The following is a 144,179-nucleotide window of genomic DNA, read 5'->3' as shown; positions in this document are numbered from 1 at the left end:
AATCCTTGAAATGGAGCCTGCATATGCAACTGCTAGGCCGGGATATAAATCGAAATAAATAAATAATACAGACACACACACACACACCCCTCAGCCATAAACTAGAGAGTGTGACCCAAAACCTCCACTGGAAAAGTCTGGTGACAAGGTGGCCAAATGGACAAGGGCTGCGATCCTAAGTGCACTTATTAGGGAGTAAGACCTGTTCAGCTCTGTAAGATTTTCTTCTGAGTATACATGCTCCGGCTTGTGTCATGCATAGGGTTTCCAACCTCTACTTGTGAAGTAGAAAATGTGCAGGGACTCTCTAGTGTGCTCATGGTTAGGCTGAGCAAGAATCATAGAGTTGGAAGGGTCACCTAGTCCAACACCCCTACATCATGCAGGAAATTCACAACTACCTCCCCCCCCACATGCCCCCACTGACTGGTCACAGTGTCAACAGAGAGCTGGACTTGATGGGCCTTAATCTGATCCAGCAGGGCTCTTCTTCTGTTCTCGTATGTTCTTGTAGGTCCATACCATTAAGACGTGCATTGGAAAAGATAGGGAATGGGAAATGTGTAGGATTAGCATCGGTCTTCAGAGATAATTGACTCTTAATCTCTCCCCGTTCTTCTCAGAAGGTATGGTTTCAGAACCGGAGGGCCAGGTTCCTTGGCCACAAGAAAGAGGATGCAGTTGCAGGTGCCAGGCACTGGAGTGGGCAGAGTGCCCCCAACATTCGAACTGTACCTGATGGCTCCTTGGCATTGGGCGGGCAATGGTCACCCGGAAACCAGTTCTGTGCACCCAGCGGCCACCACCAGGCCTCGGGTTTCCAAACAGCAGGGAATCAAGGCAACTACTTCCAGGCTTCCCAGGTCCTACATGGCCCGACTCTGCAGCACTTTCCAGCTTTTCCCAATATTGGCAACACCCCGCCTCCAGCTACCACCTCTATAAATCAAGGACTGCCTCAGCAAGCCGCTACTCCTGTCTTGTATGGACGCCCCATGCAAGGAAGTCACTGTGAAGGAAAAGCACCCTGCTTTCCTTCTATGAAACACTGGTTCAGGCTTCAGGCCTAGTATTCTCTGATATTAACCTTTGGAGCATTAAACATTGAGGGGCCTGGAATAACAAGCCGGCTTCTCACAAATCACAGTGGAATGTACTTTCGTTTTTAGAAGTACTCCTTAAAGGTCTCAAGGTTGGAGATAAACAGCTGCCCTGACTTTACAGCCATCGGGGGCAGCACCAACGATTTATCTCCTTGACAACAAATGGGCCATTAAGCGTTATCTCTCAGTTTGAGTCTTCCCAGGTGCCTCGCATAACTGCAGAATGCGGGTCAGCGGTAGCACTCGTGACTGAGAGATGACCTGACAAATTAATTCAGGGCTAATTGAGATTCTCCCCATTTTATTGGCTAAGATGGCCATAGGCCGCTAAAATGGAGGGAATAAAATGAGCCCTGTTTGGACTTAGAAGCATGGAGGCTTTTGGGATGCGCGGGCGCATCCTGGAGTCTTTCATCATCTTTTGCTTTGTCCCATAGAATGAATCTATGCTTGACTGAGGAGACCAGCATGCTGACACCCAGATGCTAACTCTTGGACTGTGGTAACTCTTTTGCATATCCAAAAGCTTTGCCAATTTGCCTGATTGCCTAAACCTAAGCCAATTGCCTTTCTGATGAAATGTGTAGTTAGATTATTGAAGCTTTCTTGTTTTATATGCTAACCTGCCTCACGTTTGTCTTTCTGTAACGAGCACAAACCTTTGAATAAACTTTTAGTTTATTATATTTGAGGTGTCTAGTGGTTTCTGTGGTTTTCCCAAGCCTGAATCCTAGTGCCTAGATTGGCTTTGCTCATGCTATCTTTTGTGTAAACCTTTTGGACAGTGTGAACCACTCTGACCAAGTCTCATCTTGGCAGAGGAGACTCACCCTGTATTTGGAGCTTGGCAAGGGTTGCTCTGAGCCCTTTGCCTGGAGGCTCAACCTTTTGACTCAGAGCTGGTGGCAGCGACCCGTTCAGCTCAAGGCGGAAGCCTGGAGTTGAACGCTTTGTTTTGCAGATTACCCAAACCTAAAAAAAAGCGAGCCCAGCTGGTGGAGACTGGTTGGCGCTCTCTTTTTGACAGTCACCACCACACCTGTCTGCCTCAACTGACAGAAGAAGACCTTACAATTCTTCAGTTGTGAACATAAGGACTACACTACACTGTCTGACACATAAATATTCCCCCTGATGCCTTAAGTTGGAGGAGTGGGGGGAGGCAGCGCCATAAGGAAAAAGGAACCCAAGCTTAACAGAGATGGAACTTCAAATCTGTAATAGACTCAGAATTGCTTTGGGCATTATTTTAAACAGAGAAGTAAGGTTTAGGGTGGGGGTCTCCAAGCATTTTGAGCACACAGAAACCTTTGCGCTTCTGAAACAGGGTGGTGGGAAGAGGGACAAAATGGGGACTCCTGGTTCAGGGTCTATGGCAGTTTCACTGATGAATGGCTGGACAATTCACGTCAACGTCAGTTGCAAGGGGGAAGTTGGTGCCTTGGTTAGAGGGCAAACAACTCCACATAGACAGCCATTCGGACACCTCATTGTAACCTGGGAAGTCAGCAGTAATCAACTCCAGAGGTGGCCAAATAAGAAAGAGGACTACGTTCACCAAACAGCAGATTGATATTCTTCTGAGGGCGTTTGATGAGAACAGAAACCCAGGTTTCGACACTTGGGAGGAGCTGGCAAGAAGGATCAGGGCACCTGACAGCCGAGTCCACATAAGTAGGGGGTGCTTCCTTGGTATTCCTGTCTCCCCTTTATCTAGGTGTGTGTGTGCTAATTGTCTGAGATCTGAATGGTTGCCTGTTTCAGAAGGGTCTCCACCAAGAATGGGGGACTTAAGCCTTGAAATGGAACCTGCATTTTTCTCCAATTGTAGGAAAACAAGATTGTTTCTGAGCATGTACACCATGAGTTTCAGGAGAGGCTTTCAGATTGAAGGGTTCATATCTTTTTCGGAAATTTCATAATCGGGTCCCCTGTGTGGCAGTCCCAGAAATACCCAATATCTAGGAACCTCTGCCCCCTAAGTGTAGGTGGACTGATCTTGCTTCTGCCACAGAGCCAGCCATTTGTAGAGGGCCTCTTGGTCTAAGGGGATTGGTCTTTCTTCAATGTAGATTGCTGAAAATGAGAGTCCCTCTTGGCAGGGAATATCTGCAGCAGGCTAGGAAAACGTGGGCCTGTCGAGCTACATGCAACACTGAGGTTGAAAAAAAGGATGGAGGCTGTAAAAAGGAGCGACGAAGGAATTCCCATGGGCTGAGAAAATCTCATTCTCTTTAATGATTTTCTGTCAGATAGAGCTTCTGACAGCCCCGTCCCTCATCAACGAAATTTTGCATGATTTATTGTTTCGGGGGGTTATCGTGTACTTGGATGACATTTTAATCAATTCTCGGGATCCGGAGAAACACCGGAGGTTGGCGCGGGAGGTACTGCGCCAACTGAGGGAGCACCACCGCCAAACTGTCCAAGTGTGCCTTTAATTAGAACAAGCTTGCTTTCCTTGGGTTTTTAGTGTCTCCGGACGGGTTAATCATAGACCCCGAAAAGGTCCAGGCGGTTCGAGACTGGGAACCCCCCCGAACCCCTAAGCAGGTTCAGCAATTTCTGGGTTTCACGAATTTCTATCGGGGATTCATCCCAGATTTTGCTGAGATAGCCCCCCCCAATCACGGACCTCCTTAAGACCAAAGGGAGGGGTCAGGCGGCCACGGCCACTAACTATCAGGTGGAGTGGGACAACCGTTGCCAGGCAGCGTTTGACTTGCTTAAAAGCCAGTTCACGTCTAAGCCCGTTTTGCTCACCCCGACTGTTCTCAGCCTTTCGTCCTGCAAGTAGACACTTCTGACAAGGCAATGAGGGGAGCCCTTCTGCAGAAGGACGCTCAGGGGAGGCTCAAACCCTGCGCCTACTTTCCCAAGAAGTTCTCTGGGGCCGAGCTCAACTGGCCGATTGGGGAGAAGGAGGCCATGGCTATCAAACATGCCCTCACGGTTTGGCGCCAGTTCTTAGAGGGGGCGACGGTGCCGTTCGAGGTTTGGATGGACCACCGGAACCTTGAGGCCATCTTGGGGCAGAGGAGACTCTCGGCCAAACAGCTGAGGTGGGCAGACTTTTTTTCTAGATTCCGCTTCACCATTAAGCATGTTCCCGGGAGGGAGAATTGCCTAGCGGATGGTCTCTCCCGCATGCCGCAGTACAACTGCATAGTCGAGCGGCTGTTTGGGTCCCTTTTTATCCCAGAACACCTGGGCGTGGACCTGGAGGGGGCAAGCGCAAAAGTTCTGACCGGGGCCCAAGCCCGGGCAGCGCCCCCCCCACCTGCCCCGGTTTTTCCGCAAGGCGGAACGAGCTGTGCCACCCATCCCCTAGGGGTTCAGACCCGGGCCCAGACCTGGGCAGCGGGTTCTCCACCTCCCCCAGTCCTCCCGCAGAGGGAGACTCATGAATCCCCCGGCTCCCAGGGGGTCCCTGGAGATCTGTCCACTGCCGCAAAGACCAGGTGGGAGGAGTTTCTTCACGAGGAACGAGGGGAGGGTTCCCTTGGGGTGGAGGAGACTGGGATTCCGGAAGGAAAGACTTATGTTCCCCAGAGGCTGCACCGGGAAGTACTAGAATGGAGCCACAGCTCCAAGACGGGGGGGTCACTTCCGGTTTGTTAAGACCCTACACCTGGTAAGGCGGTGCTTTTGGTGGCCTGGGATGCACCAGGACATCGATGGTTTTGTAAGGTCCTGCCCAAAGTGTGCTACCACTAAACGTCTTATGGGAAAGCCCCCTTGACTGCTGAAACCCTTGGAGACCCCGGAGGCTCCCTGGCAGGTGATTAGTATGGACTTTGTGACCAATCTTCCACCTAACTAGGGGAAAACCGTGTTTTGGGTGATCACGGATCTGTTTTCTAAGCAGATCCACCTTATTCCGTGCGAGGGGTTATCCTCGGCCCACAAGTTGGCCCGTCTGTTTGTTCAACAGATCTTCCATCTGCACGGTTTTCCCCGGAAGATCGTGAGCGACAGAGGCTCAGTGTTCCTGTCTAAATTCTGGCAGGCATTTTTGGGAATTGTTGGGGTACAACAGGGTTTATCGTCAGCCTATCACCCCCAGACGGAGGGGCAGATGGAGAGGGTGAATGCTGTCGTTGAATGCTACTTACGCTGCTTCACCAATTATCACCAGGATAATTGGGTTGACCTGTTGCCCCCGGCGAAGTATGCCTATAACAACTCTGTGCACTCTGCTACTGGGCAGAGTCCCTTAAAGACTGTTTTTGGGATGGAATTCGACCCTTTGGGGGCGGTCCCCCACCCGCTGGAAGGCGACCCTCCGGAGGTGTCGGCATGGTCTAACACCGTCAGAAATACTTGGCCGGGACTTGTTAAACAGTTGGACCAGGCTAAGGAACGGTGCAAGGTGCAGGCTGACAAACACAGAGCGCCTCAGTTGGATCTTGTGGTCGGGGAAAAGGTGTACCTTTCCACCAAGAACTTGAAGTCCCCTTGTCCTTGTAGAAAGCTTTGCCAAAAGTACGTGGGTCCATTTACTATATCCCGGGTAATCAATGAGGACACTGCTGAATTGGACCTCCCCAAAGCTCTGCAGGGGGTACACGCAGTGTTTCACGTTAGCCTCCTGAAACCCTTTTCTCCCGCCCCTGATTGGCACCCCGAACCCCCAGAGGCAACACCTATCATGGTGCAGGGGGAAGAGCATTTTGAAATTTCTAGGGTCCTGGACTTCAGGCTGCGGAGGGGTCAGCTGGAGTACCTGGTACACTGGAGACATTTGAACTCGAGTCATGATGAGTGGGTCGCAGCAGAACACGTGAACGCTCCCTCTCTGATCACCGAGTTCCATCCAAATTGTCCCGACAAGCCTGGGAACGGGGGAAGGGGGTCTTTGGAGAGGCGGAAAGTCAGATAGGGCTTCTGACAGCCCTGTCCCCAAACAAGATGGTTTCCCAACGAACAAGATGGAGTTCTCCGTGCACCCTCCCCCGTTTTGCACACGAGCTCCGGCCAGGGATTTACAATTGTATTGGGACCCGCCCGTGTAAATCTTCGATCTGATATCAGGTCCCACGCACAAAGCCGAGAGCTCAGCCATCTCCTCCACTGATTGCTCTTAAGTGTTTCTGTTTCAGTTTAACTTAAGTCGTTACCGGGAGAAAGCGACTACATTGTTTCTTTGTTCCTGTAACCCAATGATGTCTATTGTATTAGCTCTATATATGTATCCCCACTTCCCCAGTCATGTATTCCAGCCTTGCTCGTCTCTTACTGAAATCACTGACTTTCTGAAATAAATCTTTGAATCGCTGCTCTGCCTGGATTGAAGGTCTATTGCCTGAAACGCTGTGTATTTGCTGAAACGACATTTTCTCATAATGTTGAGACTTGAAATGGGCAGGAAGGGGAAAGGGATATATGTATGATGAGCATGATCTGAGTGCCGAGAAGTGGAAAGCAAGACAAGCTTCGGTGGAGAGATGATGGACTCTTTGCTTCTCTCCTTTCCTCTCTGTAGATCTGGTTTAAGAACAGGAGATCCAGGCGTCCTGGTCAAAGGAAAGAAGGTGGACCAGACGCCGGACCGTCCAGTAGGCAGAATGCCCCCACAAGGCTGAATTCAGCAATGGAACCCCAACTCTGGGAGGAGTTGTACAAAATTTCTAGGTACAGAATACCAATTCCAGGCCACCTCTTCCCAGGCTCCCCACATGGTATATGGCCAGCTGCAGGACCCAGTCCTTCACTTCCGGCCCAGAACTCCCCACGGCCACAAACATGCACTTCTTCCATAGATTCAGGGATCGGAATCACCCCACCTCCACCTTTCCCTCATCTCCATCAAGCTGTGCCCCAGCAAGTCGCTCCCCCCACCTGGTGGCCACAGTTCATGCAAGGACTTAGCAATGGGACCCTGCTTCCGGATCTCAGAGAGGAAGATCTCTCCATCCTTCATTCACCAGGTGGAAGCTACTAGCTGCGAGAGCATCATGTCCTCGTCTCCTTCCAGAGCACTCCCCCCCCCCCCAGGACACTGACATTTATTGGACTTCTTCTGCACTGTGTTGGCTCGGACTGAAGTAAACTAGGGGTGATACTTCTCTCCTCCACCAGATGCAATTGATTATACCTTTTAAAAAACTGAATTAAAAGTATTTCTACCTCTGCACCATTTGCCTCTTTTTCTTTGCTCAGGGTCGTCCTAGAAATTGCTACGGTAGTGTGGGGTCTTCCAGATAGTCATCTGACAAAAACTCTGTGTTTTCCCTGCAGACGCTGCTTTTCAGGCCCCTCACTGGCCGAATACTAACCCCAGAGGAGGCCGCCGAAGGAAGAGGACCACATTCACAAAAGAGCAGATAGATGTTTTGGTGAATGCGTTCCAAGTCAACCGCTCTCCTGGGATCGACACAAGGGAGGATCTCGCCATAAGGATTGGGTCGCATCCAAGTACGTCAGGAGTGCTTCATTGGAACTCCTCTCTTTTATCTAGCTGTGTATGACAACTGTTTTTAGATAATGGTTTATGAACTGAATTAAAATGAATTATCCCACTGCAAAAATTTGTCTCTTGTTCTTTGCAATGCAGAATCTGGGAAAACCAAGTTTCAATCCCCCACTCTACCATAGAAGTTTGCTAGGAGACCTTGAGCAAAGCACTTAGTGATGGGACCTCGCTTCTGGATCTCTCCATCCTTCATTCACCAGGTGGAAGCTACTAGGTGCTTTAGGAGCTGGAGCGGCTGGGATCCCCGCCCCAAGCTTCCAGTCATAAAGCCATTTCCCAATTTTTCTATGTTCTTGGATGCCATGCCTGGAAATCTGTCTCTTTTTCAAGGAAGACAATCTGCTTGAAACACAATTTGATTGAAACCCAAGTTTCAATCCACCACTCTACCATAGATGTTTGCTGGGAGACCTTGAGTAAAGGACTTAGCAATGGGACCCCACTTCTGGATCTCTCCATTCTTCATTCACCAGGTGGAAGTTATTAGGTGTGAGAGCATCATGTCCTCGTCTCCTTCCAGAGCCCCCCCCCCCCCCCCCGCGGACACTGACATTTATTGGACTTTTTCTGTTGCCTTGGGTTGAAGTACGGGAGAGCCAGGCGTCCTGCTCAAAGGAAAGAAGGTGGAGCAGATGCCAAAAGTCAACTCAGCAGACAGTCTTCACTAGGTCTAATCCAGTACATGGAAACCCCACCCTTGGAGGACAGCTGTATGCCCACATTAGCCGGTTCCAGTCCTCTTCTTCCCAGGGTTCCCAAATGGCTTATAGCCCAGCTCCACAATACAGACCTCTTCAGGCCCAGAACTCCAGATGCCACCACTACGCACTTCTTCCGTAGGTTCGGGGATCGGAATCACCCCACTTCCACCTTCCCCCCAACTCCATCAAGCTGTGTCCCAGCGGATCGCTCCCCTGCCTGGTGGCGACAAGGTTCAGGGTGGGGGTCTCCAAGCATTTTGAGCACACAGAAACCTTTGCGCTTCTGAAACAGGGTGGTGGGCAGAGGGACAAAATGGGGACTCCTGGTTTAGCGTCTATGGCAGTTTCACTGATGAATGGCTGAACAATTCACATCAATGTTAGTTGCAAGGGGGAAGTTGGTGCCTTGGTTAGAGGGCAAAGAACTCCCATACACAGCCATTCAGACATCTCATTGTAACCTGGGAAGTCATCAGTACTCAACTCCAGAGGTGGACAAATAAGAAAGAGGACTACGTTCACCAAACATCAGATTGATATTCTTGTGAGGGCATTTGATGAGAACAGAAACCCAGGTTTCGACAAGGGGGAGGAGATGCCAAGAAGGATCGGGGCACCCGAAAGCAGAGTCCACGTAAGTAGGGGGTGCTTCCTTGGTATTCCTGTCTTCCTTTATCTGTGTATGTGTGTGTGTTAAATGTGTGATCTGAATGGTTGCCTGTTTCAGAATGGTCTCCACTCAGAATGCGGGTCTAAAGCCTTGAAATGGAACCTGCATTATTCTCCCATTGTATCAAAACAAAGATTATTACTGAGCATGCACACCATGGGTTTCAGGAGAGGCTTTCAGATTGGAGGGTCTCCTTCCCTCGTAGGTGTGAGAATTTCCGTATCTTTTTCAGAAACTTCATAATTGGCTCTCATGTGTGGCAGTTCCCAAAAATACCCAGAAAGATTCCCTCAATGCCAGGGAACCTCTGCCCCCTAAGTGTAGGTGTGCTGATCTTGCTTCTACCCCAGGGTGAGCCATTTGTAGGCGACGTCTTGGTATAAGGGGATTGGCCTTTATTCAGTATAGATTGCTGAAAATGAGAGAGTCCCTCTTGGCAGGGAATATCTGCAGCAGGCTAGGAAAACGTGGGCCTGTCGAGCTACATGTAATACTGAGGTTGAAAAAAGGGATGGAGGCTGTAAAAAGGAGTGACGAAGGAATTTCCATGGGCTGAGCAAATCTCATTCTCCTTAGTGATTTTCTCCAAATGTTGAGACTTGAAAAGGGCAGGATGGGAAAAGGGATATATATAGGATGAGCATCAGGGAAGCGTTCTTGGATCTGAGTGCCGAGAAGTGGAATGCAAGACAAGTTTCGGTGGAGAGATGACGGACTGTTTGCTTCTCTCCTTTCCTCTGCATCAAGGTCTGGTTTCAGAACAGGAGAGCCAGGCGTCCTGCTCAAAGGAAAGAAGGGGGACCAGACGCAGGACCGTCCAGTCAGCACAATGCCCCCACAAGGCTGAATTCAGCAGATGGAACCCCAACTCTGGGAGGAGTTGTACAAAATTTCTAGGTACAAAATAGCCAATACCAGGCCTCCTCTTCCCAGGCTCCCCACATGGAGTATGGCCAGCGGCACAACCCAGTCCTTCACTTCCGGCCCAGAACTCCCCACGGCCACAAACACGCACTTCTTCCATAGATTCAGGGATCGGAATCACCCCACCGCCACCTTCCACCCATCTCCATCAAGCTGTGCCCCAGCAAGTCGCTCACCCCACCTGGTGGCCACAGTTCATGCAAGGAATTAATAATGGGACCCCGCTTCCGGATCTCAGAGAGGATCTCTCCATCCTTCATTCTCCAGGTGGAAGCTACTAGCTGCGAGAGCATCATGTCCTCGTCTCCTTGCAGAGACTCACAACTCCCCCGCCCCCCAAGTCACTAACATTTATTGGACTTCTCCTGCACTGTGTTGGCTCGGACTGAAGTACAGCTAGTGGAGATACTTCTCTCCTCCACCAGATGCAATTGATTATACCTTTAAAAAAAACGAATTGAAAGTATTTCTACCTCTGCACCACTTGCCTCTTTTTCTTTGCTCAGGATCATCCTGGAAATTGCTACGGTAGTGTGGGGTCTTCCAGATGTTCATCTGATTCTCTATCCTCTACACTACACTGGATGTCCTATAAAAATTCACACAGTTGCCTTAATGTCAAGTCAGGGGAGGGGTGGGTAAGAAGCCCCATGTGGAAGCAGGAACCCTAACGTAAGGGACTAGGGTCCTTAAGCTTTGTTTGTTGGATGTTGCTGGGCTACTGAGGAGTCAGCCAAACTGATTTGGGAGAGAACGTAGGGGTCAGACGGGTTTTCAGGAGGCAAAAATTCTTTGTGTTTTCCCTGCAGACGCTGCTTTTTGGGCCCCTCACTGGCCAAATACTAACCCCAGAGGAGGCCGCCGAAGGAAGGGGACCGCATTCACAAAAGAGCAGATAGATGTTTTGGTGAATGCATTCCAAGTCAACCGCTATCCTGGGATCGACACGAGGGAGGATCTCGCCAAAAGGATTGGGACACAAGAAAGTTGCATCCAAGTAAGTCAGGAGTGCTTCATTGGAACTCCTCTCTTTTATCTAGTTGTGTATGAACACTGTATGAATCCAATGAAGGAGCGAGTTCAAAGCTTCCCAAACCAGAGTGGGGAGTCTAAATCCTTGCAATAGAGCCTGCATACGCAACTGCTAGGCCGGGATATAAATCGAAATAAATAAATAATACAGAGACACACACACACTCCTCAGCCATAAACTAGAGAGTGTGACCCAAAACCTTCATTGGAAAAGTCTGGCGACTAGGTGGCCGAACGGATAAGGGCTGCGATCCTAAGTGCACTTATTAGGGAGTAAGACCTGTTCAGCTCTGTAAGATTTTCTTCTGAGTATACATGCTTATGTCGTGCATAGCGTTTCTAACCTCTACTCGTGAGGTAGAAAATGTGCAGGGACTCTCTAGTGTGCTCATGGTTAGGCTGAGCAAGAATCACAGAGTTGGAAGGGTCACCTAGTCCAACCCCCCTGCATAAGGCAGGAAATTCACAACTACCTCCCCCCCCACATGCCCCATTGACTGGTAACAGTGTCAAAAGAGAGCTGGACTAGATGGGCCTTTATCTGATCCAGCAGGGCTCTTCTTCTGTTCTCGTATGTTCTTGTAGGTTCATAGAATTAAGACTTGCATTGGAGAAGATAGGGAATGGGAAATGTGTAGGATTAGCATCAATCTTCAGATTGTCTTCAGAGATAACTGACTCTTTATATCTCTCCTTTCTTCTATGAAGGTATGGTTTCAGAACAGGAGGAAGTCTTCCAGATATTCATCTGACTCTCTAACCTCTACACTACCTCCAGGTGCCAGGCACTGGAGTGGGCAGAGTGCTCCCAACATTCGAACTCTACCTGATGGCTCTTTGGCATTGGGCGGGCAATGGTCACCTGGAAACCAGTTCTGTGCACCCAGCGGCCACCACCAGGCCTTGGGTCTCAAAGAGCAGGGAATCAAGGCAACTACTTCCAGGCTTCCCAGGGTCCTATACGCCTGACTCTGCAGAACTTTCCAGCTTTTCTCAATATTGGCAACACCCCGCCTCCAGCTACCATCTCTACAAATCAAGGACTACCACAGCAAGCCGCTCCTCCTGTCTTGTATGGACACCCCATGCAAGGAAGTCACCACCAAACCTCTCTGCCTGAGCTGACAGAAGAAGACCTTACAATTCTTCAGTTATGAACATAAGGACATAAGGACTACACTACACTGTCTGTCACATAAATATTCCCCTGATGCCATAAGTTGGAGGAGTGGGGGGAGGCAGCGCCATAAGGAAAAAGGAACCCAAGCTTAACAAAGGTCGAATTTCAAAACTGTAACAAGCTCAGGATTGCTTTGGGCATTATTTTAAACAGAGAAGTAAGGTTCAGGGTGGGTGTCTCCAAGCATTCAGAGCACATAGAAACCTTTGCACTTCTGAAAAAGGGTGGTGGGCAGAGGGACAAAATGGGGACTCCTGGACAATTCACGTCAATGTCAGTTGCAAGGGGGAAGTTGGCGCCTTGGTTTGAGGGCAAAGAACTCCACATACACAGCCATTCGGACACCTCATTGTAACCTGGGAAGTCAGCAGTACTCAACTCCAGAGGTGGCCAAATAAGAAAGAGGACTACGTTCACCAAACAGCAGATTGATATTCTTCTGAGGGCGTTTGATGAGAACAGAAACCCAGGTTTCGACACTTGGGAGGAGCTGGCAAGAAGGATCGGGGCACCTGAAAGCCGAGTCCACATAAGTAGGGGGTGCTTCCTTGGTATTCCTGTCTCCCCTTTATCTAGGTGTGTGTGTGCTAATTGTGTGAGATTTCAATGGTTGCCTGTTTCAGAAGGGTCTCCACCAAGAATGGGGGACTTAAGCCTTGAAATGGAACCTGCATTTTTCTCCAATTGTAGGAAAACAAGATTGTTTCTGAGCATGTACACCATGAGTTTCAGGAGAGGCTTTCAGATTGAAGGGTTCCATATCTTTTTCAGAAATTTCATAATTAAGTCCCCTGTGAGCAGTCCCAGAAATACCCAGAAAGATTTCCCCATTATCTAGGAACCTCTGCCCCCTAAGTGTAGGAGGACTGATCTTGCTTCTGCCACAGAGCCAGCCATTTGTAGAGGACATCTTGGTCTAAGGGGATTGGTCTTTCTTCAATGTAGATTGCTGAAAATGAGAGAGTCTTCCAGATATTCATCTGGGACTCTAACCTCTACACTACCTCCAGGTGCCAGGCACTGGAGTTGGCAGAATGCTCCCGACATTCGAACTGCAAAGAACTCCACATACATAGGCATTCAGACACCTCATTGTAACCTGGGAAGTTAGCAGTACTCAACTCCAGTGGTGGCCAAATAAGAAAGAGGACTAAGTTGAGCAAACCCTGCCAGGCACTGGAGCTGGCAGAGTGCCCCCAACATTCGAACTCTACCTGATGGCTCCTTGGCATCGGGCGGCCAATGGTCACCCGGAAACCAGTTTTGTGCACACAGGGGCCACCACCAGGCCTCGGGTTTCCAAACAGCAGGAATCAAGGCAACTACTTCCAGGCTTCCCAGGTCCTACACGGCCCGACTCTACAGCACTTTCCAGCTTTTGTCAATATTTGGCAACACCCCACCTCCAGCTACCACCTCTACAAATCAAGGACTGCCACAGCAAGCCGCTCCTCCTGTCTTGTATGGACACCCCATGCAAGGAAGTCACCACCACACCTGTCTGCCACAACTGACAGAGGAAGACCTTACAATTCTTCAGTTATGAACATAAGGACATAAGGACTACACTACACTGTCTGTCACATAAATATGTGTGTTAATTGTGTGAGATCTGAATGGTTGCCTGTTTCAGAAGGGTCTCCCCCAAGAATGGGGGACTTAAGCCTTGAAATGGAACCTGCATTTTTCTCCAATTGTAGGAAAACAAGATTGTTTCTGAGCATGTACACCATGAGTTTATGGAGAGGCTTTCAGATTGAAGGGTTCCATATCTTTTTTGGAAATTTCATAATCGGGTCCCCTGTGTGGCAGTCCCAAAAATACCCAGAAATATTTCCCCAATACCTAGGCACCTCTGCCCCCTAAGTGTAGGAGGACTGATCTTGCTTCTGCCATAGAGCCAGCCATTTGTAGAGGGCCTCTTGGTCTAAGGGGATTGGTCTTTCTTCAATGTAGATTGCTGAAAATGAGAGAGTCCCTCTTGGCAGGGAATATCTGCAGCAGACTAGGAAAACGTGGACCTGTCGAGCTACATGCGACATTGAGGTTGAAAAAAGGAAGGAGGCTGTAAAAAGGAGCGACAAAGGAATTCCAATGGGCTGAGCAAATCTCATTCTCTTTAGTGATTTTCTGTCAGATAGGGCTTCTGACAGCCCCGTCCCCAAACAAGATGGTTTTCCCACGAACAAGATGGAGTTCTCCATGCACCCCCCCCCCATTTTGCACACGAGCTCCGGCCAGGGATTTACAATTGTAAATCTTTGATCTGACATCAGGTCCCACGCACAAAGCCGAGAGCTCAGCCATCTCCTCCACTGATTGCTCTTAAGTGTTGCTGTTTCAGTTTAACTTAAGTCGTTACCGGGAGGAAGCAACTACATTGTTTCTTTGTTCCTGTAACCCAATGATGTCTATTGTATTAGCCCTATATATGTATCCCCACTTCCCCAATCAGGTATTCCAGCCTTGCTCGTCTCTTACTGAAATCACTGACTTTCTGAAATAAATCTTTGAATTGCTGCTCTGCCTGGATTGAAGGTCTATTGCCTGAAACGCTGTGTATTTGCTGAAGCTTGACATTAGGCTGGAATCAACCTTTTTTTTTATTTTAGTTAGTTCTGAAAAAGAAAAAATGCTCTCTACTTCAACCCGATCCGCTGAACTAATCCCGTGGTAGAAGCGCCTCTGCCTGTCGGAGCAGCAGGGAGCGGCCCTGCCCCGGGATGAAGCAGCCCCGGGAGAAGCAGACCCAAGTTGGGAGGAAATAACCCCAGGAAGGTGCCCCGCAGAGCCTGCTAAGGGGGCACCGCGGATCGCCGGACAGGACATCCACCGATCAACCACGGAGCCAAGCTTCGATCTCCTTTATCGAGGCCTGCTGGATGACCTGTATTCCAGGGATGAGGAACCGCTCTGGGACCGAGCTACAGTCACCTCGACCCCGTGCCCCTGGGAATAGGAACGCCGTCTTCTGCAAGAGCAGAACCACGACCTGACTCGGCAGAACAGGAACTTCAGGATTAGCTGGGGACCCTAAGGAGGGAGATGACGGCATTAGAAGGAACGGCGTGAGGACTCCGATCGTCCATCGCTGCTACAACCACCACCACCCATTCATCCTCCACGCACATTCGCCCGGGGCCTGAAGATCTCCTTTGATGGAACCTGCGCCCAGTTACCCCACTTCTTATTACAACTTTCTGGCTTCATGAAAGACCCCTCCGAAGAAGCCCGGGTTCGGTACGCCATCGAACTTCGAGAGAAGGAGGTGGTGGAGTGGGCAATGATAGCAACGGAAGTTAACTTTTGCGCTCCCTCGATGGTTTCCTGAAAGCCCTGCACCGCCGTTTTGTGGACCCGCACCAGGCGGAGAGGGCCAAGATCGCTATGCGCAAATTGAGGCAGGGGTCCCGTACAGTGCTGGAATATGCCCAAGATTTTCAGTCCGTGGCGTGCAAAGTAAGGGAGTGGAGCGAGGCCACCAAGGTCCAATACTTTCGCAAGGGACTGCGATGGGAAGTGTTGGACGGATGCCTGACTCTGGGCGATCCTGAAACAATGGAGGGCTGGATCTGGCTGGCAGGCCAGGTAGAGCACCGCAAGCTTACCTTGATGTTTGCCAAGGATCGCCTAGGGAAGGATACCCCCCCCAGAGGCCCGACCAAGGGGAATGCCGCGGCGGAGGCACACCATGGTGAGGGGAACCGAGGCAGGTTCCCGGAAGAGAGGGTGTGCCGCTTCAAACAGGGGTCCTGTCTGCTTTACGGGAGAATGGGACACTTCGTGGCGAAGTGTACCAGCAGATCCCCAGGACAGACGGTAGGCAGAGCGGTCCCGACCGGTCCCCGAGTTTTGGACCGGAGGAGAGCAGAGGGAACACCCACCCAGCGCGGCTCTAAGCGCAGACCTGGAGCCTACTCCGTGTGAACATTGCTGCTGCTCCGGAGAAGCCTCACCGTCAAAAAACGAAGAAAGCTTCCTGTGATTGAACCGGCACAGGAGGCTACTTTGCATGAAAACGAGCCGGTTCCGACCTGGGTGAGTGACCAGGGAGAGACTCTACTGGTGCCAGTGGTGTTAAAGAATCCCCGGGGAGGGGATCCAATTGCAGTAGTGGGAATTTTTTACTCGGGCTGTTCCAGGACTTTAATAAACCAGGGTGTGTTTGACCGACTGCAGTTGGGGGCGGTGAAGTTGGATCAGCCCTTGCGCTTCCGCCAGATGGACGGGAGCGACCTACAGGGGGGTCCCGTTCATTTGCGCTCTGACCCAGTGTTGTTGGGGGTGGGAGATCACTGGGAGCAGATCAGCCTTACCATTGCTCCTAGGATCACGTACCCAGTGGTTCTGGGAAGCAACTGACTGGCAGGTCACAACCCCAGCATTGACTGGGTGCAGCGTCAAGTAGTGTTTGAGTCTCCACAATGCCGGTGGCATTGCCAGGAGGGCATGCCCGGTGGGGGGAGGGTGACTGCCACGACAGCGACCCCCGTGATACTGCCCCCGGAATATCGAACTTTGCGGATGTCTTTGAGGGGAAAGACTGTGATTTACTACCCCCTCACCGCACGACGGACTGTGCCATTGAGTTAACTGCAGACATAAAACCCTCCAAGGCCCGGGTGTACCCCATGAGCCCCCTGGAAAAGACTGTGTTGTGGGAGTTTTTAGACAAGAATCTGGCTAGAGGGTTCATCCGTCCGTCCAAGGCTGCGTTCTCCTCTCCTTGCTTCTTTGTAAAGAAGAAGGGGACTTCAGACCTCCGGTTATGTGTGGATTATAGGGGGCTTAATGCAGTGACTGAAAAGAATGCTTATCCCATCCCCCTGGCTGACCCCTCCGTAGACCTTTTCTGCACTGTGTTGCCTCAGGCTGAAGTATGAGAGAGCCAGGCGTCCTGCTCAAAGAAAAGAAGGTGGACCAGATGCCAGAAAGTCAACTCAGCAGACAGTCTTCACTAGGTCTAATCCAGTATATGGAAACCCCACCCTGGGAGGACAGCTGTATGCCCACATTAGCCAGTTCCAGTCCTCTTCTTCCCAGGGTTCCCACATGGCTTATAGCCCAGCTCCACAATACAGACCTCTTCAGGTCCAGAACTCCCCGATGCCACCACTACGCACTTCTTCCGTAAGTTCGGGGATCGGAATCACCCCACCTCCACCTTCCCCGAACTCCATCAAGCTGTGTTCCAGCGGGTTGCTCCCCCGCCTGGTGGCGACAGTTCATAAAAGCACTTAGCGATGGGACCCCGCTTCTGGATCTCACAGAGGAAGATTTCTCCATCCTTCATTCACCAGGTGGAAGCTACTAGGTGCTTTAGGAGCTGGAGGGGTTGTGATCCTGCCCCGAGCTTCCAGTCAGAAAGCCATTTCCTAATTTTTCTATGTTCTTGGATGCCTGGAAATCTGTCTCTTTTTCAAGCAAGACAATCTGCTTCCCAATAAATTAACTTCCATGCTCTGCCATAATAGCTATAGTAGCCTAGCCTACCTCTCAGGGTGATTGTGAGGATAAAATGGAGAAGAGGCGAGTGGGTTAAGCCATTCTGAGTCCCCGCTGGGAGGAAACAGGGGCTATAAATGAATTAAATACAATTGGTCCTTAAGTCGTGTTTATTGGATGTTGCTGTGCAATCTAGTGGTGATACGTCTGTCCTCCACCAGATGCAATTGATTAGGCTTTAAAAAAAAACGGAATTGAAAGTATTTCCACCTCTGCACCACTTGTCTATTGTTCTTTGCTCAGGGTCATCCTAGAAATTTCCACGGTAATGTGGGGTCTTCCAGATATTCATCTGACTCTGTAACCTCTACACTACACTGGATGTCCTATAAAACTTCACACAGGTGCCTTAATGTGAAGTCAAGGGAAGGGGGCGGGGAGAAGCCCCATGTGGAAGCAGGAACCCTAACATAAGGGACTAGGGTCCTTAAGTTGTGTTTGTTGGGTGTTGCTGGGCTACTGAGGAGTCAGCCAAACAGATTTGGGAGAGAACATAGGGGTCGGACGGGTCCTCAGGAGGCAAAAACTCTTTGTGTTTTCCCTGTAGATGCTGCTTTTCAGGTCCCTCTGTGGCCGAATACTAACCCCAGAGGAGGCCGCCGAAGGAAGAGGACCGCATTCACAAACGAGCAGATAGATGTTTTGGTGAATGCGTTCCAAGTGAATGCGTTCCAAGTCAACCGCTATTCTGGGATCGACACACCGGAGGATCTCGCCAAAAGGATTGGGGCACAAGAAAGTCGCATCCAAGTAAGTCAGGAGTGCTTCATTGGAACTCCTCTCTTTTATCTAGCTGTGTATGAACACTGTTCTTAGATAATGGTTCATGAACTGAATTAAAATGAATTATCCCACTGCAACAATTTGTCTCTTGTTCTTTGCTCAAGGTCCCCCAACAAAATTCTGTGGTAGAGTGGGGATTGAAAATTGCTTTCGCCAGATCCTATCTGTAATTAAGGAAATCTATAACGACCATAAGAGAGAAATGGATGTTAATCGAAGATGAAATTAATAAGGGATGGGGTAAGAATGGTATTTTTTTGGGAATGGGAAATGTGTAGGATTAGCATCGGTCTTCAGATTGTCTTGGAGATAACTGACTCTCTCTCTCTCCTTTTCCCAATATTGGCAATACCCAGCCTCCAGCTACCACCTCTACAAATCAAGGACTGCCACAGAAAGCCTCTCCTCCTATCTTGTATGGACACCCCATGCAAGGAAGTCACCACCACACCTGTCTGCCACAACTGACAGAGGAAGACCTTACAATTCTTACAATTCTTCAGTTATGGACATAAGGACTACACTACACTACACTGTCTGTCACATAAATATTCCCCCTGATGCCATAAGTTGGAGGAGTGGGGGGAGGCAGCGCCATAAAGAAAAAGGAACCCAAGCTTAACAAAGGTCGAATTTCAAAACTGTAACAAGCTCAGGATTGCTTTGGGCATTATTTTAAACAGAGAAATAAGGTTCAGGGTGGGGGTTTCCAAGCATTTTGAGCGCATAGAAACCTTTGCATTTCTGAAACAGGGTGGTGGGCAGAGGGATAAAATGGGGACTCCCGGTTCAGGGTCTATGGCAGTTTCACTGATGAATGGCTGGACAATTCACGTGGAGAAGAGGTGAGTGGGTTACGCCATTCTGGGTCCCTGCTCGGAGGAAACAGGGGCTATAAATGAATTAAATAAGGTTGGTCCTTAGGTCGTGTTTATTGGATGTTGCTGTGCAATCTAGTGGTGATACTTCTGTCCTCCACCAGATGCAATTGATTATGCTTTAAAAAAAATAATTGAAACTATTTGGGAGAGAACGTAGCGGTCGGACGGGTCCTCAGGAGGCAAAAACTCTTTGTGTTTTCCCTGCAGACGCTGCTTTTTGGGCGACTCAGTGGACAAATACTAACCCCAGAGGAGGCCGCCGAAGGAAGAGGACCACATTCACAAAAGAGCATATAGTTATTTTAGTGAGCGCATTCAAAGCCAACCGCTATCCTGGGATCGATACGAGGGAGGATCTCGCCAAAAGGATTGGGACACAAGAAAGTCGCATCCAAGTAAGTCAGGAGTGCTTCATTGGAACTCCTCTCTTTTATCTAGTTGTGTATGAACACTGTATGAATCCAATGAAGGAGCGAGTTCAAAGCTTCCCAAACCAGAGTGGGGAGTCTAAATCCTTGCAATAGAGCCTGCATACGCAACTGCTAGGCCGGGATATAAATCGAAATAAATAAATAATACAGAGACACACACACACTCCTCAGCCATAAACTAGAGAGTGTGACCCAAAACCTTCATTGGAAAAGTCTGGCGACTAGGTGGCCGAACGGATAAGGGCTGCGATCCTAAGTGCACTTATTAGGGAGTAAGACCTGTTCAGCTCTGTAAGATTTTCTTCTGAGTATACATGCTCCGGCTTATGTCGTGCATAGCGTTTCTAACCTCTACTTGTGAGGTAGAAAATGTGCAGGGACTCTCTAGTGTGCTCATGGTTAGGCTGAGCAAGAATCACAGAGTTGGAAGGGTCACCTAGTCCAACCCCCCTGCATAAGGCAGGAAATTCACAACTACCTCCCCCCCCCACATGCCCCATTGACTGGTAACAGTGTCAAAAGAGAGCTGGACTTGATGGGCCTTAATCTGATCCAGCAGGGCTCTTCTTCTGTTCTCGTATGTTCTTGTAGGTTCATAGAATTAAGACTTGCATTGGAGAAGATAGGGAATGGGAAATGTGTAGGATTAGCATCAATCTTCAGATTGTCTTCAGAGATAACTGACTCTTTATATCTCTCCTTTCTTCTCTGAAGGTATGGTTTCAGAACAGGAGGAAGTCTTCCAGATATTCATCTGACTCTCTAACCTCTACACTACCTCCAGGTGCCAGGCACTGGAGTGGGCAGAGTGCTCCCAACATTCGAACTCTACCTGATGGCTCTTTGGCATTGGGCGGGCAATGGTCACCTGGAAACCAGTTCTGTGCACCCAGCGGCCACCACCAGGCTTTGGGTCTCAAAGAGCAGGGAATCAAGGCAACTACTTCCAGGCTTCCCAGGGTCCTACACGGCCTGACTCTGCAGAACTTTCCAGCTTTTCTCAATATTGGCAACACCCCGCCTCCAGCTACCACCTCTACAAATCAAGGACTGCCATAGCAAGCCGCTCCTCCTGTCTTGTATGGACACCCCATGCAAGGAAGTCACCACCACACCTGTCTGCCACAACTGACAGAGGAAGACCTTACAATTCTTCAGTTATGGACATAAGGACATAAGGACTACACTACACTGTCTGTCACATAAATATTCCCCTGATGCCATAAGTTGGAGTAGTGGGGGGAGGCAGCGCCATAAGGAAAAAGGAACCCAAGCTTAACAAAGGTCGAATTTCAAAACTGTAACAAGCTCAGGATTGCTTTGGGCATTATTTTAAACAGAGAGGTAAGGTTCAGGGTGGGTGTCTCCAAGCATTCAGAGCACATAGAAACCTTTGCACTTCTGAAAAAGGGTGGTGGGCAGAGGGACAAAATGGGGACTCCTGGACAATTCACGTCAATGTCAGTTGCAAGGGGGAAGTTGGCGCCTTGGTTTGAGGGCAAAGAACTCCACATACACAGCCATTCGGACACCTCATTGTAACCTGGGAAGTCAGCAGTACTCCTCCAGAGGTGGCCAAATAAGAAAGAGGACTACGTTCACCAAACAGCAGATTGATATTCTTCTGAGGGCGTTTGATGAGAACAGAAACCCAGGTTTCGACACTTGGGAGGAGCTGGCAAGAAGGATCAGGGCACCTGAAAGCCGAGTCCACATAAATAGGGGGTGCTTCCTTGGTATTCCTGTCTCCCCTTTATCTAGGTGTGTGTGTGCTAATTGTGTGAGATTTCAATGGTTGCCTGTTTCAGAAGGGTCTCAACCAAGAATGGGGGACTTAAGCCTTGAAATGGAACCTGCATTTTTCTCCAATTGTAGGAAAACAAGATTGTTTCTGAGCATGTACACCATAAGTTTAAGGAGAGGCTTTCAGATTGAAGGGTTCCATATCTTTTTCGGAAATTTCATAATCAGGTCCCTGTGAGCAGTCCCAGAAATACCCAGAAATATTTCCCCATTATCTAGGAACCTCTGCCCCCTAGGTGTAGGAGGATTGATCTTGCTTCTGCCACAGAGCCAGCCATTTGTAGAGGACATCTTGGTCTAAGGGGATTGGTCTTTCTTCAAGGTAGATTGCTGAAAATGAGAGAGTCTTCCAGATATTCATCTGGGACTCTAACCTCTACACTACCTCCAGGTGCCAGGCACTGGAGTTAACAGAATGCTCCCGACATTCGAACTGCAAAGAACTCCACATACATAGGCATTCAGACACCTCATTGTAACCTGGGAAGTTAGCAGTACTCAACTCCAGTGGTGGCCAAATAAGAAAGAGGACTACGTTCAGCAAACCCTGCCAGGCACTGGAGCGGGCAGAGTGACCCCAACATTCGAACTCTACCTGATGGCTCCTTGGCATCGGGCGGGCAATGGTCACCCGGAAACCAGTTTTGTGCACCCAGGGGCCACCACCAGGCCTCGGGTTTCCAAACAGCAGGAATCAAGGCAACTACTTCCAGGCTTCCCAGGTCCTACACGGCCCGACTCTACAGCACTTTCCAGTTTTTCCCAATATTTGGCAACACCCCACCTCCAGCTACCACCTCTACAAATCAAGGACTGCCACAGCAAGCCGCTCCTCCTGTCTTGTATGGACACCCCATGCAAGGAAGTCACCACCACACCTGTCTGCCACAACTGACAGAGGAAGACCTTACAATTCTTCAGTTATGAACATAAGGACATAAGGACTACACTACACTGTCTGTCACATAAATGTGTGTTAATTGTGTGAGATCTGAATGTTTGCCTGATTCAGAAGGGTCTCCCCCAAGAATGGGGGACTTAAGCCTTGAAATGGAACCTGCATTTTTCTCCAATTGTAGGAAAACAAGATGGTTTCTGAGCATGTACACCATGAGTTTATGGAGAGGCTTTCAGATTGAAGGGTTCCATATCTTTTTCGGAAATTTCATAATCGGGTCCCCTGTGTGGCAGTCCCAAAAATACCCAGAAATATTTCCCCAATATCTAGGCACCTCTGCCCCCTAAGTGTAGGAGGACTGATCTTGCTTCTGCCACAGAGCCAGCCATTTGTAGAGGGCCTCTTGGTCTAAGGGGATTGGTCTTTCTTCAATGTAGATTGCTGAAAATGAGAGAGTCCCTCTTGGCAGGGAATATCTGCAGCAGGCTAGGAAAACGTGGACCTGTCGAGCTACATGCGACACTGAGGTTGAAAAAAGGATGGAGGCTGTAAAAAGGAGCGACAAAGGAATTCCAATGGGCTGAGCAAATCTCATTCTCTTTAGTGATTTTCTGTCAGATAGGGCTTCTGGCAGCCCCGTCCCCAAACAAGATGGTTTCCCCACGAACAAGATGGAGTTCTCCATGCACCACCCCCCATTTTGCACACGAGCTCCGGCCAGGGATTTACAATTGTAAATCTTTGCTATGACATCAGGTCCCACGCACAAAGCCGAGAGCTCAGCCATCTCCTCCACTGATTGCTCTTAAGTGTTGCTGTTTCAGTTTAACTTAAGTCGTTACCGGGAGGAAGCGACTACATTGTTTCTTTGTTCCTGTAACCCAATGATGTCTATTGTATTAGCCCTATATATGTATCCCCACTTCCCCAGTCATGTATTCCAGCCTTGCTCGTCTCTTACTGAAATCACTGACTTTCTGAAATAAATCTTTGAATCGCTGCTCTGCCTTGATTGAAGGTCTAAAGCCTGAAACGCTGTGTATTTGCTGAAGCTTGACATTAGGCTGGAATCAACCTTTTTTTTATTTTAGTTAGTTCTGAAAAAGAAAAAATGCTCTCTAGTTCAACCCGAGCCGCCGAACTAATCCCGTGGTAGAAGCGCCTCTGCCTGTCGGAGCAGCAGGGAGCGGCCCTGCCCCGGGATGAAGCAGCCCCGGGAGAAGCAGACCCAAGCCGGGAGGAAATAACCCCGGGAAGGTGCCCCGCAGAGCCTGCTGAGGGGGCACCGCGGATCGCCGGACAGGACGTCCACCGATCAACCACGGAGCCAAGCTTCGATCTCCTTTATCGAGGCCCACTGGATGACCTGTACTCCAGGGATGAGGAACCGCTCCGGGACCGAGCTACAGTCACCTCGACCCCGTGCCCCTGGGAAGAGGTGACTGTCCTCTTCTTCTCAGGGTTCCCACATGGCTTATAGCCCAGCTCCACAATACAGACCTCTTCAGGTCCAGAACTCCCCGATGCCACCACTATGCACTTCTTCCGTAAGTTCGGGGATCGGAATCACCCCACCTCCACCTTCCCCGAACTCTATCAAGCTGTGTTCCAGCTGGTTGCTCCCCCGCCTGGTGGCCACAACTCATGAAAGCACTTAGCAATGGGACTCCGCTTCTGGATCTCACAGAGGAAGATTTCTCCATCCTTCATTCACCAGGTGGAAGCTACTAGGTGCTTTAGGAGCAGGAGGGGTTGTGATCCTGCCCCGAGCTTCCAGTCAGAAAGCCATTTCCTAATTTTTCTATGTTCTTGGATGCCTGGAAATCTGTCTCTTTTTCAAGCAAGACAATCTGCTTCCCAATAAATTAACTTCCATGCTCTGCCATAAAAGATATATTAGCCTAGCCTAACTCACAGGGTGATTGTGAGGATGAAATGGAGAAGAGGTGAGTGGGTTAAGCCATTCTGAGTCTGCGTTGGGAGGAAACAGGGGCTATAAATGAATTAAATAAGGTTGGTCCTTAAGTCGTGTTTATTGGATTTGCTGTGCAATCTAGTAGGGATACTTCTGTCCTCCACCAGATGCAATTGATTATGCTTTTTTTAAAAAAAACAACAACACCGGAATTGAAAGTATTTCCACCTCTGTACCACTTGTCTATTGTTCTTTGCTCAGGGTCATCCTAGAAATTTCCACGGTAATGTGGGGTCTTCCAGATATTCATCTGACTCTGTAACCTCTACACTACACTGGATGTCCTATAAAACTTCACACAGGTGCCTTAATGTGCAGTCAAGGGAAGGGGGCGGGGAGAAGCCCCATGTGGAAGCAGGAACCCTAACATAAGGGACTAGGGTCCTTAAGTTGTGTTTGTTGGGTGTTGCTGGGCTACTGAGGAGTCAGCCAAACTGATTTGGGAGAGAACAAAGGGGTCGGATGGGTCCTCAGGAGGCAAAAACTCTTTGTGTTTTCGCCGCAGACGCTGCTTTTCAGGTCCCTTAGTGGCCGAATACTAATCCCAGAGGAGGCCGCCAAAGGAAGAGGACCACATTCACAAAAGAGCAGATATTTTGGTGAGCGCGTTCCAAGTCAACCGCTATCCTGGGATCGACATGAGGGAGGATCTCGCCAAAAGGATTGGGGCACAAGAAAGTCGCATCCAAGTAAGTCAGGAGTGCTTCATTGGAACTCCGCTCTTTTATCTAGCTGTGTATGAACGCTGTTCTTAGATAATGGTTCATGAACTGAATTAAAATGAATTATCCCACTGCAACAATTTGTCTCTTGTTCTTTGCTCAAGGTCTCCCAACAAAATTCTATGGTAGAGTGGGGATTGAAGCTTGGGTTTTCCAGATCCTATCTGTAATTAAGGAAATCTATAAAGACAATTTTGTCACTGTCTGGCTAAATGGTGGACTATCCACTGAATTCCCTATAAGGAGAGGAGTGAAGCAAGGATGCCCCCTGGCATCCCTATTGTTTATTCTCGGAATTGAGATCTTAGCAGCTAGAATCAGAAATGCTGCTAGAATACATGGTTATAAGATAGGGAAACAAGAATTGAAACTGAATCTTTATGCATATGATATTCTTATGGTAATTTCCAACCCAACAGATGGAATAAGGGAATTGATAACTATTATAAAGATTTTGAAATATATTCAGGCTTGGGAATCAACATGAATAAGTCTGAAATAATGTATTTTGATGTTTCTAAAAAAGAACAGACGGTAATAAATGGGATGACAGGAACTAAATCAGGGTTAAAGAGAATAAAATATTTAGGAGTGACAATTCCCCAAAATATGGATAAAATACATGAGAAAAATTATAAGCAGGTTTGGAAAAAAGTTCAAAAAACAATAAAGGAATGGAGAAATAAGAATTTAGGAATATCTGACAAAATAAAAGCGTAAAGATATTTATTATACCAAAATTAATCTATTTATTTCAGGTTTTACCAATTGAAATAAACCAGAAATACTTTAAATTATGGAATACAAAGATTAAAAATTGGGTATATGGAGAAAAAAAGTCTAGAATCTAGAAAAAAATATTAGACGCCCCACAAGAGGAATTAGGATGGGGATTGCCTAATTTGGTATCTTATTTTGAAGCTTTTCGGTTGAAATCACTAGTAGAGCTTGGAGGAGACATAAGAGAGAAATGGATTTTAATCGAAGATGAAATTAATAAGGGATGGGGTAAGAATGGTATTTTTTCTGGTAATATTTTTGCAGCTTGGAAAAATAGTAGTGGTCCTACGAAATTGGCTCTGAAGGTTTGGAAGAAATGGTATAGTAACATGATGCCAAAGTTCTCAACATGGGAACCTTTGGAATCTTTATCAGACGGGGAATCTGATCAGAATTGGTGGAATATGTTAAAGCGAAAGGGTTTTTATAGAATTAAAGATATGTTTGACTCAAATCCACAGTTCTTGTCAATGCAGGAGATTCTAGAAAAAGTCGGGAACAAAAACTGGCTAAAATTACAAGGTTTATATAATAAATTGAAACAAGGGAGCTATGGTGAACGATTGAAAAAAGAAGGGAAAATAGGGAAAATATGTATTAAAGCCCAAAAGTCAAAGAAAGGACTGGTATCAGATAAAGGTTTTATGATAAAAATAATACATGGTAAATGGCAAAAGGAGAAGGATTTTACACAATATAAGATTGAGAGGTTAATGAAGGGGGTTAAGAATATCAAATGAGGAAATTTAAGGACTTGCATAGAACGTTTATTCTAAAATGCTATAGGACACCAGCGCAGTTAGCCTATATAATGGGGGGAAGGAGCCCAGTCTGCTGGCACTGTGGAGTAAATAAAGGTGGATACTCTGATATGTGGTTTGAATGTTTGAAAGTTAACTCATTTTGGGACTTGATATCGAAGAAAATGGAAAAGCTTTTTAAAAGGAAATTTAAACTGGACATAGATGGTTTGTTTATGGGAGCCGTTGGAAATCAGAAGATTATGGGAAAATATCAGGACCTCCTCAAAGCTACTTTTTTGGCGACACAAGCAACAATTGCAAAAGGATGGAAAGATGGTAATAAAAGGACTTTGTTATGTTGGAACAATTCTGCCGGAGGTGATGAGGGGGACGGAGCGGTTGGGCCGGTAGGAGTGGGCCGGCCCGGTGTTTCCCCCCCATGCGAAGGCGGTGGCGGGAGTCGGCTTTGCGATCGGGTCTGAACTGCCAGAGTGGGCAGCAAACCCCTCTGAGCAGGCGTGAAGAGGGTCTCCGTGGGGCGGTCAATTCAGCAGTTAGCCTTGGGCTGCACCTGGTAGAAACCAAAACATGAAAACCAAAACATACACAGTCTGGCAGGCTGCAGAGAGCAGCAGAAAGCAGGCCTGACAGAAACAGGATGTGGATAAAAGTTTGCTTCTGCAAGAGGCTAGGTTTATTTTTTATTCTTGTTCAAAACTATGTCACCCCATGGATTAAATTGCTCATAGGATTTAACTTGTTTTTATAATACAGGTTTATTCTATATATTTATTTATTTATCTTGGGATTTATAACCCGCCCTCCCCGGCTGAAGCCAGCTCAGAGCTTTCAACATCATATCAGCACTATCACATTAAGTGATTCTTTGATTTTTTAAAAACAAACAAACACATTCTGTACTTTATGGGGGGTTGCATTTAAAATGCTCCAGTAATCTGTGTGCAGCTATGCAAGAACTTAATCAAATTCAGGATTGGGTATATGCCATAATCAGAGTTGTTGTGAAAACAGAGCCAAAAATTCTTCTTCTTGACCAGGGCCTTGGACAGGAAGGCTCACGCAGTGGCCAAGCTTTTATAGCTCTCTGTAGGGGCAATGCCTGGATCTTCCTCCAATGGGAGGGGACCTGGGAGGTGGTTGAATTTCTTGGTGCCTTCCCTGTGTGTGTGTGTGTGTGTGTGTGTGTGTGTCTTTGTGGGTTTCACGAAACAAAGGTGTGTCCTAGAGGGCCCTATCTCCCCATGTCAAATGGAATGCAAATTCAATCGCCCTGCTAAGGACCCTTTCCTGGGCATCAGCCTATTTGAATAACAAAGGAAGTCTCTCTCTTTGGCCACTCCACACCACAGGGAGAAAATCTCAAGGAAGAAAATGTTCCATTCTTGGACAGATGAGTTATAGGAATCCTCTACATGAGGTTTTCTTTTCTTTTCCTGTCCTTAATTTACAGTGGAGATTAAAGGGAGATTGGAAAGAGAAAATGCTGAATTACAGTTGATATTCAAACTAAAGTCAATGCATTTACCTGGGCTGAATAAAGACCTTGCATTCATGGCACATTACCAATGCTGATTTCTCCACACCCATCTCTCCCCTGGACATCACAGACTCTTTTGCATATCACACCTAATCCAATCAAGCCTGCTATTCACATTTACATACTGTTCCTCTACTTAAAGACCGATGTGATTCACATTCTAGCTGTATCTGAAGAAGTGAGCTGTGGCTCACGAAAGCTCATACCCTACCAGAAAATATTTTTGTTAGTCTTTAAGGTGCTACTGGACTCTTGCCCTTTTTTCCTGTCCTTGTTAGTTTATTCTGTAAAAACAAATCCCACTTTCCAAATTGTAGAAATTCCTGATCCCTTTGTATGAAGCCAGAATATCATGATTTCCTGTATTAATTCCTACCCAATTCCCAGTTCGGGGATTTCTCTTGCTCCCTGCAGGGATTGATGGGTTGACATGATTTATAGCCCCCTTTTCTGGCTGAGACTCGAGGCAGATGACAAGTGATGAAGCCGTGCCATCAGGCAGCAGAAGGCCTCTGAGGAGAAAGGAAACAGGACCAGGATTCCAGGGCTGGAGAACAAGGCCAACAACAGATCCTGTCAGGCCAGGTGGACTGGGGGGGAAACCTATCCAGAGCGGACAGACCATCTGTCCAAAGCAGGTGATGCCCACAGTGATCATCTCTGTGGATTTCAGTTTTCTTACAAAGGTCTCCTCATGGACTCTTCCATCCTGCTAGAGGTCTCATCTCTGTTTCAAAATGGCCTCCTGAACATTGATAGACTTTTCATAGGACAGTCCCAAGCAGAGATACCCACCTGGAGGAAGCATCTTAGCTTTAGTGGGTTGTGAACATCAGAAAAGCCCTGCTGGATCAGACCAAGACCCATCAAGTCCAGCAGTCTGTTTACACAGTGGCCAACCAGGTGCCTCTAGGATAGGGTTTCCAGGTACCTGCTGGTGGCAGGCAAACGCCCGGCAATTGACCCCTCTGTTCGCTGACCACCTGAGGGTCGGCGGGCAAATGTGGCCATCTATAGAACTGAAGAGGCGAATGTTGAGCCTCCATGAACAAACTTGATAACTTGGATGGAATGGGGCATAATGAAACCCATTGGCAATGGAGTACTAGAGAATGAGACATTGAACCATTCAAGAGATTAACTACCCCTAATCCAGTTATGTTAATGGACAGTTTGGAAGTTGCTAGTTCCAACAGAAACAGAAACAATGGTTAAGATGGACATTCACCAGAGTCCTCTACCCAACGTGGGAAAACGGGGCCCTGCAGGATCTTAAATAGTTCCACAGGGCCTGCAAGACAGTTATTTCACCAGGCCTACAGTTGAGGGCAGCTGCGGATATCATCTTGCTGGAGTACCACCACCCTTTTTTATGTTGGTGGGCTGTTAACTAGAGGGGGCAACCTGCCGCTTGTTTCGAGTAAGCATGAACATAAGTAATTTGGCGCCATCTGAGTTTGTGAATTGAGGATTATTTTAACTGGGATTTTATTGTTTTAACTTAAAGTTATTGGTAATTTGATTGCTTATCATTATCGATGTATTTTAAATGATGTTACCTGCCCTGAGCCTGGTCTTGGCCGGGGATGGGTGGGGGGGGGGGGCTAGAAGGCACTAAATAAATAAATAAATAAATAAAACATATTTGATTGAATTACTAAAACTTGACCCTGTAGAATGCAACAATCAAGGCAGGGGTCAGACAAGGGTGTGGTTTGATAAAGAATGTAGAGACACGAAGTTCCAGATTCGGGACACTGACCGATACTATCAGAACTCTAAGGTCTCAGCTTTACCATTAGATTACTTTAATCTTAGAAACCAGCTCCAACATCTCGTAAAAATAAAGGTGATTTTATAAATAAATAATGGGAACAATTGTATCAAGCCACGACCTCAAAGAAACCTAGACCCTTTTGGGCCCTGATTTCAGGTGCCTTTTGTCCGAAAGCCCCTTCTATGTCATGAGTCAGCCTGCAGAGACCTCCTCTGATGAAGGGGAATTAGAAGCCAGAACAGAGGGACATCCTCAGGCAGAAGTCCCAAAGGAACAACCACAGGGACTACAGCCTGCCAGAATAGAGGATCAACCAAAGTCAGGAGATGACTCACCATGCCTGCAGCCTGCAAGCTCAAGGACTCCAGTTGGACCAGACACCTTGCAACATGCAGTGCCTCCAGAGGCCTCGCCAAGGCCACTGGAGCAGAAAAGAAAACAGGTTCGTCTGGCAATGCAGCAGAGATAGCAGAGTGCTAGACTGACGGCTTTACAGAGGAACCTCCCCAGTAGCAGTGATGAAGAAGAGCAGGGCTGAAGCACCACCGGGGAACTCAGCCTAATCAGCATCAGCTGGCTCTGCTACAGCAGCAGGGGAAGGGATTTAAGCCATCAGTTAGGCTTGGCTGTTGTGCAAGCAACTTGTCACCAATCTCCTTGTGTACCGGCCTTGTTTCCCTGCTATTCTTTGGATTCCTGGTATCCTGACTTCTAGGACATGCTTTGACTAACGCCTTGGACTTCCCTTGCGTGTATTGATATCTCGGACTTTGCCTGAACTGTGAATGACCTTGGACTGTTCTCCAGACTACGCTTCCAGCCCTCGTTCCTTGCCTGCACCATGACATTCTATGTCTTCTGTCTTTCTATTCTAAAGGTGGTCAATACATTCCTGCTGCCATTACTGCCAAAACAGTAAAGTAGGATCACAGTTTCTATATGGTGTGCCTATCTGGGTCAAAGCCTGTGGAGAATCTATTGATTCCCTTTTGAATTATTTTCTTCACAAAATTACTGGTGCTCCTAACTGTGTTGCTGGGGTATCATTGTGTGCCGAACTGGACCTTAGCTCGCACGAATCTCAGATTTGGGCTGCGACCTTTAGACTCTGGGTTAAGATTTATTCCTCCACGGAGTTGAATGGATATTTACATCTTCTCCAAGATGACTCTTATCAAACCCCATGAAGTAAATTGGTCAAATGTCCCACCCAGTCTTTAGGAATCTCTCTTTCTGACCTAAAAGGGCATGGGTCATCAACAGCTCTTTCCTCCACCTTGAGCTGCTTGCAAAAACTGGATTCTGGAAGTACTAAAATCAGAGCACGTAGAGTGTACTCACCTCTATACCTAGGTCTAAACTTGCCACAATCCCTCCCAATGTATTTTGATTTTCTGATAATCCCACGATACAGATTACTATTTATGTTGGCTAGACTGAATGCCATTCCATCAGGAGAATTAATAAATTGTTTAAATAGGGTATTATATTGCGAGAGAATATGTCAATGTGGTTCTGGCCAAACAGACACTCTTCAGCACGCTTTGTTTAGCTGTGACTTGCTCAGCGAGGCTAGAGACAGATGGATAAAGCCTTTTATCCAGGAATCTGTCTCCAAATTTGACAGGGTTTTTGTTTTTGTTTTTTAGCAGGGGTGGATTTTAATATTACATTGGCTGTTGCCAAATTTCTTTCCCAGACAATTAAGAATAAAAATTATTAATTTCTTTATGGGCTAGTTAGATAGTTACTTTTTTCTTTTTTCTTATTTTGATCTCAGTGTGACATTGTTTAGGGTCAAATTGGCCATGTGAACAATATCATTAAAGTACTATGTCTTTGTCAAGGAGCTGCGATTCCCACAATTCCTTGTTGAGGCTATTGTAATGGTTCAGGCTTCTGGCCTGCTCAAGTTTGATATTAAACTCTGAACAATTTACAGTGGTGGGAATGGTTTCACTTGTGAAGATTTACTCCTACAGGGAGGTAGATAACACCCAGCTGCTGTGGGCCATTTGCAGCCCTACTTTGTGTGTAAAGTGCCGTCAAGTCACAGCTGACTTATGGCGACCCCTTTTTGGGGTTTTCATGGCAAGAGACTATCAGAGGTGGTTTGCCAGTGCCTTCCTCTGCACAGCAACCCTGGCCTTCCTTGGTGGTCTCCCATCCAAATACTAACCAGGGCTGACCCTGCTTAGCTTCGGAGATCTGACGAGATCAGGCTAGCCTGGGCCATCCAGGTCAGGGCGCAGCCCTACTTTGTCCTCCCTAAATTGAAGGCCAGATCAACAAATCTGTTGGACAAGGTCTTATCTCTTGCTGATGGGCCCCAGGTGGGCTGAGTACTGCAGACCCAGGCCCACCTTTGAACCCCTATCGCTCCAACTCTCAGTGAAGTCAATAGCCATTGCCTGAAACTTGCTTCATTGCAAGTTTTTGCTGTATGCTGATGATGCAGTATTCCTGACCTGCTCGCATGTTGGCCTAAAACTCTTACTGAATAGATGCTTTGAGTTCTGGTAATCAATACACATGAATTGAACTATAAGAAATTCAAAGTCCTTGTTTTTTCAAGAACCTGGAAACCTCATAGATGGTTAATTAGTGGTAACAGGATAGAGCAGGCTAAACATTTTAAGTATTTAAGCATACATTCTCAGTATAATGGTTCCTGGAATTTTCATTGCAAGTTGACAATGAATATAGTTAAAGGCAGCTGTTCAGCTATCTGATTCTACTACAACAGAGGGAACCAATATGTACCTGCTGCTTTGAAGATTTTTAATGCCAAAGTACGTGTAGAGTGCTACAACTTGGTAACAAAAATGAGAAGAACACATACTGGAGGGGAGGGTGCAGAAGAGAGCAATGATGATAATCAGGGATCTGGAGATCAAGCCATACAAGGAAAGGCCGAGGGACTTGGGCATGTTTCGTTGGGAAAAGAGGAGGTTGAGGAAGGACATGGTTGATCTCTTTTGGTATTTGAAGGACTGTCACTTAGAGGAGGGCCGGGAGCTGTTCCTGTTGGTGGCAGAGGATAGGACATATGCCCAAAAGGGCATAGAAACCTTATATGTGTCAAGAAATAAGAGAAGAATGGGAAGATTTTGTAAAACAAACCTGAATAAGATAATGGTTTGTTATCAGACACCGCATAATTATTTCTCTGAGAGTTAATTTTCTGGGGATGACTTTTAGAACTAGAATCTAGAGCATTTAATGAAGAGTACTGTGCAGCCAAAGAGTTAATCTATCATATATCTGCAGGACAGTTTCCACTGTCAACAATGTCTGGGATGTGAATAAGCCTAGGGGTATCATTCTGATCTGGTTCACCCTTTCCCTCCCTAGAAACACACAATTTTTCTAGGGCATGCTGAGAATAGATGCAGGACTGGGTGAAATATTTTCATGTACCACATTTCCCCCTACATTAGTGTAGTCTATAGTGTAGTCTACATTAGTGTAGTTAAAATGACCAAACTAAGGCTATCGTATTTTGGTCACATTATGAGAAGGCAAGAGTCACAAGAGAAGACAGTCATACTAGGAAAAGTTGAGGGCAGCAGGAAAAGAGGAAGACCCAACAAGAGATGGATTGACTCAATAAAGGAAGTCACAGCCCTCAATTTGCAAGACCTGAGCAAGGCTGTCAGATAGGATATTTTTGGAGGATACTGGTTCATAGGGTCGCCATGAGTCGGAAGCGACTTGACGGCACTTTACACGGTGTGTGTGTTGTCTATAAAAGCATCTTCTTGTAATACCTGGAATCTATTCCTGGTACTAACTTCAACCTTAAAAAATCTTCTAACTTACTTTGCTTATTAGAGAGTAAATGATCTAAAATTGAGTGAAAAGGGATACCTGTTTTCCTACTTAGTAGTAAATCCTGATTCAATAATGGTAACTGGGGTACATTAACTGATCGGCTGGAGATCAGTTGAATTAGCAGGAGATCTCCTGCTACTACCTGGCAACGCTATTTCTATCGGATAGAGATCTCCAGCTAGTACCTGGAGGTTGGCAACCCTAACTCCAAACGCCACCCCAAGAAGAAAAAAGTCCAGAGGTGCTTCTCTCAACTTCAGCTTTCAGCATTGAAACCAAGACAGCTAGCTAGAGAAAGACTGGGGGTGGGGGGAGAGAGAAAAGATTCCTCTCTTTATTTTGCTTGCCTTTAAGCTCGACTTCTCAGCTATTCCTTATCATACAGAGATAAAACTCTCTGCTCCCAAGATAAGGTAACTAAAATTAAACTAAATATAAAAAAAATAAATGAAGACTAAACAGAATTGCAGAAAGCAGGAAATGAGAACAGAAACAAGAACAGGAAACTTAAAAGCTTAGAAACTAAATAAGATAAAAGAAAACGCCAACACCTGGTAGCTTGCAGACATCCTGAATCAACTGAAGCTGGAACTCTATTTTTACTTAGCTTTCTGCCTTCTTTCAACAGTTATCAAATGTGAATACTGATGATTTGGAGGACCTCTGTCTATTTCCTTCTCTTGCTTCTTATGATGGAGGATATAAGAAGTTAATTCATCTTGTTTTTCATTGATTTTTTTTTTTAAAGAGAGCCTGGAAATAGGTAGGTTTGAGTTGTCAATAAACTGAGATTATCGTCCCTTGTTTTTAACATCAGAATCTCCTAGCAGAGAATCCGGTAACAGCAGCTCCCTGTTTCCTTGGATTTCTCCCCTGCATTCTTTCCCTTCCTCTATCTCAAACTCCCTGACTGGCTTAAGACCTTTCTTAAACCTCCAAGTTTTTATTTCTGCCTCCCAAAAAATAAGCGTCCCTGTGCTGTGTAGCCGCATGTTGTTTCCCCTCTTCAATAATAAATATTATACTAAACCGAGCCAGATAAATCAAAAAGGAACTCAGCAATAAGTAGTAATTGGCCCCTCCTTCAACCTCCATTGCTATGATGAGGCACAGCCAATTTAGTCGGAGGGAGACCGCGACAAAGAGAGTAAAGACAGACAAGGTAGGCTTTGAACAGGTACAATATTAAAGGTGAAGAGATAAAAGACAGAATGATGTTGAACAGGTACAATATTAAAGGTGAAGAGATAAAAGACAGAATGATGTTCTAAGACGGTTATGACGTTGATATAAACCTATTAGAACACTCCAGACTAAAAAGCTAAAACTGAAAAGCTCCTAGGTGTAGGTCTCTCCTTAAAAACCCTCTTAAGGGCGGTATCAAAGTTTCCATGAAACATTATTTTTTTAAATGACCCATTCAGGCCAGCGCCTTCACGAAACATTCTTGGTCAGCAGGAAAGGCAGCAATAGAAGCAGCTGGAGAGGAAGAGAAGCTGAAAAGGTAAGGTCAACTTAAAACAGAAAACTGAGAAACGTAGGAGTGAGTTTGGGGGGGGGGGAGAAAACCCCTCTCCTTCAAGGCAGCCAAATCTCCCCATTGAACTCTAACAGAAAAGACAGAGGAAAAAGGTCAAAGAAAATGAAAAGAGATAGCAAAGACTCCGCGCAGTTGAGCACAACCATAATATCCCTCCCTGCCCCACCGGAAGCTTCTGCAGGACTGAGAAGTCTGCAGTCAGTTTAAATACCTTTGCCTACTCAGCTGTTTCCAATTAGGGAAAGAGCCTCTAATTAGGGAAAGGGTTTCTTGCTTTCCTCCCTATTCCCCACCCCCTAAAGACTGAGCCAGCGTATTCCTACACTGTGTGCACGCAACGCTTCCAGTTTTCATGAGATACATCCATTGCAGCTACAGTTGCCAATCTCCAGGTGGTTATACAATTCAAAAATCGTCCCTCGTGCTATAATAACAGAGTTGAAGGAAAATAACAAGCACTGATGGCTACTGGAAACATCAATAAGACTTTTTATAATTCAGTCATAAAAATCAAACCTTATACAGTGAAACAGAAGCAAACAAAGTCCCATGGTGAAAAATTTCGCCAGGTGAGGTCTCCCGGTTGCCAAGTTCCAGGTGAAGGCTGGAGATCCGTTCACTGGGGCGGCACTAGCGGCATGCCAAGCCGCAGATGTAGCCGAAGAATTTTGAGCCAAAACTTGATTTTAAAGTAAATTGTAACAAAAATTGGGGCTAAATTGCCCTTTACTTTGAGGAGAATTTCCTTAGAATATTTTGGGCTTAAAATATTCTAAGTTTTGGCTCAAAATTCTTCGGCTACATACAGCCAATATCGATCTGCAACTACCTTTGCCTGCGGTACCTGCTTCTGTTTCACTGTATAAGGTTTGATTTTTATGACTGGTTTATAAAATGTCTTATTGATGTTTCCAGTAGCCATCAGTACTTGTTATTTTCCTTCAATCTCCAGGTGGTACCTGGTGATCTCCTGCCAGCATGGTGTAGTGGTTAAGAATGGTGGACTCTAATCTGGAGAACTGGGTTTGATTCCTCATTCCTCCACATGAGTGGCAGATAGGGTTGCCAATCTCCAGGTACTAGCTGGAGATCTCCTACTATTACAACTGATCTCCAGCTGATAGAGATCGGTTCCCCTGGACAAAATGGCCGCTTTGGCCATTGGACTCTATGGCATTGAAGACCCTCCCCTCCGCAAACCCCACCCTCCTCAGGCTCCTCCCCAGAAACCTCCCGCTGGCGGCAAAGAGGGACCTGGTCACCCTAGCGGCAGGCTCTAATCTGGAGAACCGGGTTGGATTCCCCGCTTCGCCACATTACTGGCACCCCCTAATCTGGAGAACTGGGTTTCCCCACTCCTCCACATGAAGCCTGTTTGGTGACCTTGGGCTAGTCACAGCTCTCTCCAAACCACAGTTCTCTCCCCACCTACCTCACAAGGTGCCTGTTGTGGGGAGAGGAAGGGAAGGCAATTGTCAGCCGGTTTGATTCACCTTAAAAGGTAGAGAAAGTCAGCATCTTAAACCAACTCTTCTTCTTCTGTTACAACTGATCTCTAGGTGACAGAGATCAGTTCCCCTGAGGAAAATGGCCATTTGGGAAGGTGGTCTCTCTGGCACTGTATCCTGCTGAGGTCCCTCCCGTCCCCATACCCTGCCCTCCCCAGGCCTGGTCCCCAACATCTCCAGGTGTTTCCCAACCCAGAGCTGGCAACATCTGCTGCAGCCCCCGCTCCCCCAGCCGTTTCTAATTTCTCCTATCTGCAGGACCGCCTCTCCCCCTGCGCTCCGCCACAACAGCTTTGCTCCTCTAATCGGGACCTTCTTGCTGCAGGTTCCGCCCTGCAAATGGGCAAAACCGACAAGTGCCTGTAGACGGGCCTTCTCTGCCGTGGCCCCCTCGCTAAGGAATGGCCTGCCAGTGGAGGTCAGGAAGGCGCCCGCTCTCTGGGTGTGACAGACCCTTATCAGGATAGGCCAGCTTGGTGTAAGAGAGGTGGTTAAGAGAGGTGGACTCTAAACTGGAGAACTGGGTTTGATTCCCCGCCCCTCCACATGAAGCCAGCTGGGTGACCTTGGGCTAGTCACAGTTCTCTCTGCACTCTCTCAGCCCCACCTTCCTTGCAAGGTGTCTATTGTGGGGGGAGGAAGGGAAGGAGATTGTAAACCGGTCTGAGACTCCTTAAAGGTAGAGAAAATAGGAGTATAGAAACCAACTCTTCTTCTTCTTTATCAGTCTTTCAAGGTCACTATTGATTATCCTGGCTCTTGTTTTCTCCTGCGCTCCAAACTCTCAAGTCTTTGAGACCTCCTCCCTGAAGCTTTTAACTTGGAGACTACAAGGATGAAACCAGGGACCTTCTGAATGCAAAGCAGATGCTCTACCACTGAGCCACAGCCCCTCCGCCATTCTGTGATACTTATTTTTGGATCCCATGATGCCTTCCTGCTGGCAATTCCTCGTGCAGAAGAAGCGAAGCACGCCCACAGCTAGTCCTGGGGGGTCCATTGACCCACAGGAGGAAAATTGCTGGGGGGGGGGGGGAGAGCCAGGCTACAAACTCCAACAGTGCGGATAGGGTTGCCAACCTCCAGGTGGTTATCTATACAAATAACTCACTCTACTGTAATGAGTATTGATCAAATAAACAGTAGTAGGCAAAAGTAAACAAGCAAAAGTAGCAAGTGCAATCAATGTATTATCGAAAATAACAAGATAAACAAGCAACGCTAAGCAACCGAGGTTACAAAGCAAGTAGGTAGAAACAATAACTTAGTAGTAATACGTGTGCAAAAGTTCATATAAAGCATATAGTTGCGTTTCTGGTCAATTTCATATTCTTCGGACAACGGAGGAGTAGGTGGTGGTAACGCGGCTCCGGAAGTATTCCAGCGCTTTCGCTACACGAGGTAGCTTCATCAGCCACAAGGGCTTAATTGTACAATTCCTAGGATAAATTTGGAGCTCCCAAACGGGCTGCTAGCAGAAAATTCATGCTTTTTAGGGTTGCCAGGTCTCTTCTCTCTGGCAGGAGGTTTTTGGGGCGGAGCCTGAGGAGGGTGGGTAGGGTTGCCAACCTCCGGGAACTAGCTGGAGATCTCCTGCTATAACAACTGGAGATCAGTTCCCCTGGAGAAAATGGCTGCTTAGGCCATTGAAGCCCCTCCCCTCCCCAAACGCTGCCCTCCTCAGGCTCTGCCCCACAAACCTCCCATTGGTGGTGAAGAAGGACCTGGCAACCCTAAGGGCAGGGTTTGGGGAGGGGGGAGATTTCAATGCCATAGAGTCTAATTGCCAAAGCGGCCATTTTCTCCGGGTGAACTGATCTCTATCAGCTGGTGAACAGTTGTAATAGCGGGAGATTTCCAGCTACTGCCTGGAGTTTGGCAACCGTACCACCTTGGCAACTGGCCTCTATGGCATTGAAGGCCCTCCCCTCCCCAATCCCAGCCCTCTTCAGGCTCCACCCCCAAAACCTTTAGGTATTACCCAACCCAGAGCTGGTAACCCTACCGGTAGGGTTTGATTTGAAGCTACCTGTTTCGTCCTTTTGTGTTTCACTACAATCCTTCGGATTTTGTTCCCAAGACTCAAGCAGCAATTGGGTGCCAAGACTGTAGTTATCAGTTCAAACAGATCTTCCAAGACCTTCCTGGAGAACGTGGCTGCTTTGGAGGGTTGACTCCCTCCCCAGGGTCTGCCCCCATATCTCCAGGAAGTTCCCAGCCCTACCCAGACGCTTATGCTAGAAGGCATGCTACTGGGGTTGCCAACTTCCAGGTGGTGGCTGGAGATCTCCTGCTATTGCAACTGATCAGTTCACCTGGAGAAAATGGCCGCTTTGATAGTTGGGCACTGTGGCATTGAAGTCCCTCCCTTCTCCAAACCCCAGCTTCCTCAGGCTCCATCCCCCAAATCTCCAGGTATTTCCTGACCCAAGCTTGCAACCCTGCATGCTACCTTGCAGCCAAATGAAAAGGCACATGCTTATGATGTTAATTTTTGAAATGTACAAAAAAATGTGATGCTCTTGCTGAAAGAGTGACAGCCCTCCTTTCCCTACCCCGTCTAGGCAAATGCCAGCGTTAGGGATCACTCTCATTAAATGGCAGCCGAACGCTGTGTCTGACTAATGCTGCTTAGCGTGATCAATGACCTGAAAGAAGACCACCTATCCCACCTTCAAAGAAGTGAAGGGAGGGGTGAATTTTGACCGCGGGTTGTGCCCTGTGTTCATTCACAGGCTGACGTATGAGGAGGGGCTGGCCAAGGGAAGTGGTTTATAGGGTCTGGGTCAACCAGTTACTCCAACTTTGGGAAGCAAACGGAGGAGACACCCACCCTCCCACCCTCAGGTTCAGAGCAGGCGCAAGCTAGTCGCCCATCTTGGGGGCTGGGTAGGAATTTTTTACCCCCCTGGCGCAATTGGCAACTAGCTGGGGGGGTAGTATGCGGGAACAGTGCAGGAAAAGGTGATTTCATGATGCATGGTACAACTCCAGTGAGCATCCTGAGGCATCAGTTTTGAAGATGAAGGAGTAAAACAGAGTTGCACTTACCCGTAACTGCTGTTCATCCTGTGTCTTCTGTACAGGCACGCATGGGGACTGTGCAGGCGCAGGCCGGCCGCGGAGACGTTCTGAAAAGCTTCTGGAAGCTTCAAAATACTTGGAGCACTTCCCCCCCTCGTCCAGCCCCGAGCGCGGGCTTTTTCCCCACTCACTGATCACATGACGGGGGGAGGGGGCACTCCTCCCTCAGTTCTCCCTTCGCTGCCGTGGAGGAGTACATTAAGATGCAGAAAAACCAGAAAAAACAGCCCACAGCAGGGAAAGGAGGGAGGGATGTGTGCCTGCACAGAAGACACTGGATGAACAGCAGTTACAGGTAAATGCAACTCTGTTTTCATCTGCTTGTCTTCTGTGCAGTCCCGCATGAAAGAGTAGCAAGCTCAATTACCTTGGAGGAGGGTGTGGGCTCCTCACCAGAACAATGACTGTAACATCGCTCTCCCCACAGCTGCATCACTCCTGGAGTCAACATCGATCGAGTAGTGTCGCAGGAACATAGACGGGGTGGACCACGTGGCAGCTTTGCAGACATCCAGAAGATTCACCCTGCCGAGAAAAGCAGCCGAGGAAGCCTGTGCCCTGGTGGAATGAGCTTTGACAGGCAGGGGACATTCCACATGTGCAGAGGCGTAGGCCAATCTAATGGCAGTGACTACCCACCTAGAAATGGATTGGGATGAGGCCGCCCTCTCCTTATGAGGGCCCTTAAAACAAAGGAACAGTGACCTATCCTTACGGAAGGACTTAGTCCGATCTAAATAAAACAAAAGTGCTCTACGAACATCCAGTGTGTGCAACGTTTGTTCAGTGGGGGATGTCGGTTCTGGGTAGAAAACAGGCAAAACTATGTCCTGGGACATATGAAAAGGTGTGACAACCTTTGGTCTAAATTGCAGACTAGGCCGCAGGATGACCTTGTTGGGATGGAATCGTGTAAATGGGCATCGCACTGAAGCACTGCCAGTTCCCCCACCCTCCTAGCAGAGGTGATGGCTACTAAAAATGCTGCCTTATAGGTAACAAAAGAAATATCACATGTGGCCATTAGTTCAAATGGTTTATGAGATAAAAATGATAAAACAAGGGACAAACTCCAGCAACAGTAGGGTACAAATTGAACAGCCCTTTCAAGAATCGTTTAAAGTCAGGGGCAGAAAACAGGGTAAAAATCCCAACGGGATCATGATAGTAAGACAAGGCTGCCAAGTGGACCTTGATAGATGTAGTAGCTAGACCTGTATCTTTCAAAAGTAGGAGATAACTGAACACGTCCCTTGGGGGACAAGAAAAGGGGCAAATGTGTTGCTGTGTGGCCCAAATGACAAAGCGTTTCCATTTGAGGTGGTAGGAACACCTGGTCGAGGGCTTCCTGGAAGCCAGAAGGACCTGGGAGATCCTATCAGGATCCTGTGCTATGGCTGGATCAGCCAAGCCACTAGGTGGAGAGAGGGAAGGTCGTGAAACAAGACCAGACCCATGGACAGAAGGTTGTCCACTTCCTGCAGGAGGCAATGGACTCCCCGGGACATCTCCCAAAGGGAGGGGAACCAAACCCTCTTTGGCCAAAAGGGAGCAATTAAAATTAGCTGTGAACCCTCTGCCCTTGCTTTTGCTAATGTCCTCCCGAGGAGAGGGAAGGGAGGGATCGCGTAATAAAGGCCTGAGTTCCAATGGATTTGGAACGCATCCCCAAGAGATGACCTGTCCAAACCCGCCCGGGAACAGAATAGGGGGCATTTGGTATTGCATCTGGTAGCAAAAAAGGTCCACCATGGGAAAACCCCATTGCCTGAAAATAGGGGTAAGGCAAGAGGGCTTTATGGACCGTTTGTGATTGCAGGACACCTGCCTGCTTAATAGGTCTGCAGTGATGTTGTCCTGGGCTGCTACGTGGATCGCAGAAAGGGTGATATGGCAATCGATGGCCCAAGATCAGAGCCGAAGGGCTTCTGCACAGAGGGTACTGGAGCCCGTGCCACCCTGCTTGTTGATATAAAACATGGCCACCGTGTTGTCGGTGGCCACGAGCACTTGTTTCCCTTCCAGGATCGCTGCAAAAGAGACGACAGCATACCTGATTGCTCGAATCTCAAGATGATTAATGTGTAACAAACACTCTGAGGGCGACCAAGTCCCCAAGCCTCGTGAGGACCACAGAAGGCACCCCAACCTGACAGGGAGGCTTCAGTGTAGATCACCAAATCGTGAGGGGAAACGCCCAAAGGGCAACCCTTAAAGAGATTAGCCTCCACAGACCACCATCCAAGGGACCGGAGTACAGATCGAGGGTTCTGGGAGTCAACGTTAATAACAAAATGGCATATAAACCAATTCTGCAAACTCCTCATATGCATTCTAGCATAGGGCACGACATAGGTCGTGGCGGCCATATGTCCAAGTAGCTTTTGTATCTGGACAGCTTTTTGAAAGCGGTTACGCGTAAAGGAAGAGATCATTGACTGAATCATTCGGGCTCTATCCAGAGGCAGGGAGGCCAGTAGGGTGGGAGCATCTAAGACAGCACCAATAAATGAAATGCGGCGGGCAGGGGACAGGTGCGATTTATCCCTATTAGCGATAAGGCCCAGGCTTTTGAGTGTATCACAAGCCAGGGCAAAGTCCCTTTCCAGCCCCTGGGGGGAGGAAGAGACAAAAAGCCCGTCGTCGAAATAGGGATAGATGGCACAACCTCTGGAGGCAAGGAACCCCATAACAGCAGAGAGGCATTTAGTGAAAACTCGGGGAACAGTAGCCAAGCCAAAGGCGAGGACATTATACTGAAAGCAACGACCTCTGTATTGGAAACGCAAGTACCGCCTATGTGCAGGGTGTATAGCCAAATGGAAATAAGCATCTTGTAAGTCCATAGTGGCAAACCGTAGGTCCCCTGATAGGAGAGGTAGCACGTCTTTCAGAGATAACATCCTAAATTTAGGGACAATAAGAAACTTGTTCAATGCCCTGAGGTCAAGAATTGGCCGCTGGCGTCCACCCTTCTTACGCACAAGAAAGTACCTGGAGTAAAACCCCAAGTCGTTCATGGGGAAGGTGACCTCTGATATTGCACCCTTCGCTAATAGTTTAGCAATCTTTTCTTCCAGAAGGGGAGATGTAGAAACTGGACCCGGTGGAGGAGAGGAACAGGGAGGCAAAGAATGGAAATGCAACCGGTAACCAAACTTTATTATAGACCTTGTCCAAACATCATCAATGATTTCAGCCCACTGATCATAGAAATAGGACAACCCTGTCCAAAAAGGTAGGATTAGGCTCTAGTCAGGCCATATTTTTAGATCGTGCCTGAGGATCCCTAGGAGACTGGCCGCCCTGGCGCCCTCTGCGCCTGAAACCCCCTCTTCTCCCCTGTTGGTAGGGGGCATAAGGGGCCTTATAAGCCTGGGCAGACGGGTAAGGTTGATACCTATATGGCTTATTATAGTTAGAGGAATGGCCCAATGCAGGTTGGGCGGTCACTCCCAATGATTTGGCATTCTGCTTATTCTTCTAATCCTATTGAGGATCGAATCAGTCTCCTCGCTAAAAAGGAACTTGCCCTTGAAGGGCAGGTCTTCTATTCTCGCTTTCGTGTCTGCAGGAAGCATAGAACTATGGAGCCAGGCATGCCTCCTAAGCACCACGGCTGAGGCCATTGAGCGACAGGTACTGTCAGCGGCATGCCGTGCAGCATCTAGTTGCTGACAAACCAGCCGGGAACCCTCAGTGAAAGTGCCCCGAGCGAGAGGCTTCTTATCCTTTGGGAGGTACTCTAAGTATTGTGAAACCCGATCCCAGAGAAAAATCTGGTAGCACCCCATTATAGCCATGAAATTACATATGCGTAGGGACAGAGCAATGGAGGAATACATCTTTTGCCCCAAAACATCAAGTTTCCTCCCCTCCTTATCCACGGGAGAGGAGTGTGCACCGCCTTTAAATGAGAAAGGCAAAGCTTCCGTAACAATGGAATTGGGATGCTGCGACAAAAATTCAGACCCTTCTGGTATAATTTTATACAGAGCCTCCACCCTTTTGGTTGAAGCCCGCACGGTGGAGGGTCTGGACCAAGCTGATAAGGCAATGTCCTTGAGTCCCTGAATAAAAGGGAGCGCCATAGGTCCCGAATCAGAGGTGTAAAGAACTCCCAAGATAGTATCCATCGAACGGGAATCAGGATGAGAGTACAGGATATCAAGGGCCTTTGCCATTCTCATTGGGCCGAGTACATTTTCCAGTCCAGAGGAGGGGATAAGGGCTCCGAGTCCCCGACAATGTCATCAGGGGATAGGATTGAAGACTCCTCGATGTCGATCTCTGAGTCAGAGCAGTCGATCCCGGCACGCACATGCATCGGCGCCGAAGACGCTGGCATCCTAGGCAGCGGAGCGGCTCTATCCGGGTCATCCATCGACGCCAAAGAGCAGCTGGAGTGATGGTGCCTACGGTAGGTCATTGGATAGGAAGCTTCCCAATATGCAGGGGGAGGCATATAAGGGTTGGGAAAGTATGGCCATTGCGGGAGCATTGGAGCTGGCACTGACCCTCGATGAGGGGCTCTTAGCTGAGCCTCCTTCCCTGCTGACGCCGAAGGGTGTTGGAAAGGATCCGGCTTGGAAGACAAAGATCTCCCGCCCAAATGGGGAGGGCGTTCTGGATGGGATGAGCGGCTCATACTGCAACCCGGAGACAGAAGCCGAGTCCTCTACAGGGGAAGCTGACTTACGGTGTCGAGCCCGTCCAGGACTCTGTCCTCGACTCCGATGCTTGGAAAGTCTCAGAGGTGACGGGGATTCTCGGCGCCGAGAGGTTGAAGGCTTCAGTGAAGCAGCGCACCTCGGGGATTTCTGTCTGTGCTTGGAAGCATCCGTAGACAGGAAGGCGTCAGCTGTCCCCTCCTCAACAGGCAAAGGCTGCTAGTCAGATTTTTGGCTCTTTGCCCTTCTGGTCCTTTTTATCCATCTTATCCTTCTTATCAACTTTCTTCTTGGTCTTAACAGAATCCGAAGCAGGTTTCTCGACCAAAACTGGAGGCTCAGTAACCTTTCCAGCTGGGAGAGAAGAGACAGAAGGGGCTTGCTGCTGCTCCTGTAACTTCGAGGACCTTTTAGGGTAGCCTGCAGCCAAAAGAGCTTCCTCCGACAGGGTAGCTTTAAGGTGGGACGCACGGTATTTCCTGGCCTTCGGAGTGAGAATCTGACAGGCTGAACAAGTCTCCGGAATGTGCATCTCGCCGAGGCAAAGCAGACAAAGATCGTGCTAATCATTAATGGCCATTTTAAAACCACACTGAGAACATTTTTTTAAATAAGGCCATTATAGACGAGTAGGCTCTTCTACAACAGCCTAGTAGCTCTGAGGTAATCGCGTCAGAGCTCATGAAGCTGTGTCCTAACTCCGCGGCGGCGAAGAGAGGACTGAGGGAGGAGCGCCCCCTCCCCCTTCATCATGATCAGTGAGCAGGAAAAAAGCCCGCGCTCGGGGCTGGGCAAGGGGGGGGAACACTCCAAGTATTTTGAAGCTTCTAGAAGCTTTTCAGAATGCCTCCGCGGCCAGCCTGCACAATCCCCATGCAGGACTGCACAGAAGACAAGCAGATGAACCCTCAGACCAGGCCTGGGGCCTCGGTGCCTGGCAGTGACCTGGGACAGGAACTCCTTGAGGGGTGCCGCTATCCTTTACCTATAGACCTTGTGGCTTGGGGGGGGGAGTGGATGTGGCACACACCTCCCTCAAGCACTAAAGAAGGCTAGGCAAGAAGGAGCATGAGCTGTACCACATGTGACGGCTCCGAGCTCCGAGCCAGGGTGGTCTAGCCTTAAGAACGGTGATGCACAAAAAAGAGGAGGCCTGACTTTTCTGCATACAAACAATTGCCCGCACTGCAGTTAGTTCGGGGGGATGTTTTTGGCTTGTGTGTGCTGCAGATATCTCTTAAACAATAAAAATAAAGTTGGGCCTTTTATTATCCCAGCTCTGGTGTCAGCTCTCGTTATTACGCATCTGCGGACAAGCCTGGGCCGGTGATGAATAGGGTTGCCAGGTCCCTCTTCGCCACATGGTGGGAGGTTTTTTGGGAGGAGCCTGAGGAGGGTGGGGTTTGGGGAGGGGAAGGGACTTCAAAACAGCCATTATCTCCAGGGGAACTGATCTTTGTTGGCTGGAGATCAGTTGTAGATCCTTTCTTTCAAGAATAGCCAAGGTTCACAGATTGGCTTATCTCTGTTGAGTAAAGACTCATTTACAAGCATGCATAAAATACCAATACGAGATGCACAAGAATCTTTCCCCCCCACTTTTTCCTGTTTTATTTTGTAATAATAATAATATTTAAAAAGTATACAAACTATAACAAAATCTGAGATTACTACAAATAATATAGAAGGAATAAAGCCATGATCACCTTTACAAATAAAACAGTAAGCATTACCCAGTAAAAGGAAAAAAATATCACAATGGTCAACATAAGTATAAGAAATATATAAAAAGATAATATGGAACACTAGTTAAAGATCATCTTAATATTTTTAAATCTAAAATCTTATCATTCTTTAATTGAACATTATAGTTGTATTCATCCACAGCTTAAAATAACGTCTAACACAATATGACTGAATAGACATGATATAGAATTCTACTAAATGGGTGTGATGTAGAATTCTACTAAATTTCTACTCATTGTTCCCAATATTAGAAAATTAAGTTTCCCCCATCTTATCTGAGCTATATTCAAGACAGTATACCGTTAAATGATTTCAAAAGTTTCTACAATTCATATCATTTCATATCATTTTATAAATTTCACATCTTTATACTCCTGGCTGTTCCCTCCTCTCTCCTCACTATATTTTCCTGCTTCTTGGATGCACAAAAAAAAAGAGTTTTTAAAGCATATAGCGCTAACAGAATTTGTTCATTACTCCCGTCAGTAAGCAGCATAACCGTCAGTAAGCAGCATTCTCCTTCCCTGGCCAATCGGTGGCCAAGCTGGGTCTTCTTCTGGCCAATCAGTCAGGATTGAGTACTGGAGGAATCAGCTGATGTGCGGCCCGGCCAGGGAGAGAGAGAGAGAGAGAGAGAGAGGAAAATCCTCCTGTGTGTGTGTGGGGGGGTGCTTGTGCACATTCGCTCCTTTCTGTGGCTTCAGGGGGCGCATTTTTTGGGGTACAGACCCAAAACGTTCAGCAGAGATGCAGACAAGCCTTCTTAAGAGACCACCCAAGTTTTGTAAACATTGGGTCAGGGGGTCCCGAGATATGGGCTCCCCCCTTTTTTCTTTCCATGGCTACAGGGGGTGCATTTTTGGGGGTACAGACCCCAAACTTTCAATGGAGCTTCAGATGAACCTTCTTAAGATACCCCCCAAGTTTTGTAAACATTGGGTCAGGGGGTCTCGAGATATGGGCTCCACCCCTTTTCCCTCCCCCTTTTTCCATTTACGTGGCTGCAGGGGGCGTTTTTTTGGGATACAGCCCCAAACTTTCAGCATAGCTTCAGACAATCCTTCTTAAGATACCACCCAAGTTTTGTAAAGATGGGTTCAGTGGGGGCAGAAATATTGGCTCCCCCCTTTTCTCTTTCCATGGCTGCAGGGGGCGCATTTTTGGGGGTGCAGATCCCAAACTTTGAGCGGAGCTTCAGACAAGCCTTCTTAAGAGACCACCCAAGTTTTGTAAACATTGGGTCAGGAGGTCCCGAGATATGGGCTTTCCCCTTTCCCCTTTTCCCTATTGGGATGAATGGATCAGCTGATCCTGTATGCTTCTCCAGAGCAAAACGTCCCGTGCCTAATTGGAATTGTCTTGGATTACAAGTCCTCCCCAGCACCTCCTGATGGAACAGAAGACAGTAAGACCCCTTTGGGGGCTTTAATCTATAATTTTTCTTCTGTGTGTGTGTGGGGGGGGGGAAGCAGAGTTTGTGTGTGTGTGGGGAGGGAGCAGTTTCTGTGGGTGGGTGGGGGAAGCCAAAGGGGGCTTTTGCCAGTTCTGCCTGGGGTGTGTGTTCCCCCTCGAGTCTCTCTCCCTGGTTTGAGGGGGGGTTTCAGTTGTGTGTCTTCAGGTTTTCCCTCACTCATAAGAGCAGTTAGGTCTATTTGGATGCTTGCTCAAAACTTCTCAGATGTTTGTCGGGGCTGGGAGCTTTGTGCGTGGGTGGCAAGCTCTGCTCAGACATGCACATTAAGGGTGGGGGGACCCCTTTCGGGGCCCATATCTCAGCCCCCCCTGACCCAATCTTTACAAAACTTGGGGGGTCTTTCAAGAAACGTCCTTTGAAGCTCCGCTGAAAGTTTGGGACCTCTACCCCCAAAAATGCCCCCCCAGGGCCGCAGAAAGGCGCGGTTGTGTTTTTAATGGCTTTATTCGGCCGAATTTTTTTCCCGAACTTTGAATTCCCGCCGAATTGCACGGACCCAAAGTGGGGGAGTTCGGACTTCGGCATATCCCGAATCTAAACGGGCCGAATTCAGCTGAATCCGAATTATACCGAATTTTTTTTAATTCAACAGCCCTACTGGCAACCCTACTAATTCAGTACCATGCTGTCTCAGGGCCATGGTACAACATCCCACCAACACCCACACCCCTGTCACATGTTTAGGGTTGCCAGCTCCAGGTTGGGAAATACCTGAACATATTGGGGATGGAGCCTGAGGAGGGCGGGGTTTGGAAAGGGGAGCGACTTCAATGCCATAGAGCCCAATTGCCAAAGTGGCCATTTTCTCCAGGGCAACTGCTCTCCATCGGCTCTCCAGCTAGTATACATTGTCCATGTTACATCACAGTACTGATCATCAAAGTCACAGGGAGGTTCTTATCCCAACCACAACGCGGAGCCCACCTTGCAATACTTTTTTCCCCTCGTTGGAATGTGAAACAGCCACGTACAGGAGAAAATTAAGGCAAGCATTGTGGGAGTTTTCAACCTGGGTGGGTTCAGAAACAGTGGTGTTCCTTACTCCAGCGAAGTATGTCATCCTCAGTGTTGTCAGTCACTCAATTCTCTCTGCGGTGCTGTGTAGTTCGGCGACTTGGTACCTGCTACCAAACAGGCTCGCTTCACTGTACGGCGGTAACATTGGCGCTTCTGTTGCTGTCTTTGTGTTCGGGTGGCTGACGGTTTGCATAGCAGAGTACGCCTTAATTGTCAACACCCCGCCAGAAACGGCTGCTTTTCAAGCACTGGACAACTACGAAATTACGGCTCTGCTGAGACCTTTCTACATTTTCCTCTTCGTCGCAGTGGATCTCACTGACAGGTAAAATGGATATACATCGTGTAGAGATAAAAAGAGATGTATATACATTGCATACGTACCCAGGGCATCAGGAAGAGAAGAATCTGATGCACAAAGACATACGAAGGTGCACTGTGCCCCAACATCCTTCCAGGATTCAAATGTCTAAGCGTTTTACTAGTTCAAGCTCAATCTTGATCCATGCTGTGCCCCAACATCAACTGAGGGCCACCCCAAAAAGTCTGTGCCAGGCACCTCAAGACAAAGGCTCTTTTGTGGTAGTCCATCAGAGGGAGGTTGGGGCCCATTCTCATCTGCCCAAATTTCAGACGGATCTCGTCCTCTCTGTAATGACCATGGTTTGGAAAATCATCTGGACCAAGCCATCAAATGGACGTAGGTCCACATAAAATAGTCGAATGTATTTGTCTGATCTGTTGTGTCATACTTCAGGGGTTAGAACTGGAGGAGACTTTCTGTCAGGCCACTGAAACTCGTCGAGTCGATGAGATCTTTGAAGAAGCTTTCGAATGCCAGCAGCCTCAGAGACCCTCTGTCAACTGTCACGTGGGGAACATATTATCAGCCTGCATGGTTCTGCCCGTCAAAGCATATTCACTTGCCCGGAACAGCCTGTCTGGAATAATGGACTTGCCAGAGATACGGGCCCAGCTGAAAGTGAACTTTGTCAGAGTCCTCTTATGTGTCCAGCACTGCTACACAAAGATCAAAATGCCGAAGACCAGCGGAGGAGCCCCCAGCCGAGAGTCTCCCCCATTTACACCACTCAAACCTTTGAGCGCGATGCGTGTCTGGTCATCCAGGTCTGGAAGTCTCTGTTCGGAGTCAACGGAGGACGAGACCAATAACAGCTGCCTTGTTGATTTGGAATCCGGCAGGAGAACCTCGCAATCCCAGGGCAGTGTATCCCCATGACCCACTTGTCACTGCCAGGCACGGCATATGTAGAGGGCGAAACAGCAGAAGAGAGTGCTGTGAGCAGGCTGTATAAATCAGTGCTCTGTGCACTACCGACTTTTGGCATTGGCAAGCGGCAATGGTCGTGTCCACCCTCTGTTGAATTTAGAAGCCAATATTCAAAGCTGTTGGCTGTGCCCAAGCCATGGAGAAAGGCACAGTTTACGAACACCAAGCTGAAAGAAATGCAGGAAAGGTTTCCACAGGACTGGCTCCATTTCTCCCACCTGAAAATTGTCTGATTTGTATTTGTCTGATGTGTTGTGTTGTTCTTCAGGGGTTAGAACTGGAGGAGACATCCTGTCAAGCCACTGAAGCTCAACGGGTCGATGACATCTTTGAAGAAGCTTCCGAATGCCAGCACCCTCAGAGACACATGGGGAACAACCGTCACATGGGGAACATCTTGTCAGCCTGCACAGTTCTGCCCCTCAAAGCCTATTTGGCTGCCTGGAACAGCCTGTCCGGAATAATGGACTTGCCAGAGAAACAGGCCCAGCTGAAAGCAGACTTTGTCAGAGTCCTCTTATGGGTACTGGTCCAGGAGTGCTACAAAAAAATCAAAATGCTGAAGACCAGTGGAGAAGCCCCTAGCCGTGAGTTTCTCCCATTTACGCCACCCGAAGTTTCGAGCACGACGAGCGTCTGGTCATCCGGGTCTGGAAGTCTCCATTTGGAGTCTACTGAGGAGACCAATAAAAGCCACCTTGCTGATTCGGAATCCTGCAGGAGAACCCCACAAGGCCAGGGAAGTGTGCCCAGACCCTGCTCGTCGCTGCCAGACACGGCATATATCGAGGACGAAACAACAACAGAAGAGAGTGCTTTCAGCAGATTTTATCAACCAGTGCTCTGTGCATTACCAACTTTTGGCATCGGCAAACGGCAACTGTCGCGCCCACCCTCTGTTAAATCTCAAAGCCATTATTTGGAGCTGTAGGCCGTGCCGAGGAGGTGGAGGACAGCACCATTTATGAATGCCCAGCTGAAAGAAATGCAGAAAAGATTTCCACAGGACTGGTTCCACTGCATCCTGCGACAGCTTTTTTTCTCCTGCCTGAAAGATGTATATACATCAGGCACAGTACCTTAGCACACCTTTTTTTCGCGATGACCAGTGGGCAAAAAACGGCTGGTGTTCGTGGCGCATCATGGAGGGAGCGAGAAACCCTAGATTTACTGGCCATTTGGGGCGAGCATACAATGCAGCATGCTTTGCACAAATCCCACCATAACATTGATGTTTTTGAGAAGATCGCGAGAGAGATGGCGCAGAAGGGACATCACTGCTCTGTGCTTGAGTGCCGCACGAAAACAAAGGCTGTTTGGCAAGAGTACAAGAGGAGCGTGGCGCATAACAACATCTCGGGCAACAGTGTCAAGAAATGCCTCTACTACGACCAACTGCACATTATTCTTGGTGCTGACGAGACCATCGCCCTGCTAAGAGTCATCAGCAGCATGAACATTGTGCTAGTCACGGAGGAGCGTGCAATGGAAGCCTCAGTTTCCCCAGGCTCGGAGGACCTCTTTGGAGATGCCCTTTCCACCATTAACCCCGAGGATATTCGCGCAACCTCTCCTGTGACTGCTGGTGAATATTGCGCTAGATAGTTCCCTGTCCCCGCTTTTGTAGATTGTTCCCAACTGCTCCCTTGTTGTTTATCAACATTTCCTTTTCCAGATTCATCACAGGCAGCTCATGGTATCACCAGTGCCCCGTGTAGCCAGGATCCAGACCAGGATGACACACAGGTGATAATGGACCAGGGAGGGAACGAAAACAATAATGCACAAGGTAACATGTCGCCTTTTATTTATTTGTCTGCCACAACATAACGTGACCATTACAAATCTTTGGGTTAGTGCAGCTTCAAGGATTGTTTTTTTCCAGGTTACCTTAAAAGAGCAGCCGGAAATCCCAAGTTAACCCCCCCTCCACTGGTACTCCATTTCACTGGGGCGGCTTGATTTTGCAAGGAGCAGCATTTATTAAAGGGATGTTAGCCACTCTTGCAGAGTGCTGTCACTTGCAGATCTCAGACAGCACCGCGCACTTGCGTGGCGGGCCCAAAATTTGATTGTTCTACGGGCCTTCTTAGCTGCAATGTGCTGCCATTTTTACTTTTTTTCTCATCTCACGTGCCGAGTGTTTGCTTACGCGCCCACCTCCATGTTGCAAACGTTCCGATCCAGGCGCAAACATTAGTCATGGCATGCTAAAAGGAGCGCTCTCTTTTCTGAATCTGGCTGACAGATGAGGCAAGAAGGCTCTCCACGCATATCCTCCCTGCCCAAAGAGTCTGATTAAGCGGCCTGTTGTTCACAAACCTATAGGAGAACATGTCTAAAAAGAGGGAACCCAATACTCGCTGCCCAGTCTCGGTGAAGGGAATGAAAAGCATGTTCAGTTAGGCATTGCTGTCTTGATGGCTGGGCTGGTATCAGGGAGCCCTAGGAGCACCCTTTCTCATAATTTCTGTTACTGATACCTCATAGGGAAGTAGTCACTTCATGCGGTGATGCCTCATTGGCAGAAATCCCTACTGTGATGTCTACTGCATTTAATTTTATCCACGAAAGGTTTTTTTAGGACAGCAGCATTGGTGGTCTGGCACCTTGTAAGAATTTCAGCAGGCCCTGGGTTTATTGGGACCGGCGGAGTGCATCTTCTAACAATCTCTGGGAACCCTAACAAAACCCCACTAGAGAAGGCCATGTGTGCTTGTGCACCCGCAAAGGGAGATTAGATAAAATTAGAACTAAAAGCAGTTCACAATCAAAGCAAGAAATGCAATGTCAACTGAGTGCACTGATGACTTTTCAACCACATGGACTGCAGTGAATGAATTGGTCAATGCAACCTTCATAGGAAATTAAAGTTTCAAACACGTTATTTTGGTGGGGGGGAAGGGAGTCTTAATGCTACTCAAAAGCTAACCATTTCATATTGCGCATGATCTTGACATTAAAGGCAGAGGGTGACTTTATTGGGAAGTTGCTTTAATCTGGGCTCTCAGAAATCAGAAGACCTTAACGTTCAGTTTCGAGCACCAAGCTTTGCATTGTATTCATTATGACCAATGACGTCTGATCACGCAATGGCTAACAGAGCTGTACGCTACATGGCATTGACATTTACATTAATGTTTTTTCCTCTTCTTCTTCCAGAAAATGAAGTAAGACAGTTGGGTTCACTGACCACTCCTCCATCAGTGGCGGCCAGGATGCTTGAAAGAGAGCAGAACAGGGTCAGGCGAGTTGCACTGCTCACGGATGTGGGCAATCAGATGCTTTGACATTCAGAGAAGGAGGAACAGGGGGCGGCACGCCGCCATCAAGAGACAATGCAGGCTGAGGAGCTTCGCTTCCTCACTGATCAGAGACGTTTTGATTCTGATTCCAACGATAGAAAGCGCTTCCTCCTGGAGGCAAGGTTACAGCGCTACACCCTCATGAAGGCGCTGGCCATGAACAGGGAGGTTTTGCTCAAAGCTGTTGACACTATTGTGGCACTGGGCGGGGGAGGGGGACAGTGTTCCCAACACCAACCGTTGCTGGAGGTTCGTGGAGGGCACCAGGAATACCCACCTGATCAAAATTCTAATCAGTCTTTGTGGGAACACTGCGTGCCAGGTGATGCTACTGCTAGTCTGCTCACGGAGAATGCACAAAATGAGCATGTGTGTCAGCCCTTGGCCCACAGAACCAGAAATCACCACAAAGTCATATAGAGTCCAAACAGATGGCTTTTACTGGTCAATTAGGCATACAGTGCAAACGAATAAAATGACAGCTATGAGAGGCTCACTAGCTGGGAGATATTATAAGGCAGGAAAGGCGGGTGATTACACGTACAGGCTGAATACAGTTTCCCAGGAGCTGGGTTCCCAGGCCTAGGTATGCGACCTTGGGGGGCAGACAATACAACGCAGAGACAGAGGCAATAACGAAACCGAGATAGCAGCCTGACATTCTGCTCCCCTCAAGGCCCCCTCCCAGTTCGCAAGGGGGCTGGCCGATCTGGGTAAGCAATGTGAAAGGCGTCGACGAGGTCGGGGGCGGAGACATCCCGTGCGCGTACCCATTCGTCATAGGCAGGGGGGAAATGTTTCCAACGGACCAAGTATTGCAGGTTGCCATGGTGAACACGGGAGTCAAGGATCTTGGAGACTTCGAAGTGTTCCTCCCCCCCCCACCATGATGGGTTGCGCAGGAGGTGGGTCCGGATGCCACCGTGGAGAAGCAACATGGGGTTTGAGGAGGCTAATGTGGAAAACAGGATGCACACGCCTCAAGGATTTGGGGAGAGCCAGTTCCACCGTGACAGGGTTTATGACCCGGGTGATGGGGAAAGGGCCAATGTATTTAGCACTGAGCTTATGGCACGGTTGGGTGGAACGGAGATTTTTGGTGGAAAGGTAAACCAAAGTACCCACTTGCAGATCACCCCCGGGGGAGCGATGTTTGTCAGCTTGTGCTTTGTATTTACGTTTGGCTCGGTCGAGGTTGCTAACGAGCCAGGGCCAAGTGGTACGGAGGGCGTGTGTCCAGGAGGCAATGTCGGGGTTCCCCTCCCCCTCTATATCATCTGTAGGAGCGATGGGACTGAAATCTTGTCCATACACAGCAAAAAATGGGCTAAAACCTGTGGATTGATGCATGGCATTATTGTAGGCATATTCTGCTAAAGGTAACAGTTCTACCCAGTTATCCTGGTGGTAGTTAACATAACAGCGTAAATAACATTCAAGTACAGCATTGACACGTTCAGTTTGACCATCAGTTTGAGGATGGTATGCACTAGACAACCCTTGTTCCACTCCCACCAACTTGAGGAAAGCTTTCCAAAACTTAGAAACGAAACCACTGCCGCGGTCACAAATTATCTTACGCGGAAACGAATGTAAACGAAAGATATGCGTCACGAAGAGGCGGGCCAGTTTCTGAGCAGAGGGAATCCCTGCGCATGGAATCAAATGTATTTGCTTAGAAAACAAATCAGTAACAACCCACAACACAGTTTTACCCCCACTGAGAGGGAGATCAGTCATGAAGTCCATAGCAATCACTTCCCAAGGTTTGCTGGGCGTTTCAAGAGGTTGTAGCAGTCCCGGGGGTTTGCCCTGCGATCGTTTCGCAGCGGCACAAACGGGACAGCTGCGGATGAAGGAGTCAATGTCGGAACGCATTCCCCCCCACCAGAACTGTCTGCGCAATAAGTGAAGGGTTTTCAGAAACCCAAAGTGCCCAGCTGTTTTGGCTCCATGGGCTAAATGTAAAACGTCCTTTCGGAGAGCCTTGGGGACATACAATTTCGAGTCCTTGTACCAGGATCCTCCTTGTTCCAAAACACCAGGAGGTAGGGTATGAGCGGAACGTTCTAAAAGGCACTGGTCCCGAAGGACAGTTAAAAAGGACTCGGAGATGGGGATTTTGGAGGGGGCCCCCCCGTCGGCCATGGAGATCTTAGAAACAGTTATGGGGCTAGTGCTTACGTGCGGCGGCGCGCAGACTGCAGGCGGCTGGGCGGTCGGAGGGGTAGGAAGGGCGGGAACTCCGGTTTGTTGCGGTGGCGGCTGGGCAGCCGGTTGAGCTGGCGGAAGTTGTACGTTGGGTAAGGTGTGCTGATGCTGGGATCGAGTTTGTACAGCCAGCATAGGTAGAGCCCCACGTTGCATAGGGGTGAACAGAGAGTTGGTGGGTCTTTCGAGTTTTACCGGATATTGTGGTAAACGGGAGAGGGCATCCGCAAGAACGTTCTGTTTCCCAGGGACGTGCTTCAGGGTGAAACGGAACTGCGCAAAGAACTCCGCCCACCGTTGTTGTTTCGCTGATAGTTTATGGGACCCCGTGAGGGCAGCTAGATTTTTGTGATCGGTCCAAACCTCAAAGGGGACTTTAGACCCTTCCAAGAATTGTCGCCATAGAGTCAGAGCATGATGAACTGCGGAGGCCTCTTTCTCCCAGATGGGCCAGTTTAATTGAGCGTGCGCAAATTTTTTTGAAAAGTAAGCGCAAGGGTGAAGAAGACCATCCGGTCCTTGCTGGAGGAGAGCCCCTCCCATGGCTACATCGGAAGCATCGACTTGCACAATGAACATTTGATTTGGGTCTGGGTGCTGTAGCACCGGCTCCGAAGTGAAGAGGCGTTTGAGGGCCAGAAAGGCGGCTTGGCATTGCTCAGTCCATAGGATTTTCGCGGAGGGCAAGGCAGCCGAGCTTACTTTTCCCTTAGTTTTCAGTAGGTCCGTAATGGGTAGAGCCACCTGGGCGAAGTTAGGGATGAATCCTCGATAGAAGTTTGCAAATCCCAGAAATTGCTGTACTTGCTTCCGGTTGGTGGGGGGAGTCCAATCGAGGACGGCTTGGACTTTGGCGGGGTCCATGCGAAGACCTTGGTGGGAGATGATGTATCCCAAAAACGTGAGTTTGCTTTGGTGAAATTCGCACTTAGCAAGTTTTGCGAAAAGTTGATGGTTGCGCAGGCGTTGCAGAACTTCCCTGACCAGAGCCACATGCTCGTCCATAGTTTTCGAATAAATGAGAATGTCATCTAAGTAGACCACCACCCCACGATATAGAAGGTCATGTAGGATTTCATTGATGAGTTGCATGAAGACCCCCGGGGCCCCTTTTAATCCGAACGGCATCACAAGGAATTCATACATTCCGAAACAGCTAGAGAAGGCAGTGAGGTGCTCATCCCCTTCGCGGATACGGACTCGGTAGTAAGCTTCCACCAAGTCTAATTTAGAGAACACACGGCCTTCCTGTAATTGTCCCAAAATATCGGATATTAATGGGATAGGATAGGCATTGGTCTGGGTAACCGCATTGAGCTTTCTGAAGTCAATGCACAGGCGAAGGTCGCCCTCTTTTTTCCGGACGAAAAACGCGGGGGCCGAGTTTGGGGCATTCGAAGGGCGAATGAACCCTCTGGCGAGGTTTTTGTCCAAAAAGTCCCGGAGGACAGTGCGCTCGGAAGCGCTCATAGGGTAAATCTTACTCTTGGTTAATGTGCAGTCCTTTACCACTTCAATCGCACAGTCTGAGGCCCGGTGGGGGGGTAAGGCATCACATTCCTTAAGGTCGAAGACATCTTCAAAGTCCCGGTACACAGCGGGTAGAGCCGGTGGTGCTGGGGCAGTAGAGGTTAATGCTGGAACGGGCGGATATAGCAGAGCAAAGTTTTGCCGATGCTGGCCGCAGGTGGGACTAGCGAAGGAGATAGTGTTTGTTTCCCAATCAATACTGGGACTATGTCCTTTAATCCAGTTAATTCCCAAGACCACTTCAAATCGGATAGGGGCTATAGTGAAGTCTATTTGTTCCCAGTGGGAACCAATTCCCATTGCCACCCCTATGGTGCGGTGATCAACTGGACCCCCCTGGAAATGGCTTCCGTCCATTTGGGCAAATTGGACGGGGGCGGGTAAAGCCTCAGAGTCGGCTCTGAGTGCAGCAAAAGTGGTTTCGCTTATGAGAGTGCGACAGCAACCGGAGTCAATTAGTGCTTTGACGGGGATTTGTGGGCCACCGTTAAGTTGCTGTAAAACTGCATCCACGTAGACGGTGGAGTCCACGTCTTTAATTTTGGTAGGAGCATTCGGTTTGATAGGAAGATCCTGAGAGGTCTGTGGAGACGCTCCATTCACCACAGACCGGAGCCGTTTTTTGACAAGTCGAGGGGAGATTCCAGGTTTAAGGCTGGAGAAATCCAAGGATTTTCCTCATCCGAAGAGGGAAAATCGTCCCCCACTGGGGCACTTGTAATCCGAGACCCGGCGGGGTCGTTGGTAGTAGGCAGGGAGGCTGGGTCCCCGGCATGGAGTGCAGAGGGTGTGGGTCTTCCCGGAGCTGCGCTGCGGGTGGCCGCGGTGCCTCTGCGTGGTGGACGACCTCGGGCGCGGGTTGTCGTGCTGGGACGAAATATTTCCTGGCGGCGTGGGCAAACGGCTGCAAAGTGGCCCATTTCTCCGCAAGTAAGACAGGCACCCCTCTGAAATCGGGCTTCACGTTCCTGGGGCGGACGTGGGGGATTTCGTGGGACGAGCAGTGGTGCCTTGGGTTGAGGCTTTTGGGTGCCTTTTTCCTTATGCTTTTGACGGACGAGAGAAATGAAGCGTCGGCGGCTTTCCACTTCCTCGGCTAATAGGATCCAGTCTTCGAGGGTATCGGGATCGCCTCGCATGTAAGACCAGTTCAGAATGTCAGGATGCAAGGCTTCCCTGAAATGATGGATCAGGGTGGTCTCGGGCCAACCTACAATTTTACTTGCCAGTCGTTGAAATTCGTCGGCAAATTCTCGAACTGTAGCAGAGCCTTGTTTTAATTGTAAGAGTTCCGTTTTGGCTCTTTCCCCCAGGAAGGGGTCCTCAAACCTCCTTCTCAGGGCAGTCATGAAGTTGTTGAGGGAACGAATAGCACGAGAGCGGGTGTCAAACTGGAGGACCATCCAGTCAGCCGCTTTACCTGTCAGAAGGGAAGCTACGTAACGCACCCGGCTGTCTTCCGTGGGGAAAAGTTGTCCTTGTTCTCGCATATAACTGTCCACTTGATGCAAGAAACAAGGCAAAGTCTCGAGAGATCCGTCATACGTAGTCCTCAATTTGAGTTGCTTCCAAGGGCCGGGCGCAGGTTGACCCGGTTGCACGGGTGGTCCGGGCGGAGGGACAACAGGAGCTCCAGGAGGCAAGGGTGGAGCAGGCACATTAGCGGGTGGTTGCACGGGTGGTCCGGGCGGAGGAGCAACAGGAGCTCCAGGAGGCAAGGGTGGAGCAGGCACATTAGCGGGTGGCTGTACGGGTACCCCCTGACCCGGTATCGGAACGGGCTGTCTCAGAGCTATCAGGGTTTGTTGTAATTGCCTGTTCTCCTGAAGCATACGTTCCATTACTTCTTGGAGTTGATCAACACGGTCGGAGAGCTCCCGATTCTGGGCTCTTAAGAAATGAGCCTCCTCACTTGGGCCACCAGTAAGATGAGGCTTACTGGTCCGGAAGCTTGTGGCCCATTGAGAGCTATCCCCATATAAATCCTCGTCTTCAGACTCTTCTGAGTCTCGACGTCGGTCAGCCAAACGGCGTGCGCGTTGAGTCGCGCGCGGCGGGACAAACGCCGGGGAAAAGGACAGACCTGATAGCCCTAGTACATTGCCCTTAGGGCGCGTGCCCACGTTCGCCTGATTCCTAATCCTTGCTGCAGCCGCCCTGGCTGCTTCCGCAGCCTCTCTCTCTCTTGCGACCTTAGCCGCTTCGGCGGCTTGCTGATCCGCAAGAACTTTGGCGTTCTCAAGTCTCAGGGCAGTCTCTGCCGTAATGCGCGGCAAAAGTTCTGTCTCCAGGAGTGAGAGTATGGGGTCGGGTTCCCCGCCCAGCAGAGGTTGTACTCGAACCGCCAGTGCGGGTGCCTCGGCTCCGAAGGTCGAGGTCAAAACTTGAGCCAAGGTGGCTACCGGGGTGTCCTTTGTACATTCCACAAGGAGAAGAGCGGTGCTAATAGCGACTCGCTTGGCCTCAGCCTGACAGCTGGCTGCATCCGGGATCAGGGAAAAACCCTCCGGTGGGGCTCCCGCCATGGTAGAAAGAGTTTCTCGAGAAATAAGATTATCCAAAAGTCCAGTTAATATTTGTAAATCCTCAGTCGCCAATCGGGCATCGTCCAGTAATTGATCCAAGTCCTGAAGATCTAGACGAGCATCAGTATCCTCCGACGTTAACATCCAGAGACGTCCTTTAAGAGATTGCCACTGTTTCTGTACCAGTCCCCTCAAGCGGCAAACCTCTCGGGTCGTCCGGAAAAGTTCAGCGATTAAGTCTTGTAACAGAGTAGGATCCTCAGAGAAGGGCTCCAGGGTGTAGATCACCTGGAGAGCTGCATAGCTCCCATCCAAGTGGCAGGCGAACCCCCCTGGGCTCCAGCCTGGCTAGTAGAATGGTGAAGAGATAGCTGTCATAATGTCAGCCCTTGGCCCACAGAACCAGAAATCACCACAAAGTCATATAGAGTCCAAACAGATGGCTTTTACTGGTCAATTAGGCATACAGTGCAAACGAATAAAATGACAGCTATGAGAGGCTCACTAGCTGGGAGATATTATAAGGCAGGAAAGGCGGGTGATTACACGTACAGGCTGAATACAGTTTCCCAGGAGCTGGGTTCCCAGGCCTAGGTATGCGACCTTGGGGGGCAGACAATACAACGCAGAGACAGAGGCAATAACGAAACCGAGATAGCAGCCTGACAATGTGGAAAGGAGCTGTGCAAATACGTCCAAACATGCTTACATTGTGTGCGAGACAACTTGCCTTCTCAGTCATTTTTGCCTGTCAATGCTTCATGACCCACAAGGGAGGGAAAGATGCCTAGTGGGAAGGGTCCAAACAGAAAAAGTGCAGCAAAAAAGCACATCCCAAGGGGTACGTTGGATTTGCAGACTAGGAAAAACATTAGCTGTGTGGTTAGAAAGTGGGAACGTCTGAACCTCTAGAAATGATAAGGGCCAACACTGCTACGTGCCTGAGGTTGTCTTTTTAATTTCTAGTTGCCCTGTGCAAGAAACAGATATTTGATTCAGGTTTTATTTAAGACTTATCTGTGTACTTAATAAAGTCATAAACGATTTCCACAATGCGTGTGTGTTCATTGAAAACTGGTTAATGGCATGAGTATCACAGACATTTTTGTCTGCGTGTTGCACTGCCCCAATGTTAAGTGGATGTTTTCAATTCCAACCTGCAGCACCACACACAATACCCAATTCTGAAAGAGAAGGTTACAGCTGCCCTCACAACCCACCATACTGAACCATACGTTTCACATTCCCAAAGCTCATGCATTCATTCCACTGTTTGGTTGCTCAGCTATGGGGAATTTTATCCCTAACTCAAATTTTGTTCAGCTTTGGAACAGGTAACATTGAAGAAAACCTGGGTATCAACATAACAGGTCAAAACAAGTGAATCACAACACCGTTTCAAATTTGAAGGGCCGTTATTCACAAGCAGCTCTAGCAACCTGAGCAGTGAGCCTTGCTTTCCTATTGATTGCGTGGCTTGGCCGATATGACAATGCCTTTTTCCTTTATAATTGCAAACAATACACTGACACAGGTCTATGGCAACTACTGACTGGTGGTGGCGCATGGGGCAATGCGAGGCACCTCACTGATTGCGTTGCTTGACGCGCCTTAAGGGGACCTGTTTTCTATTCAAAACCAAAACAAAGAATTTGTCAAAAACAAGCAATTGCACGGGTGAGCAGAACTTTAGTTATAAAAAAAAAAGACTAGTTTTGGGGGGGAAGTGTTTTCATGGAGGATTGGAGCATGAAGAGTGTGCTGCCGACTCACGCTACGAGCGTCTTGGACAAGACAACAATAACCGCTATTTCTGTGTTGAAGAGAAAAACGGAAGTGTTGTGGTATGTTTCATTAAAAATGTAGGACTTGGTTGTCAGGCAACATTAGCTTACAATGTGGAATACCCGTGACATTTACATCAGCGTAGGATAACTTGTATACCGCCATCTGCACAGTTTGCTAGGCTGCAAGTGTTTGTTGGGACGCACGGACATTGACGATTCACGGTCCCCCGCCACCCTTTTCCATTTCCCTAGGTAAAACAGTAGGAGGAGTCTGATGTGATGTGGTTGGTGTGGTGACTAATAATTTCATCCACAGTAATGCAAACATCATTTATCAAGGCAACAATCTCCTTCACGGTGCTGGGAAATATGCATTGAAGAGGAAGGGTTCGAAAAAAACTCCTGTGGAACGCGAAATAAATACGCGCGGGGGGGGGGGTACCAGCACAACCCCGGGGGAAAAAAAAGGAACCAAGATTCTTTTAGCAATTTGCTAGTGGGGGGGTGAGATCCCTGACCTTACCTGCATCATTTTCTTTTTACAGTAAAACTTTTTTTTCTACAGCTGGCGACAGCTTAACTAGTGAGCCAGGACACACAACATGAGGTTTCCTTTTTTCATGCCAGGGGAACATTTGCATTTCACTTCAAAGCGCGAAAGGAAGCCATGATGGCACCACTAACTCCAACCACCACCCCCGACAGAAAAGAGGAATAATCAAAACATTAATGGACCGTGCAAGACGGATCTGTGAACCACAGTTTCTCAAGGAAGAAACTAATCATCTAAATCGCGCACTGCTAGCAAACGGCTATTCCAGAAATGAAATCAGAAGGGCCATTAAACCAAACAAAAATCAGAAAACTCAGGAAAAACAGTCTCCCATAGGAAAGGTATTCTTGCCATTTATTAAAGGAGTCACTGACAGGATGGAGAAACTTTTGAAAAAACATAACCTACAAACAGTGTTGAAACCCACCAAGAAAATACAACAGATGCTACGATCAGCAAAAGACAAAAGAGACCCCCCTCACCTCTGCAGGAGTATATCATATACCTTGCAGTTGTGGACAAGTTTACATCAGGACCACAAAACGCAGCATACAAACAAGGATAAAAGAACATGAAAGATACTGCAGACTTGGCCAACCTGAGAAATCAGCAGTGGCTGAACATGGACTGACACAAACAGGACTCAGGGTCTTATTCCAAGACACTGAAAGACTGGACAATTCTACCAACTATTTTGTCAGATTGCACAGAAAAGCCATTGAAATTCATAAACATCAGCACAACCTTAACAGAAAAGAAGAGAGTTTAAGAATGAATAAGGCTTGGCTTCCTGTCCTGAAAACCTCCAGACTAACAAAGACTACAGTCCACAATAGCCATGCAGATTAGCTTTGGATTTCACACATTAACAGATCACTTCAGGATACAATGGTTCCATATTAACATACCACACCCTCATTAGCACATTACCTTGATACTTACAGGACAATGCTTAGCACATTACCTTTGATACTTTTTGCAGGACAATGATTCAGCTCAAACCCAACCCCTTTTTGACTATATATTACTCTTCCTACACCCTTGACACTGAGAGACACTGTCCTTCAGTGTTACTCCTCTGAAGATGCCTGCCGCAGCTGCTGGCGAAACGTCAGGAAAGAAAATACCAAGACCACGGTCACACAGCCCGGATAACCTACAAGAACCAATGAACTCTGACCGTGAAAGCCTTTGACAATATCTCCATTTCCTGTTCCTTTCTACTCTGTCATGGACTTATTTAGTCATGTTAGCACTATCATTAAGGTAAATCCAAAGGTCCCACGCTACACAGGTATCCTTTTTTGAACCTTTTAATTCTCACATTGCTCCTGAAAGGAATCTCTCAAGGTCTTAAGTGGATCAGGGCCTTTAAAGGATCCCATCTCCCAGGGGTTGGCACCTTTCTTCACCACCCACTTCTCTAGCCTGTGCAAACTCTGGCTACGGTTGAACATCTTTGCTTGGTCTTTGGTAGACTCAAAGAAAACTCTTTTGACTTGCTAAAAGTCCTGGCAGAGGGTCAGGCACTCGCACCTCCTCTGAAAAGACTACTAAACATCGCTAAGGTCTGGGAAGATGCACAGGGGAATTCCCCCCTCCCCGTCTCTGATAAGACCTGAACTCTCTCTCTCTAGGGGTGCCTCACCACCCACTGGGATTTCTACCTGTGTTTGGCAAGACTAAATTTTACTCCGCAAAAGGATCTGAGCAGGGGATTTATGTCCTTCTCTATGTCCAGAAAATATTCTGATTCTGTAAGCAATCTGGGTTCTCAGCCGGCATCAAAAGGGGTCTTCTGCTCTCTGCCTAGCAGACTACCTCAATAAAACTTTCTCTCAGACTCAGGGCTCAGTGGCCGTTCAATTAAAAGGGGAATCCCTCACCTATCTCCTCCAGTGGGATCCCTAACGGACTCAGTTGAGACCGGCTCTCATTTTCCCACTCCCACTCCAGCAGGCCACTCAGCACACACTGCTTCTCTGTAAAAATATGTCTTTTGAAAGATGGAGCATGGAGGAGACCAGGCATCTTCTCAGGTATCTTGAGGTGTTGGACTTCACTTTTGCACACTTCCTTAATAGCCCAAGGCGTGCCCGCATTAGGGCATGTCGGGCTTTTGCCGTGACACTTGAGAGCCTTGCCTACGGTAGGCGATCGGCTCAGGATTGCATGGAGAAGTACATGCAACTGTGTGAACAGTTTCACGCGAGTTTTAGTGGAGGTGTGCCTTGCGAACCAGACCATGGCCGCCGCGATCGGGAGGTGCACCTGTTAATGTATCGCCATTGGGACCGTGCGGGGAGACCTTCTACAAGCGCGGACATGCTTCGTGACTTAACAGGTAATATGTTATGAATAAATTCAATTGCCCTTATTGTAACAGATAGAGGCAGCCCAAGGAAGACATGCTTGCAATTTTGGCATTGTTCTGATAGGATTATGTACAGATATTCAACCGTTGAAGTAGCTCGCGATTGGTGAATTCCTGCTGAGATCAGCAGCTGCCCCGCCCCCTCTTAGTCACTGAAGCGTCCATGCAGGCGCTGGGAGCAGTACAGTGTGGGGTATGGAGGAACGTCGTTGGACCAAAGCGGAGCTGAGGCACCTTTTAAGATTCATTGAAGTGCGTGAGATGGCATTTAAAATTCTGGAACGTCCCAGAGAGGAATGCCTGCGGTTGTTCCGCCTCTTCGCCGTCACGATGGAAAGCCTAGGCTACCCTCGGCGTTCCAGTGTGCAGTGCTACCTTAAATATAGGCAGCTGTGCGAAGATTTTGAGAATAACATTTGGAGATTAAAAGCTCCTCGTCCCCTTGGAGGGGCTGGCCATTATTTTTACGAAATGATGAATGCCCACTTGGACACAGCCAGAAGACCTGTCCCCGCAAGAGTAGCCGAGGAGGCGCAAACCACAGGTACCCTTAGCCTCACTTATTCTGCCGGCCTGTGCGTGCTGACATGGGGGGAGGCGGGGCAGCGGTGGATGGCATTTGAATTAACCAGATCGTTTTTGATCAATCTTACTGTGTTCGCGGTAGATTGAATGTTGACCCTGACCGTGGTGGGTTTTTCACAAGACAATATAACTAAAGAGAAAGCACGCTTGATGAGTCCTGATTAGGGCGACTGACGAAATAGTGGACGCGCGGGGTCCTGATCCCGGCTAGTACCCAAACGGTTTCCCAACTCATTTCTCGGGGAGGAGCATCTTTGTTCCCCTTCTGGCCAACAGGGTTCTCCCCCCACCCTCTTTTTCGCTCCATTACCATGCAAACGTGCTTGCTGTTAGGTGTTCAGCCTGGCTTGGTATACCGGTGCCCCTGTCCCATTCTTTTTTTTTTTTAAATTCATGAAAAAATACTCCCCAACTTTTCCCTCGATCTCTCTTTTTACAGATTAACCTAGCTTATTACATATTTCATCATTCTTTTCTCTCTCGCTTACCTAATTCCACCACCACTTTCCTCTCCTTCTTGCCTCTGCTCCAACACCACCTAGATTCCCAAGTAGCATGTTGTCATTAATAGGATTAGAAACGGATCCCCTTGAAAAAGTAACACTTCGATGTCGGTGCGTGTGTGGTTACAGGGTCATTATGCTGCTGCCGGCTTAGGGCGACCCCAGCAAGGGGGCCACCATGGCAAATAATGACCAGCAGTGTGTTCCCATTGTCTTTCTCTGCTTAGTCTTTCTTGGTGGCCTCCCTTTAAATTACTGACCATTATTATGCTCACCTAAGAGCTGTCAAGAAAATCTTGGTTTTCCTCCGCCTCAAAAGGCATGGGGCATTGCAAGCGGGCTAAGGGAGCATGTCAACTTATGTCAGCTCCCAAAAAAACTAGGTGAAGATGGCCACAAAGGTCAAGTCAAACAATCACATTGTACTCTGTCATGGAAATAGTACAGACGCTTTGGAATAAATTATGCATTGCGCATACAATTAAATGATAAGTTGATATGTCCATTTCAGACCGAACATGGGCTTCCTTGACGTGAGCTGTTCACCAAAAGCAGTTTCACTACTTCTATTACCCAATGCCCTTTTTTTAAAAAATTATTTTTTGGACACTAGCTGATTTTGTATTGTGAGAAAAATAATGGTCCACAAATGGTAGCATTAAAGTATCCGTTGAAATCCATTGTGTTTCAGATGACGAGTGGCAGGGGGATTCACGTGATCAGGTGCAGCCCAATGAGGAACCAGCTGCTGTAGGTGAGCCACATTTTGGCGCCCTCTTTTAATGGAAGCAAGGACAGCCTTGGGACCAGCGGTCCCGAAAGGAGAACCATTAAGTGTGAGCGCCTTAGAGCACAGGAGATAAGAGTGGAGACCTCCCATACTAATGTTTTATCCTCTGTTTACATTCCATGCAGATAACGGTGCCGCGGTGATTGCTGAGGGAGACGCAGCCTTGGGAGTGATTCTGGATCAGCCAGGTAAGTGCCCTGCTGCGCGGGTAGTTGCAAGTTGAAATTGGTGGCGGTGTAGAGCAATACTGGTGGTGGAACAAGTAATGTCCCCGTGTTTGATTCTAAACAGCAGGCAACGGCAGTGGATAGGCAATCAATGAGGACCCCAATCAAGGCCCATCTGTTGGACAAGGTAAAATTTTGTGCCTATTTCAGTAGCACCCGGAACCTTGCCCGTGTAACAATTTGACTACTTATTCATTCTATGACCAGCGCCGATCACTGGTAACATTGAAACATTATTCTTTAGCTGCTGCACCCATTTAAAAAATAACACAACAAGATTCTTCCAGAGTCTGTTGTCCGCCTGATATCTCTTGTAGTGGGATTTCCAGAGAATGTTTCCAGTGCGTGGACTTTTGGTGCGATCTATTGTGTCGTGGCTGGTTACACCACTGCATGTGCCCTTTTTATGTATTTCTGGTCATTGATACTCTGTCATTGCGCTCTCTGCACCACCAAAACCCCAAGTTACGAGGTTGATTACCAGGTAAGACAACAGCATGCTGTGGAAGTGTGTTAAAGGTTACAAATCGTTGTGATATCAAAATTGCCCTTCTATTCCAACTTTAAGTCAGCTGACCCCTTTTTATTAATTTGTCCCATCATTTCATCACATGCAGTGGAAGACAGAAGGGTTACCAAACCGCCCACTCAACCATTAGTGGTCGATGAAGATGGTAAGTTGCTCACCGGATTGTTTGTAATGCAAGGTTTGGGTCCTGTACTGTGTGGGACTTTCTTTTTGGTGAGAGGCGTGAGTGACGCTCATGATAATGTTTTTGATAGTTCCAGCTGAGGCAGCCACCGCTGAGGGGAGTGTAGCAGGTCCTTCAATACCAGCAGTTCGTGTTGTGACCGGTAAGAGAAGTTTTATGGGTCAACATGAGCACCCCTCCTTAATCCTGACCATGTCTATCTGTTGCTGTTCCCAACCTATAAATCTCCGTGAGCAATACGTGGTTCCATCACCCAGGCTAGATAGTATCGTTGTCAACCACTAAACAGTAACGATAATGTGCATCTAAACACCATCCGCAACAGCAAAGCACGGCACCACATCCCCGGATTACCCATCATGCATGTCACCAATCACCATAACACGGCAGATGCTTATGATTTAAACGCTGTTTCGTGAAACAACATGGGGTATGAAGTGGAGTCTACCACACACCACAGGCACTCAAGCACCTTACTTCCCATCTAAAGGTACATGCCACAGTGTGTGCCATGCGAAAGCAAGCGAAGACACTCTGTTATTGTAATGGAGTATTTGGAGTAACTGTTGTTGTTCCCCTCCCACGTGATTTATACGGTTGCCTTGGTGATGCATGCTATGTTGTCTAGGATTGGCCGTAAGTCAGTGTTGGTAAGCATTGGAGCTGTTATGCTAAGATTTTTTTCTTGACTTTCTTCTCACAGAAGCAATGACACTCATCAGGCGTGCAATGTCAGAGACCATTAGGAGTACAGGTTAGCAGTAACAATAAAGACAGACCTGTCACTGCTTACCCGAAACCTTGTTTATGAACCAGCGCACTAATTGACAGCCTTCATATTTCAGATGCTGTTGTCCAGAGTCTCAGTGCATACGCAGAGAGCCTAAAGACTGCAGGTGTGCGCAACGGTCCGTGTCTAATCACGGGGCCAATTTGTTTGATTGCTTTTAATTCCTTAAATTGGCAGTGCTTGGACGGGGGTAGATAAGTAAATTCAGCGTCCAAGTCCGGAGACCACGCTGTTCTTTTCCAACCTCACTGTTTCATTTTCCTTTCCACAGTTGAATCCATGGAAAATACCCTGGCAAGTCTAGATGGACTAATCCGAAGGGACTGAACTGCGGTATTCAAAGTGATCAGCACTCTATTGTTGTTGCGGAAGGGCTTCCACCTCTTCCTTTTTTGTAGTTTGGTTATGTTAAAATGAAACAATCGCGCTTGTGGTTCGAATTTGCACTCTATGTTGCTATCCTTGTTTAGATTTACCACTAGTTTGTCAGAGAGGTTGCATTTGGCACCCTTTCGGATAAAGCCAGACCACGTCAGCATTCGACTAGCTGTAAAGATTTGTGTAAAGCGTGTATCCCTCCGGTGTATTGCAAGAGAGGGGCGATATAAACAAGTGAGGTTTGCTTACAGGTACCTGAATTGCTAAAAAGACACGCATCCGTTAAAGTATTGGTTGTCACGGTATCACTGTGAACATTAGAGTAACAAACAGTGAAAAACGGAGGGGGAACACTGTTCACTGTAGCCTCATGGAGGATTGACCCTGTGGGAACAGTTGACTGCTCACACTGTCCCTGAAATCCAACAGGTCGAAATTTGAGTTCGCCAACAACGAATAAGAATGTGGGAGCCAATTTTTCACACAACGTGTGCATAGTTCTTGTGGGTGTTCCCTCTCCGTCTACGTCTTAAACAAATATCTAATCTGCTATCATGCGGGTTATTATTTTTGACCGTAATAAAATTAACATTTTCAATTATACAAAGCTTGGTTCGATTTTTGAGTGATCTAACATGTGACTGGAGCATTTTTCCTCACATGCTGTCACTAAAGATCCTATAACTCTTAAGCTTGCTGCCCAATTTGACCTTTCTAAAGGCCATGACAGGTGCCCGCCGGACTAGAATGTTCATGGAGCGGTGTCTTCAAAACACGCTCTGGACGCATGTCATAATATCACCCATCCCTGGATGCAACACTCCTCTTTTCCTTTGTATTCTCCTATTCACCAATCACACTCTCGGAGTCCTTGTCACTTGCGTTGATGGGTTTTGTCCTGGAGTGGGAACTGTGGTGGAGTGTCTCTGCAACGAAAAGAGTGCCAAGGATAAGTGTCTTGTTTTGAGATATCGGATTGTATAGATCGACCTGTGTTGTGATCCGAATAACCACGACACAGCGACGATGACCAACAGTGACACCCCTTGAAATTCTGCGAAGAATGTCATATCCGCAGCAGCTGCACAGTAGGTGTCTAAGGTACATTATGTGTTTGGGAAAAGACAATGTTCACCACTTCCTCATTGAGTGCTACCTAGACTCTTCAAACCGAAGAGAGGACACCATTCAAAGCCAAATTTCTCCAGGCGTAACTTGCAAACGTTGCAAAGCAGGGTCATTGCGGCATTATGTGAACATGTTTTAACATTTACCTACATATAATACTGGGGTCAATGACACATGTCAGATAGGGCGACATTTCCCGTGGTCCACCTGGTGTTGTGGGTCGCTGTACGTCGGCAGAGCCTCTGGTTGGCAGGCATAATTACCCATTTTCAACCACTAGCATGTACAGTTAAATGGGAGTAGGCTGTAATTAATAACTTTTTTTTTGGGCATGCTCTCTCTCATGCCTCTTGTAATGATTCATTGGGTGCAGTGACATTGTTGGGGGAAAGAGACAAGCCATCTTGAAAAGAGTAGGACCCAGAGCAATCGAGATTATGATGCGGAGGCAATGGTTGGATAAGCATGGTTGGATAATCCACATTGCCCCCACCCTCAGGAGTCCGCTCATGGGCCCCACTAACGCACCTAAGTATGAAAAAAATGTCACCCATCACTCCATATGTAAGATGATAATTTTATATTCTAGGCGCTTAAAAATGGATTGGTGGTTACTTAAACGTGAATGCTTCCTTTCTCCACCACTTGTCAGCTGATGGGTGGGGAACAGATCCTGAGGAAAACTGCCAGATAACCCTTGCTGGCTGGCAAGCCTTTTTGTCTGTGCTCTCAGCTCTCACCCACACCAGAATTTTCCCCTCAGCTCCCATGTCTCGGTCAACCCCTGGTTTCCTAATTCTAGCTCAAAAAATCAAGGTTTACTCATACATGGGTCCATCATATCCACAGCACAAAACGGGCCATTTGTGTGTACTGATGCGATATTGGTTCATAAACATCGTTATTACAGTAATGTAAATAGGGGCCCTGTGTCAATCACTTAGCTGTGCCAGAAATGACGCCTGAGGTAATGTCACTATCATTTTTAAATCAATATACTTACCATCTTGGGCATGGCTGTGATCCGTGCCAGTGTCCACCAAATCACGCATCAAAACATAATGAGGTGGGCGGTGCTGAACTCGTGTTCGTCCATTCCCCAATTCCATGTAAAGGTAGTATGCCTTACGCAGACTCTTGAACTTCAAAAAAACCTGCGTGGGAGAGCGTGGGTGACCATACCGAGTCATACAGCGTGAGATCATTCTAAAGGCAAGGCGCGCCCTTCCTTTTTCTGGAAGTGCCATAAGTAGCCTTCCAGTCATGATCGCCCCCGAAAGATCCATGTCTTTTATGCACCTGAACATGAGTTTAACCTCCTCTCTACGCCAAGCTCCCTTACGTTGGTTTGCCATCTTGTTTGTGGGACAACCCACAGCATGGACGCGCGCGCGCAAAATGTCTGGTGCGCGCAAGCGCACAACTTGCTGACGGCCGATTCCTTCTCCTGGCAAGTCCGATTGCCTTACATCGCTCCAACGCAGTGTTCCCAAAAGTTCAGTTATTAATTGGCCGTCACCTTTGTGGTTAGGCAACAGAACCTTTACAGAATAGCGAATGGCAGCACACTGCCATCCGAAATGTCATAAATTTTGCCGAATAGATCACTCGCGCACGTACACATTTGTGGCTTAATATCCTGAAGCCAGTCTTTTCCCACGTCTGGCCCCCAGTCGGTCTCCTTTGATAATCTCAAGTGTCAGTATTCCGGAGGTGACTGTAACCCCTGTCTCCAACTTGGGTTTACAGCCCACCATAAAAACAGCTTATTTAGACAGCCGCCCCCTGCTCCATGCTTGACCTATTAATCCAATAACAAGCCTGACGTGAAGCTATGGACACTGGCACTAGATAAACTGAGACAGCCAACCACCATTAAATTTGCTAATGTCCTAAAGTCTGAAAAAATACACCGGTGACCAGAGTGCTGCGCATACAGTTTCCGGTTCACACATATCCCCTCTCTGCCCATTCGAAGGCTACACCACCATCCTAAATGCTAGGTGACCAATCACCAACCACGCCCCGTATCCCCTTTCTGAAAAAAGCTATCGGAGCCCATGCCGCCTCGGAGTAAGACGACCGCCCCAAAAAAAGGAGCGCAGCCTCAGGGTTTTTTTGGCACAATTGCTGATCGCGCAATGTCCGCAAATTTGTGTAGGAGAAGATACAATATATGGGGTTGGTGGGAGGTCGAGGCAATGTTGAGGGTGGTGATCGATCGTGGCCTGTCTTCTAAGGTTATGCCTGGAGTTAGCGACCCACGCTTCGGGACGCGTTGCAGCGTGAGCATTAGGGAGGCATTTTCGGCAGTATCCAGCGGTTTGAGCGCGGAGGGCCACTCCAGAACACCCGACCAGTGTTACCGCCGCTTCATCATCCTTCGGTGTGCTCTGCTTCGATTTCTGAGCAGAGGAGGAGGGGAGCCAGGTTCCATTCTTAGAACGCCACCACATTATCGGATGCTGATGCGCATATGGAATCAGGCGTGCGAGGAACGAAGACTGTCCACCGCAGGTATGTGAGTATGCCCCTTGCAAAGGTAAACATGAATAACCACTCATTGTTGTTCTGTTCGTTTTCAGGAACACCCAGTCCCGCGTTGCAGTACCCAGTCCACCTCGTTGTTGTATATTTATCATTAATCATAATAACCCTTTTCACTGCTGCCCTGGTCAAGCTGCGGTTTTTTGTTTCTCCCTGAAGTCTATATTTATTTGCGGTTAAACTCTACCGAAATAAAGGGAGCTTTGAATAGCTTGAGTAACTTGTTGCCCGAGTGGCAAATGGTTGGGTTACATGACTTAATTTTAATTTTCAGACTAGTCTAAACTGCGAACCTTTGTGGTATGCCAGCCGATGCGTCTTCAGTGAAGGCACGCACGAGCTGATGTTCATTGAGTAGCACTGACCCTGTCACTATCACAGAGCTTGCTTTTGAATTAACCTTTGCTTATTAAGGATGAACACCTTTATCTCCAACCCAGCCGCCATAATAGTTCTACTTTGACTATCTCAACCTTCTCTTTATCTGCAAGAACCTGCTGTTATCCGAGTAAACGCGGCGAATGTACCGGATGATGAAGAAGTTATCTTCGTTGATGCCACGCCTGGTGAGCTTATTGTGAACTTGAGGCAATAATCACGACAGGGAATAGTATTAATTTTAAGTTTTTTTTTCTTTTCGCACTGTGCCTTACGGAGTTATAATAAGTCTATGCACACTGCGCACCTTACGGATTTCTCCTCCCCACATTGAATGTGAGCGAGTAACCCGTTATGCATGTTTTCCATAAGGAACACATCTGAACTCTGGTGGACTCTTTAATTCGGTGAGCATCGAGACCACCAGCGAGGATGACGACGTGATCTACGTCGGGGAGGTCAGAGGTATGACATCACACAAAAAAATATAGTACAGTAACTGGGCAACAGAAATGTTTTCCATGCCTTTCCGTAGGAGTGACTTAGTCCGTGAGAAGTAAATAAAAAACCGTTTTCCCTCCCTACCATTGGTTGTCTCCCCATCTGTAAACCAAATCTTTTTCATTGTGGACCTCTGCATGGTCTGGCAATGAACGCCACTATTTTCCTGCTGATCCTTTTTTTTTTTTTTACGGGACAATCTTAACTTTATGTGACAATTTATTTCTACCGTGCTAGGAGTGGTCGCTCCTAAAAGCGACCATCCCGTTCTGTTCCGCGTTTTGCAACATCAAACTTTTGTACTTCAACAGGGACGCAGACACAGGAACTGGACACGTCCTCCTCATCTGATGAATGACCGCTGTTATAGAAGCAACCCTGAAACCGAATGGATCATTTCCGTTGCTTTCTTATATTCTATAATAAAGATTTTTTCCTTCAAGTAATTCCTTATTCTTTTCATGTTACCAGTTTCACTGAGACGCAGCGCTGAACTACCAAAATTATTTCCCCCTGCTCAGCGGTCGCACTGTGGGTTTGTTAATGGGCCCCAAAGTATTCCCCCATTTATCTCGTTTTCGTTTGCCCCCTGTTCACCACAAATTAAAACAAACGAGGCATTTAACCATTTATCTGTAATCAAGTAAACATTATTAATTAGCCCATTTGGAAATCAAATGGTTGTGAAAGGCAGTGGCGCAATGTGGGTGAGTGAGCCCCCCTATAAGTTTCCCAGTGACCCGGGCGTGCAACTTGCGCTCCTTTCTCGCATTGCATTGAAAGCCCGGATCTCCGTTATAGGCGATGCGTTGCGCTATGGCCCTTATTCCCATCCCCACACCTTCCACCAAAGTTACAGTCGTTTCTAGCAGATCCAAATGTAGTAATGTTTTTATTTGCAATCATAACAAAGAAAGTTGTGCAGAATGCCTAATGTTCCCTAAAACCCGGAGTTCTATCTTTGTCGCGCCACTATTTTTTCATATTTGTGCATGCTGGGGTGTAGTCGCTCATTTGTTTCCCTTCAGGAAATCTAAAATTTACAGTTAATTAATCGGATTGTCATGGTACACGCCTGTTCGCCCACATAAAATTCGCTATCGCTTCACGGACAACCCTCCCCTCGTCTAGATTGCTATCCTGATGTGGATTGTAGTCCTCATTCTCCTCCATTGTAACAATGACTTTAGGGACCTCTTCCGGCAGTTGAGTGTGTCCCCTGTCCTCACAAATGTTGTGAAGTATTACACAGGCAACTATGACCGAAATTGCATGAACAGGGCTGACCTTTAAGCGGGCCGATAGACATCGCCAACGCGACTTTAGGCGGCCGAATGCCCTCTCGACAACGTTGCATGCCCTGCTTAGGCGATAGCAGTAGTGCCTCTCCTTCCCACCTGCTGGATTTCTGTAAGGTGTCATTAGCCATCGCCTCATAGGGTACGCGCCATCCGCTATCATGATTGCAGGAATAGTGACCCCCTGAATTGTTATAACGGGGTCACCTGGTATTAAAGAACCCGCGTCCATTGCCCTGCAAAGCTTAGACTGAGTAAATACCCCGGTGTCGTTATTGCGCCCAGCCCACCCTGTTTCTGCGTCGATAAATCGACCCTTGTGATCGACGGTCCCTTGCAGTAGAATGGATGAGTAGTTCTTTCTGTTCCCGTACTCATCGACCCTCCCGTGTGGGTTGTTGATCGCGATGTGACATCCATCTATTGCTCCCACGCAGTGTGGCATTCCAAGCTCTGAAAAACCGCACATTACCTTAAAAAAAAAAGAAAAAGTTATGCAAATCCAATCATGTGATTCCTTGAGTATAACTTAAGTAATCCCCAGTTGAAGTCCGAACATTTTCTGATTGGCCACACGTCCTTACAGATAAAGGATGAAACCTATTAGTGTAACCTCAGCTTCTTTTCCTCTCTGTTATCCTCCGTCACTCAGAATAAAGATTTAGGAACCATGCAACTGTCTCTTTTTTAATCAATGTTTCCCGTCCTGTGCCCTCCCCCGGCAAAGGGACTGGCATCCCACCCCTGGCATCCCTTTTGAATTGCTGCCCGTGGCTGTATAGTCCAAAAACAGCTAAATGCGATGTTAGCAACATATCCCACTCTGTCGTTTGTTTTCAATTATTTTTTCTTATAACCCCAAGCATCCCTATAAACGCGGCTGCAATCCAGAACTGAGCCATGGGAAGCAGCCAAGCTATGGTTCACGCCCGCAGTACTCACCTGGGAAACGTCCTGTCCAAAGCAAACTAACCTCTTGTATAGCGTGATCTCAAGTGCGTAGCAGAACTCAAGCACCATTTTCCCAACAGTGGACAGCCCCAATCCAAATTGCTGCTCCACCTGTCTGTAGGTGTTAGCGTTTGCGAGGTACCATATTGCGGCCGCCACCCTTTTCTCCACCGGCACCGGCTCCCGCATGTTGGTCTTATCTCGTATCAGCCGGCTTCTAACGGTTTCCACGACGTAGTTGAAGGTGTTTCTCGTCATTCGGAAGTTGGCCATCCACTGCTCATCTCTCCAAGAACATAGAACAAAATTCTCCCACCAGTCTGTGCTCCGCTCGGAAACCCATTCCCTGCGCGGGCTGGGCATTCCCACCAGAGCAAACCATTGTTTAGCTATCCTTCTCTGTCGTCTGTACACCCTGTTTCTGCAGGTTCGGCGAATGATTTGTCTCTTCCATAACATCTGGTCCTGTATTTTCAATTGTTCCATGACTCTGCCCATGCTGCGCATCAGTGTGATTGATCGCATCATATACATAATCAGAAACAGAGCAAACGGCCCTTGATTTTCTTCAAGCATGATTCCCGAACTGCGTAGTCCTGCTTGCACCTGTGCTCCCTAACGTGTATTCCTTTTTTTGTTTTTCTGCGAATAAGCACAGGCGACACTTCCAGACAACAAATGTTGTATCATCAATCCAGTAATTGACACAGTACGTCCCGGTAATGAACAGTCCGTTCACCAACACACAGCAGGCGGTGCTAGTGTTGGTAAAACTGTCTCTTCGAAGTGAATTACAACGAGGGAAAGACCTCACCCGACCTTTGTAAATTATTCCCTGCTGTTTCTCGGTGTATTGCCTGATGCCCTAAGCAGCAATCTCCGCACTAGGGGCACCGCAATGCAATCTGCTTTTGATCTTTTTATGTTGATCCTCCTTGTTGAAATTTTTCGCTTAAATTTAATAGGAAATGTCCAATGCGATCTCAAATTTCAATCTCGGCCTCATGATAACACCTGAAGCACTTTAACGGACGGGTCCACAAAATTCTCTAGGTACGCTCCCTTGAATTGTCCCGACTAGTCATCAGAGAAACAAAAGAATGTCAACGAACCAATTTTTGTGATTTCATTCTGAACACTGTCTGTCTTTGGTTCTTGTAGGTTATCCGGGCTGTGTAACCGTGGTCTTGGAATTTTCTTTCCTGACGTTTCGCCAGCAACTGTGGCAGGCATCTTCAGAGGAGTAGTCTCTGACACTTTCATTCAGTTACTACTGTGAAGATGCCTGCCACAGTTGCTGGCGAAATGTCAGTAAAGAAAATTCCAAGACCACGGATACACAGCCCTGACAACCTACAAGAACCAATGAACTCTGACTGTGATAGCCTTCGACAGTATACTGTCTATCTTGTTTCTCAATCTCCTTTATTGTTAATGTTAGAGGACCATGAAATATTGAGCTGGACCAATCAAACACGAATGAATCTTTCCTTAGTGGAAATGAATGTTTGAGGAATGAATGGCAAATGGAGATGTTGTGCCAATGTGGGTAGTGGTGTGTTGGATTAAGTACCCATGAGGAGATCAAAGATAGCCCTCAGGGCAATGAGGGTAATATGACTCTTGGTGGGTGCAGAAAAGTGCAATGCACCCTTCTTAAAGACACTGCTGTTTCCGTCAATGAATTAGATTGAAAACCACAATGAATCTGGCTGGGTAGTACCCATCTGGACAATTTTAGCTTTGCACTCAACCCCAGCGGCACCTATTGCTTTATGCAGAGGTCGTTCTTTATTCCTTAACAGGAATAGGAAGTATTACCAATTCATACTTCTGTGTTATCCCCTAAAGCATGGAAGAACTAGACAAATGTACAGCTAGCCTCCACCATCACACCCTGCATTGAAATTCCTTCTAAGCGAATTTGTATCACAGTCACAACAACGTGTTATAATTAGGTGTGTGTCTCCCTGTTGGCCGAAGTGACATCCTGGTGTGGCTGAGAGAGACAAATGTAATCTTCCCCTTCCCCCCGGCACCCCCAGAGTCCACTGATGTAATGCCATCCATGTCTTCATCAAAGAATCAAAAAACCGCACTCCCTCCCCCGTGTTTTACCTTCCTCGTGGATTCAGCTGATACTGTAGATGATTCGCGCCAAGTTTGACAATCGCCCCAAAAATGAGAATGGCGACCTCCAAAGGATAGGTAGTTTCCCTCCGCCATACTTGCCGCAATGCGGGTATCAAGCAATGTCGTCTATGGAAACATCTTCACTCTGTCTTAGGAGCGGGAAATACTGTCAAGGAGGTCCGGCCTGCTCTCCAGCAAACCTGTTCCTCCTTGGGTCAAAAGTTGCCAAACTCCCCACTGGGCTTCAGGACTCTCCCTAAAGCACAATGCGGGTAGACCCCGCTACCTTGTAGAGGAGACTCGGTCTGCTCTCCAGTAGGCCGATTCCTATTTAGTTCAAAGTCACCAAATATTTCCCTAAGGAAACCCAAATTCCTTACTGTGCCCCAGGATTCCCCCGTTGAGCGTAGTACAGGTATTTCGCCACCAGCTCTCAATTCCAAAAGTCTTGCTTTCCCAGGGATGGGCTGAGAGCTACTCTTCCCCAGCGAGTTTCCCAAAAGTCGAACACAAGCAAAAACCGTCCCTGCAGAGTAGAGCTTCTGCCAGGGGAGGCTTATTGCCACAAAACACTGGGCTAGGAGGTTTCTCACACACACACACACTCAGGCACTCGGATTTAGCCCTGAGACCCCAAAAAGTTTTCTCATACTTCAATTTAAAGTCTGTAAGTTGATTTTATGAAATGTGATCGTTACAGAAACGAAATTGTTTGTGAGGCAGACAGCATAAAAACTAGAAATCTTAGCAATCTCTAACTTCACAGTAGTTCTTTAAGTTTTAGGCAAAATAGGCAAAGTTTCCCAGAGAGTAACAAATTCAAGGTTCTAGTTGATTTATAGTTACCAAGACCCAGTTTTGGTCATAACACGCAGAGTGTCAGCCCTGCATGGTTCCCAGATGATGATCGCTTGGAGACATGACCAGCATGTCTCCCGACCAAGCTTGTGACAGAAATTCCTACAGTTTTCCGGATGTTGGCGTTAGGCGTGTTTATTTGACATATCCCCTTATTTCTAAATCTCGATTTGACCATGCTGCTGTACACCTTACATCCCCAGCGTTTTTTCTCCAAGCTTCACCTTATTAATTTGTTTTTACTAATTGGGAACACTGTACTACAAAACAAGAATGACCGTCAACATCCCCGTTTCCAAATTATAATACTAATATTTGACGAGACGGCCCATTGACCTCTGAAATGAAGCGAAATATGTCCGCAGCAATGTTCCCCGATGGCAACTCTGTAGTGTGTTTTCCCCCACCTTCACCAGCAAGTAATTGCTGAACTTTGTCGTACTGTAGGTTACTGTAAAGTTGTCTAAACCCTCCACTTGGTTCCGTGAGCACAGCTGGATAGCAGGCAGCAAATGTAGCTTCCTGTGTCCCGCTTGCAAAAAGGACTCATTATTCTTTTAAAGTGATAAACATCTCTTAGCGCACTGTTGTTAAACCTTTTGTTCTGTATTTCAGACTCTGGTTTTAGTCAAGTCCATTTGTGCAGGATGGAACAAGATAAGATGTTAGTGTGCCCCATTTGAATCTTTAAGAACGCTTTCGTGAGAACCAAGATCCTTAAACCCCAGTAAGCAGTGGATCGCCAATAATTAATAATTAATAAACCCCTTTGATCGTCAGGAGTGGGATTTGCATTGCCTTCACAGAAAGCATCCCAGAAATGAATAAGGGTGGCAAGAATGCACATTTCCGCAGCTCTTCAGTTTTCACACAGAGAAAATGTAATGTTTTTGTTTTTCACGGTGACTCCAAGTCTATGATTGTAGTTGGAATTTTGATTAAATATGTAGAAAAAGCAAGAAATTCCATAGTGGGAAAATTTTGGATTACAGCATTCTTGCGCGATCTCAGCTTGAGGTGCTTTTTCAGGGCGTTTGATATCCAGCACTTCCATGGTTCTTTTTCTTTTTTGATCCATGCAAACACCAATACCAAATATGACAATCTTGCATCATTTGAGTCTAGTCTCAGTGAAATTGGAAAGGAAGCATTTCGTTTTTTTTATTCAAACAATGTACTGTCTGTGAAAGGCTGGATAAGATGCAGAGAGAAAGAGGAAAGGGAGACTCCATCCCAGGATGAGCTTGAAAGTATCCTGTCTCTGGACAGCTACAGCATTTATAACTGTGTCCAGATAGTGGCACGTGCCTGGAATGCTGCCTGCATCTCCAGATCTAATCAACAGCTGAATGGAGGCCGGCTAGGACTTCGGGGGGTGCAGCCATGGCCGGTATTTGTTTTCTCTAAGAACATAGGAACATTTGAGTAGCTATTCCGGGAAAGACAATCATGCTAGGAAAAGTTGAGGGCAGCAGGAAAAGAGGAAGACCCAGCAAGAGATGGATTGACTCTATAAAGGAAGCCATGGCCCTCAGTTTGCAAGACCTGAGCAAGGCTATCAAGGATAGGACATTCTGGAGGACATTGATTCACAGGGGTCTGTAGGACATCGATCGATAGAGTCGGGATGAGTTGGAAGCGACTTGACAGCACTTAACACACACCCATGCTTGGTCAGACCGATAGTCTATCAAGACTAGTATTCGGTTTCCAACAGCAGCTAGTTTGATGCCCCCTGGAAGCACACAAGCAGGGCCCTCAGCTGTGGACTACTTCCTTGCCTCGGATAATCTGAGGAATCCAGCCTCTGAACGTGGAAGCCCCCTTTTAGCTGCCATAACTCATAGCCAACAATAGTCCTATCCTCCACAAATCTGTCCAACCCCTTTTAAATTCATTCTCAGGTGGTTTATGGTACAGTAAAAAAATTGAAAAAAAAGAAGCCAGTTTGATTGGTGAACCCCAAGTTGGGATAGGGTTGTCATCCTCCAGGTAGTAGCTGGAGATCTCCTTCTATTACAACTGATCTCCAGCCGATAGAGATCAGTTCACTTGGAGAAAATGGCCACTTTGGCAATTGTACTTTATGGCATTGAATTCCCTTCCCTCCCCAAACCCTGCTCTCCTCAGTCTCGGCGCCAAAAACATCCTGCCGGTGGCGAAGAAGGACCTGGCATTCCTAAATCGGGAGTGGGAGAAAAGTTTTTTTCTCTATTCTTTTCCAATACACAGCTCATCATTTTATGGACCGTTATCATATCACCTGTTTTCCAAACTAAACTGTCACAATACTAGGGTTACCAGCCTCCAGGTACTAGTGGGCGATCTCCTGCTATTACAACTGATCTCCAGCCAATAGAGATCAGTTCACCTGGAGAAAATGGCTGCTTTGGAAATTGGGCTAAATCAAGTCCCTCCCCTCCCCAAACACCACCCTCTTCATGCTCCGCACAAAAAACCTCGTGCTGGTTAGGACCGGGAAATACTGTCAAGGAGGTCCGGCCTGCTCTCCAGCAAACCTGTTCCTCCTTGGGTCAAAAGTTGCCAAACTCCCCACTGGGCTTCAGGACTCTCCCTAAAGCACAATGCGGGTAGACTCCGCTACCTTGTAGAGGAGACTCGGTCTGCTCTCCAGTAGGCCGATTCCTATGTAGTTCAAAGTCACTAAATATTTCCATAAGGAAACCCAAATTCCTTACTGTGCCCCAGGATTCCCCCTTTGAGCGTAGTACAGGTATTTCACCACCAGCTCTCAATTCCAAAACTCTGACTTTCCAAGGGATGGGCTGAGAGGTACTCTTCCCCAGCCAGTTTCCCAAAAGTCGAACACAAGCAAAAACCGTCCCTGCAGAGTAGAGCTTCTGCCAGGGGAGGCTTATTGTCACAAAACACTAGGCTAGGAGGTTTCTCACACACACACACACTCAGGCGCTTGGATTTAGCCCCGAGACCCAAAAAAGTTTTCTCATACTTCAATATAAAGTCCGTAAGCTGATTTTATGAAATGTGATCGTTACAGAATCGAAATTGTTTGTGAGACAGACAGCATAAAAACTAGAAATCTTAGCAATCTCCAACTTCACAGTAGTTCTTTAAGTTATAGGCAAAATAGGCAAAGTTTCCAAGAGAGTAACAAATGCAAGGTTCTAGTTGATTTATAGTTACCAAGACCCAGTTTTGGTCCTAACACGCAGAGTGTCAGCCCTGCATGGTTCCCAGATGATGATCGCTTGGAGACATGACCAGCATGTCTCCCTACCAAGCTTGTGACAGAAATTCCTACAGTTTTCCGTATGTTGGCGTTAGGCGTGATTTTTTGACATATCCCCTTATTTCTAAATCTCGATTTGACCATGCAGCTGTACACCTTACATCCCCAGCGATTTTTCTCCAAGCTTCACCTTATTAATTTGTTTTTACTAATTGGGAACACTGTACTACAAAACAAGAATGACCGTCAACAGCCCCGTTTCCAAATTTTAATACTAATATTTGACGAGACGGCCCATTGACCTCTGAAATGAAGCGAAATATGTCCGCAGCAATGTTCCCCGATGGCAACTCTGTAGTGTGTTTTCCCCCACCTTCACCAGCAAGTAATTGCTGAACTTTGCCGTACTGTAGGTTACTGTAAAGTTGTCTAAACCCTCCACTTGGTTCCGTGAGCACAGCTGGATAGCAGGCAGCAAATGTAGCTTCCTGTGTCCCGCTTGCAAAAAGGACTCATTCGTTTAAAGCGATAAACATCTCTTGGCGCACTGTTGTTAAACCTTTTGTTCTGTATTTCAGAATCTGGTTTTAGTCAAGTCCATTTGTGCAGGATGGAACAAGATAAGATGTTAGTGTGCCCCATTTGAATCTTTAAGAACGCTTTCGTGAGAACCAAGATCCTTAAACCCCAGTAAGCAGTGGATCGCCAATAATTAATAATTAATAAACTGTGCAGACCTAACCTTAAGAGCACATCACACATAACTAACCGAGCAATGCTGTAATGTCTTCGCAAAACGAGTGCAAGTCACCCCTCTCCATTCCGAGGATTTAGTAATATATGGTGTCCCACCACGGTTGTAAAGTGGAAACATCCATCCCCTGTTAATCAATGGATTTTAGTGGTCATTTTCCCTTCCTCATGAAGTGTAATGTAATTTCATTTTGATCCTAAAGCAATCGTTGGTCAAACCGAGGGTATTAGCCTCAGCCTTGCCCAAGATTGCACGCGGCGAGTGTGTGGCGTCTCACATCCTAAAACAGGATACATTCTGGCCAAAGGAAAAGAGAATGGGTGCAAACGCGGTAGGCATTGAAAGCTGACAGAACGTGCTCATGGAGGACATAGATCTCGGGAAACATTCTGCAGTAGTCATGTAGCATGCCTCTTACGCACAGACTAAGCGGCGGTTTGTATCTATTAGACAGCGCTCTATCCTATCATGACCCATAGGCTTCAATTGCATGGGTGTCAATGCTCACTGTGCATTCTTCCACTTCTGCCTCTGTCTAGCTCCAAAGCGAAACACTTAAAAGTAGCAGCCACAGCTCCTTATAGTATGGGTGTTGTCATGAACCGCCATGCAATTTTATTGTTTTGTTGCTGTATCTACCGCAGTGGTTCGTTTTGGTTTTGTATCCCGATATGTCATTGGACTGGTTAGCACGCAATGAAGCATCACTTAAGACAGCATCCTTCTGAATGCGGTTACATCCCCCGAAAACCGCGACAACCATAATAAATTAGCCATAGGATTACAAACAAGGGCTAGTCATTGTATAATATTCTAAAATAGCCCCAGAAGCATGAGTTTATGAGGTCGCTGTGAAGGACAACATACAAATCATGTGTCCTTAACTGCACATGGAAGATTCAGGAAACAGCTGAAACGCGTTGGAGGAGCGGTAAGTTTCAATTACATAAAAGTAGCAGTATCACACAGGACAATTGTTCCTGTCTTGTACCATTCCCTCTTGTGCTGGAAGTGTGCACTGAGAGTCGAAATGAAAGTACTCTAATCTTCCAAATATGCTGGATTTGAATGTCATGATACACAACAGTGTCTTTAATCTCTGGCTCAGTGTGATATGTCAAAGCCGGCAACTCAACCACCGTTGTTCAGTATCACCTTCCCCGTTAGCCTCCTGCCCGCAGAGACAGAAGCACAAATCTGTTTGCTCAAGCTCGATGTTCTAACTAGGTGTTTTCTCAACGCAAGCCTTCCACAACTTTGATGTGCACACACCCTCGTGGTCTTAAAATTTCTGGTGATTGATTTTTTGGCTGTCCGCGTTTCGCCGTGCTTGTGCAGTAGCCGCACCAAAGTCCACATCACTGGCTCCCAACCGCGTTTCCGTGGATCCCCATTGGTCCGCGAGAACTGACGTCAGATCCGCTAGTGATATTTTTAAACCCATAGTAAATTAAAACTCTCAAGTAACGGTGTAGCATTAGAAAAAATATTTTCAAACACCATTCTAAGTTTATTATTAAAGTAATCGTCATGATCAATCTAAAGTTTCAAATTCTCGGTTTTTTTTTATTTTAACCAAGTGGTCACTGCACCAAACAAAAAACTCCTTGTTGTTCCACTGCCCAAAAAGGTTGGGTTTCACTAGTCTACATCACCGAGTGCACTTATGTGAAGTGGAGTCATCAGTGCACTTTCGTCTCCTGAGTTAGTGCTTCAAGGTTCTGGACTAGGTATGTGTAAATTCTCCTAAAGAACGGAAGCCTTAAAAAAAATTTCCTCCAGAAAGCGGTGACAACATTTGTATTTTAAATCTCAAATATCGGCATGCATGTTAAACGAAGTATGATCCCAGGAAATGGTTAATAAAAACATCAGAAATGCAATGTCATCACAAGCCTAGCTCGGCAGCAAGCAATCCTTCTCCACCAATGTTAGCCATCTAATACACAGCACCTGATTGAAGATGGATATTTTGTCACGAATGTGGTCTGGCTGATCCTCGCAAAGTGTGTGGTACATAATTCAATGTTCCTAACCTTTCTAAATGTTTGTTAAAAACATAACCGGTGCGCTTTCTGTGGAATTAATTAATATTTCACGTTGTATCCGTAGGAGCCTCTATAATATGCACGAACAGTTCACTTCCCTTTTCATTGACTCTGGAAGAAAGCCTTATTGTACCAGAATCCACTTTAACCAGCCTCCACGCCTTTGCAAAAGTTTGATAAAAGACGGGAGACATTGCAGAAAGAGGAAAACCTTTCCCCGCCCCCGAATGTATCTTGCGACAGTGTTGCTTCCTGGTAATCAAAGCTTCATGTGTTATGTCCTGTAAAGTTGCCGCCTAACGATAGCTATCTTATGAAGCACATTTCCCCCCAGACCGGTTTTTTTAGTCGATAATGAATGTTGTGAGTAATTAAATGCGTTGTGGTTCAGTGCACAGTAATGATGTAATCCCGTATTTCAACTCCGCACGGAAGAGACGCTTCTTCGCCTGCGAAAGAATGCTCGGACAAGTGGTCTTGTTTGAGGAAATTACATCCAATGTCTCCATCTTTCAAAACTATCGTATTGGTTTTACATACTTGATTTAAAATTTTAAGTTGAGCAAAATGAACCCCTCAGTTGAAATGTAGGCGAGACAGTGGCTTGCTCGCATTTGCAAATCTTGAACTCCCATTTCATAAGTAAGCGTGTGACTAACCCCCCCTGTCTGCTAACTCCCGTTGCAAACGTTGCATGTTCAAGAACGGATCCCAGTTTTAGCTCACCAATAGTAAACCGTCATGCCAGCTAACCCCGACCTCTAGTTGTTTTCCCCAGCCTATAGTGTAGCACTCTTTATCAGTAGTGAGTTGCACTTTTGCATAGTAAAACCCAGCTACCATGTAAGGGTAAGTCAAATCGCAAGAAAGAAGTCCTCACCATGGAGAAAAGAGCCGCACAATGACAACCGTGGAAACATCTCCCTTCCATGTAATATTGCAGCCATGTGAATTTTATCTTGTGATGAACCTCGACGCATATTGTGTCAGTTTTGCCCGCAGCTAGGTCTGCGTTGTGCAGAATTCACACAACACATATCCACAAGTAAGTGTTATTGAAACGAAAGCTAATTCAAAGTAAACCATTTATTTTTAGAAAAGACTGTGCCTCTCAATAAACCCCAGTGTGTCTCTAGCATTGGGGCAAATGTTGTGATTTTTTACCCACCGTATGGAACGGTCGCAGTCGCCCCCTAAATAACGCGCTTTCCATGTACCCAAACTTCCCCCTTATTTTGCCGAGTGTTTCCCTTTTCTATTCATCCACCTAATTAGAACTAGCAACTGTCGCAAAAGCCCTGAAACACCACTTTAATGTAAACTCTCTGCCTGGCGGCATCCTAAGAAGCAAATAACCCCCCCCCCTCCAATCATCTCTACGGGCAAATCTCACTACAGATCCAAGCATTTCCTCCTTTTTATCAATCTGGCATCTCTTCTCAGTGATGGAGTTACATCGCCGCATGGTGTTGTGGAACCCCTCCTTTTTTTATTCCCTCGCACGTCTCCAGCTAACTCCATACTTCTCCCTGTAGCACTGCGCGACCTGACCAGAGTCTTTTTATGACTCGCAACAACAGGCTCCCCACTAACGGACCTCACTGAAGAACCTATTGGCCGATCTTCGAGCCCCTTTTCGGCGTTGTCCTCCCCAATGACACGCTGCACTTGCGACCGAACATTTTCACGGACCTCATGCAACGTGGGCTGGGAACTAACCACAGATCCCCGCGTGTTGTCTTCCCGCGACCTAACTCCAGCCATGTCGGGGTCGTCTTCCTGATATTGTGGCCCCCCCAAATGCACCCTCTGAATTGGATTCCCTCCCCATCCGAGAACCGCACCCCCCACAGGACGAGAGGAAAGCCTCCACCGCTCGAAGCATAACCGAATTGTTCTGTGCCATGGCTTTCCGGAGCGCAATTCTCTGCAGTTTCGCCTCCCTTAGAAATTCTCTTCTATTTGCGCTCTCAGCTTGAAAACGTCTTTCTTCCGCCTGGAAGCGGCGGTCCTCTGCCAAGAGCATCTCTTGATGGCGGAGAGCAGCAGTCTCCTCCTCCCGCTCTGAATGTCGCAGCATCTGGTTTCCCACCTCCGTCAGCTGTGCCACCCGACGAACTCTATTTTGTTCCCGTTCAAGCATTTTCTCGGCATCTGACATTGCTGTCTTTCTGGATGCTTGCGGTGTCAACTGTGTTCCTGATGAAACGAAATTCAGAACTTAATAGCCCCTCGTCTCCCACACACCCCCAGCACATGTCAATTGCTGCTGCGAGCATCAATTCTTTTTCAAGCAGAAAAAAAGAGGGACAATCTACTATCTCTCGCGCAATTCTTTGAAGCCACATCAACCCCCACTCCTAAATAAGGGGCCGTTCTTGAGTCCATCGTCCAGTGCTTAGCATTGGCCGTCTTGATCATTCGTCTAGTCTCAGCGACCTTCCACCTTATGAACCAACTCTGTTGTCTCCCTCCCTCCCTCCAACGAACCCACCCTATCATTGCCCAGCAAATCTTCCCAAAAATTTAACCTCTTTTTTCCCATTACAAATCTCGATTATTCTTGCTAGCTGTGGCTCATCCAGAATTCCACGCTCAGGAAACTGTTTGCATCGAACGTTAATGGCAAGAGAAGGCTGCGCTAGGAACACTCCGAGCTTCCCCTCCCATGCATGCCCGCATGCATGGGTGGAAAACCTTGTCGACTGCCCTTGCACCTACTTCGAGCAATGCTTAGCGAAAACCAAAAACAAGTATCCGCACATAGACTGAACTCCCCACTCCACTTCGGCCGCCCCCTCCACGACCGGTATCGATGTAATCGTCGCAAAGAAACCATTCGCCATCCCTCCCCCCCCTGACAGTAACATATTTCAGTAACAATAGCCAATGTCTAATTGCCAACGTCACTGTGATGTATGATCCACCCCAATGTCCGCAAAGCACCTTGTGCTGTTTCCATCCTTCTATCGGCCTCACAGTTCTGTGTCCCCGCCTGCTCTTGAGTGTCTCCCTCATTCGTTGGTGTTAAATCAGACTGTCCTTGCGCGCTCTCTGAAATTACAAGAAGGGTGGATTGTAACATAATTTAATTTGAAAATCGTACAACTCCCATTTTTTAAAAACAGTCTACCTTACAAAATTAAGTGGTAGTACGCATTGATCCCAAAGAAATAAGCCGCAAAGTAGTTACCATGGTTTCTCTGCTTACTCTCCCAAAACTTGCGGTAGTACTGTCCAGTCTTTTATTGGGTAATCCCATTGTTTAAATTTAACAGCGAGACAGGACGACTCAACTTTTTTTTTTTGCAAGAGTGCACTCTGAAGCAATGTTAATTCTAAGCAACCCAAAACAGACCGCATCTTGTGTTATTCACTCACCCGCCTCCTCAGGTGTAGACGAGCGAATGTCCTCTGGGTTGATTGTGCTTAGTGAGTGCCCATCAAGTTCCATGGATGTAGGTGAGGAGGATGCTTCGCGGCGCGGCTCAGTAACGAGAACCAGTTCCATGCTGTGAGCAACCCTCAGCGGGCGAATGGTCTCGTCAGCTCCCAGAATGACGTGCAGCTGTTCGTAGTACGGACATGTTTTGAAGCTGTTTCCAGAAATGTTATTGTGAGCCACAACCCGTTTGTAGTCGCGGCGAAGTGCCTTTGTCTTAGTGCGGCACTCGAGCGCTGATCGGCGATGGCCCTTTCGTGCCATCTCTCTTGCAATTTTCTCATAAACGTCCAAATTCCGATGCGACTTGTGCAGCGCACGTTGCATGGTGTGTTCCCCCCAAATTGACAGAAGATCTAGGGTTTCACGTTCCTTCCATGAAACCCCACGCACACCGGACGACTTAGCATTCTCAGCCATCACTTGATTCATGGCACGTTAAATGGGAGTCTATACCAACGGCGCAAGCCTGCCCGTAGAAACTAGTTTTGAAAAATCTTCCACAGGCCAGTACAGAATGCGGGCGAAAAATCAGCCCAGCACCCCATAACCCCGCCCTCCTTTAAAAATCAACCAATCGCACTTGTAGCACCCACACATCCCTAAGCCCCCCTTGCGGCGACATCTGAGACCTGTAGGCGTGGCGCAAATGAATAACAGGTTTTTTTGGCACAAAAGCAGTGTCTGCCCAATTTTTCTTTACATGCTTCAAGGCCGCCGCCGGAAGGATGGGCCAGGTCAATTGGCAGCATGCAAAGCGATAACGCATCGTCGTCAAGGAAAGTTAACTTGTCAAAGGAAAAACACAAAGCAATAATTCTGCCTCTTTTTTCTCTAACCGCAGTACAGAGGAGAGCATCAAAGCGGGTGTTTAAACGGCAGTCTTGATTTACTGCAGTATTCCTCCTTGGAAAAGGAGGAATAGACACCATTGAGCAACGGAGTCTTTTGACGATTTCTCACAGTAGACAATAAAAAATCGGTCAGAGTACCAAGGGAGGAAACAAACACCACTGATTCCTGTATTGTGCTAATCAAACGTTGCATCAGCAAAGCTCCTCGTGTTCAACGAACAGTCTGTCCCTCGGTGCAGTGGAAATAATAATAATAATAACAGTAGTTCGCCAAATGAACTGTCATGCCCTGCATGCAACCGGACACTCTTCTTGGTTGACAGCAGCTGATAAGCACCCCCTCAAATACACCAAACCGTTGTGAAGGAGTAATATCCGCAATGAAGCGACTGATTTGAAACCACCTTGATTAGAAAAAAAATGTAATATTCGGACATCATCTCCACTGCATTAGGATCACATAAAAGCAGGAAGGAAACAGTCCAATAAGACAAGTAACCTGTCCATGCCATTCTCCATGCAGTGAAACAAACCTGTCTGGAATCGAAAATGTAGCGGTCGCGCGGGTGTTTGATAAACTGATTGGTTTAGTGGAGACACCTTGCGGCTGTAGACGCTACCGCAAGGGAAGTTAGTTTGTTGTATTTAAATAAGCACCCAATCAGAACGCTGGGGACGACGTAGCGCAACAAGCCAATCACCGGCATTGTGGGAGTGGTATGTTTGAGCGATGGGCATGGTCTCCTGCATCGCACCAAAGATTTCTTCATAGGTTCCCGTTAAACAAAACACGCGCCTGCAGGAAAGGTCGTTTCAAAAGCGGTGTAGGTTGCCTCGACTTTAACACGGGGTATTTGGGCCAGTGAAGGAAGACACGCATCTGCAGTGAATAACCAAATTTTGCCACCGACGCAAAACAGCGTCGAAACAGCACCAAATATCCGTGAAGAATACCCCTCAGTTCTCCTGGCCCATTACCTTCAGTAACTCCCTGAATTTAGAAAAGGAATCACAAACCTATTTCCTTCCATGAGGATCCTACACCTAGCGAACTCAAAAGGATTGGCTTCCTGCCATTTTTAGAAGGACCTAGCAGGGGTTTTAAAAGGCTACATGCCCTGCTCTGTCCAGGGGTCCCTACCTTTCCTCAAACCCAGCCCACAAAGTTCTGTTGTCCCTACAACCCACCTACACTCGACCGTGGCCACATAAGGAAGGACTGTGCTGACCCCTTGCATCCATGGCCTCAGGTCCATCTGGGCTTAAAATTCTGGACTTGTCTTTGGAGCTGGGCCGAATGGAACCTGAGAGTATGGGAGATAGACTCTGTGTTTCCCTGCACCTTGGAAACAGGAGACATGGTTGTCAAGGAGTGCCAGCAGCTGCAGCCCCTGTGACTCTCTTTGCACTACAGGAGCTGTGAATTTCCTGCATTGTGCTAGGGGCTGGACTAGATGACCTTGGTGGTCCCCTTCCAACTCTATGATTCCGTGATTCAACTTACACAGCTTGGAGTACAGGACAACCAGTCTAAACAATTATCGGCTGCAATGTCCTTATAAATCAAAGGCCGAATTCTCCATGAGAAGGGAACATTTTCCCCCAGAGAAAAAATGTCGCTGCAGCTGCAAAACCAATCTGAAATGCAAAGTGCCTAATTTTATCCCTAATGCTAACTAAGGCACTGGTGGTTAATGGACAATTTATACTTGACGTTTAGGGACTGAGTGTTTATATTCACTCATCACTCCCAGGAGGACTTTGCAAATCATTTTCCTCCCGGGTAAACAAAGCAGGGTTACTGTCGATTGCCTCATATTATGCTGCTGGACACAATTGCCAGTTGTAAACGCAACCAGAGGCTAGTGGGGAAAATGAAAGAATTGCTTCAACATCTTAGCAAAACGTTAGAGCAACTAAATCTCTCTACGCTGAAGTTCACAAGGCCCTTCCACCACTGGATAAGTCTACAAACAGCGCATCTTCTGAGTCTTCTTTACTCCGAACGACAGGAAGGATAAGTTAACATCATTGAAGTGAAAGCAGAACGGAGACATCCTAATCCAGAAATCAATTCTGTCGCCTAAACCATTTCTCTGCGATTCTTTCCTAGTGACCGTTCCACTCTGTGTGTAACATTATACTTCTCTGGGCGTGTTGCTCCAGCCTCTGAACTTCGCCCTGCTCTTTTATAACAGAACTTAAAAAAAAAAAAATCTGCAACTTCCGCACAGGGCAGGCGTGGCTGCTCTTCTCAGAATCTGGTGTGGGTTTCCATCACAAGCAACACTCTCTTCTGCCGTCGAAAGGACTCCAACATGCTCCTTCAGGGGCTTTCAGCCATCCGGGAGGCTGTAACGCTGCCGGCATGTCTGTTGTTCCTGGCTCTGCTTCTGATCATTGCTGACTGCAGGAAAAGGAGACGCCCAAAGGGTTTTCCTCCAGGTCCTCTGCCCCTTCCTTTCGTGGGCAATATGTTCCAAATGGACCCTAAGAAGCCTCACGTTGCTATGCAAAAGGTAAGGAAGAAGGAAAGAGCCAACCTAAGCCTTGAGAGGGCTCTAAGTCCTTGGGGCCTCCCTGTCAAAGAGCTCCTGTCCACACTGGCAAAAGGGTCCCTGACAGGCTGGAGACGCTCATCGTATGTCCCTGCAGAGTAGGGCCACTCACTATGAAGCGGCCTGGCTTGCAGGCCAATCAAAGCGGATAACATAAGAGCGTAAGGAGAGACCAGCAGGTTTGGCCGGATCTAGGGTTGCCGGCCTCCAGGTGGGGCCTGGAGATCTTCCGCTATTACAACCGGTCTCCAAAGATCAGTTCCCCTGGAGATCTTCTGCTATCACAACAGATCTCCAATGATCAGTCCCCCTGGAGATCTTCCACTATTACAAATGGTCTCCAAAGATTAGTTCCCCTGGAGAAAACAGCTTCTTTGGAAGGTGGACTAGATGACCTTGTACCCTGCTGAGTGCCCTGGAGATCTTCCCTCCCCAAACTCTTCCCTCCTCAGTCTCCACCCCCAAAATCTCCAGATATTTCCCCATCCCGGAGCTGGCGACCCTAGCCCGATCCGGTCCAATGATTCTTTATTTCCAGAAGTAAGTAGGCAAACAGATGCCTGTTAGAAGACTGTTCCAGAGACATGAAGGGAAAACTCCGACTTCTTCTTTATCTCCAGCATCTGGTATTCAGAATTATACTGTGTATTTTACTGCATCTCACCAATTGGGCTCAAACTCACAAAAGCTCATGCTATAATACATTTGTAAGTTTTGATGTTCCAGGGGACATTAGTTTTGTTTTTACCATCTCTGGACACCCATTTAAACTTCAGCAAGTCTAAATGGGGGTCCAGAGATGGTAAAAACAAAACTAATATATAAAAGATTGGCTAAGAAACTGGGATTGGTGCATCCTTTGTCATTGGCATCCCGGTCTTTGCTTAGACTAAGAATTTCAGGTCCCCTCCATTCAGGGATAGGAGCTAGAGGCAGAAGCATTCATAAAGGATTTCCAGCTCCTTTATATTGTTTTTCCTCCCCTCTTCAGCTTGCAGAAAAATATGGCAAAATCTTCAGCCTGCAGTTTGGAAACATGTGGATTGTGACTGTAAATGGATTGCCTCTGGTGAAGGAAGCTCTCGTTCATCGTGGAGAAAACTTCTTAGATCGCCCATGCTTTCCTATAAGCTATGAGGTTTTTGGGGTATCTGGTGAGCTTCCTTTATTGTGCAACTTACATTTCTCAACTTTGAGAGAAATATAATGAGAAGACCCTTACACTGTTTCAGAAGATGAGACTTTCATGAGCAGGTGCTGCGATCAGGTTTGCATATAGTTACTTGATCACATATTGACTGAGGGCCAAACTTAGGGTTGCCAACCTCCTGCTATTACAACTGATCTCCAGCCGATGGAGATCAGTTCACCTGGAGAAAATGGCCACTTTGGCCATTGGACTTTATGGCATTGAAGTCCTTTCCCTCCCCAAACCCAGTCCTCCTCAGGCTCCACCCCTGAAATCTCCAGGTATTTCTAAACCCGGAGCTGGCAACCCTAAGAACAGGAGTTGTTTTTCCTTACTTTTAATTGGGAAAGGAATGCAGTTTTGACCCTTTCCCCACAGGATTGATCAACTCGAATGGAAAAATCTGGAAAGAACAAAGACGATTTGCTTTAACAACTCTCAGAAACTTTGGCTTGGGGAAGAGGAGTTTAGAAGAACGAATACAAGAAGAGACCAGATACCTTACGGATGCCATTGAAGATGAAAAAGGTGAGCTCTAGAGCCAGCCACGCTACTCCATGAACACAGGTAGGCAAGCAGAATGTTTCCCAGTTGACTTCCCCTTGTGGTGTGGACGAATGCTCCTGACAGGGAAAGGTTATATGGATGCTGGAAGGAAGATCTATGTTCACAAAGAGGCCCCCAGGAAGTAGCAGAGGTTCTCCGTCATACTAATATGTTGGCATCAGAACAAAAGTTGCCAGATGAGAGGGGTGTCCAAAGAGCTTCTGTTGATGCTGAAATCTGTGTGGGATTTTCTGCTAGAGCAGAACTCTGTATGTGCACCGGAGCCCTTCAGCTGTTTAGAAATCCCTGCATAATTCAGATTGAAATAGACACCAATTGGGAAATATAACTATGGTGGGAATTTGTTTGTTTGTTTATTATTTCAATTTCTGACTCGCCCTCCCCAGATAAAGCCGGGCTCAGGGTGAGTGACAATAAAATCAATATACAAATCATAGTAATTCTAAAATTTTCAAAACTGTAATTCTCCATTTAGAACATAACCGAAAACATCAGATGACGCTAAAATACAGTACTCGCTGAGAGGGCAAATACAGACAACCCCCCGCCCTTAATTCATAAGAACAGCAGAAATATGGGGGTGGGGTATATGATGATATGCGGAATGTCTTATTGTGAGGAAGAGGAGAAGGAGAGCTGGTTTTTGTACCACAATTTCCTCTACCTTTAAGGAGTCTCAAACTGGTTTACAATCGCCTTCCCTTCCTCTCCTCACAACAGACACCTTGTAAGGTAGGTGGGGCTGAGAGAGTTTGGAGAGAACTGTGACTAGCCCAAGGTCATCCAGCAGGCTTCATGTGTAGGAGTGGGGAAACCAACCCGGTTCACCAGATTAGAGTCTGCCGCTCGTGTGGAGGAGTGGGGAATCAAACATGGTTCTCCAGATTAGGGTCTACCTCTCCAAACCACAGCTCTTAACCACTGCATCATGCTGGCTCGCTGAGGGGCTGAGGAATAGGGAAAAAAGAGGGGTATAAAAACCAACTCTTCATTTTTTTCTTCAAATAGTCACTAAATCGTTTATTCTTGTGAAAGGTTATGATTTTATCTTCTATTTTTCATGTAAGGAAGCTATAACTGCCTCTTTCCCCCCTCACAGGTCAGCCATTTGACCCCCATTTTCAGATCAATAATGCTGTTTCAAACATCATCTGTTCTATCACGTTTGGGAATCGCTACGAATACCATGACAGCCAATTCCAAAAGTTACTGCATTTGTTTGATGAGGCCATCGGTCTTCAGACGAGCACTGGGGTTCAGGTGAGTGTTGTGGAATGTCAGGAGTGAACCTATTCTGGTCCCAGAAAAACACCCAAATGGACACGATCCCACCTCAATTTGTCCCTTGCTGCTCCAGCCCTCTTGTATTGTTAATAACTTCTAATTCAGGCATCCTAATTATATATCCACTATGCTTTTCTTTTAATTTAGCATTTTTTGTGTCACGTGGAAAATTTACATGACTTCGTTTTCCTGACAGACAGTATGTGATCTGTCCGTGAACACTGCAGCAAAACGACCCATATATTTTAAGTGGTGTCATGCTTAGAGTGTCAGATTAGGATCTGGGAGATGGAGGCTTGAATTCCCAATCTACTATAGAAGCTCGCTGGGTGACCGTGAGCCAGTCACACACTCTCAACCTAACCTACCTCACAGGGGTGTTATGAGGATAAACTGGAGGAGAAGAGAACAATGGAAACAGTTCTGGGGAGAAAGGCAGGGAATAAATGACGTAAAATTAAAACTGTATATATTTGTAGGATAATCAGCATGGGAATCAGTGGTTCCATACATCACATTTCCTTGGGAGTGTGTGTATGGGTGTAAGGAAAACTTGCTATGGGGGTGTCATGTGTAATGCATGTTCTGCACATGAATCAAATTCATACGGGACTGCTGCTGAGTTAGAGAAATGTTCATGGAGATGCTGTTATTTAAAGGTATTTTTTATTCTCTTTTAGGTTTACACAGTTTAAAACAATAAACATAAATAACAATACATGGCATACAGTTAAAAAAACACATACAGTATCAGTAAAAACATCTCTAGTTTAAGGCACTGAGAGAAAGAAGCCAAGGGAAAAATACACAATGCCGGTTCCTCCAATTCAAATGCTTGTCCATCTTGAATGTGCTTATGTACCATTACATTCATGAGCATTACCATACCCCTTCAGTAATTCCTAAGGAATGTCTTTCCCAAAGGTAAGATGCAATTTTGAGCAGCCCTGCATGCGCATAGCCATACATCACAGCACAGTCTCCTCCTTTCTGCTCCAATAGGCCGAAAATGGTCCTATCTTTCCTGAATGGTAAGAACCTAAGAAAGGCCCTGCTAGATCAGACCAAGGCACATGAAGTCCAGCAGACTGTTCATACAGTGGCCAAGCAGGTGCCTCTAGAAAGCCCACAAGCAAGGCGACTGCAGCAGCATTATCCTGCCTGTGCTCCCCCGCAACTTAATATAATAGGCATGCTCCTCTGATACTGGAGAGAATAGGTATGCATCATGACTAGTATCCCTTTTGACTAGTAGCCATGGACAGCCCTCGCCTCCATGAACATGTCCACTCCCCTTTTCAAGCCTTCCAAGTTGGCAGCCATCACCACATCCAGGGGCAGGTAGTTCCCCAATTTAACTCTGCGTTGTGTAGGGTTGCCAACCTACACATCACCACATCCTGTGGCAGGGAGAAAAGCCAAGCTGGATCAGACCCATGCCCATCAAGTCCAGCAGTCTGTTCACACAGTGGCCAACCAGGTGCCCCTAGGAAACCCACAAACAAGACGACTGCAGCACCGTCCTGCCTGTGTTCCAAAGCACCTAAGATAATAGGCATGCTCCTCTGATCCTGTATGCATCATGACTAGCCATGGCTAGTATCCATTTTGACTAGTAGCCATGGATAGCCCTCTTCTCCATGAACATATCCACTCTCCTCTTAATGCCTTCCAAGTTGACAACCATCACCATATTCATTCATAAACCTTTAATGGCATATAAATTGTTACAATTGATACGAACAATGGTCATAAATCTTAAAACCGATAAGATAAAATCATAGCCAGTAACATCAGATATCAGAGGTTATACGTTTTTGGACATTTAGCACTTCTACTAAAAAATTGGCGACATCCACAGTAACCTCTGGAACTGAATCATTCATTAAAAAATTGACATTTAACTTTATTAGACATCCTGGGGCAGGTAATTCCACAATTTAACTCTGCATTGTGTAGGGTTGCCAACCTCCAGGTTCTAGCTGGAGATCTCTATCGGCTGGAGATCAGCTGTAATTGCAGGAGATCAGTTTACCTGGAGAAAATGGCCGCTTTGGCCATTGGACTCTATGGCATTGAAGTTCCTCCCCTCCCCAAACCCCACCCTCCTCAGACTCTGCCCCCCAAAACTCCCACCAGTGGCATAGAGGGACCTGGCAATCCTAGCGTTGCGTGAAGAAATACTTCCTTTTATCTGTTCTGAATCATTTTTGAATCTCTCACCATCCAGCTTCAGCAGAGGACCCCATGTTCTGGTATTATGAGAGGGAGAAAAGCTTCTCCCTTCCACTTTCTCTACTGTCTACAAGAAGTTCTCTATTCTTTCCATGCAAACTCTTATAATTTTCATTTTTTGCATCTTCAGTTGTACAATGTCTTCCCCGCTGTAGTGAAATACTTGCCAGGACCCCACCAGACTCTATTTAAAAACTGGAAACAACTAAGATCCTTTGTCAAAGAAAGCATTGAAAAGCACAAAGCGGACTGGAGCCCATCTCAAACAAGGGACTTCATTGATGCTTATCTCAATGAAATAGCCAAGGTAACCAACTAAATTCCAATTTTTTTAGACCAGTGGTGTCAAACTCAATTGTTATGAAGTGTAAGAATGTGTCACTGGCCACCAAGACTTGATTAATTCATGTCATTGTATTTCCTATTACTATCTATGGATGTGAAAGCTGGACAGTGAAGAAAGCTGATAGGAAGAAAATAGATTGCTTTGAAATGTGGTGTTGGAGGAGAGTGTTACGGATACCGTGGACTGCCAAAAAAAAAAAAATCAGTGGGTTATAGATCAAGTCAAGCCTGAACTGACCCTAGAAGCTAAAATGACTAAACTGAGGCTGTTGTATTTTGGCCACATTATGAGAAGACAAGAGTCACTGGAAAAGACAGTCATGCTAGGAAAAGATGAGGGCAGCAGGAAAAGAGGAAGACCCAACAAGAGATGGACTGACTCAATAAAGGAAGCCACAGCCCTCAATTTGCAAGATCTGAGCAAGGCTGTCAAAGTTAGGACATTTTGGAGGACTTTCATTCATAGGGTCGCCATGAGTCAGAAGCGACTTGATGGCACTTAACACACACATTGTGATATATTGAATTGTTTTTTGAGCTGACGTGCTGTTCTGGGATTATCAGCTAATACTATTGCAGCATAGGTTATATGTTTGTATTGAACTTCCAGGTATTAGCTGGAGATCTCCTGCTATTACAACTGATCTCCAGCCAATAGAGATCAGTTCACCTGGATAAAACGGCCGCTTTGGCAATTGGACTCTATGGCATTGAAGTCCCTCCCATCCCCAAACCCCACCCTCCTCAGGCTCTGCCCCCAAAATCTCCCGTTGGTGGCAGAGAGGGAGGACAGCAGATGACACCCTCAGCTGCCCTCAATTATAGGCCTGGTAGAAAAGCTCTGTCTTACAGGCCCTGCAGAACTCTTTAAAGTCCTGCAGGACCCTGATGTTACTGGGGAGGGAGTTCCACCAGGCCGGAGCCAAGACCGAAAAGGCCCTGGCTCTCGTCGAGCACAGCCACATACTCTTAGGGTCAGGGACCACCAACAAATTAGAAACAGCAGGACGTCATGTCCTAATTTTTACTTTTCTTTGGAAGGAAGACGCCCCTGCCACTTTCAACGAAGAAAATCTGCTGCAGTCAACATTAGACCTGTTTTTTGCTGGGACAGAAACAACGTCTACAACATTGCGGTGGGCTTTGCTGTACATGGCCATTTACCCAGAAGTGCAAGGTGGGAAGTATAATTGTTGGGTTTCTGACTTCCGTTATGCAATTGGTATCCTCTGCTGTGTTAATATCTGAAGCTGCCCTACTGGCACTTCTATCCTGGCACATTTATCCTACGCGTGAGTTAAAATCACAGTTTTAAAAAGCGTGAGCATTCATAGAGCAGCAAACGTATTTTTATTTAAGGAGGGTACAGCCACCAAGTCTCGTTCAGGGTTAGTCCGACCGGTTGGCCCAGCTAGCGCAGAGGGCTTCAACAGTGAAGTGCGCTGTCCTCCCACAAGCGTGGGAAAACTCAGCCTTCACCTGCTTCCTGGCTGCCCTAAACAGGGAAGGCACCATGATCCTGGTCAGCATTATGCAAGCAGAGATCATGTACCAGGGGAAAAACATACGAGAGAAGCCCGAGGCACACATTGTAATCAGCTGGATCAGAGCAAAGGAGAAGCCATGACGCTGATGGCAATGTGCCTGGGACCTTTGCATCCCGAGTTCCTTCTTTGCAACACTCCTCCCATCTTCTGACTGGGATATAAGGACTCAGAGCTCTCCATTCCTACTTGTATCTGATGAAGGGAGCTTGGATTGTGCAAAGCTTATACCTTGAAAATCTTGTTGGTCTCTAAGTTGTTACTGGACTCGAATCTAGCAGTTCTGCTACAGACCAAACATGGCACTTCCTCTGACACTATCTAGTATTGAAGTGAGGCAAGCAAGAGAGGCCAGTCCCCAAGGCCATCAGCTGCAGAAGCAATAGAAGCAGCCAGAAACCAGTAACCTGGGAGAAAACAGCTGCCCCATCCTGGCCAGCTCCAGTTTAAAAGACTCTCCTCCATGCTGTATCACGCTATATGACTCCTTCTTATTGGCCCTGAGACCCAGTGGTTGGGAGAGCTTTCTCCCTTTCCCCTCTCCATCCTGTTACCCAAGAAACACAAGAAAAATAATCCAAAACAAGGCAGAGAGTAGCATCCAGGCCCTGAACTTTTTCAGCAATCCAGAAATGTGGGGGAGCCTGAATACCAGAATTCCCACAATGTTTAAGTATTTCATTGATGTTTCAGACATCCCCAAACCAACCGGAAACAGCAAATTTAGGATATATTTGTTGACGAGGGAATCCAAATGCAACCCACACTGTACACTGTTTATATCTTGTATGGAAATTGCACATTCATGATTCTTAACGCTGTACCATGTTTGCTAGAGAAAATGTAACAGCCCCACAGTTGAGGGACTGGTTTTCCCTCTGTTGACAGCAAATGTTGTTTTGTGTATAGCGAAGGTGCAAGGCGAAATAGACTCTGTGATCGGCCAGTCTCGCTTGCCTGCCATGGACGACAGAGAACACATGCCCTATACCAACGCAGTTATTCATGAAACTCAAAGAAAAAGCAACATTGTGCCTTCCAATGTACCAAGGATGACAAGCCAGGACACCACGCTGGCTGGATTTCATTTGCCAAAAGTAAATAAAGAAATGTTTGTTTCCCATTTCCCAAAAAAGAGAATAGGAACCCTTAAAGTGAAAGATATGAGCATTCAGTGGTATCATATCCTGATCAGACCAAGGCCCATCAAGTCCAGCAGTCAGTTCACACAGTGGCCAAACAGGTGCCTCTAGGAAGCCCCCAAACAAGACGGCTGCAGCAGCATTGCCCTGTCTGTGTTCCACTACACCTCATATAATAGGCATGCTCCTCTGATCCTGGAGATAATAGGTATGCATCATGACTAGTGTCCATTTTGACTAGTAGCCATGGATAGCCCTCTCCTCCATGAACATGTCCGCTTCCTTCTTCAAGCCTTCCCAGTTGGCAGCCATTATCACATCCTGGGGTGGGGAGTTCCACAACTCCAACTGCTTTTCAACTGCCATCAGTGGAGAGGTATTATGTATTGTTCCGTGTAGTCCTGCCTCTTCGCTTATCATTCTTCCTACCCTGATTGTACAGTTGCAACTATAGTTACAATGCAGTAGATTAAAAAAATGGCATGTTTCTTGGGCTGGGAATATTAATAGCAAAATATATTATCAGGATGTCAGGGTCCAGTTGAGACTCGAAGCTGCCAAAATAACCTGATTTTGTATCTGTGATCAGGAGTTGTAGAAGAATCTTCTCCTAGGTGCTAGTGGTGCATATCCCTGGGAGACTTTGCCTGTCCAAGTAGTGTTGCTTGCATGGGGCACCTGGGTTTACTGTTTCTGTAAGCATTTATTGGCATGCGGTTGAACGTGGCATGATATAATCTGGAGATGGTTGGGTCTGATCTATGAAATGCTGGTGGATTGAGGGAGTCTGACCCTTTGGGTTCCTTCCAGTTCCTTGACAAGAGGAATTTCAGTTTCAGCTGATAACCAGTGGCTTTGATAGTCAATATCAGCCATTCCATAAACTTACATAGTTCCAAACCTCCTCAACCTTGAACATATAAATATGGAGAATGCGAGAGATAAATATTTCAAATCAGTAATACATAAATCTGCCTTGACCTGGAAGGCCCACATCTCCGCACATCTCAGTAGCTATGCAGGGTTGGCCCTGGATAGTACTTGGATGGGAGACCACCAAGGATGTCCAGGGACTTTTTTTTTTTTTTTTGTATTAGACTTTTATCCTGCCGGGCTTAGGGCAGCTCACATCAATAATAGCAACCACACATTTAATTTAAATACGATACGACACTACATAATATAATAGATTATGATTAAAAGTTGAAGCAAAATCCACTTAAACAGGTTAAAACTGAAAATCATGCAGAGGATGGCAATGGCAAGATACCTCTGTTAGTCTCTTGCCTTGAAAGCCCTACTGGGTTGCCCTAAGTTGGCTGCGACTTGACAGCACTTTTCACACACAATATATAAACCCTGATTCTTAATCTTTCCACATTTTGAGAATGTTTTGGAATGGGAACCCATGTTTTAGCAACACACGATGTCATGGGCATCTTAATAAGCAGAGAATCTGAATTCAGCCAAAATGTACCATCATTCAATATGCCAAGTTAAATAGTGATGTAGAATTAAAAGTAATGGCCCTAAACTAGCTATGATGCTTTCTGCTTTGTACTGTTTCCTTCTTTTTCAGGGAACTGTTCTCTTGGCCTCCTTGACCTCAGTGCTATTGGATAAGGAGGAGTGGGAAACTCCAGATGTCTTTAATCCTGGCCATTTCTTGGAAAATGGTCAGTTCAAGAAGAGGGAAGCATTCCTGCCCTTCTCTACAGGTAACAGTTGATCAAATGCTTGCACAGATTTACAGGCCCCAGCTCTTGCTTCATGCATGCCTGGTGACTTATAATAAAACTGTAGTAGCCAGGGTTGGGCAAAAAAAAAAAAAAAGGTACATCTTGGGTTTATTGGGCCCAATTTTTTATTGTAAACCCAGAATACGCCAAATACTTATACCGGTAAATGTGTATTTTGGCTTTATTTCTGGGTTTACTGAAAAATTCAGGCTAGGGTTGCCAGGTTCCTCTTTGCCACCGGCAGGAGATTTCGGGGGCGGCGAGAACGGCGGGGTTTGGGGAGGGGAGGGACTTCAATGCCATAGAGTTCAATTGCCAAAGCGGCCATTTTTCTTCAGGTGATCTGATCTCTATTGGCTGGAGATCAGTTGAATTAGCAGGAGATCTCCTGCTACTACCTGGCAGTTGGCAACTCTAATTCAGGCCCATTAAAGTCTATGGGGGCATTTTTGGATGACTCCTGTGGGGGTATTTTTGGAGGTAGACCCCCCAACATAGCTGCAAGGGACTCATCTTAGATGGACACCAAAGTTTGGTAGATGTTGGGACAGGGTGTCCAATTTTATGGCCCCGCAAAAGGGTCACAAACACCCCCATTCTCCAGCATTTGCCAGCCGAGTTGTCTATCGGTTTTCAGGTTCAGATGTTCAGCTTTGCCGAGGGCTGGCAGAAACAGCCGATGGGCAGGCTGGCACCTCAAAGTCTGGGGGCTCCATTCATATCTGGGGCACATAGCATGATGTCCATGCAAATTAGCTTCCAAATGAGGAAAATAGCTTAAATGCAAGAAAAATAAGGCATGGGAAACATTTCTTTTGGTAGCAAATGACATCCCGTGAGCAGTCCTTGATTATAGTAATCCAAAATCTGATTTCAAGAGGTGATAGTGGTGTGGGGAAACGAAGCCACTACAGTGGGTGACCTATGTTTTGAAAGCAGGTTTTCATGGGGGGGTGATGGAGGTATAGAAGCCAGCTGAAGACTCAACCACGAGGGCTGTCTGAAGGAGATTGCTCATCCGCGCAGGTGAGGGAGTTTCCTTCGGAAGCCTGGTGGTGTGAGCAGCTGTTGAAGTTGGCTCTTTTTAGTTGGAGGGTATATCCCTCTGGACGGGACTGGGTGAGTCCCGTCTTTTTTTAAAAAAAAACAAAACTTGTGCTTGATCCAGATTATCCCACTGAATGGTTGGTCAGACCAAATTGGCTCAGATTACATGATCCCTACCTCAAAAGGGCCTCACTATGGGGCCCTAGCAAAAACCAGTTTTAAAAAAGATAGAAAAATGGGAGAAAGCACAGAGCTGTGCATCTGAGCAAAAGTGAATTGCCGAACCTGAAAAGCCGAATAATTGTTTGGCTTTTTTGGGAATCATCTATTCGGCTTCGGGAAGATCACCAGGTTTGGACGTTTGGTAAACCGGAAAATTACCGAAATGGCTAATTTTGGGTTTATTTTCAGTTTGGGTACATTGATATGCACAACTCTAGTTGTAGCTTTTCCCATTTGATGTCATTATGTTCAGGGCTTCCCAGAGCCACTGCTGGCCCCTAGACAAATATTCCACCTGTCCCCCCCATATTATCCTGATCCAATCCATGTATCTACTTTTATAATTTTATATTTGTCCACATATACATATGTACATATAGGACACATCTGATGAAGCGGGCTGTAGTTCACAAAAATTTCATATCACAATAGATCTTTAGTAAGTAAATCAGTAAGAAATCTATTTCTTGGACCTTTATCTAGCACAAAAGCTGTAACAAACTGATTATGTAGTAGTGCTGGCTAAGGAGTACTGGGACCACAGGGATTGATTTTGCTGATGTATTTTCTAAAAAGAATCTGTCATTTGTCATATAGCACGAAGCTTAATGTTTACTGCAGCAAAGCAGGGGATGTTAAGGGTCCCACCAATATGACAACAACCCGCTGCCTGAACAGTGTTTGAAATGTAATTCAATCTACTGGGGAAAGAGAGGAGGAGTTCTAACTTCTGATGCGTATCTGTAGTCACTAAAAGATTAACATTCCATTATCATGCATGTAAAAAGGAGCGGAGCATCCTTTTACTAATGGCTCATGGGGAAATATTCTTCTGTTCATAATGACCATTTATGCATGACTGTTTCCTCACGGTCACCCCACCGACTACTTTGGGGCTTTGCTTTGATTATGCTTGTGGTTTCCGACAATCAGAGGCCCCTCGCTCTCCATGCGTTTTCTGAATTCATGTTTAGCCAGCTCATGGAGAACATGTGGAAATGCATGGGGAGAGCAAAGCAACCTCTGACAGTTGAAAAACATGCATAAACAAAGCAAAGGCCCGAAGTAGTTGGTGGGGTGACCACAAGGAAACAGCCATGCATAAATGGAGAATATTAACAAGGGTTTGCTGCTAAACTACCATTAAGTACATTCTTGCCATCCAGGGATGAGAATGAGTTGAGCCCAAGACTGACAAATAAAGGGGGTATTCAAAGGGGGGGGATAAATCATTGAAAGGATTGTACTGGTTACCACCTCCAGCTAGAAGGTGGAATCCCAGTTTTAGTTACAAAACAAGAACACCAAATGAGTAGAAGCTGCCACCAGCCTCCTGTCTCCACCCTTCTAGTAAAGGCGAGGAGGCTACTCCCTGACTTCCTGGGTATTTTATGAACTTTTAGCTCTACAAGGTTAACCTCAACCAAAATTACATTGGTAGCTTAGCAAACTGAAATAAGGCAATTGAATTCAGGCTTGGAGCCTTCACAAGTAAAAGCACCATACACCAAACTGTAGGGATTTCCAAAGGTTTATTTTACAACATAACTGAAGAATCAAAATTTACTTTAGCACAGTGTAGAGATTTAAAACAAGAAAGCTAGAAATAAGAACTAACCTATACATTTAACTCAAGACACATTGACAAAACTTAGCACAGCACAAAAATTAGTTACCAAAGTTCATAGCGTCAAACGGCATAACAAAACTCCAGCTCAGCATTCCTACTAAATAAAAAATCCACATAAAAGATAAGCAAGACATCTCAGACTGCCTGGGAGGGTTGCCAACTCCAGGCATGAGGAAGCAGCTTATATTCTCTAATTCCTACCAGGTGCAGCCAGGGCCTACCAACACTTTACTGCTTAACTGCTCTCAGCCAGAACTAGGCATCAGCCCAAAAGATCAATCCAATTTATTCCAGGGGGAACTGATTTACAATTGTGTGTGTAAAGTGCAGTCAAGTTGCAGCCGACTTATGGCGACCCCTTTGGGGGTTTTCAAGGCAAGAGACTAACAGAGGTGGTTTGCCAGTGCCTTCCTCTGCACAGCAACCCTGGTATTCCTTGGTAGTCCCCCATCCAAATACTAACCAGGGCTGACCCTGCTTAGCTTCTGAGATCTGACGAGATCAGGCTTGCCTGGGCCATCCAGGTCAGGGTGATTTACAATTAACACCTCCTAAACAACAACCTTAGATTAGCCAATTTAGTTAAAGGGCCAAAGAAAAGATAAAACATTTTCCATTAATACAACCAAATCCCAAACAAAGAATTAAACATTAATTCTTTACAGGGATATCATGAAAGGAAGAGAGCAAAATGGAGAAAAGTATGGGAAAGAGGAACCGAAATTCAGAAAAGAGGAAAAGCTATTTTATTTTTCTGCAGCACATTAACAGGGAAAATCTGGCTTAGCGGACAAAACTATGCAGCTGAATGGAAGGAAAGGAAGAGTAATCAGATGGGTGTGGAAACAACAACCTTGCTAGTAGGCTGCAGTCTGGGTATGACTGCATCAGCAATGAGTTGCGCTTGCTCATCTTGCCTCGGGCTTAGCAAAATATGCAGCTGTTTTCCTCCTTGTAGTAACCCTTGCAGAAAAATTTAGCAAACCAAAAGCAGAGATACGGCTGTGTCCATGCTCTGTCTTCCATGCGCCCCTAGTGGCTGCCATGGAGAACTACATTAGAAGTAAAATAGGAGGCCGTTCCAAATGCTGCTTGACTCTGGCTTCAGGGGCCCGCCAACTGCCTTGGGCCCAGGGGATTTTATGTAGCAGAATACTGTGCTTCCTCTGTACAGCCAGAAGCAGAGCTTTCTTTGCTGCTAGGGATTCCAGTGTTGTTGCTGCAGCAAACCCAAGGAGTTTCCAGTTCACATGGCCATTTTCTTTCATTGTCTTCCAGGAAAACGAGTGTGTCTCGGAGAGCAGCTGGCCAGGATGGAGCTGTTTCTTTTCTTCACTGCCCTCCTTCAGAAATTCACTTTCCAAGCTCCAAAGGACGTGATCTTAAACCTTGACTTCAGGCTGACATTCACACTTTCCCCTCAACCTTACCGCATCTGTGCACTTCCTCGTTAAAAGGATCAATTTCTGCTATGGCTCTCCATAGAATTAATTTTAACTGATAACACTCTCTCTGTTCTTATTCTTAGAGTCAGTGTGGTGTAGTGGTTAAGAGTGGTGGACTCTAACCTGGAGAACCAGGTTCGATTCCTCACTGCTCCACATGAGCAGTGGACTCTAACCTGGAGAACCGGGTTCAATTCCTCACTGCTCCACATGAGTTGCAGACTCTAATCTGGTGAACCGGGTGTATTGCCAAAGGGCAAAAGGTTCTTTTCCCTTGGGTATTTCAGAGGCAATGATCACAACACCATGAAACTTTTAAGCGGCTTTATTGCCTACAAGCAGTAAACAAACTAACTAACAGAATAACAGACAAAACAATACCCACGTCCCTTGCTCTGCACGGACCCCAAAATACAGCTCTGAGGTAGACTCCAACACACACCGCTCAGTCTGGACAGTTCAGTCTGAAACGAAAAGAGAAGGGGCAGACTGGGCGAAAGCAGCCTTCCTTCTCTTATAGGAAAAGCAAAAGTGTGTGTGTGTAGTTCCTGCTGCCTGGCCCCTGGGGTGGGGGGACTTTTCAAGGCCAGGAGATAAGGCTGCTTTGGCATACCAATGCCAGGTGCAAACTGACTCCCTCTTCACCCTCCCCAAAAGTGCAAGTTGTTGGGGAAGAAGATGGAATATGTCAGCCTCCTTAACCCCTTGTACCCCAGTGCTGCCATAGGATGATCTAATATGACAGTGAAGAAGCATGGGGTTCACCACTATCTCCTCGTACTACAGAGGTCTTCGCAGAGTTTTCCACTACACCGGGTTGGTTTCTCCACTCCTCCACTTGAAGCCAGGTGGGTGACCTTGGGCTATTCACAGCTCTCTCTGAGCTCTCTCAGCCCCACTTACCTCACAAGGTGTTTGTTGTGGGGAGGGAAAGGGAAGGCGATTGTCAGCCGGTTTGATTCTTCCTTAAAGAGGTAGAGAAAATTGGCATATAAAAACCAACTGGAAGCTCTGCAGACACCCCTCTCATCTAGCAAGGGAAGGCGATTGTCAGCTGGTTTGAGTCTCCTTGGAGAAAATCACCCACAGGTAGTGTGGGTGCAGGCTCTGGGACAGCCTGCATGCACGGCAGATGTTCACTCACTGAGCTGCGCCTCCCCTCTCTCATGAATCAAGTAAAGCACCAAGAATGTGGACTTGTTTATGTTTTTATATTTTTTTATTCAAAACATTTTTATGCTGCCTTTCCACCCTGTCAGGTCCCCCAAGGTGTCACACATGAATACATTAAAGCTTTGAATAATTAAAATCAACATTTAAATTTTAAAAAATAATTCAAGTTAAAAACACATAAACAAGCAGTACCAGAACCAGAGAGAAAGGCCAGTAACGGTTACTGGCGGTATGTTGAACAAAACAAAAAAGTCTTTGCCCTGGTGGAAGACACCAGTAGAGAGAGAGAGACAGATGAATCTCCCAGCATAGAGAGTTCCCAATATTTGGCACGATGACCAATTTGGTGTGTGTGTGGGGGGCTTTTCCAGGGAGTTCTTGGCCCCTTTCACACCATTGTTTTAAACCAGTTGTTATCTATCGGTGGCCCGATTCCTTGTAAAATGACATGAAGACAAAGGTATCAGATAGCATGTTTAAATCCGTTCGTGAGCTGTCTCTGAAACATGCTGCCCGTTTCAAACTGTGCCACTTTCCTCCTGCCTTTTTTTTTGCAGTGCGTTCTATTATAGCTTTTTCTTCTTCTTCTTTGAATGTTCTAACTTTTTCACTATGGTGCCAGACCATTCAGTGTTTGTGTTTCTTCTGCTGGCAGCGTTTCCGGCTCTTCTGCCACTATAAGGGCCTGGAAACGATTCCTGAGTTCTAATGGCCCTGAGTGACATCTTGCTCAGTGACTTCGGGGTGTGTGTGTGCTGTAGTGCTCTGAGGAGTCTTGTTACGGCAGCAGCCACACTGTTGTCCCTAGGGCTGTCAAAAAAAAAATTCGGTACAGTTCGGATTTGGCTGAATTTGGCCCTTGTGGGTTCGGTATGTGCCGAAGTCCGAACTCCCCCACTTCGGATCCGTTCAATTCGGCGGGAATTCAAAGTTCGGAAAAAAAAATTCGGCTGAATAAAGCCATTAAAAACACAATCGCGCCTTTCCGCGGCTCTGGGGGGGGCATTTTTGGGCTTAGAGGTCCCAAACTTTCAGCAGAGCTTCAAAGGACGTATATTGAAAGACTCCCCAAGTTTTGTAAAGATTGGGTCAGGGGGGGCTGAGATATGGGCCCTGAAAGGGGTCCCCCCACCCTTAATGTGTATCTCTCAGCAGAGCTTGCCGCCCACGCACAAAGCTCCCAGCCCCGACAAACAGCTGATGAGAGCAAGGGCTGGGCAGGTGCTAAGAACTTTGCAAAGCAACACAACTGAAAAGCAACACCTTTGCAAACATGCAAAGGGCGGGGCAGGTGTGAAGAATTTTGCAAAACAATACAACTGCAAAGCAACACAAGCACGCAATGCAACACCTTTGCAACAGTGGAAAGCAACACCTGACACCTGGGAGTTTGCATACCATGGAAAGGGACAGAGGCAGCTAGCTATGCATAATGAGCAGGAGGGGGTGGAATTTCTCCTTTTGCATTGGACTTGGGACCAGGCAGATGCATTCTTTAAGTCACCATTTGAAAACCAGTTTTGAGCAAGCATCAAAATAACCTAACTGATCTTATGAATGAGGAAAAACCTGAAGAATAAAAATGAAGCCCCCCCTCAAACCAGGGAGAGAGAGACTGGAGGGGGAACACACACCCCAGGCAGAACTGGCAAAAGCCCCCTTTGGCTTCCCCCCCCCCACCCACAGAAACTGCTCCCTCCCCACACACACACACAGACTCTGCTTTCCCCCCCCCACACACACAGAAAAGAAAAATTATAGATTAAAGCCCCCAAAGGGGTCTTACTGTGGCTGTCTTCTGTTCCAGCAGGAGGGGCTGGGAGGCTGGGTAATCCAATATGATTCCATTTGTATCCAATATAAGATCCATATGTATGCATCTCTCGAGGGTGATCCATTCATCCCAATAGGGAAAAGGGGAAAGCCCATATCTCGGGGGGCCCTGACCCAATGTTTACAAAACTTGGGTGGTCTCTTAAGAAGCCTTGTCTGAAGCTCCGCTGAAAGTTTGGGGTCGGCACACCCAAAAATGCGCCCCCTGCAGCCACGGAAAGAGAAAAGGGGGGAGCCAATATTTCAGCCCCCACTGAACCCATCTTTACAAAACATGGGTGGTCTCTTAAGAGGGATTCTCTGAAGCTATGATAAAAGTTTGGGGGCTGCACCCCCAAAAAAGCGCCCCCTGCAGCCACAAAAATGAAAAAGGGGGGAGAGGAAAAAGGGGTGGAGCCCATATCTCGGGACCCCCTGACCCAATGTTTACAAAACATGTGGGGTATCTTAAGAAGCCTTGTCTGATGCTCCGCTGAAAGTTTGGGGTCGGCACACCCAAAAATGCGCCCTCTGCAGCCATGGAAAGAAAAAGGGGGGAGCCCATATCTCGGGACCCCCTGACCCTTGTACAAACCTTGGGTGGTCTCTTAAGAAAACTTGTCTGAATATCCCCTGAAAGTTTGGGGTCTGTACCCCAAAAAATGCGCCCCCTGCAGCCACGGAAAGGAGCGAATGTGCACAAGCACCCCCTCACACACACATGAGGATTTCCCTCTCTCTATCTCTTTCCCCGGCCGGCCGCACATCAGCTGATTCCTCCAGTACTCAATCCTGACTGATTGGCCAGAAGAAGACCCAGCTTGGCCACCGATTGGCCGGGGGAGGAGAATGCTGCTTACTGAAGGTTATGCTGCTTACTGACGGCCCCGAATTGGCTGAATTTATTCGCGAACTCCCGAACTCGCTGAATTCGCCCCCCCCGGTTGCCCGCCAGTTTTGAGTTCGGTTCCTCCCGAACTAAAAACTGCCGAATCAAGGGAAATTCGGCTGATTTTCAGTTCGGGCCGAACCGAATTGACAGCCCTAGTTGTCCCATTGAATCATCTCCCCTTCCCTATGCAGGGCCTCGAGGCTTCTGTTAATGAAATCCTCCCCTTCCTTGATGTCATGGGGAGTGGCAATCCTCTCCTCCAGGCTCCAAACCTTGCCCTCTAAGAGCCCTACCAACTTACGCTTCTGACAGGTGAAGCCCATCTTGCCCTCAGGGAGGAAAATAAACATGGCACACTCCCTGCAGGTGACTGGGAATAGTCCAGGAGCACCTGAGGAACCTGAGAGGCATCTTCTGCAGGGGAAACACAAAGAGGGGGTGCCTCACGAATGCCCACCTGATTGCCTGATTGCCTCTACGTCCATTGGGTACCCAAGGTTGGGGGGAGAAGGTAAAATGATATAATAAATATCTTTATTTTATGGCACTTATATCTGGATAAAAAACATCAAAAATGATAAAACAAGGCACAATGGCAACTCATAAGGTTGATAGACTTAAACCACACACCATACGCATTTCGGCCAACAGGACTTCATCAGTGGTCAAATGAAAACCCAAATAACACACACACAAGCAATGTACAGATAAAGGCCTGTTGACCAAAATGCATATGGTGTGTGGTTTAAGTCTATCAACCTTATGAGTTGCCATTGTGCCTTGTTTTATCATTTTTAATGTTTTTTATCCAGATATAAGCACCATAAAATAAAGATATATCATTTTACCTTCTCCACCCAACCTAGGGTACCCAGCATTTGGTTTTTTAAGGTTGAGTTTCTCCCCCCCCCTTTTTTTTCTCATCAAGTTTTAATTTTCATAGAATCATAGAGTTGGAAGGGACCACCAGGGTCATCTAGTCCAACCCCCTGCACCATGCAGGAAACTCACAACCACCTCCCCCCACACCCTTAGTGACCAGAAGATGGCCAAGGTGCCCTCCCTCTCATCATCTGCCTAAGGTCACAGAATCAGCATTGCTGACAGATGGCCATCTAACCTCTTCTTAAAAACCTCCAGGGAAGGAGAGCTTGCCACCTCCTGAGGAAGCCAGTTCCACTGAGGAACCGCTCTAACTGTTAAAAAAATTTTTCCTAATGTCTAGACGGGAATTCTTTTGATTTAATTTCAACCCATTGGTTCTGGTCCAACCCTCTGGGGCAACAGAAAACAACTCGGCACCCTCCTCTATATGACAGCCCTTCAAGTACTTGAAGATGGTTATCATGTCCCCTCTCAGACCTCTCCTCTTTAGGCTAAAGATACCCAGCTCCTTCAACCTTTCCTCCTAGGACTTGGTCTCCAGACCCCTCACCATCTTTGTTGCCCTCCTCTGGACACGTTCCAGCTTGTCTACATCTTTCTTAAATTGTGGTGCCCAAAACTGAACACAGTACTCTAAGTGAGGTCTAACCAGAGCAGAGTAAAGTGATATCAGCACTTCTAGGATACCATCATTTTCTAGGAAGACAAATCAAACAGAGCTGGAGAAACAGTTAGTGAGAAAATACAGTGGACAGGTCTCAGCCCCTGAAACTGCCCCATCTAGCAAGATGGGGCTGGAAGGTCTGAGCCACATTAGCCCTAGACACCCTTTTCTGTATCGTTTGTTCTCCCCTAACTGAAACAGGGAGCAACATCATCACCCGAAGGAGGAGGAGGCTGCACAAGGGAGGAGTGGCCAGGTATAGACAAGGCTTCAGAAGGATCCAAAGCAGTGGAGGTGGGATGGGAGCTGCAGCATTTAATACAATATACATTGTGGTAAAAAAACAAACAAAAAGTTAACGCAAACAAGAGTAAGGAAGAGAGAACGGACGCTTCACATCATGGGCCATCTCTATGATGTCTTCCCACATCCCTTCTCCTGTTCAGTAGTCTCCTTGGAAGGAAGGGTGTTCTTCTCTTCCATGTTGGTTTTCTTCCTCTTCTTTTTGTCAAACTTCTCCACTTCAGACAGGTCAGGCTTGTCACACATTTTGACCACAGGAAGGTAAGCTGACACCTCGAGGACCATCACAAAGTGCCACCGGCGAACTGTCGCAACGCAGTCGCAGGTGACCTAGTCTGGGGCTTAGGAGACTCCGCTCTTTGCTGCCACGGAGTCAAGGGGTTAGTATCTGAAACTTACTTAATTAATCTGCTACCATTCAGGGTGATGGATCTTGGTTTGTGGCTTATTGAAAATAAAGGTTAGTCACACACAAAAATACCACAGAGTCGTTTTCTTAATCAAATCAATTCTTTACTAACTAATCTCAAGGGTAGGGTACATGGATTAAACAATAAACTTTCTACATATCTAAGTTTTCTAGACTTGCTAGACTCCTCTAGCAGTTACTACGCTTACTCACGAGTAGCCATTCTCACAGGGAGAATGTGCTCGTCCATGCTTGCAGGTAGGTAACTTACAAGTAACTGAGATACAGTTTCTCTTTCAAACAAAGGATATACCAAAGCAGTAAAATGCAGATTACTTTGCCTACGTGACCATATGACATGAAAGCAATGGCGATCTGCTCTTCCTGACCATTTGGCTAATTAACCCTTTGACTGTCTGACATGTAACGAATCCCGCTAAGACCCAACAAATCCCCTTTTCGAGGTTCAGTTACATTCAGACATGCAAACATAATTCATCACATTTATTAACACATCATATGATATCAATAAGTCCCCTTTGTTTCTTGTCTTTCAGTGAGTTAATCTTGAGTTGAAGATTTCTTCCTTGTCTTGTTTGACTTGCGTTCTTGCACTTTTCTTTGCTTGAGAAATTCCAGTATTTTGTCTCTTTCTGTTTCCATATCAAAACACTGTCTTTCTTCAAAGAGTTTGGATCCTGCTGATTTCTCCAAGTAGTAATGAGAACCTTCTGACAAAACTTCATATTCCCTTGCTTGAGAATCAAACAAATAGCAACCGTTCTCATTTATTGTCACTTGGAACTTAGCATTTGCTAGCCTTTTCACAGACAGTAAACAATCTTCAGATTTTTGCATATAAAGTACATTCTGTAGTCTTAAGCCCATTACATTTCCACAGAGAGACTGGATAGAAACAGAAATTTGTCCTTTCTGGGTGCATATTTGTCTCTCACCATTGGCCATTATGAACGTTTCAGCGCAAGGTTCCAAATAATCAAACGCTTCTATGATTCCACATGTATGGTTACTTGACCCTGAATCTAAAAGCAATTTTTGTACACGCTTTGGGTCATCTTTTATTGGTAAAATGTGAGTTGATTGATCTTTTAGCAAAAGCGTAGCGATCTGATCTGGTCTCTTGGGTTTGCTATAGCTCCCCGGAGAGGGGGGGGTTCCCCCTTTTGATTCCCTCTGCTTGCATTGATACGATTTATGGCCAAATTTCCCACAGGTGAAACATTGGAACGTTTTCTCATGCACATGCAATACCTGTATTCCATTAGACAGTGCATTTTCGCGTGCTCTGTCTGTTTCAAATTCTTTCAAGGCTGTGATCAGCTTATTAAGGGTTAAATCCTCTCTGCCTAGGAGGTTTCGCTTTTCTGCATTAAAGCGTGGGTGGACACTGGCAATAAATATTGTCAAAAAATCTTCTGAGCTCACTTCCCCTCCTGCAAATTTCACCTCTGATTCCAAATCTTGCCTATGCTTTAAATGTTGTAAGAGAGTTACATTTTCAGGCATTTTATATGAGAGTAGATTCGCCTTGAGGCTCATCCTCTGACCCTTGGACAAAACACCATACTTTTCATTGAGTGCTTTCATCATATCTTTCGTTGAATTACTATTTAAAATGATGGATGATTCTGTTGGTGATATTGCTCCCACCAGAAGGCACATCCCCTGGGCATCAGATTTATCAAAGGCATTAAACTTTTCTCTGTCAGTCTCATCTGGGGGATCTTCATTTAGTACGTGTTTAATCCCCAGTGCCAATTCGACAGATCTTTTCCATATTGGGAAGGATGATTGACTTATGTGGGGAATTATTACTGATTGGATCCCTTTCCCATTTACACTCACGGCTCCTGCGTTTGTGCTTGATGTTACTGGCGTGGCTGCCCGGTTCGCGTCCTCTCCCATTCTTGCAGTACGCGGCTCTCCTCCTCTGGTTTACAAGCGTGAGGGTTGAGTTTTCCTGTTGTCCTCACAGACTGGCTGCTCGGCTCTGCCACAGGAATTCCCTCAGGTGTCTGTAAGGTCCTTTGTATTCCTCAGTTCCCCGATGGGACACGATTCAAAAATCAAAAATTGTTCTGTGTGACTTTATTTCAATAGCCAATAATTTCAACCATCCTCTGCTACCACTTGTTAGTATCTGAAACTTACTTAATTAATCTGCTACCATTCAGGGTGATGGATCTTGGTTTGTGGCTTATTGAAAATAAAGGTTAGTCACGCACAAAAATACCACAGAGTCGTTTTCTTAATCAAATCAATTCTTTACTAACTAATCTCAAGGGTAGGGTACATGGATTAAACAATAAACTTCCTACATATCTAAGTTTCCTAGACTTGCTATCTAAGACCCAACAAATGGGACCCTCCCCCCTTTTTTTAACCCCCCCCCCACGCTCACTCCAGAATGAATCCGGCCTACAAATCCACATCACAGCAGCATAACAATAAACACACCTTCAGGTCCAGTATGAATTCCTTCACTTTTTACTCCCCTTCCCTGTTTCTCCCCAATGGCAAGCCAGAGGGGTTTATCACATTCTCTTCTTCTCCATTTTATCCTCACAACCCCCCTCTGAGATAGACCAGACTGTGTGTGTGTGTGTCCGGCCCCAGATAACCCAGCAAGCCTCTATGGCAGAGTGAGGAAGCTAATGGATCGGGAAGCAGAATGTCTCGCTTGAAAACGAGGTGGTTCTCCAGGCATGACATCCAAGAGAAGAGCAAATTTGGAAATGACTTTATGGCTGGAAGTTCTGCGGAGGGGACTAAACATTAGAAAGAACTTCCTGACAGTCAGAGCGGTTCCTCAGTGGAACAGGCTTCCTCAGGAGGGGGTGGGCTCTCTGTCTTTGGAGGTTTTTAAGCTGGGGCCCGATGGCCATCTGACAGCAAGGCTGATTCTGTGAACTTAGGCAGATCATGAGAGGGAGGGCAGGAAGGTTTGCGTCAGTGACCCTTTCTTACATGCCTAGGGTAATGCCAATCGCCCCTTTGGAGTCAGGAAGCAATTTTCATCCAGGTCAGACTGGCTAGGGATCTTGGAGGATTTTTTTGTGTGGCCATCTTCTGGGCATGGAGTAGGGGGTCAACTGGGTGTGTGTTGGGGGGAGGTAGTTGTGAATTTCCTGCATTAGGCCGGGGGTTGGACTAGATGACCCCTGTGGAAACTTCCAACTCTAGGGTCATTTATTCATGGCTGTTTGCTGCAGTTTCAATGCTTTGTTGCTCTGGACCTTATTTTTGATTTTTCACAGCTGCCCCGAATTGGCCCATAAAATTCGCAGCATCTCATCAGCAACTCAAACCTGTGTTGCTACAATCTTTCCCTTTGCCTTGCCCTTTCTGCCGGAGGGTCCCATGAAAAACTCCCTGGAGTCAGATTTCTTCTCCCCGCCCATCCCAGCAAATGTCTCCTCCCTCTCCTACATCTACCCACCCACAGGGGTGGCTATTGGCCAAGGGTTCTTTTTTTGTTCTGACTAGAAGCCCGCCCCTTTTCGTGCACTTTGTGCGGCCACTAGATCCGTGCTTGAGTGCCGTACCAAATCCAAATCTCTACGGCAAGATTACAAGAGATGTGTGGCCTCTCATGCATAAATGGCCCTGGGCGCTTTGGCTGCTGCACTAATGAAGAAAGAAAAAATAAGGGGGAAACAAAGAGGTGGAGGTGAAGAAAAAAAGGTGCGCGAGCGTAAATCACGAGGGGAGAAGTGAAAAGAACTATTCCAAAGGGGGAAGAAGCAGCAAGTCAGGACACACCATCAAAAAGGGGGGGGGACTAAAAGAGAAACAAGGAAAGTGAACAGAAGCAGAAAACAGAAGTCAACGGGAAAACAAATCCAAAGCTGAAAGGGAAGCGGGGGGAACTGTGCCGAGTCAAAGCAGAAAGGGAGACAATGGGCCGTTTACGCAGGGGAGGTTTTGCCTTGGATTTGCCGCTCTCTCTAGATGCACATTTTCCCCATCCAAATTCTCAAAACTCTGCATGGGGGGCTTATTGTTGAGTTTTGAGAATTCGGATGGGGAAAATGTGCATCCAGAGAGCGGCAAATCCAAGGCAGAACTCCCCATGCATTCGGTTGCATGAAAGTGGAATCAAGCGGTTTGGAGCCCGATAGGACTTCTCCTTCCCCCTCTCCTTCGAATGCCTCCCCTCTACGGAGCTGCGATGGGCGGAGTTGTGACGGAGGTGGGATTGGGCCTCAACAGTGAGCTTGTCCGCAGGGGGAGGGCTGAAAGGTCAGGGGCAGACACAACCACTTTCAAATTCTGCAGCCTTTTTCTCATGAGTAATCCAAGCTACATCGGGCTTTATTAATTAGATTTGATTCCATTAATAACCTTTTAAGTTTGGGGGGTTTTTTTGCTCCCCCTCAAGAGAGCAGCAATTTTTTGAGTGAATAATTGATCTATGATTCAACTGACACAGCTTGGTCTACAGGACAACCAGTGTAAACACATATCAGCTGCAATGTTCTTATAAATCAAAGGCTGATTTCTCCATAAGAAAGAAAGTCCCCCCCCCCAGGAAAAATGTCACTGCAGCTGCAAAGCCAGGTAACATGATCCCGCAACAAAACTTGACAACCAATCCGAAATGCAAAGAGCCTAGGTTTATTTCTTTTCTGGCTAATGCCGTAATGATAAATCTTATCGTAGCCTAGGTTTATCCCTAATGCAAACAGAGGCACTGATGGTTGAACAGACGGTTTATACTTGACGTTTAGGAACTGAGTGTTTATATTCACTCACCTCTCCCGGGATGGCAAACCATTTTCCTCTCGAGTAAACAAAGCAGGGTTACTGTCGATTGCCTCATATTGTGCTGCTGGACACAATTGTCAATTGTAAAAGCAACCTGAGGCTAACAGGGCAAACGAGAGAATTGCTACAATGTCTTAGCAAAATGTCAGAGCACCTAAATCTCTCCTTGTTGAAGTTCACAAGGCCCTTCCACCACTGGATACATCTACAAACAGCACATCTTCTGCGTCTTCTTTACTCCAAACTACAGGAAGGATAAGTTAACATCACTGAAGTAAAAGCAGAGCAGAGGCATCCCAATCCAGAAATCAGTTCTTTTGCCTAAACCATTTCTCTTCGATTCTTTCCTAGGGACAGTCCCACTTTGTATTTAACGTTTTCCTTCTCTGGGCGTGGTGCTCCAGCCTGCGAACTTCGCCCTGCTCTTTTATAACAGAACTTAAAAAAATAAATAACCCAGCAACTTCCGCCCAGGGCAGGCGCGGCTGCTCTTCCCAGAATCTGACGTGGGTTTCCGTCACAAGCAACACTCTCTTCTGCCATTGAAGGGACTCCAACATGCTCCTTCAGGGGCTTTCAGCCGTCTGGGAGGCTGTACCCCTGCCGGCATTTCTGTTGTTCCTGGCTCTCCTTCTGATCATTGCTGACTGCAGGAAAAGGAGACGCCCAAAGGGTTTTCCTCCGGGGCCTCCGTCCCTTCCTTTCCTGGGTAATATGCTCCACATGGACCCTAAGAAGCCTCATGAATCTATGCAAAAGGTAAGGAAGAGGGAAAGAGCCGATTTAAGCCCGGACAGGGCCCAGAGTCCTGTCCTTAAAGAAGAAGAAGAGTTGGTTTTTATATGCCGACTTTCTCTACCACTTAAAGGAAACTCAAACCGGCTTACAATCACCTTCCTTTCCCCTCCCCACGACAGACACCCTGTGATGTAGGTGGGGCTGAGAGAGCTGTGACTAGCACAAGGTCACCCAACTGGCTTCGTGTGTAGGAGTGCGGAAACAAATCCAGTTCACCAGATTAGCTTCCGCCACTTATGTGGAGAGGTGGGGAATCAAACCTGGTTCTCCAGATCAGAGTCCATCGCTCCACACCACTGCTCTTAACCACTACACCACACTGGTGAAAGGGTCGCTTACAGGCTGGAGACACATGTCGTAGGTCTCTGCAGAGTAGGGCCACTTACTTTGAAGCACCCTCTCTTGCAGGCCAATGAATAGTATTGCCAACCTCCAGGTACTAGTTGGAGATCTCCTGCTATTATAACTGATCTCTAGCCGATAATCACTTCACCTGGAGAAAATGATGCTTTGACATTGAAGTCCCTCCCCTCCCCAAACCCTACTCTCCTCAGGATCCACCCCAAAAACCTCCCGCTGGTGGAGAGGGGGAACCTGGCTACCCTACCAATGAAAGTGGATAACATAAGAGCATAATTAGAGACCAGCTAGTTTGGCCGGATCTAGGGTTGCCAACCTCCAGAAGGGGCCTGAAGATCTTCTGCTCTTACAACTGATCTCCAAAGATCAGTCTCCCTAGAGATCTTCCACTATTGAGGGGTGCATAGGCCGGCTAACATGCCTGGACATGTCTTTAGGCATGCTCAGACATCTCTCTGGGCACAAACTGTGCATGCACACAGGGAACCAATCAAACAGAAGACCATGAGATGATCACGCAGCCTGCAGGCAGGAAGGGACCAATCAGATTTAAAAACATATGTATGCAGCAACCAATCAAAGACAGGCATGCACACGTAGTAATGTAAGGCTGGGCATGCGCAGAACAGGTAGTGAGCTTATAGACAATGCACCAATTACAAAAGGACATGACCGCTGTAAGCAACCAATCAAAATTGGGACACGTACATGGACGCACAGTAATGTCATGACAGCTTGTAGCTGACTTGTAAATTGAGCATGTGTAGAAAATAGAAGTGATGCAATTCAGACCCACATGTTAGGGTCTTCAACCAATGAGAGGATGCGCTCGCATCGTATTCCTAATGTGGTTTATCTAGATGGGTAGAAGTAAAAAAGACTGTTCTTGTGGGCGGGCACCTTGGGAGAACTGCTGAATGCCTATAATGCTTCTTTTCTCCCCGCTGGCGAATAAAAAACCTTCTTTGCAGAAGACCGAGTCGTCTCCTTCTCGCTAGAGTACCAGAGGTGGGGAGGGGTCCAATTTTGTGGATAACACTATTGCAACTGATCTCCAAAGACCAGTTCCCCTGGAGAAAATGGCCGCTTTGGAAGGTGGAAGGTGGCATTATACCCTGCTGTAGTCTCTCCCCTCCCTAAACCCCACCCTCCCCTGGCTCCACCCCCAAAATCTCCAGGTAATTCCCAACCCAGAGCTGGCAACCGTAGCTCATTCCAGTCCAATGATGTATTGTTTCCAGCAATAAGTAGGCAGACAGATGCTTCTTAGATAAATCTTCCAGATGCATGAAGGGAAAGCCCTACTTATTGTTTATCTCCAGTATTTGGTATTCAGAATTATACTGTGAATTTTACCGCATCCCACCAATTAGACTCAAGCTCACAATACCTCATGCTACAATAAGTTTATTGGTTTTGATGTTCCAGGGGACTTTCGTTTTGTTTTTACGGTATCTGGACACCCATTCAGGCTTACAGAACAAAATATATATGAATTGCTGTCCACTGTTTCCTATGTGCCTACTCATAGGAAAAAATACTTCCTTTTGTCTTTCCTAAAACAACTGCTAGTAACTTGGCTAACAAACTAGAATTGGGGCAATCTTCCACGTTGGTGTCGTGGTCTTTTCTCAGACTGAGAATTTCAGAACCAAGTTCCCTCCATTCAGGGATAGGAGCTAGAGGAAGAAACGTTTGTAAGGGATTTCCAGCTCCTTCATATTGTTCTCTCTCCCTCTTCAGCTTGTAGAAAAATATGGCAAAATCTTCAGCCTGCAGATTGGAAGCATGTGGATTGTGAGTGTAAATGGATTGCATTTGGTGAAGGAAGCTCTTGTTCATCAAGGAGAAAACTTTGTAGATCGTCCACGCTTTCCTTTAAGTGAGATTTTTGGAATATCTGGTGAGCTTCCTTTATTGTGTGACTTACATTTTTCAACTTTGAGAGAAACATAATGGGAAGACCCTTACTCTGTTTCCGAAGATGAGACTTCCATGAGCAGGTGCTACAATCAGGTTTGCATATGATTAACTGATAGCATATTGACTGAAGACCAAACTGCATGATCCCTTTTTGGCAAGGCAGGGCTGGAATCCCAGACTGCAGCAGCATTAACCTGCCTGTGCTCCACAGCACCTAAAATAACAGGCATGCTCCTCTGATACTAGAGAGAATAGGTACACATCATGACCAGTATCCATTTTGACTAGTAGCCATGGATAGCCCTCTCCTCCATGAATATGTCCACTCCCCTCTTCAATCCTTCCAACTTGGCAGCCACCACCACATTCTGGGGCAGGGAGTTCCACAATTTAACTATGCCTTGTGTGAAGAAATACTTCCTTTTATCTGTTTTGAATCTCTCACATAAGCACGTGTCTGGCATCTTCATTTGCAGGCTGTGTTAGCATGTGTAAACCAGATGAAAGCAGTTCACTTGACTCTAGTGAGACACTTCGTAAAGAGTTAGCATTGGTTGTGGCTCGCTGCTCCATGTGGAGCTGATTGCAAAACTTCGTTCGTTGTTGTATCATTTATGAAGCTGTCCAGTTATTAGCCGGTAGTGATAAAATAACAGTTTGTTGCAAAGTTGTTGAATCAGTAATTTCTGTCCTAATCCTGGTCACCCCGTCGACTAATTTGGGGCTTTGCTTTGGTTAGGCTTGCATTTTCTGAGGGTCAGAGGTCACCTCGCTCTCCCCACGCGTTTTTATGCATTTTGCCTGCGTTTTCTGGATTTGTGTTTAGCCAGCATCCAGAAACCGCAGGCAAAACGCATAGAAACACATGGGGAGAGCGAGGCAGCCTCTGACCCTCAGAAAATGCAAGCATAATCAAAGCAAAGCCCCAAATTAGTCGACGGGTTGACCGCAAGGAAACAGCCAGGCATAAACGGCTTATGAGTCTAATGTTGCGGTCACAAACATTTCAGGAAACTGAATAGCAGTGAAACAAGTTCTGAACTAACACAGAGGCTAAGGGAGGTCTGTCTCTGAATGCCACCTCTGTCAAGAATATACCAGGCGACCTCAGGGAATCAAGTGTCTCTGCCCGGAATCCTCCATCTACAGTGTATGGATAACGATGCTTTCATGCCTTACAAGGCTATTGTAAAGATGACGACAAGATAATGGTTTGAATCCAGGTTGGCGCAAGGATTTTCACCCACCTGGTACGACTGCCTCGTGTCAGTCAACAGCCTGAAGTGTTCCTCCAAATTGTGCTTCAGGGTCCCCTGGCGCTTGGGAACATGATTGCGGGGGGCATTTCAAGCCACAGCAGGAGTGAGGGAGAGGAGAAAGTCATGCGCTACAGGCAGAGATCTTTTGCACCTGTGGAAATGCTAGTCCAAATAAAAATCAAGTCATGTGAAGTGCTTTGAATATGTTGAAGCATTTGACAAATGCAAAGTATGATTACTGAGACACAACAATGGCCACAATCATTCCTTCATTAAAGTTAATGTGACTTGTAACATCAATTCTATAACTAAGGCAAATACTGTTTCAAAAACTACCTTTCTAACTTACTCTGAGAGGATAAAAATCCCAAATTTAGGCATGCTGTTAAAAGCAGTTAACTATGCAACTTTTATCTGTTCCCATTAATTGATTGGCAGTCATACCTTATGCATGGTATGGAGAGATTGGACAGGGAGAAGCTTTTCTCCCTCTCGCAAAATACAAGAACACGGGGTCATCTGCTGAAGCTGGAGGGTAAGAGATTCAAAACAGACAAAAGGAAGTATTTCTTTACACAGTGCAGAGATCAATGGTGGGACACCCTGCTCCAGGATGTGGTGATGGCTGCCAACTTGGGAAGGCTTGGGAGTGGACATTTTTGTGGAGGAGAGGGCTATTCATGGCTACTGGTCAAAATGGTTAGTAGGCATGATGCAGACTTATCCTCTCCAGGATCAGAGGATCAGGCCTATTATGTTAGGCGCTGTGGAGCACAGGCAGGATAATGCTGCTGCACTCATCTTGTTTGTGGGCTTCCTGGAGGCCCCTAGTTAGGGCTGTCAAAAAAAAAAATTCGGTACAGTTCGGATTCGGCCGAATTTGGCCCTTGTGGGTTCGGTACGTGCCGAAGTCCGAACTCCCCCACTTCGGATCCGTTCAATTCGGCGGGAATTCAAAGTTCGGAAAAAAATTCGGCCGAATAAAGCCATTAAAAACACAATCGCGCCTTTCCGCGGCTCTGGGGGGGGCATTTTTGGGGTTAGAGGTCCCAAACCTTTGGCAGAGCTTCAAAGGACGTTTATTGAAAGACTCCCCAAGTTTTGTAAAGATTGGGTCAGGGGGGGCTGAGATATGGGCCCTAAAAGGGGTCCCCCCCACCTTTAATGTGCATCTCTCAGCAGAGCTTGCCGCCCACGCACAAAGCTCCCAGCCCTGACAACAGCCGAGAAATTAGCAAAACAACTGCAAACACAACCTTGTTAAACAACACCTTTGCAACACACAACTGAAACCTCCCCCCTCAAACCAGGGAGCGAGAGACTCGAGGGGGAACACACACCCCAGGCAGAACCGACGAAAGCCCCCTTTGGCTTCCCCCCCACCCACAGAAACTGCTCCCTCCCCACACACACACAGACTCTGCTTTCCCCCCACACACACACACATACACAGGAGAAAAATTAAAGATTAAAGCCCCCAAAGGGGTCTTACTGTGGCTGTCTTCTGTTCCATTAAGAGGGGCTGAAGAGAGGACTTGTAATCCAAGATGATTCCAATTAGGCACGGAACGTTTTGCTCTGGAGAAGATGCACAGGATCTGATCCATTCATCCCAATAGGGAAAAGGGGAAAGGGGAAAGGGGAAAGCCCATATCTCGGGACCCCCTGACCCAATGTTCACAAAACTTGGGGGGTATCTTAAGAACACTGGTCTGAAACTCCGCTCAAAGTTTGGGATCTGCACCCCCAAAAATGCGCCCCCTGCAGCCATGGAAAGAGAAAAGGGGGGAGGCGATATTTCTGCCCCCACTGAACCCATCTTTACAAAACTTGGGTAGTATCTTAAGAATAATTGACTGAAGCTATGCTAAAAGTTTGGGGGCTATATCCCCAAAAAAGCGCCCCTTGCAGCCACATAAATGGAAAAAGTGGGGAGGGAAAAGGGGGAGAGCCCATATCTCGAGACCCCCTGACCCAATGTTTACAAAACTTGGGGGGTATCTTAAGAACACTGGTTTGAAACTCCGCTCAAAGTTTGGGATCTGTACCCCCAAAATGCGCCCCCTGCAGCCATGGAAAGAAAAAGGGGGGGAGCCCATATCTCGGGACCCCCTGACCCAATGTTTACAAAACTTGGGGGGTATCTTAAGAACACTGGTCTGAAACTCCAGTGAAAGTTTTGTGTCTGTACTCCCAAAAATACGCCCCCTGCAGCCACAGAAAGGAGCGAATGTGCACAAGCACCCCACACACACACACGAGGATTTCGCTCTCTCTCTCTCTCTCTCCCTGGCCGGGCCGCACATCAGCTGATTCCTCCAGTACTCAATCCTGACTGATTGGCCAGAAGAAGACCCAGCTTGGCCACCGATTGGCCAGGGGAGGAGAATGCTGCTTACTGATGGTTATGCTGCTTACTGACGGCCGAATTTGCCGAATTTATTCACGAACTCCCGAACTCGCTGAATTCGCCCCCCCCCCCCGGTTGCCTGCCAGTTTTGAGTTCGGTTCCTCCCGAACTAAAAACCACCGAATCAGGGGAAATTCGGCTGATTTTCAGTTCGGGCCGAACCGAATTGACAGCCCTACCCCTAGTTGACCACTGTGTGAACAGACTGCTGGACTTGATGGGCCTGGGTCTGATCCAGCAGGGCCTTTCTTATGTTCTTATGTGGACTCCCAAGGTGGCACAAAATGTAATATGCCTAGTACAAAATGTAATATGCCAAATGTATCAAAAGCTCTACAATAATTTCTCTGCAATACTTCTGGTGTATTCTACTATTAGGGAAGTTGGTTGATGTTATTGGTTTTGAATAAGTTTGAGCCTATCAGCATATAAAAATTAAAAGAGTACAAACAGAAATTAAAAAAAAAAAACGATGAGAAAAAGGAGCAGCCAAGTAGTTGATACCCAGGGGCCCGGGAGCCAAATACAGCTCTGTGACATGCCACCTGCGGTTCTTCTGGGTGCTTTTCCCTAACATGGCACCCGCCCCATGTTCTAGAATAGTGAAGAACGCCATTGCCCTGTATGGCTTGAGGTTGACGGGTTCCCACCTTAAAACAGCTGCTGCAGGGACCAGAAGACATGTAAAAGGTGAGCTGCGGCCCCTGCACCGGGGTGGAAGTAAAGGCCGGTCTTTTCCAGTCGCCCTGCACCCATCTCTCCAGCCTCTGTACTCTTTTCCGAGCACCTAGGTGGCTACTTGGAGGAGACCAACCGGGCTGCGTAGGGAGAGAGTCCAGCTACCACAACTGCCATGGCATCCCCCCAGGAAAAGGGCGAGCTGGACGCAGTAGGATCCCCTCCTCCATTACCAGCTTCCTCTCATCTGCAGGCCTTGCTAATCTCTCAGTCTTGCCTAGCTGCTGTTTCCTTTGATGCTGAGAGAGTGAGAAGTCTGAGAAAGCCTATCTTTTCCATCCAGATATACAAAGGCTGGATGAGATGTAACACTGGGTGGAGGGACCCCACCTGCGCAGAGATACTCTGGCAATTTAACAGGCCATGTTTATATATTGAATGGTTATGTTCCGTGTTCATTTGGTGAGGTGGGATGCAGTGTGTAGAGTAGTCACGTGTAGGGCTGCCAACCTCCAGGTACTAGCTGGTGATCTACTATTATAGTTGATCACCAGCCAATAGAGATAACTTCACCTGAAGAAAATGGCCACTTTGGAAGGTGGATTTCATGGGATGATACCCTATTGAAGTCTCTTCCCTCTCCTAACCCTGCCCTCCTCAGGCTCTGCCCCAAAAATCTCCAGATATTTCTCAGCCCGGAGCTGGCACCTCATCATGTGGATCTTTGATTGATGGGAAAGGAGAATGTGGCTGTCCATGAGTAGGAGAGTGAGTAGAGCTGAGCTTAGCACAGGGTATATATTTCCTGAGTTATACACTGACTATGGCTCAAAAGTTGACTACTTTAAGCTATTCTAATTTGGATCGTGATAAAATATTGAACTTACTCCCTAAAAAATGAAATGAATTACCAAAACCAATTACTAATGACTTTTCCACTCTAACCAATCACCTATAGCGAAGTATTCGCAGTGAGGCTCATACCATGAACTTATCTGAATATTTACAGGCTGATATCATTCCCCGAGGCTTGAGAATACAAAAAGACCCAGTGTTGTACCAACAAACCAAAGATTTTAATGATAAATGGATTGCTATCCTTAATAAATGTTCTATAGATCTCATGACCCTCATAATTGAGGAATCTTTGAAAGTCACCGACTTAGCAAAAATTGAAGCTGATAAAATTAAGGATGATCTGAAGCAATCCACTTCTAATGATAAGTACAACGCACAAATTGCTAAGATAGAACAAGACTTGGATGCTTATGCCAAAAATATAGTCATATAAGAACAGAAAATTTTCTCGAGATCAGAATGACTACTCTCAGAATCGCATTTACTATTGGGTGGGACAGGGCACACGTCGTCCCCGTGGCAGAACCTTCAGGCAATCAACTTTTCAAGAAGGCTCTGCTTCTGAAAGGGATTCTTCTAATGCCTCCAGTTCAGGGTTCTACGGCTCATCCTATTCTTTAAGATCAGGCAGGTAGGATTTTTATTACGGCCCCCGTCCCCGGGGCTGTCCCAAGAAACAAATGTAGTCATTAACTTATCCAGTCGAACTTTCACCACAGAGGAACTCCAAGTGTTAAATTTAGGGATAGGTTTTGTGCCTACTCCCAATTACTCCAAATTTCAGACTCTTGTAGACTTGTTTAAGTCCTTTAGGATCATTAAACTCAAAGAATTCTTTCAAAATTCACCTTCTGTTCACACTCAGTTCAAATCCCGCACCACTTTCTCTCCTAAAAATCCTAGCCATCATGTCATGACCTTCCAGTCTTTGGTCCTAAGAGACATAGATAAATTAGAAAAAAGAAAAGCTAACAAAATTCATGATAGCAACTTTTCTAAAACACAACAACAAATATTGTCTAATTTATCCAACGATGAATCTTTGATTTTTCGGCCAGCTGTTAAAGGCGGTGGTTTGGTGATTCTTGACAGATCTGCTTACCATCAAGAGAATCTTAGACAACTTTCTAATCCTTCTTTCTATAAAAAAATCAAAACTGACCCTACCCCTGCTGTGGTATCCCTGATTAAGACCACTGTCTCTGAAGGTCTGGCCTTAGACTATATAGACAAAAAAACTGCTGATTATTTGATTCCGTCTCAGTATAGGGTGCCTATTTTCCATACTTTGCCCAAAGTACATAAATCTCTCTCTTCCCCACCCGGCAGACCCATCATCAGCACTGTGGGCTCAGTTTTAGAACCCATCTCAAAATATATCGAATCATTCTTACATGTGTTTTCTGTTAATACTCCTTCAAACATCGCTGATACCAGAGTCTTTATTTCTAAAGTTGAGGGACGACACTTGGATCCTTCTATGGTGTTTGCCACCCTAGACGTAACAGCCCTTTATACGAACATTCCTCTAGAGGAGGTACGTGCTTCCATAGAAAATTGTCTCTCTGCCAGCACGTCTCCACATCCACCCACCCATTTCTTATTGTCTCTTATAGACATTCTGTTTGAAAACAATTATTTCCGGTATGAACAACAATTTTACCTCCAGACCAAAGGAGTCTCAATGGGCGCCGCATGTGCCCCTTCTTGTAGCGAACTTGCATATGGTCCACTTTGAAGAGCAACATCTGTTTCCCTCATCTTCCATCTTTCAAGCCCATGTGGTCTTTTACCGTAGATTCGTGGACGACCTTTATCTAATATGCAAGTCTCCTGAATCTTACTCCACAGTATTACAATGGATCAATACCCTGAGCCCTCACTTGAAATTCACAGGTCACAGTAATGACACCACCATTTCTTTTTTAGACATATTGACTACCCGTTCTACTCACAATATCATCATCATTCAACCATATAGGAAGCCAATTGATAGAGGAGGAGGTTTGCATTATACATCACACCAGCCAGTTCATTTGCGAAAAAATCTCCCATACAGCCCATACCTATGGCTCAAACGCAATTCTACTACCTCCGCAGACTTCATCTCAGCAGCTGAAACACTCACACGGGATCTCCATTCTAGGGCTTATCCTGAGACTATGCTGACACAGGCTTTCGAAGGAGCAGTCTCTTCAGACAGATCCACACTTCTCACTCCTAAGCCTCGCCAACGGGCATTTTCCAATCTGACAGCCTCTTTCAATTTTACACATCTCTCTTATGATATTAAGAAGATCATTTCACGTCACTGGCACATAATTGATCATATACCTGGCTGTGACCTACCCCCAATCTTAGGTTTAAGAAAAACTCTTGCATTAAGGGATCAGCTCATTAAGACCGAATTGCTCTCTGGAAAAGCCAAAATTACCGCATGCGGTTGCTTTAAATGTCACGGCTGTGCCGCTTGCCCTTACAGTTTACCTGTCAAACATGTCACGTTGTCCGACGGCAAATTCACCTATGTTTTAAAACAATTTTCTAATTGTGCATCGGCGTTTGTCGTGTACGCCTTGATTTGTTCCTGTCCAGTCCCAAAAATGTACATTGGCTGAACGACTCATCAAGTCAGGCTACGCATCGGTGAACATCGCACTAGGGTTAGGGCTTGACAAAAGAAGCGCCCATAGTAAGCCACTTTATCACCCATGGCCACAGTGATCGGGATCTGACATTTTTTGTCTTGTGGCAATATCAGCCCAAAGCTTATCAAGCCCAAGATGTGAATAAAATTTTGAATTGTCAGGAGAGACGCTTCATCTTCCTCTTTAAAACCTTGGCCCCTAGCGGTCTCAATATGGAATTCGATCTCTCCTGTTTTTTGTAACCTTGTCACTTTAATGATCCCATATTCTTTTTTTTAAATATATTTTTATTATTTTTTAACAATTATAACATATTCAGTTGACATTACCTTCCATATAATGTAAGAAAAAAGGGACTTTAACAAATTCTTAGGCATTTGTCTTCAACATTAAATCAAATATAATATAGTGAACTTTCCCACCGACCACCTCTCTCCCATCATTAAACTGGTATCTCCTTTGTACTAATATCTTCTAATCCTGATACTTTTTTATTTTAATATTATAATTCCCCCTTATATTATTCCTTTTCATAAATGATAATAACACAGTAATATTAATAAGCAGGGGGGAAAGCTAAAAAAAAAACATTAATTTTTTTTCACATAGTATATTTAATACAGTATCTTCCAAGCCTTCATCTCTATCAGTTGCAGTGGATTAGATCTTAAAAAACATTATAATCTAAAAAAACCTAATTTAATATTGTAATGGTTCTACTCCCCCCCTTCCCTTTATAAAAAGAACAAGTTAGTATTCTTCCGGCTTTCTAACCCTTCTTTTTAAACTTTTTCTTCTGACTGGAATGCTTGGTATTGTTTGCAGATTTTCTCAAGTTGGTGTCTTGTCTTTGGCTATCTTCACCCCTTGGTCCTTGGGCTGTCTGTTCTTTTTGTAATCCTGTTGTAAGTTCCATCAGTTCATTGTTTCTTGCTAAGAAATTTTTAGCATCTTCAATTGAGTTGATAGAGTGTTTAATCTGTTTATAGGTGAAGGTGAGTCCTTGTGGCAGCAACCAGGAGTATTTTATTCCTCTTTTCCTCAGAGTCTCAGTAAAATCTTTGTAGATACTTCTCTTTTCAATCAAATGGCGTGGAATATCTTTAAGAATTATCAGCGGTATACCATCTACAGAGAACTGATTTTCCATATGGAGTTTCATGATGTTATTTTTCAACCTGATGTCATAAAAGGAGATGAAGATCTCTCTGGCTTTTGCATTCGGTACTTGAGTTGACAGGGGGATTCTGTATATTTTGTTTATTGCATAGTCCAATTCTGATTCATTTAGTTGAAATATATTAACAAGTGACTTGACAATAGTCTGTCTGGTACCCCCCAGTCTTTCAGGTAAATTTCGAATGTGTAGATTAGATTCTCTGTGTTGCAGGTCCAAAACTGCCAATTGGTCCTTCAGTCGCTTTTCCTGGGATTGCAAATCTTCAATTTGTTGAGCCTGAAGTCTCATATCTGTTTTAACTTCTTTCAAATCTTCAGTGATATTTTTGACTGTTAATTCCATCTTATTCATGCCATTTTTTATTGCTGTGATTTGGTGATTTATTGCTGTGATTTGTTTCCTTAATTTCATTTGTCAAGCCATCTAGTTTTTGAGTAATAAGCAAAGTCATTTGTTTGGCTGATTGCTCCTGTTGCTTTAAAATCTTTTTAAAATGCTCCTTAATTAATTGAGTCTGCATAGCAAACATTTCTTGTGTCCCTTGGCAATTAGAATCCATAGTTGTCATATTCAGGTATTTTCCAGACTAATAAGTCACATACAAGCAGGCAATACAGTGTAGAATAGTTACTGGGTAGTTGGAAGTCTCTGGTCTGGCTTTAATAAGGCTGATGCCTTCAGCCCACAGCTGTATGTATTTTAGTACCGAGCCACACTCCCCTTTCACTTTGAAGAAAATTTGGATAGCCTTACTAGTGACCTCGACTCTTAGAACTTGCATTTCATGGTAAGAACCCTTATTATTCTTATTATACTCATTTTTTCTAGTTCTTCTCATAGTGGTTGAATCCTGATAGATATAGACTGACTCATTCTGTTATACTTTAGAAATCCTTGACTTAAAGTCCCGCTGTTGAGGCTTCCGACACACTGAGATAGTGGGTAAACGAGTCTTGTCAGTTTCACGCTTACACTATAGAAGTTGGCTATTATGTATTCTCATAACTTAAGTGTATCACCATCAAGTTTCCTGTTTATTATTGACTTTAGAAATTCACTGCTATAGAATTTTCTAGTCATGGCGGTCCCTTTAAATTGCTTTGGGTCAGCAAGCTGAATAAGATTTCAAAAAGCGTCCTTGTGACAGACCCAGCCATGGACCTTTGCAATTCTTGGTTTCTTCGTGATTCATATGAAATTGTATTCTATATAGCATGTTGACAATATAAGCCTGATTTGGCTATGTTGAGTATTTTACTGGTACTGCATGCTTACAAGATAAGCCCAACTGGGCTATTTTGAATTTTTTCTGAATGTTGTTTTTTGTATAAGTGTGAGAGCCAGGTGCCTCCGTTCCCCCTACTCCTTTTGCATTCCCTATCTCGAATCCTTTGAACTCGTAAAAGCAGTTCACACCTCCCCTTCGCCTTCCCGGACCCCGGCGCCTCTGCAGCCTTGCCCAGGTGCCAGTCCTGCCCTCCCCTGTGGCGCATCCTGCCTGCACTCCCTCGGGCCGATTATGGCCTTGAGGAGCCGTGACTCCTAACAGTCTCTCAGGGACCTGTTTGATGTTTTGTATTGCGCCAATCTGTCATGTAGCTTCCCACGACTGTAGTGTGAATCCTGCTGCCCTGTAGTCTATATATTCTGTGACCCTGATAAGGTAACTCACTTGCAACTTCTGATCCGTGTCTGTCTTATCTATCTGAAGCCTTCAATAAATCCTTTGTTTCTGCATTCAAGTCTGAGCAAGTGATTTTGCGAAGTTAGCACAGCTAGGCTGGGACTCTCACAATAAGGTTTATTTGGTTTTGTATTGTAAAAATTTTTGCTCTTAAGCCCTGCGAGGCACACTGTGTGTTTGTAAACACATTCATTTTTTTGTCCAATTACAAACCATTGTTACTTTGATTTCGGTTTTATTTTTTGCTAGAGCCACGCGCTGCTATCTTCCACAACCTGCAGATGGTGGCTGGAGATCTCCTGCCATTACAACTGATCTCCAGGTGATAGAAATCAGTTCCCCTGGAGAAAATGGCAACTTTGGCAATTGGACTTTATGGAATTGAAGTTCCTTCCCTCCCCAAAACCCGCCCTCCTCAGGCTCTGCCCCAAAAATCTCCAGTTATTTACCAATCCAGAGCTGGCAACCCTAAGAACAGGATTTGTTTTTCTTTACTTTCAAATGGGGAAAGAATGCAGTTTTGATCCTTTCCCCACAGGATTGATCAACTCGAATGGAAAAAGCTGGAAAGAACAAAGACGGTTTGCGTTAACAACTCTCAGAAACTTTGGTTTGGGGAAGAGGAGTTTAGAAGAACGAATACAAGAAGAGACCAGATACCTTACAGATGCCATCGAAGATGAAAAAGGTGAGCTCTAGAGCCAGCCATACTACTCCATGATCATAGGTAGGAGAGCAGAATGTTTCCCAGGTGACTTCCCCTTGTGGTGAGGACGAATGCTCCTGACAGGGAAAAGTTAGATGGATGCTGGAAGGAAGGTCTATGTGCACAAAGAGGCAGGTAGCAGAGGTTCTCCGTCATACTTACATGGCGGCATCAGAACAAAAGTTGCCAGATGAGAGGGGCGTCCAAAGAGCTTCAGTTGACGCTGAAGTCCATGTGAGATTTTCTGCTAGAACAGAACTGTGTATGTGCACCAGAGACCTTCTGCTGTTTAGTAATCCCTGCATAAATCAGAATGAAACAGACACCAATTTGAAAATATAACTATGGCGGAAATTTTATTTGTTTTGTTTATTATTTCGATTTCTGACTTGCCCTCCCCAGCCAAAGCCAGGCTCAGGGCAAGTGACAACATCAAAATCAATATACAAAGCATAGTCATTCTAAAAAAAAAAATCAAAATTGTAATTATTCAATTAGAACGTAACCGGAAACATCAGATGACACTAAAATACAGTACTCGCTGAGAAAGCAGATACAGACAAAAAACAACAACCCTTAATTCATAAGAACAGCAGAAAAAGAGGGAGGGTATATGCTGATATGCCAAATGTCTTATTGTGAGGAGGAGGAGAAGTAGTAGTGGTGGTGGTTTTTATATGCCGACTTTCTCCACCACTTAAGGAAGAATCAAAGCACTTTGAGACTCCTTAAAGATAGAGGAAAGTGGGGTATAAAACTCAATTCTTATTCTTCTTCAGATAGTCACTAAATCATTTATTCTTGTGAAAGGTTACTTCTCATGACTTTTTCTCCATTCTATTTTTCTTATAAGGAAGTTATAACTGCCTTCCCCCCCCCCCACCAGGTCAGCCATTTGACCCTCGTTTTCAGATCAATAACGCTGTTTCAAATATCATCTGTTCTATCACTTTTGGGAATCGCTACGAATACCATGACAGCCAATTCCGGAAGTTACTGCATTTGTTTGATGATGCAATCAACCTGCAGACAAGCCTTTGGATTCAGGTGAGTCTTCTTTGAGATCTTGTAGAAGGGCAGGACAGAACCCATTCTGGTCCCGGAAAACACCCAGAGGAACACGATCTTCCCTCGCTTTGTTCCTTGTTGCTCCAGCTCTCCTGTATTTTTCATAACTTCCCATTCAGGCATCCTAATTGTAGCCCCACTATGCTTTTTTTTTTTTAAATTTCACATTTTTTGTGTTATATGGAAAATCTACATGACTTCATTTTCCTGACAGACAGTATGTGAACTATTGTCGAAGGCTTTCACGGTCAGAGTTCATCAATTCTTGTAGGTTATCCGGGCTGTGTGACCGTGGTCTTGGTATTTTCTTTCCTGACATTTAGCCAGCAGCTGTGGCAGGCATCTTCAGAGGAGTAACACTGAAAGACAGTGTCTCTCATTGTCAAGTGTGTAGGAAGAGTAATATGAAGTCAGAAGGGGGTTAGGTTTGAGCTGAGTCATTGTCCTGCAAAGTATTAAAGGTAATGTGCTAATCATTGTCCTATAAGTATCAAGATAATGTGCTAATGAGGGTGTGGTATGTGAACTCTCCATGTACTTCACTGCAGTGAAACAGCACATATATTTTATGTGTTGACATGTTTAGAGTGTTACATTAGGATCTGGGAGACTCGGGTTCGAACCCCCACTCTGCTATAGAAGCTCTCTAGGTGATCTTGGGCCAGGCACACACTCCACCTAACCTTCATCACAGGGGTGTTATGATAAAGTGGAAGGCAGAAGAACAATGGAAACAGCTTTGGGGAGAAAGGCAGGGAATAAATGATGTAAAATTAAAAATGTATATATGCTTGTGACGATCAGCATGGGAATCAGTGGATCCATATGTCACATTTGTTTGGGAGTTTGTGTATGTGTATAAGGAAAACTTGCTACGAGGGTGTCACATGTAACGCATGTTCTGCATGCTAATCAGACTCATACGGGACTGCTGCTGAGTTAGAGAAATGTTCATGGAGATGTTGTTTTTTTAAAAAGTTATTCCCTTTTAGGTTTACTCAGTTTTAAACAATAACCATAAATAACAATACATGGCATACAGTTAAAAAAAACATAGAGTATCAGTAAAAACATCTCTAGTTTAAGGCACTGAGAGAAAGAAGTCAAGGGGAAAATACACAAATGCTTGTCCATCTTGAATGTGGTTATGTACCATTACATTCATGAGCATTACCATGCCCCTTCAGTAATTCCTAAGAAATTTCTTTCCCAAAGGTAAGATGCCATTTTGAGCAGCTTACTGTGATCAAGTGCCCTGCATGCGTACTGCCATACATCACAGCACAGTCTCTTCCTTTCTGCTCCAATAGGCCAAAAATGGTCCTATCTTTACATCCTTTCCTGAATGGTAAGAACATAATAAAAACCCTGCTGGATCAGACCAAGGCCCATCAAGTCCAGCAGTCTGTCCACACAGTGGCCAACCAGGTGCCTCTAGGAAGCCCCCAAACAAGACCACGGCAGCAGCATTGTCCTGCCTGTGTTCCACGGCACCTAATATAATTGGCATGCTCCTCTGATACTGGAGAGAATAGGGATGCATCATGACTAGTATCCATTTTGACTAGTAGCCATGGATAGCCCTCTCCTCCATGAACATGTTCACTCCCCTCTTCAAGCCTTCCAAGTTGGCAGCCATCACCACATCCTGGAGCAGGGAGTTCCACCATTTAACTATGCGTCGTGTGAATAAATACTTATTTTTGTCTGTTTTGAATCTCTCACCCTCCAGCTTCAGCAGACGACCCCACGTTCTAGTTGTAAAAGAGAGGGAGAAAAGTTTCTCCCTGTCCACTTTCTCTACGGTCTACAGGAAGTTCTCTATTCTTTCCGTGCAAACTCTTATAATTTTAATTTTTTGCTTCTTCAGGCATACAATGCCTTTCCAACCGTAATGAAATACTTGCCAGGACCCCACCAGACTGCTTTTAAAAACTGGGGGAAAATCAAAGCCTTTGTCAAAGAAAACATTGAAAAGCACAAAGCAAACTGGAGCCCATCTCAAACAAGGGACTTCATTGATGCTTATCTCAATGAAATGGCCAAGGTAACCAACTAAATTCCTATTTTTTAGACCAGGGGTGTCAAACTCAATTGTTACGAGGGCTGGATGTGACATAAATGTCCCTCGGTCAGGCAAGGCCATGCCTCGCCAGCCCAGATCTGGATGGAGGGGGAGGGGAGTGGCTGCCTCGGCTGGCTCGCGGGCCGGATAAGAGCTCTCAAAGGGCTGGATCCGGCTTGCAGGTCGTATGTTTGACACCCCTGTTTTAGACGAAGACGCAGCTGTGTGTAGGAAATCTTGTATTCCAGTAACCAGTGATCCTTCCTGCCATATGTTTGTGAGGCTGAAGCCAATAAAGTTCACTCCATAGAGGCGTCCCCATCACATGAGCGACCCTTACTCTCTTTGAGTACGCATTCAGCAGGCTTTGGAATACTGATCAGAAATATCAGATAATCAGTTGGCATGGTTTTTCATTGAATATTGTGCCCATCATTCTCAAGACTGTTGCCATGAGCCTGTATCATCCTGAGTCCTGTTCACTAGGGTTGCCAGGTCCCTCTTTGCAACCAGCAGCAGGTTTGGGGCGGAGCCTGAGGAGGGCAGGGTTTGGGTAGGGGAGGGACTTCAATGCCATAGAGTCCAATTTCCAAAGCGACCATTTCCTCCAGGGGAACTGATCTCTATCGGCTGGAGATCAGTTGTAATTGCAGGAGATCTCCAGCTGGTACCTGGAGGTTGGCAACCCTGTTCAGGGATAGAGCTATGCAAATCTTGGAATCACATTGTGTGACATTTTTATATCAGTTTAGCCCCTTGATGTACTTTCTTTTCTTTAAAAAAAAAATTTTTCCCTTTGGATTTGTTTGTTTACCGTAATTTCTATCTTGGGCTCAGGATGGGTAACAGTAAAATTCTAAATATAAACATGATACATGTTCATTAAAACATCCAACATCATTTAAAAAATCTAGTAATCTTACCTACAATAAAACAATAGATGGCGCTCAATTAAAAGTCAAATAGCTGCTGAATGCTTGGCAGTCAGAAAGAGCCCCCCCACCAAATGTATAGCTCGACGAAGCCAGAACAGAGAGGGAAGGGTATGGAGGCCAGCACTGATGAACCATCCACGGCTGCCCTCAATTATAATGGAATTCAAAATGCAGCACAAGACTATTATTTCCAATTTAAAGAAATCAAACCATAGCAACTCTTGCTATTAAAGGTATATATTGGAAACATACAACTCAAGAGCAAAGAAATGTATATCACAATTGGTCTGAGTCAGACCCCAACTCTTAGCATAAGGCTTTACAGTGCAAAATATAAGCCAAAATGCTCAGTTCTTATTCAGTCCGTATTAATAATTGCATAAAGTGCATCAGTAAAACACAGCAACAAGATGTAGAGCAATGGAGATCTGGTATAATTCCATTTCGAGTAGACTTTTTCAAGCCTTCAATCTTGCCGTGCACTATTCAATCAGTGCATGAAGGAGTGTACCTCTCCTGTATATCTGGACGGCAAAGTAAGAGTTTTACTGATGCACTTTATGCAATTGTGATATACATTTCTTTGCTCTTGAGTTGTATGTTTCCAATATATACCTTTAATAGCAAGAGTTGCTATGGTTTGATTTCTTTAAATTGGAAATAATAGTCTTGTGCTGCATTTTGAATTCCGCATTCCTGACTAGCACTTGCAAGCCGTTTTTGATTACTCAGTTATAATGGGCCTGGTGGAAAAGCTCCATCCTACAGGCCCTGTGGAACTCCTTAAGATCCCACAGGACCCTGATGTTACTGGGGAGGGAGTTCCACCAGGCCGGAGCCAAGACCGAAAAGGCCCTGGCTCTCATCAAGGACAGCCGCACTCTTCTAGGGCCGAGGACAACAAACCGGAATCAGCAGAACGTCATGCCCTAATTTTTACTTTTCTTTGGCAGGAGGACGCCCCTGCCAGTTTCCACGAAGAAAATCTGCTGCAGTCGACGTTAGACCTGTTTTTTGCTGGGACAGATACGACGTCTACAACGCTGCAGTGGGCTTTGCTGTACATGGCCGTTTACCCAGAAGTGCAAGGTGGAAGTATAATTGTTGGGTTTCTGACGTCCGTTATGCAATTGGTACCCTCTGCTGTGTTAATATCCGAAGTGCCTCACAAGCTCACTAGCACTTCTGTTCTGGCACATTTATTTTATTTAGATTTATATCCCGCTGTCCATCCTGGCTTACAGCCATGAAAACATAGTACAATAACACAGCAAATATACAAATTAATTTCAAATTCCAATTTAAAACCAAGTATCCTCCCATACGTGCATTAAAAATCACAGTTTTAAAAAGTATGAATGTTCATAGAGTAGCAAACATGTTTTTATTTAGGGAGTGTATAGGGAGCCCCAGAAGGTCGGAACAGAACTAACGGGTTGAAATTAAATCAAAAGAGTTTCCATCTAGACATTAGGAAGAAATATCTAACAGTTAGAGCGGTTTCTCAGTGGAACAGGCTTCCTTGGGAGGTGGTGAGCTCTCCTTCCCTGGAGGTTTTTAAGCAGAGGCTAGATGGCCATCTGTCAGCAAGGCTGATGCTATGACCGTGGGCAGATCATGAGAGGGAAAGCACCGTGGCCATCTCCTGGGCATGGAGTAGGGGTCACTGGGGGTGCGTGGGGGAGATAGTTGTGAATTTCCTGCATTGTGCAGGGGGTTGGACTAGATGACCCTGGTGGTCCCTTCCAACTCTATGATTCTATTATTCTTGTTCAGGGTTAGTCTGCCCTGCGCCAACGATGCTGCCTCACTCAACCCCTTGGACTTTCCACAAATCTTTGCATCTTCTCGAACATGCTAATCTGCACTTGGCTGTCAAGCAGTTCCAGGGAGGCCTTAACCATGTGTGACCCATGATCTTCTGTCAGGTCTGATGCCCAAATGCTTGTTGTCACTGTCTATCACCATGTACGGTAGCTCATGGCAACATCCCTGCTTACCCGAGCCCCGGATTTCATTCAAATGGCAGCAAAGAAGTTGGCCCCTGTGTGTTACGGCTGCCAACCTCCAGGTACTAGCTGGAGATCCCCCCCTATTACAACTGATCTCCAGCCAACAGAGATCAGTTCCCCTGGAAAAAATGGCTGCTTTGGCCATTGGACTCTATGGCATTGAAGTCACTCCTGTTTCCAAACCTCGTCCTCCTCAGGCTCCACCCCCCCCCAAATCTCCAGGGTTTTCCCAGCCCGGAGCTGGTGACCCTAGTTGCCACCAGTATTCAGTCAGCTTGAGGTATGTGTGCTGTGACTTGGATCTGCTCAGGAGGTCACATGAAGCTGTCTTATACTGAATAAGAACCCTGGTCCATCAAAGTCAGTATTGTCTCCTCAGACCGGCAGCTCCAGGGTTTCAAGCAGAGGTCTTTCACATCATCTACTTGCCTAGTTCCTTTAACTGGAGATGCTGGGGATTGAACCTAGGACCTTCTGCATGCCAAGCAGATGCTCTACCACCGAGCCACGGCCCCTCCCTATGTCCAATGTGAAGCGCACTGTCCTCCCACCAGTATGGAATAACTCAGTTTTCGCACATTCCCTGCTGCCCTAAACAGGGAAGGCACTATGATCCTGGTCAGCATTATGCAAGGAGAGGTCATGTACCAGGGGAAACATGTATGGGAGAAGCCTGAGACGCATATTGTAATCAGCTGTGTCCCAGGCAATGTGCCTGGGACCTTTGCATCCCAAGTTCCTTCTTTGCAACACTCCTCCCATCTCTGACTGGGATATAAGGACTTGGAGATCTCCATTCCTACTTGTATCTGATGAAGGGAGCTTTGACTCTCCAAAGCTTATACCCTGAAAATCTCATTGGTCTCTAAGCTGCTACTGGACTCGAATCTGCCTGTTCTGCTACAAACCAACATGCAAGGTTGCCAGCTCCGGGCTGGAAAATACCTGGAGATTTTTGGGGCTGAGCCTGAGGAGGGGAGGGTTTGGAGAGGGGAGGGTCTTCAATGCCATAGAGTCCAATTGCAGCCATTTTCTTCAGGGGAACTGATCTCTGTCGCATGGAGATCAGTTGTAAGAGCAGGAGACTCCAGCCACCACCTGGAGGTTGGCAACCCTACCAACACAGCAGCCCTCCAGCACTATCTAGTAGTGAGGTGAAGTGAGGCAAGCAAGAGAGGCCAGTCCCCGAGGCCATCAGCCACTGAAGCAGCCAGAAACCAGTAACCTGGGAGAAAATGGCTGTCCTGCCTTGGCCAGCTCCAGTTTAAATGACTCTCCTCCATGCTGTATCAGGCCATATAAGAGGCAGCGTGGTATAGTGGTTAAGAGTGGTTTGGAGCACTAATTTGGAGAACCGGGTTGGTTTCCCCACTCCTCCACATGAAGCCAGCTGGGTGGCCTTGGGCTAGTCACAGCTCTGTTAGAGCTCTCTCAGCCCCACCTACCTCACAGGGTGTCTGTTGTGGGGAGGGGAAGGGAAGGTGAGTGTAATTGGGTTTGATTCTTCCTTAAGTGGTAGAGAAAGTCAGTATATAAAAACCAACTCTCTGTCTCTTTCTCCTTCTCCTTGGCCAGGGACAGATCTTCTGATCCCTCCCTGGTTCCCAGTGGGTGGGAGAGCTGTCCCCCATCCTGGTGCCCGGGAAACACAAGAAAAATAATCCAAAACAAGGCAGAGAGCAGCAGCTAGGCTCGAGTTGCCAGGTCCCTCTTTGCAACCGGCAGGAGGTTTTTGGGGCACAGCCTGAGAAGGGAGGAGTTTGGGGCGGGGAGGGACTTCAGTGCCATATAGTCCAATTGCCAAAGCAGCAATTTTCTCCAAGTGAACGGATCTCTATTGGCAGGAGATCAGTTGAAATAGCAGGAGATCTCCAGCTACTACCTGGTGGTTGGCAACCCTAAGCTAGGCCCTGAACTTTTCCAGCAATCCAGAAATGTGGGGGAGCTTGAATACCAGAATTCCCACAATGTTTAAGTATTTCATTGAAGTTTCAGACATCCCCAACCCAACCGGAAACAGCAAATTTAGGATATATTTTTTGACAAGGGAATCCAAATGCAACCCACACTGTACACTGTTTGTATCTTGTATGGAAATTGCATTCATGATTCTTGACACTGTACCATGTTTGCTGGTGAAAATGTAACAGCCTGACATTTGAGGGACTGGCTTTTCCTCTACTTACAGCAAATGTTGTTTTGTGTATAGCAAAGGTGCAAGGCGAAATAGACTCTGTGATCGGCCAGTCTCGCTTGCCTGCCATGGACGACAGAGAGCACATGCCCTATACCAACGCAGTTATTCATGAAACTCAAAGAAAAAGCAACATTTTCCCTTTCAACGCACCAAGGATGACAAGTCGGGACACCACACTGGCTGGATTCCATTTGCCAAAAGTAAATAAAAAAAAAAGTTTCTTTCCCATTTCCCCAAAAAGAGAGAAGGAAACCTTAGAGTGAAAGATCTGAGCATTCAGAGGTATCGTATCCTTAACATAACAGCATAAGAAAAGGCCCTGCTGGATCAGACCCAGGCCCATTGAGTCCAGCAGTCTGTTCACACAGCGGCCAACCAGGTGCCTCTAGGAAGCCCACAGACAAGACGACGGCAGCAGCACCGTCCTGCCTGTGTTCCACAGCACCCAAGATAATAGGCATGCTCCTCAGAGAATGGAGGGAACAGGTATGCATCATGACTAGTATCCATTTTGTCTAGTAGCCATGGATAGCCCTCTCCTCCATGAACATGTCCACTCCCCTCTTCCAGCCTTCCCAGTTGGCAGCCATCACTACATCCTGGAGCAGGGAGTTCCACAATTCCAACTGCCATCAGTGGAGAAGTGTTATGTATTGTTCCATGTAGTCCTGCCTCTTCGCTCTATCATTATTCCCGCCCTGATTCTACAGTTGCAACTCTAGTCACAATGCAGTAGATTTAAAAAAATGGCATGTTTCTTGGGCTGGGAATCTTAACAGCAAGAGATATTATCAGGATGTCAGTGTCCAGTTGAGACTCGGAGCTGCTAAAACAACCTGATTCTGTACCTGTGATCAGGAGTTGTGGAAGAATCTTCTCCTAGGTGGCAGTGGTGAATATCCCTGGGAGACTTTGCCTTTCCTAGTAGTGTTGTTTGCGTGGGGCATCTGGCGTTACCATTTCTGTAAGCATTTATTGGCATGCGCTTGATTGTGGACTATCACAGCCTGGAGATGGTAGGGTCTGATCAGTGAAATGCTGGTGGGTTGAGGGAGTCTGACCCTTTGGGTTCCTTCCCATTCCCTGAAAACGGTAGAACTGAGCTCGGGTCTCAATTTCAGCTGATAACCCGTGGCTTTGATAGTCAGTATCAGAATATAAGATATAAATATTTTAAATAAGTAATACATTAATCCGCCCTGACCTGGAAGGCCCAGCCTAGCGTGATCGTGTCAGATCTCAGAAGCTTTGCAGGGTTGGCTCTGGTTAGTACCTGGATGGGAGACCACCAGGGAATACCGGAGACATTATTTTTGTTATCTTAAGACTTCTGTCATGCTAGGCTCAGGGCAGCTCACATCAATAATAGCAACCACACATTTAATTTAAATACAATAAAATAGTTCATAATATAATAGATTAGGATTAAAAACTTGAAGTAAAATCCACTTAAACAGATTGAAACCAAAAATCATGCAGAGGACGGCAATGGCAAAGCACCTCTGTTATGTCTCTTGCCTTGAAAACCCTACTGGGTTGTCCTAAGTCGGCTGCTACCTGACAGCACTTTTCACACACAATACATAAATCCTGAATCTTAATAGTTCCACATTTTGAGACTTTTTTAAAATGGGAAACCCACGTTTTGGTAAAACACAATTTCACGGGTATCTTAATCAGCAGAGAACATGAATTCAGCCAAAAACGTATCCTCGTTCAGAATGCCGGGTTAAATAGTAATGTAGACTTTAAAGGTAATTGCCCTAAGCGAGCTATGACGTCTTAATATATTTTCTGCTTGGTACCGTTTTCTTCTTTTTCAGGGAACTGTTTGTTTCGCCCCCTTGACCTCAGTGCTATTGGATAAGGAGGAGTGGGAAACTCCCAATGTCTTTAATCCTGGCCATTTCTTGGAAAATGGTCAGTTCAAGAAGAGGGAAGCATTCCTGCCCTTCTCTGCAGGTGACAGTCGATCAAATGCTTGAAAGTATTACATTTGGCACTCGGCAGCTCTTGCTTCATGTATGCCTGGCAGCTTATCATGTTGTAGCTTTTCCTATTTAATGCAATTATGTTCAGGGCTTCCCAGAGCCACCTTTGGCCCCTGGACAAACATTGTACCTGCCCCACCCACCCCGGTATGACCCTGTTCCAATCCATGTACCTGCTTTTATAATTTTATATTTGTCCATATATACAAATATGTACTGATATAGGACACATCAGATGAAGAGGCTTGTAGTTCACACAAAAATCCATATCACAACAGATTTTTAGTAAGTAAATCAGTAAGAAATCTAGTTCTGTTTACTCCTGGATCTTTATCTAGCAGAAAAGTTGTAGCCAATTGATTGTGTAGTCATGCTGGCTGAGAAGTACTGGGACCGCTGGGATTGATTTTGCTGATGTATTTTTCTAAAAAGATTCTGTCATTTGTCACATAGCATGAAGCTTAATGTCTACCACAACAAAGCTGGCGATATTAAAGGTCCCACCAATTCGACAACAACCCTCTGCCTGAACTGTGTTTGTAATGTACCAGAATACCAGAACCTTTAATGGCATAAAATATACAAGTCAAACAGTAAAAAGAAAAGAAAAGAAAAGAAAAGAAAAGAAGAAGAATAGCATAAGCCAAACCATGGTGTTTTATACATGGTTGCTTAACCCTCCTTTATTCCCTGTTTCAGCCAGGATCAAATTTTTGGGAATGCACATTACCTCATTCCTTGGAAGCGCAACGCTGCTTCAATGCAAAACGAACCCGGCTTTTCCCATTCGTCTTCTTGCCCGTATCAAACCGTGGATCCTAGCTCATTTCGGAGTCACGGAGTGAGCGTACACCTTTCTCGGGTTGAGCTTCGCCCCACCCTTTTCCAAACCCCTCTTCAAGGCAGCATGCTTTTTTTAAAATGAGGCTTGGATTTCTCCCCCCCCTTCTTTCAGATTCCTCCGTTTTTTGTTCTTAAAATGCTTTTTTATGTGACAGTTGGGTTTGGATGGGAAGGAAATCTTATCTCAGGGCGGGTACTGCAAAGCCAGCCTATTACCGAGCAGCATTTAAAGGGGTGGGACTTGATTTGAACTTGTGTGTGTGTTACGTGCCTTAAAGTCGCTTCCGACTCATGGCAACCCTATGAATGAAAGTCTTCCAAAATGTCCTATCTTTGACAGCCTTGCTTAGATCTTGCAAACTGAAGGCTGTGGCTTCCTTTATTGAGTCAATCTATCTCTTGTTGGGTCTTCCTCTTTTCCTGCTGCCCTCAACTTTTCCTAGCATGTCTGTCTTTTCCAGTGACTCTTGTCGTCTCATGACGTGACCAAAATACGATAGCCTCAGTTTATTAATTTTAGCTTCTAAAGGTCAGTTCCAGCTTGATTTGATCTATAACCCACTGATTTGGTTTTTTGGCAGTCCACAGTATCCGTAACACCACATTTCAGAGGAATCTATTTTCTTCCTATCAGCTTTCTTCACTGTCCAGCTTTCACTGATTTGAACTTGGGAGACTGCTTTTCTGTATTCATGCCTCCATTAGCACACAGTTTCGTCCCTGATCATTCCAGCCAATTCATACAGTTTCCCCCAACCCAGGTTGCTTTGATCCTGGCTGAAACAGGGAATAAAGAAGGGTAAAGAGAGCATGCATAAATCACCTATTACAGTTATAGAACAGCCTTCACAGCGCACGTTTATACCACTCTGCAAGAATTTGGCCACTTTCACCGATATACTGGAAGAAGTGTTGTTCAGGAGAAAGGACGCCTTAGCAGAATCAGAGAGTGCTGTCTCGTTTGCCAAATGTTAAGCATTTGGATCAAGTTTCTGCATAGTTAAGAACAGTAAAAAAAAAGTGTGGGTGAGATAGTTTCAATACAACTCCTCCCACAGGGGCAAGTCCTAGCAGAATGAGATAGATGGCAAGACACTGAATCTCGTGAGGGGGGAGGCTCTATGTTGCTGCGGGGCTTGCAGAGCAGAGAAATATGGGGCTAGCTGACCTCCTAAAGAGATCACCAGGCTAAGGGGGGAGCAAGTTTTATTTGCAGCATTATTAAGATTTTGGTGTTCAGTGGCCAAAAGTCTACGTTTTATCATTTGGAATACATTGGTGGCTGAGAGCATGAGAAACTAATCAAAAGGTAGACCAACCAATCTATTCCCCCCCCCTCAGTACAGAATAGCCAATTAGAAAATTTAAAATATGCAAGCATTTGGTAAGTGAGACTAGATGGGGCAGAATTATAATGCAGCCGAAGCCAATATTTTATGGTTATAAGTCAAGCGCTCGTTACAAGTAATCTCTGATCAGTTCCCAAACAGAGAGCAGCGTAGGTATACAGTTGGGCATTCCCAAAATTTTGTGAAGAAAATAGAATTGAATGAGTTCTACAGAGGAAGTAAATGCACCAATCCATATTGGGCTTTTTCTGCCGGTTGGGGTACCAGTGTTGTTGCTGTAGCAAACCCAAGGAGTTTGCAGTTCACATGGCCATTTTCTTTCATTGTCTTCCAGGAAAACGAGTGTGTCTCGGAGAGCAGCTGGCCAGGATGGAGCTGTTTCTTTTCTTCACTGCCCTCCTTCAGAAATTCACTTTCCAAGCTCCAAAGGACGTGATCTTAAACCTTGACTTCAGAGTGGTATTCACACTTTGCCCCCAGCCTTACCGCATCTGTGCACTTCCTCGTTAAAAGGAGCAATTTCTGCTATGGCTCTCCATAGAATTAACTTTGACTGATAACACTCTCTCTGTTCTTGTTCTTAGAGCAAGCGTGGTGTAGTGGTTAAGAGTGGTGGACTCTAATCTGGAGAAGCAGGTTTGATTCCCCACTCCTCCACACGAGTGGCAGACTCTAATCTGGTGAACCAGATTGGTTTCCCCTCTCCTAAACATGAAACCAGCTGGGTGACCTTGGGCTATTCACAGTTCTCTCTGAGCTCTCTCAGCCCCACCGACCTCGCAAGGTGTCTGTTGTGGGGAGGGGAAGGGAAGGCGATTGTCAGCCGGTTTGAGTCTCCTTAAAGAGGTAGAGAAAATTGGCAT

At 46.5% G+C, this 144,179-nt stretch overlaps 3 protein-coding genes across 3 annotated transcripts; 2 read left to right on the top strand and 1 right to left on the bottom strand.

Moving 5' to 3' along the window:
• The first annotated feature begins 90,797 nt into the window (after nt 1–90,797).
• Nucleotides 90,798–105,435, top strand: LOC130477409 (cytochrome P450 2J2-like). Its single transcript, XM_056849349.1, has 9 exons — nt 90,798–90,998; nt 92,029–92,191; nt 92,605–92,754; nt 93,893–94,053; nt 96,443–96,619; nt 97,699–97,834; nt 99,111–99,298; nt 100,923–101,061; nt 105,260–105,435. The coding sequence occupies exons 1-9, from the start codon at nt 90,798–90,800 to the stop codon at nt 105,433–105,435; spliced, it is 1,491 nt and encodes a 496-aa protein (XP_056705327.1).
• A 5,772-nt stretch (nt 105,436–111,207) lies between these two features.
• On the bottom strand, nt 111,208–111,431 carry LOC130477416 (thymosin beta-15A homolog). Its single transcript, XM_056849358.1, has one exon. The coding sequence runs from the start codon at nt 111,399–111,401 to the stop codon at nt 111,264–111,266; it is 138 nt and encodes a 45-aa protein (XP_056705336.1). The 5' UTR covers nt 111,402–111,431; the 3' UTR covers nt 111,208–111,263.
• A 5,479-nt stretch (nt 111,432–116,910) lies between these two features.
• On the top strand, nt 116,911–143,826 carry LOC130477413 (cytochrome P450 2J2-like). Its single transcript, XM_056849353.1, has 9 exons — nt 116,911–117,111; nt 119,254–119,413; nt 130,689–130,838; nt 131,743–131,903; nt 133,795–133,971; nt 135,878–136,013; nt 139,146–139,333; nt 140,957–141,095; nt 143,651–143,826. Exons 1-9 carry the CDS (start codon nt 116,911–116,913, stop codon nt 143,824–143,826), a joined length of 1,488 nt encoding a protein of 495 aa, XP_056705331.1.
• Nucleotides 143,827–144,179: the final 353 nt, after the last annotated feature.

The sequence above is a fragment of the Euleptes europaea genome, chromosome 5 (genome assembly GCF_029931775.1).
Source record: "Euleptes europaea isolate rEulEur1 chromosome 5, rEulEur1.hap1, whole genome shotgun sequence".
Lineage (NCBI taxonomy): Eukaryota > Metazoa > Chordata > Lepidosauria > Squamata > Sphaerodactylidae > Euleptes > Euleptes europaea.
This window is presented reverse-complemented; position numbering and strand designations above follow the sequence as displayed.

Coding starts and splice junctions, on each gene's coding strand:
- LOC130477409 (XM_056849349.1), top strand. CDS start 90,798: ATGCTCCTTCAGGGGCTTTCAGCCATCCGGGAGGCTGTAACGCTGCCG. Junction 94,054..96,442: donor AGACGAGCACTGGGGTTCAG/GTGAGTGTTGTG, acceptor TTGCATCTTCAG/TTGTACAATGTCTTCCCCGC. Junction 97,835..99,110: donor CATTTACCCAGAAGTGCAAG/GTGGGAAGTATA, acceptor TTTTGTGTATAG/CGAAGGTGCAAGGCGAAATA.
- LOC130477416 (XM_056849358.1), bottom strand. CDS start 111,401: ATGTGTGACAAGCCTGACCTGTCTGAAGTGGAGAAGTTTGACAAAAAG.
- LOC130477413 (XM_056849353.1), top strand. CDS start 116,911: ATGCTCCTTCAGGGGCTTTCAGCCGTCTGGGAGGCTGTACCCCTGCCG. Junction 139,334..140,956: donor CTGGATTCCATTTGCCAAAA/GTAAATAAAAAA, acceptor CTTCTTTTTCAG/GGAACTGTTTGTTTCGCCCC. Junction 141,096..143,650: donor ATTCCTGCCCTTCTCTGCAG/GTGACAGTCGAT, acceptor ATTGTCTTCCAG/GAAAACGAGTGTGTCTCGGA.